Source organism: Oculina patagonica, chromosome 14, assembly GCF_052425735.1.
Source record: "Oculina patagonica isolate OP01 chromosome 14, crgOcupat, whole genome shotgun sequence".
Taxonomy (NCBI): Eukaryota; Metazoa; Cnidaria; class Anthozoa; order Scleractinia; family Oculinidae; genus Oculina; species Oculina patagonica.
In genome coordinates, this window is record NC_135771.1 from 4365799 (window position 1) to 4508116 (window position 142318).

The 142318-nt window shown below is 38.9% G+C and overlaps 14 protein-coding genes, 1 non-coding gene and 3 pseudogenes across 24 annotated transcripts in view; 8 read left to right on the top strand and 10 right to left on the bottom strand.

The window, feature by feature from the left end:
• LOC144638125 (exosome RNA helicase MTR4-like) overlaps nt 1–2578 on the bottom strand; it is a 32951-nt gene extending 30373 nt beyond the window's left edge. The window contains exons 1-5 of the mRNA XM_078497311.1: nt 2327–2578; nt 1277–1343; nt 1132–1194; nt 639–751; nt 197–257 (exon numbers count right to left, since the gene is read on the bottom strand). Of these exons, the coding sequence (XP_078353437.1) occupies nt 197–257; nt 639–751; nt 1132–1194; nt 1277–1343; nt 2327–2550 (528 nt within the window). The 5' untranslated portion in view covers nt 2551–2578. The remainder of the gene's footprint in view (nt 1–196; nt 258–638; nt 752–1131; nt 1195–1276; nt 1344–2326) is intronic.
• Nucleotides 2579–4485: 1907 nt separating this feature from the next.
• Nucleotides 4486–10422, top strand: LOC144638198 (carbohydrate sulfotransferase 3-like). Its single transcript, XM_078497404.1, has 2 exons — nt 4486–4609; nt 8791–10422. The coding sequence occupies exon 2, from the start codon at nt 8804–8806 to the stop codon at nt 10136–10138; it is 1335 nt and encodes a 444-aa protein (XP_078353530.1). The 5' UTR covers nt 4486–4609; nt 8791–8803; the 3' UTR covers nt 10139–10422.
• Nucleotides 10423–13004: 2582 nt separating this feature from the next.
• LOC144638925 (carbohydrate sulfotransferase 3-like) lies at nt 13005–17887 on the bottom strand. Its single transcript, XM_078498207.1, has 4 exons — nt 17807–17887; nt 16358–16439; nt 15892–15965; nt 13005–13998 (listed from the first exon to the last, which is right to left on the bottom strand). The coding sequence occupies exons 1-4, from the start codon at nt 17885–17887 to the stop codon at nt 13144–13146; spliced, it is 1092 nt and encodes a 363-aa protein (XP_078354333.1). The 3' UTR covers nt 13005–13143.
• A 4675-nt stretch (nt 17888–22562) lies between these two features.
• LOC144637392 (carbohydrate sulfotransferase 3-like) lies at nt 22563–23646 on the top strand. The gene has a single exon (XM_078496457.1). It carries the CDS (start codon nt 22663–22665, stop codon nt 23587–23589), a length of 927 nt encoding a protein of 308 aa, XP_078352583.1. The 5' UTR covers nt 22563–22662; the 3' UTR covers nt 23590–23646.
• A 3460-nt stretch (nt 23647–27106) lies between these two features.
• LOC144638926 (carbohydrate sulfotransferase 3-like) lies at nt 27107–30587 on the top strand. Its single transcript, XM_078498208.1, has 2 exons — nt 27107–27432; nt 29733–30587. Exons 1-2 carry the CDS (start codon nt 27187–27189, stop codon nt 30585–30587), a joined length of 1101 nt encoding a protein of 366 aa, XP_078354334.1. The 5' UTR covers nt 27107–27186.
• On the bottom strand, nt 28263–81320 carry LOC144638194 (leucine-rich repeat-containing protein 42-like). Of its 7 annotated transcripts, XM_078497397.1 has the most exons (6): nt 81049–81320; nt 78756–79131; nt 77244–77508; nt 75544–76044; nt 56236–56276; nt 51642–52862 (listed from the first exon to the last, which is right to left on the bottom strand). In XM_078497397.1, exons 1-4 carry the CDS (start codon nt 81200–81202, stop codon nt 75544–75546), a joined length of 1296 nt encoding a protein of 431 aa, XP_078353523.1. In that variant the 5' UTR covers nt 81203–81320; the 3' UTR covers nt 51642–52862; nt 56236–56276. The 7 variants fall into 7 exon arrangements, with proteins under 7 accessions (XP_078353525.1, XP_078353522.1, XP_078353523.1 ...); XM_078497399.1 differs by lacking the exons at nt 51642–52862; nt 56236–56276 and adding an exon at nt 28263–28286; XM_078497396.1 differs by lacking the exons at nt 51642–52862; nt 56236–56276 and adding an exon at nt 44644–45066.
• On the top strand, nt 40693–73235 carry LOC144638140 (uncharacterized). 4 transcript variants are annotated; one of them, XM_078497330.1, is made up of 7 exons: nt 40693–40802; nt 55283–55370; nt 58286–58492; nt 63873–65396; nt 69272–69433; nt 70656–70775; nt 71210–73235. In XM_078497330.1, exons 3-7 carry the CDS (start codon nt 58439–58441, stop codon nt 71597–71599), a joined length of 2250 nt encoding a protein of 749 aa, XP_078353456.1. In that variant the 5' UTR covers nt 40693–40802; nt 55283–55370; nt 58286–58438; the 3' UTR covers nt 71600–73235. The 4 variants fall into 4 exon arrangements, with proteins under 4 accessions (XP_078353456.1, XP_078353458.1, XP_078353460.1 ...); XM_078497332.1 differs by lacking the exons at nt 40693–40802; nt 55283–55370; nt 58286–58492 and adding an exon at nt 58541–59065; XM_078497334.1 differs by lacking the exons at nt 40693–40802; nt 55283–55370; nt 58286–58492 and adding an exon at nt 61681–61994.
• Nucleotides 81321–82592: 1272 nt separating the features above from the next.
• Nucleotides 82593–83054, bottom strand: LOC144638352 (histone H2B pseudogene; annotated as a pseudogene).
• Nucleotides 83055–83334: 280 nt separating this feature from the next.
• On the top strand, nt 83335–83766 carry LOC144638339 (histone H2A-like). Its single transcript, XM_078497569.1, has one exon. It carries the CDS (start codon nt 83335–83337, stop codon nt 83713–83715), a length of 381 nt encoding a protein of 126 aa, XP_078353695.1. The 3' UTR covers nt 83716–83766.
• Nucleotides 83767–84505: 739 nt separating this feature from the next.
• Nucleotides 84506–84914, bottom strand: LOC144638364 (histone H4). Its single transcript, XM_078497587.1, has one exon. The coding sequence runs from the start codon at nt 84906–84908 to the stop codon at nt 84597–84599; it is 312 nt and encodes a 103-aa protein (XP_078353713.1). The 5' UTR covers nt 84909–84914; the 3' UTR covers nt 84506–84596.
• Nucleotides 84915–85453: 539 nt separating this feature from the next.
• LOC144638452 (histone H3) lies at nt 85454–85921 on the top strand. Its single transcript, XM_078497650.1, has one exon. The coding sequence runs from the start codon at nt 85454–85456 to the stop codon at nt 85862–85864; it is 411 nt and encodes a 136-aa protein (XP_078353776.1). The 3' UTR covers nt 85865–85921.
• A 2972-nt stretch (nt 85922–88893) lies between these two features.
• Nucleotides 88894–90813, bottom strand: LOC144638418 (adenosine receptor A1-like). Its single transcript, XM_078497616.1, has one exon. It carries the CDS (start codon nt 90742–90744, stop codon nt 89779–89781), a length of 966 nt encoding a protein of 321 aa, XP_078353742.1. The 5' UTR covers nt 90745–90813; the 3' UTR covers nt 88894–89778.
• Nucleotides 90814–92025: 1212 nt separating this feature from the next.
• Trnam-cau (transfer RNA methionine (anticodon CAU)) lies at nt 92026–92111 on the bottom strand. Its single transcript is given in 2 exon segments — nt 92026–92061; nt 92075–92111. It is a non-coding gene; the product is annotated as a tRNA-Met (tRNA).
• A 5180-nt stretch (nt 92112–97291) lies between these two features.
• On the bottom strand, nt 97292–99602 carry LOC144638499 (uncharacterized; annotated as a pseudogene).
• A 1904-nt stretch (nt 99603–101506) lies between these two features.
• On the bottom strand, nt 101507–105090 carry LOC144638927 (nuclear receptor subfamily 2 group F member 5-like; annotated as a pseudogene).
• Nucleotides 105091–123070: 17980 nt separating this feature from the next.
• On the top strand, nt 123071–124820 carry LOC144638472 (uncharacterized). The gene has a single exon (XM_078497673.1). It carries the CDS (start codon nt 123462–123464, stop codon nt 124488–124490), a length of 1029 nt encoding a protein of 342 aa, XP_078353799.1. The 5' UTR covers nt 123071–123461; the 3' UTR covers nt 124491–124820.
• Nucleotides 124821–129348: 4528 nt separating this feature from the next.
• LOC144638928 (acetylserotonin O-methyltransferase-like) lies at nt 129349–131488 on the top strand. Its single transcript, XM_078498210.1, has 3 exons — nt 129349–129934; nt 130223–130498; nt 131254–131488. The coding sequence occupies exons 1-3, from the start codon at nt 129349–129351 to the stop codon at nt 131466–131468; spliced, it is 1077 nt and encodes a 358-aa protein (XP_078354336.1). The 3' UTR covers nt 131469–131488.
• Nucleotides 131489–132445: 957 nt separating this feature from the next.
• Nucleotides 132446–142318, bottom strand: part of LOC144638385 (uncharacterized) — a 177126-nt gene continuing 167253 nt past the window's right edge. The window contains 12 exon segments of the mRNA XM_078497600.1: nt 132446–132744; nt 133747–134102; nt 134776–134991; nt 135539–135640; nt 136025–136166; nt 136895–137038; nt 137765–137943; nt 138336–138477; nt 139347–139675; nt 140212–140353; nt 141030–141352; nt 141818–141959. Of these exon segments, the coding sequence (XP_078353726.1) occupies nt 132655–132744; nt 133747–134102; nt 134776–134991; nt 135539–135640; nt 136025–136166; nt 136895–137038; nt 137765–137943; nt 138336–138477; nt 139347–139675; nt 140212–140353; nt 141030–141352; nt 141818–141959 (2307 nt within the window). The 3' untranslated portion in view covers nt 132446–132654.

Consider the following 142318-nt stretch of genomic DNA (forward strand, 5'->3'; position numbering starts at 1 on the left):
TACAAAATGGATTGAAATCTACCAATCACAACCAACAGACATGACCTTTTGAACCAGTTAAAGTGAACTTCTGTTCCCTGGGAGGTCCGCCTAGATGACTGACGGCAGCAAAAAAATGTAACTGTTGACTTGAGCAGAGTTTGTGTGGTATTTAGAGGTGCAGTAAAATACAGCAAGAAACCCAGCTTTTGTTTACCTTAATAGGTGTGGTATAGATTACTCTCTGCTTGTTTTGCAGTGACATAGCAATGGCATACCTAAATAGCAACAAGAAGATCTTAAACTTATTTTTATTAAAACACAATTTAAAAAGTGCAGTGTACAATATAATGGCTACATGCTGGTCAAAGTGGCACATTAGTGGAGCTTTTCAAGCTTTCTGTAACATGAATCAACTTCACACCACTGAAGGATTTTCTACTCCACCTGGAAGGGCCAGTCCATTGCAGGTTACTCCCACCATTGTGTCTGATAGCACTTATAGTTTGCTCAGATACCCATTTATAATCCTTGGATGGACAGAGACACTCTGAGGGTACCGTTCTCTTATAAGTTTAAAACTTGAAAATTACTCAGCGACAGATATTAAACTGTCTAGAAGCTTTTATAATTTATTGTAAACAAGATAATATTCTTACTCTGCCACGACTGTTTTTCCAGCTGATGTATGTGCAGACACCAAGACGGATTGATTGTTCTCCAAACATTTCAGTGACTCTTTCTGGAAAGGATCCAGGATGAATGGATATTCCTGACAAGATAGGGAACAATAGAACAATATTTAGTAGCTTACTACACAGCTCAGAGAAACATAAGGCCAGCGATCTAAGCCACAGTGACTTCAACTGTTTACCCCCCTCCCTCCCATGTTATTCCCATACATGAACAGTGGAACCTCAATTTAACAAGCTTTTGTATAACGAACAATATTCTTCGCCCCAGTTATAGAAAAATATATGGAAACGAACCCAGAAACCGCATCATAGCGAACATACCATGTATTTTTGCTGGTCCCTTGGCCCTTTGTTATTTGTATATGAGGGGAAAATCAGTTCCATCCAAAATTATTCGATTTCATGTCAGTTATTTCAACTCACAATGAACACATACATAAACTAATTACTAACTAACCTTGGCTGGTTTTGTTGCCTTTTTGACCAAAGGAACGTATTCACATACTTCAGGTACAGCAACCTTTATAAAAAAAGAAATTAAAGAAAACTGTATCTCTGACTGCTGATTGCTGAAGACAGTGCAAAAACTCCCACACACTCACCTCGTGATTGCATGCCTCAATAGTTTCAACACTGATTACATTTACACGAGGAATTGATTCCATGAGGCTATGTGGGAATAAACAAACAGAGCCAGATTAAATCCTACAGGTCGGTCAATAGGAGAATCCAAATTTTTTTGAAAGAGCTGTGAGATTTGAGGGCTATTTGGATCTGTGCCCCTTCCCTTTATTCTTGGGTACATCAAAATTAAAACAATTGGTCGAAACTAAGCACATACTTTAGGGGGGGGGGGGGTGAATAGGGGTACGCAAATCCGCCGATCGGTGCTATTTTTTGGCCAAATCAGTAAGGCTGCCGCTATTTTCATTCAAATCTGAATTAAAATATGCATTGTACTTGAAAACTTTGTGTAGTACAGTTTCACTGAAACGGACAGAAGATGTTATTTTTTTATGCCAGTTTTTAAGACGATTCGTTTCACTGCTTGTTTTTGCGACAATTCCACCAACATAATAAAGACCAAAATGTTCAAACTTCATTTAGTATCCACGATCCAAACTTCCTGACATGAAGGGTCCAAAATCCAGGCCAAAATTCTCAGGTAACCATGATCCACTGTCTTTTCAAAAGTCACGAATCTGCTCAATGTACCGGGTATCTCAAAAATCCACAATCCGTGTTCTTTTTAAGGCCAAATCCATTGATCTGCAGACCTATTCACCCCCCTCGTTTAGACTTCATTTCGTGGATTTTCTTCAAACATCATCACAATTACATGTACAAAATAAAGGACTAGTTCCCTTTAGTGTAAATGTACAGATTTAACATTGGTTTTGATGGCTTATCTATTAAAGCATTATTTTATAAATCTTGGGGGTTTCCAGTGGCTTTTGTGAGTGCGATTAAGTTCGAAAACCGAACTCAATCGAAGTCATCAATCAAACCATGGAAATATGAGCCTCATAATGACGGCCTTCATGATTTTTCAGCCTGGATGACATAATATATGTTCTACAACATTGTGTTACTTCTTACTAAACATATAACCTCACAGTTAAAAAAAAGACATGCCACAAAAAAAGATTTACCTCTCCAAGTCGTCCAGTTTCGCTTTTTTCGCTCCAGAGTCTTCCAAAGCGAGGTCGATAACATCAGGTGTAAAATCTCTTTTCTCCCCAATATGTGACACATCTGTAGACGTTGATGGACCAGAAGTTTCCCTCTTGTCTTTTTTACTCTTTTTGTTACTGTTTGTGGCTGAATCATCCTCAAAAACAGCAAATATATCGTCTTCACCAAACGCGTCCGCCATGTTTCACGTGTTTGATGGGGTAAGACCGCTGACAGAAAAAATTTTCCAAGCGCGTAAAGGTTTCTGGGTTTTCCGAAAAGTAGGCCTGTCCCGATTGCGCTCGTAAAATGCTAGAAAGTTGCTCACTGAAATGCCAAAAAGTTGCTAAAAAAGTGCTCCAAATGCTCCAAAGCTGCTCCAAAAAATCCAAAAACGTTGCTTACAAATTAAAAAAATTCCACAAATATTATGCTAATTTCCCGTTAAAGGTAAGATTTCTGAAAGTGACAATAGAAAGCAAGGGACCGCGGACGAAAATGCTGCTAGTGTACGTAGGAGCTGGCGACAGCTCTAATAAGCCAAAAATAAAAATAAAGAGACGAGAAGCAAGGCTGACACTACGTAGAAATGAAAAAACCTTAACGGGACAACGACATGATAGAGTCCAAACTGAAAGTCAAAAATGCAAACACTGGACAGCTGTTTCGACCTGATTGGGTCTCTTCAGCAGAGTGTATGCCGCACAGAATAGAACAACCAGCGCAAAGACAGTTGTCTATAAAGTGCTCGTGGTAATGAAAATCCGGATGGGCTCAAATTCAAACACCCGCCCATTGATCATAGCCGCGTGACTATTGAGTAACACTCGGAAAATCTTCGGAAATATTCGGTCTAAAAATTGTAAAAAAATTTTCTTGAAAGGAAAAAAGTTGTTTAAAAGATGAAAAATTACTTAAAAGTTGCCGAGGACAATAGGGACAGACCTATTTGTGTGGTATATGTTTCAGTGATAAAAAAAAACCTTGGCACGGTTCATAAATTTACGAAAAAACTGAGAATGAAAACAATATTTCAATTAATTAACATATATTCATCGAAATGGAGGTGGCTAGTGGTGGATATTTACCGAGCCGCGCAGCGGTGGGGTATAGTTGTTTTAGTATATACTAAAACAGTGAGATAATATAGCCCGAAAGAATGATTTTTGCTAGTTTATTCTCTTCAAAGATTATAAATTTCTCGCGCACGTTGCTTGGAGATGAATAGTTAACAATTATCCTGCGAAATCGCGCGGAATATCGCCTGTTATTTGCCGCGGGGCCGCGGGCCGGGTTGGTTATATAATGAGATTTTTAAAATTTGAGGATAATTTTTTTTTTATTATACAAAAAATTATAAAAAAAATTTTTTATAAAAAAAAAATTTTTTTTTTTTTAAATTTTGGGGGGCGGCGACAAAGGATATTTGGAGTTTGAGTAGCCAATCAGCGCGCGCCAAAAACGCTATCCACTGTTTTAGTACATACTAATCTATTCTATTCCTGATGTTAATTTACGTGTCAAAAACAATAGGAAAATATTCTCGCCAATCGCGCAAAATACGTATTGTTATTGTAGTTTTCCATTGGGTAATTTCCAGAACATTTATAACAAAACTCCGCTTGAAAATGAGTTCTGAAAACTGTATTTCAATTTGTTATATATTTGTACAGCCGCCTTTAGCTCAGTCCGGGATACCCAATTTATCTACTAGCTATACTTTATTTTTAGATGTTTTAATTTTCAGTTTAAATAAATTAAAATTTAGTAAAAATGAACTTGTCCTTTCAGCCAATAAAAGTTGTTAAATTTAGCGTACGTTTTAGTTTTAAAATGATCACAAAAATGAAATTTTTAAAAAGGCGAGCATCAAGAAAAACAAAAAAGCACCATTTTGATTTTGTTGCTGAGGTACGAGAAATCGTTTGATTCCATTCCTAAAAAGTAAATAAAATTTATCACAATTAAAAACTTTTTAATTATTCTTTTTCTGTTTTTCCGCCATTTATTAACCAGTTAATAACTTAGCAACTTCTGCTCACAAAGAAAAATGTTTGTTGAGCAACCCCAACTGCGACAACTTATTGTAATTTTAAATGAACCATACACTTTTTCTTTGCTTGAGTTACATCTTTGATTTATTGCTGTACGTCGCTGTTAAAACTTAGTAACTCCAATCCGGTGTTTTGGTGGGCGAGATCTTTCAACCTGACTGGATGCGAGGCTGTCATGCTTAAAGAAAACTAATGCATTTGTAGTTGGTGAGTATTTCTCTCCGTGTTACAGTTGAATCTCGATAACTCGAAGCCTCAAAAACTCGCATCGCTAGAAATCCTCCCACAAACTCGAGCCTTTTTTGATTCCCCTCAGAATTTTCTTACTGATACAGTTAAATATTTATAACTCGAACCTTTGGGAAATCGAAAAAGATTCGAATTATCGAGGATTCGAGATATCGAGAATAATGTTAGTAAGAAAATTACCTAAGAGGAATAAAAAGGTTCGAGTAAGCGGGAGGTTCGAGTTTTTGAGGGTTCCTTTCCTTTCGGTTTTATTATTCATTTGTTTTCTTATTTGTGAGCTTCCTGTAAAGTAGCTTTTAGCAAAATGGAGTGCCACGTTAAATAAAGTTCTTATTTTATCTTATCGAGTTATTGGGAATACCGTCGATAATTCGAATCTTTTTCGATTTCCCTTGAAGGTTCAAGTTATCGGGATTCAACTGTATAAATTAGTTCATTGCATCAAAAACGAACGTACAGCACAAACAATTTGGGTTTACCTTGGGAAGAGAGCAAGGTAGTTTCTGAGCCCATTCTTGCACCTACATGAATCTTGGTATATACATTAAGAACATCAACCGATTTCACATTATAGTACTAGTCCTAAAGAAGATTAGCTCTGCTAGTTGAAATATCGGCCAATAAATTTTGCCCTTCTGCCGAAGTAATCTGTCTTGCAGTCAATTTGGTTTTATTTACACTTAAAGTGACGTCTGGTACGAGCATTTCTTGAGCAAGAAATCCGGCAACAGACAAGCCGAGTAGTTTTATTCTTCGTTGCGTTATCGCCTGCATACAAGCGTTTTTTACATCAACCGATGTTACAAGTAATAAGTTAATTAACGAATCGTGGACTAAACGTTTTAAAAAAAACGTCTTGTCTCAGCTCTAAGGCCGAACAAATTTGTAAACTACCTTCAGTTTTTAGTAAATGAGCAAGGCGACGAAGAACAATCAGCAAAAGCTACTTTAAAAAAACAATTGGAATCGCAGGCGTTTTACAAATGAGCATCGCTTGGATGTCATAATTTAAACTCCTCTCATTATTTTTGTAGCAAATCTCATTCGGACGGGGACTGAAAAATTTTAATTTAAAACTAAATTAGTTCGCGGTATTTTGCTGATAAGAAATGAATGAAAAATAATAAAAAAGATATATTATGAAGAAGAATTTTTCAACAATGACACGACCATGGGACAAAGAAAAATTTTGAGTCCCCGACGGGAATCGAACCCATGGCCTCCCAGATACCGGTTGGGCGCTCTAACCAACGGAGCTACGAGAGACTCGTGGTGAGCTGGGCCATTTACTAGGTTGGAGGCCATGAGTTCGATTCCCGTCGGGGACTCAGAATTTTTCTTTGTCCCATGCTCGTGTCATTGTTGAAAAAATTCATCTTCATTATTTATCACCGAGCTTAAAATTTACCATCTTTATCATTTACAAGATATATTATTTTTTGCGTATAACGGTCGATGGGGAATTGATGGTAATCAGTTTTGGTGTTGTGTGTTGTTGTTTCGCCTAGATCAAAAATTGCAATGTTCCAAAAGTAGAATCGCTCTCCACTTCTGCAGGTTAACATAAAACAACCACAATACGTTATGCTGTATATAGAACGATTTTCCTTCGATATTAAAATGATTGCGCACAAACAGAACGCGAACAACAAAAGTCAAACGAAAATCGATCAATCTCCAACACAGTTTGCGCACGCGCCGGGCGCGAAGTGTCGTGTCACTTGTCAAGAGAGAGAGAGAGAGAGAGAGAGCCTGGAATTGAGTTTGGAAACGTTGCAGGGTGTGGCCACTACCACGTGCAGTGTTGCAGCATGTGTTCGGGTCTTAAAGGAACTGTGTCACAGATTTCAGCCAAATTTCAGCATGTGAATTGACCATCAAATATAAAAAATAACCTGTAAATAATAAAGATGGTAAATTTTAAGCTCGGTGATAAATAATGAAGATGAATTTTTCAACAATGACACAAGCATGGGACAAAGAAAAATTCTGAGTCCCCGACGGGAATCGAACTCATGGCCTCCCAGATACCGGTTAGGCCCTCTAACCAACTGAGCTAAGAGAGACTCGTGGTGAGTTGGGCCATTTACTGTGACACGCGTCCTGCATACTGCTAGGATCAGCAATGTCGAAATCATCAAGTGTGTTGTAAACAATAAAGATGGTAAATTTTAAGCTCGGTGATAAATAATGAAGATGAATTTTTCAACAATGACACGAGCATGGGACAAAGAAAAATTCTGAGTCCCCGACGGGAATCGAACCCATGGCCTCCCAGATACCGGTTAGGCGCTCTAACCAACTGAGCTACGAGAGACTCGTGGTGAGCTTGGCCATTTACTGTGACACGCGTCCTGCATACTGCTAGGATCAGCAATGTCGAAATCATCAAGTGTGTTGTAAATAATAAAGATGGTTAATGTTGAGCTCGGTGATAAATAATGAAGATGATTTTTTCAACAATGACACAAGCATGGGACAAAGAAAACTTCTGAGTCCCCGACGGGAATCGAACCCATGGCCTCCCAGATACCGGTTAGGCGCTCTAACCAACTGAGCTACGAGAGACTCGTGGTGAGTTGGGCCATTTACTAGGTTGATATGTGACACGCGTCCTGCATACTGCTAGGATCAGCAATGTCGAAATCATCAAGTGTGTTGTAAACAATAAAGATGGTAAATTTTAAGCTCGGTGATAAATAATGAAGATGAATTTTTCAACAATGACACGAGCATGGGACAAAGAAAAATTCTGAGTCCCCGACGGGAATCGAACCCATGGCCTCCCAGATACCGGTTAGGCGCTCTAACCAACTGAGCTACGAGAGACTCGTGGTGAGCTTGGCCATTTACTGTGACACGCGTCCTGCATACTGCTAGGATCAGCAATGTCGAAATCATCAAGTGTGTTGTAAATAATAAAGATGGTTAATGTTGAGCTCGGTGATAAATAATGAAGATGATTTTTTCAACAATGACACAAGCATGGGACAAAGAAAACTTCTGAGTCCCCGACGGGAATCGAACCCATGGCCTCCCAGATACCGGTTAGGCGCTCTAACCAACTGAGCTACGAGAGACTCGTGGTGAGTTGGGCCATTTACTAGGTTGATATGTGACACGCGTCCTGCATACTGCTAGGATCAGCAATGTCGAAATCATCAATTGTGTTGTAAATAATAAAGATGGTAAATTTTAAGCTCGGTGATAAATAATGAAGATGAATTTTTCAACAATGACACGAACATGGGACAAAGAAAACTTCTGAGTCCCCGACGGGAATCGAACCCATGGCCTCCCAGATACCGGTTGGGCGCTCTAACCAACTGAGCTACGAGAGACTCGTGGAGTCGTGGTGAGCTGGGCCATTTTACTAGGTTGATATGTGACACGCGTCCTGCATACTGCTAGGATCAGCAATGTCGAAATCATCAAAATCATAAAATTTACCATCTTTTTCATTTACAACACACTTGATGATTTCGACATTGCTGATCTTAGCAGTATGCAGGACGTGTGTCACATATCAACCTAGTAAATGGCCCAGCTCACCACGAGTCTCTCGTAGCTCAGTTGGTTAGAGCGCCCAACCGGTATCTGGGAGGCCATGGGTTCGATTCCTGTCGGGGACTCAGAATTTTTCTTTGTCCCATGCTCGAGTCATTGTTGAAAATTCATCTTCATTAAAAATAACCTCTTAAAACAGTGAAGGAACATTTCTCAATAACACAGCAAATACAAAAGAAGGTACGGATGACCAAAAGCGACTAAGATTGAAACGGATTGCGATATGGGTGTTTGAAATACTGTTGGGCTGAACACTTTTCAAAGTTAATCTCGTTGGCTTGAGTTGTAACTTTAAAATATAACGCCCGGGAGACACATTTGATTGCAATGAAGCTATGGTTCTGTCATTTAGATCAATAGAAAAAATTCTTTGTAAACATTAAGTTTCATAGCGAGTATTTGGCAAAACTTAATAAAAATAAACTCAAATTAACTCAGCCGTGACACAGTCCCTCTAACTACTTCAAGTCTTGAAATTCAAATTTACTGTATGATAGTTGTATTTTAATTTAATACATTGGTGCTTTAGACTACAGTTAATTAACGTTTTATTTCTTTGCTTTATTTTATAGAGCTGGCAAGACGATGAGAAGGAAAGGCCTCTTGAAACGTTTATTGTGGCTTATGGGCGCATGTGTGATTGTTCTAGGTTATGTTTTCTACACATTTCACAGCAAATCATCAAGTTTAAAGCATTTTAAAAATCCACTTACTATAGTGGACAACATAATCTCGGAATATTCACCAATTATAATCTCCCCAAACACCATAAAAGAAAATCCAACTGCTCCCCCTCATTCTCGCTTACAACAGTTAGAAAAATCAACTTCTTTCGTGAACAACATAATCGCGGAAAATTCGCCAACGACATTTTCAACATACACCACAAAAAATACGCCCACTGGTTCTCCGATACCAAATCGACAGCCACCTCGGCGAAGCTTGTTGATTTTCGGCCATGATCGGTCTGGTACGACGTTCATAAGCGCCATGTTCTCCAAAGATCCACAAATGTTCATGGTTTACGAGCCACTCTGGATAACACTTAAATGGTTATATTATGAACGTGATTACACGTGCTCACATTGCGAACTTCAGGTTGTAAATTCAATTTTAGCTTGCAACTTTACTCGCTCATCTGTATCGACAAAATTTTTGTCATACATTTCTACACCGTGGACTGGCGCGCTACCCGTTAATATTTTCACAACACCAAAGTTTTGCAATGAGAGCATGGATTCAAACAACGGAACGGATTGCCCCGAACTTGGAAAAAATCCGGAATTCGTGGACGACGTTTGCCATACCAAGTTCAAACACAGCGTTGTCAAGGTTTCTCCCGTGCGGCTTCCTGGCGAAAAAATGGCTAATCTTGTTCCACAGGTTTTACTGGAAAATCCGGATGTCGAAATACGCGTTTTGCACCTGGTTCGAGATCCCAGAGGGAACATAAATTCTCGAATTAATATAGACTGGCTGAAACACTATCCGAACCCTAAGCTGGCTTACACCGCGAGAAAACTCTGTGACTCCATTGTAGCTAATTTAGACCATGCAGATAGAACATTAACGGAGTTGAAACTCAAGCACAAGTATAAAATGGTTAGGTACAAGCAGATCGCGGATGACCCTTTAGGAACTGCAAAGGATATATACAACTTTGCTGGATTTGATATGCCACTGGAAACAGAAAAGTGGATAGTGGAAAGCACAAAACCTAGCAAAAAGGAACTGAAAGAGGCCCTGAAACAACCATATTCTACAGTAAGGAATGCAACGGGCAATGCCGACAAATGGCGGCAGGATGCTTTCTTCGAGAGGAATCGAGTCATTGAAAGAGAATGCAAACCACTGATGGACAAATTGGGTTTGGAGAACGTTTCAGAGCCCGAAGGAAGCTCGGGTGGTAAAAATATATGAAGACCAACCATGAACTCTTAAACAAGGGAACATTCTAAAATACAGCTGAATATAGGCGGGTAGAATTTTTACAATTCAAGTTTATTATACACGAATATTATTATCAGTATTATTCCACTATTTCTTAGTACAAACATACACAATAAGAGCTACAACTACCTCTAGTTTAGCTGAATGTCCTGCTGTAATAGTGTGCGCCACTTTAGCTTACTAGCTTTGAATTTTTTTTTTCACGTGATAATAAGCACATTATTGCTGAGAGATCCAGGAGACGTACTGGGGAGTACGGGGTGCTTACCAATTACACAAACCATCCGGTTGAAAATTTTATGCGTAAAAATTAAATGATTTAACCTAACCTTATAAGAGAAGGAAAAGTTACGATGTTGAGCCAAAACTGCTCAAAAGGCTAAAAAGAGTGAAAAGTGCGTATTACCCCGTCCAGTAGTCCATAATTTCTAAAGCTTTCCGAACAGAATGGCGCGTACCATTTGAATTTCCTTCCGGAGTTTCCGGAATTTCGGTGTAAATGGTAAGTACCCTGCAGGTCTCACCCTTTGCGCCCAAACGGGAGGCACAAAAAGCCATGAAACGTTTTCCTGTTAGGTACGTGTTTTAACACGTACCTAAAAAAAAATCCGGGTCTACCTTTTCATCCCGGGCCCTCAAGGTATGCAAGTATGCCTTCTTCGCTGGAAGCAGCGCTGGTGATGTGCATTAGTCAGGCAACGACCGCTTGGAAGACTGAAAGGGCCACAATGGAAAGGAGTTGCACCCTTATCTCTGTTTGATGTGCGATTCCATACATCGTTCTTATTTTTTGCGATTTTCTTGGAAAATTGTGGTGTTGATGGAGAGGATTGTCGAGTTTTAAAGAAATACAGTCGAAGCTCTCTTAACGGACACTCTCGTAAGCGGACAGGTCTACTTACGGTCGCCTTGTCTGAAACCCCGTTTTAACTCCTATACAAACTCTGTATTTTTACATTCTCGTAAGCGGACATTCCCGTAAGCGGCCGCGGACACTTTCAGAGATTACGATTTAGACTTTTTCTTTGTTTTTATTCTCCCGTAAGCGGACAGCCCAAAGAAAATCCTATTGACAACCTCTGAATCTTGTTTTTATAAATCAACTTCACATCGCCATTCGTCACAATGATTTTAAAGTAATTACAGAACCATATTTCAGTGTTTGTTTTGTCGTCATCCACGTCCGTCCGGTTATTGTTAGCTGGGCAAGCTCCCGTAAGCGGCCATCTTTCCCCTTCACTTTTAGTGGCCGCTTACGAGAAGCGGCCAGCTCCAGTTACGGACACTTTTTTCGCGTCCCGAGGGTGTCCGCTTACGAGAGCTTCGACTGTAGTAGGGAAAAGTAGAGACCAGTTTTTGTAGAGACTTAAAGGAGATTCGAAATAAGAATCAGTCGGTACACGGTTGACAAGTCAGGTTTTCGTTCTGAGTAGAAGTCGTGAAAAGAGTATCTTGACATCACACATTGGATTTAAACCGCGAGAACAATGCAAAATGTTCTTCTTTATTCTAGTTCTCACGATTGCTGCACAAAGGATGCGTTTTTTTAAACATACATCAAGGTTAGTTTTATTAGTGGCTACTAATTTAAGCGATTTTAGCAAGTTGGGAGAAAATCGCTAAATTTAGTACTCGCCGAAAATTGTCTTGGTCAAATTAAATACTCGTTAAATTTAAGTACCCCTCCCCCACCCCAAAGGAAAACAAAATTAAACACAGTCGACTTAAAAAATGGATGCCGGTAACTCTGTTCCTTCTAGCAATGCAAATGTTCGTTCAGTTTCAAGTGAGTTTGTTCTTTTACTGAACATTTATTTCCATCTAATCTATATGTTCATTAAAAACTGGTTCACCCGACATCACTAATTTTTTTAGAAATTTTCGAAAAATCGCTAAATTTAATAGTCGCCAAGTCTTGCTCAGAAAAAATCGCTAAAATTAGTAGCCGCTAACAATAGTAACCATAAGGTATTTAGCTATGAGAACGATTTTCAATTGAGAGTCATAGAGCAGTTTTCAATTGAGTGTCGTAAAACCAACTCTGGCCAATCACAAAGGACCCAGACAACCCAGTGAACCAATCAAAACTCGAAGCAAATACATGTAGCTGGCACGAAGCGCGGGAAAACGTGCGCGAGCGAGTCACGATTGGTTTTGGTTTTAGTTCTGATTGGCTGAGAAAGTGGCGCGAGATTTTTAAGCCAATCACTAAGCGTAGCAATGCAAAACCAAAGCAAACGCAATTAACTTTCGACACTCAAGTGAAAACCGCTCTAAAACCAAAACCAAAGTAATTACTCTGGCCAATCACAAAAGACACAGCCATCCAGTGATCCAATCAAAAATCAAAGTAATTAATTTTACAGTGGAATCTCTATTTTTCGAAGCTCCAAAGGAAAAGAAAATTGGTTCGAAAAACCGGGTAGTTTGAGAAATCGAAAGTAAAATAAGTGTTCGACTGAGTGAAGCCAATCCGAGGGAAACTGCTTTTGGTTTGAGTTATCGGGAGGTTCGAGAAATCGTGATTCCACTGTAAGTAGCTGGCGCAAAGCGCGAGAAAACGTGTGCGAGTGAGCCACAATTAGGTTTCGGTTTTTCTTCTGATTGGCTGAGTAATTAGAGCGAGTTGTTTAGGGCAATCATTAAGCGTAGTAGAGCGGTTTTCAACTGAGTATCGTAAAATCAAAACCAATGTAATCACTCTGGCCAACCACAAAGGACACAGACAATCCAGTGAACCAATCAAAACACGAAGCAAGTACATGTAACTGGCGCGAAGCGCGGGAAAAAGTGCGCGAGCGAGTCATCACTAAGCGCAGTAATGCAAAACCAAAGCAAGTGCGAATTACATTCGATAATCAATTGAAAACCGCTCTAATGCAAAACCAAAGGGACACGAATTACTTTCCACACTCGAGATAAAAACGCTCTAATCCGGACTGTTCTCAACATCACAAGGTTTCGCTTTAAAACAACTAAATCAACAAATACTCTCGTTCAAAACTTATTTTCTCTATGAGTTCAAGCAGTGGTTGACAGATTCTCTCTATAATACGAGTTCGCTCGACAGGAGACTCAAATCGCCATTTGTTAATATTCGCCTTAGAATCTCTCACTAAAGAATAAGGTTTTCTTGACTGTTCAGTGACTTCGAATAAATCAGGATTTGTCCTGTTTGCGATCCACTTTATAGTATTATCAGAAATATTAAACCCTGCAAACTTGAAGACTTCTTTAGCCGTATCAACTGGTCTGGCTGCAATATCTTGGTATAAGATTAGTTTATATCTGTATCTGAGGGATTCGTCGAGCTGCTGACCAAATTCAATGTTTTCAACGATTTTTTCACAATGGTTTTGAACTTTTTGCTCAAAGGTTGCACTTTTATAATCAGGCATCCAGCCGAGTTTTATTCTTGAGTTGATGCTTGCTCTTGGATCACGAACCACGTGCAATACCCGAATATCTGCATTGTCCGTGTGGTGGATAATTTCTGGTATTACACTTGATAACCTGCCGTATGGTAGGCGGTCGCTAAGCACCTTTACCACCGTATTATCAAAATTATGTTTGCATTTATCAAGAAATGATTGAAACAGTTTATCTGCAGGAAAACAGCGCGTCCGTCCACTGCGGTACTTTACACAGGCAAGGTTTTCACTTGGCTTAACGTAGTATTTCGTCTCTTTTAAGTACCAAAATGGCGGAAAATAGTCTTTCTCCCATAAAATACTTGGTGTGAATTTGCAGGAGAGGAATGCTCGTAGAACTTGTAGCTTTTCGACGTCTGTAAGGTTGTGAAATCGCAGCGGTTCATAAACCTCAAAAATCTGTGGAGATAATTCAAGAGTGTAAGCCTTATTAGCAATGAATACGCCAGTGAACTGCATGGATTAATCTCAAGTTTTGTTTTTTGGTGTTATTTTTAGAAGGAAAAAGTGAAAAGGTGGGATCCGATTTTAATTTTAATTTCCGGTAAATATTATTTCTGAAATATCCTCATAGATAGCTATAGGTAATCGCGTTTTCCATTTGCCCCGACTGAATTCATTCGCGAGCTTTTACTCCGTCTTGGACGGACAAGTACACAGTGTGCAGTGACAGATTTAGGGGGAAAGCCCAGCCCCCACACCCCCCCCCCCAATTCCCGCCAATTTTCTGAGCAAACAGGCCACTACTTTTAAACCCGTTTATCTGGACAAGCCACGAACAAAGGAACTGAGGTCATGAAATTAAAATTAAAATGAGAACATAATGAAAGAGCGGATAACAGCATGTAAAAAAATGTGGATCACACTTGATAGAAATCAAATTTAATAAAAAATCTGCACGGACCACAGAGATAAACTATCTTGGACAAACCGATTATTGGTGCCGGATCTTTTCTAAACCGGGATCAGTAAATAGACCTTATCACGGTTTTCGATGCCATCTTGACGAGCTTTGACGGGTAGGCAACGCGGTTAAAATTACAGTGTTTGTATGGGAATCTTACGGCAAGTATCTTTTTCAAAAATTGATTTCTGGACAACTTATGAACTGTAAAGTTAAGATACTAGGCTTTCTAGGCGAACGTTTTTACTCACCAAGATTAATGGATGTAGCCGGGCTAGAAAGCGTTCAGTTACGTTTTTAATTTCCCATACATTTGTCTATAATTTTTTCCCGCGAACCGCGTCAATTTGCAAAAAAAACATAGCGTGACAAATGTATGGAAAATTAAAAACGTAAGTTTCTATCCCAGCTACATCCTTCAAACTTGGTTAATAAAAACTTTTGCCAAGTGTCTTAACCTTACAATTCATAAGTTGTCCAGAAATCAATTTTTGAAAAAGATATTTACCGTCGGATTCCCCTAGAAACACTGTAATTTCTAACCGCCTTGCCTACCGGTCAAGATGAGAAACAGTGATACGGTCTATTGGTTAAAACGCAAAATATAGATGGCAGACTGATCCTGACGGCGTTAGCAATAAAATAACAAAATAGAAACCAAAGTTTCTAAAAAAAACTTGCCCGATATTTCGGTTTGCAACACAAATCTTCTTTAGCCCCCGAGGAAGGTTTAGTTTGTTGCAAGCCGAAATATCTGGAAAGTTTGTTCTAAATATTTTAGTTGTTACGACGTTTGGATCAGTTTGCCGTCTATATTTGAATGATAGAAATCCTGAATTAAGCCCAGTTTGTAAAGTATTTGCTTTTTTTATCGGATGCGCGCTCTAAGGGTAACATGTCGCGCACAAAATAACGAATTTTTCACGCGAAAATTTCGCGGCTTGTGGTTGACGGTTAGTTGGTTAGCGGTTAGTTTTTAATGAAGGGCGTTTCTGTGATAAATAAAATCTGAAAAAAATAAATGAGAGGTGTTCCTGGCTGTTCCGGTGTTTCTGTTTTATTGCAGGTTGATAAATTGGCTTTAATCGCGCAATCAAATTTACAATTTGTGCGAGCCATTCATTAAAAGCCCCTAAAAGAGGCAGACAAGGAAAATTAACATTGTCTATATAAATGTATTTTCTACTTATACGAGATTTCATCTATACATAGACAGTTCATTTGAACTTTTAAGCTGGAGCTCGGAAGAGAGTTGAGGTGACGCCCTAATTAAGCTAATTTTTGTCATTCTCAAGATTGTTTTTTTGACAGTACAAAATGCCAGACAAATACTTTATAGGATAAACCTGTATAGGTTTTAAAGTGTCGAAATACATTTCCATTCCTACCCTGTAGTAAATAAACAACGCTTTTCGAGCTTTGCCCCCTTCGCCATTTCCTGCACTTGAAGCGCTAAAATGAGCTGAAATTGTGAACAATTAAAAGAAGAGTTCGCGTTATTATGTTGTTTACTTACTCGATCTCCGCTTCCAAACATTTTTGACACGAAACTTGTTCCTGAACGGCCCTTTCCTATGATCAGCAAACTCTTTCGTTGCACTGGTCTAAACTCCCCAGTCTGATGAGAAGCAGTTTCGGAAAGCAAGTACTTTGAAAGTAAAAGCCTTGAACTTGGAAGATGAACATTGAAACAGAAAAAGACTACAAGTAAAACGGTTACAAAACCAACCATGGTGAAGAAGCGGAAATCGAAAGCCTTTCCCATGATCAAACGCACTCGGCGACAAATACACTCACTCGTTATAAGTGCGACCTTTGCTCTAAGCTTATGAAATTCTGATTTATGTCAATTACCTGAAATGCGCCTGTCCTCGCCAATCAAATTGTTGACAACAAATAAATTAAAAACCTTTGAAGTGCTTTTAAATATATCTAACTAACTCCAAAAGTGGCGCAAATAAAATGTTTGACGCAATTCTGCGCGCGCGCTTAAAATTTTTTTAAACCACAACTGTATATTTTTTTGGCAAATTAAAAGCAAATTCTGCTGACAAAATAAGTTATATCATAAAACTAAGAGAAAAGGTTTTTCTGTTTTTTTTAGCTCACGCCAGTATACTGAAAGAAATGACGCCAGCTGGCTTGAAAAAAATTCAAAGATTTTCATTTGTTTATGGTACAGGGAAATTAATGTACTTTGCTTTGTGGAACTTGTGTTACATTTAAGATTCTTTAACTTGGTTTGCAAGGCATTTCATGAAAAGGCGCCGGGCTGTACTGTTTAAAGGGGCAGTGTCACCGAGATTTAGTGCTACTTAAAAATCCAGTGAAGGTGTCCGTATGAATTGGAAATCCACTAATAGTGGCCTGGGCCCGGTTGCATAAAAATACTTAAGATTACGGGCGATTTTCTGCAACAGCTCTCTGCGTTCCAGTGAATGTTTTCAAAGCGTTTTGGTTTTTCTAGTGGCTCTTTGGTACATTTTCTTCCCGATTTATACATGCCTTCTAAATATATAAAACGACTTCATCGAAGGAACAATAACGTAAATGCACGGGAGAAAATCCCTCAGAGCACAGGGAATGGCTGCACAAGAGAATCTCACGTAATCTTAAGTATTTTTATGCAACCGGAGTATAGGGGGCCCTGGCCTTGCTAAAAAGTACTGTACTCAGTCGTGAAAATTGCTAAAAAAAAGTGGTGTGACTATGGACGGGTAGGAAGAAAGTGGCTCGAAACTTGAAAACGTCGGGGCGACGTTTTGAAGTTCGCAGTGTGACTTGGAAGAAAATCACATAAAAAAACCAATTGATTAGGGTTTATTCACATCTTGGAGAATGACTTCAAGCCTTTCTTTTATTTTTTAAAGGTTATTTTGTTAATCAGTGAGTGTACCCTCATAGTTTTAGCGTACATGTAGTTTACACAAACCTTAGTCCCTTTAATCAGTCATTCAACTGGACGCTTTTGACTTAAATTAAGAATTTTTAGTCTTGTAAATATTTCTTTTAATACAAAGCAAACCTTCAACCTAAGATTGGACGATAAATTGGCGGAATAAATTCACCCCCTGCTTGAAAGTGTAATTAATGTTGCCCCTTTTTATTTACATACATCTTGATGAAGACACCTGAACAAATTTAGCCATGATTTAACATTTTTATTGTTCTAAAGCTTCGAAATTCTAATCGACTTCCTGATAGCTTCTGCTGCCATGGTATCCAGGTTTAACAGGAAAAAAATATTTGCTATCGAATACTTGTAAATGTACTGGCAGTTGGGTGAGAAAGAAAAAGAATTACTGTGTTAACCCAGACTCGTTCCCAGTCGCTCCCGAGGCGGCTTTGACTAGAACGCATTGCATCAAGGGAAGGCATCGCCATTAGGAACAAACAAGTAGGGACTGGGAACGAGTCTGGTGTTAACAACAGTCTCGTACCGAAGACTCTGCATTTCATTGAAAGTGTTTGTCACGAGACTCTATGCTTGGGCAGTCACATTGTCATGCCATTAACAAATTGTCACAAATATCCCTTAAGGTCGCGGGGGACACCTTAGGCTCATCATTATGCATTTATTTAAAGCGTATGCACGAAGTACAACGACTGACATCGACAACTTTACGAGATATTTATGACTGGATAAAAATATGGGCGCGTGCGCGTGATTTGTAAAAAATTCCTGTTTCTTTGATATTTTAACCAATTTAAACAACACTTAGCGATATACGTTCATATAGATTGTAGGAAGTCTTTGAGCTTATTTTCATTTAAATTTGAATATTTCTGCAACTCAGAGTAATCACAAAAATATTCGGCATAAACAATCGTGTCCTATTAAAAAACGTATTGTTCTCGCCCTAAAAGCGTGGAATATAATTACCATAATTACATCTCTCCTTGGCAAAATGATCGTATTTAGGTCGGGACACCTTCGGAAATCTCAAAGTTTTGACTTTTCCGACAATTTTGTGGCAGAGAATACAGCACGGATACAGAACTTCATGACTTGCCACTGCAGATAGGTAAACTATGAATACTGTAGTGTGCCATAACAGAAGCGGAATTTTAAAAGAGCGCTTTTAGAAAGAGGTAGAAGACATTAAATTCAAATTTGCGCACTTAAACCGCCGTAATTTTCTGGCAAACTTTAAATTTAAAAATCCGCTTCTGTTATGACACTCTAGAGGTATTGACTGATTAGTTTTTGACAAGATCCCAGTGTGCTGTCTTCTACTCGTTCCGCAAACTCTGCCACAAAATCATGTTTTTCCCAATTTGGCACTCACGAGGCTATAACATCGACGTTAAATGCAATCTACCAGATAAAAGACAACATTCACAATCTTTTATCAATTCTTTATGTCTCTGTAAAATTTGAGCTAAATCGCACCCATAACAGCTGAGAAATAAGCGTTTTAAAAGATGCAGGTCAAGCAACATTCCCCTTCATGAATTTATTCATGCTGTAGGTATCCCCCGCGACCTTAAGGCGGAGATAAATGTGAATTTGAGTGAAATTTTAGGAGCTTTAAAGAAAAGTAAGGAGAAAGAAAATTGTTTTCGGACCCCACGCAAGAGAACTCCAGGTTGTCAGGATTCTGTTTTTAACTTCGTTAATTTCCGAATTCTTTTCTTTTTTGGTGTGAAATGAATTTCTTTTTTTATACCATTCAACTGGTTTGACTTTGTTTTACTCAAAAATAAAACTATAATATATAAAATAAGTAATTGCAAGCCTTACCAGGAACTTGTCCAGGCATGTTACAATCAAGAGACGACGAAAAGAGGACAATTGTGGCACACTAATACAGTTCGCGCAAACTTGTGTTACTCAGGTAACTGCATTTCTGAATGTTTTTGATGCGCCGTACCTTACCTCAGGTCCCCTATACCTCTTGAAAAATGGAATCACGTAAAATATTTGACTTTTCACGGGTCACAAATAATTCTAAAAATGTTTTCACGTTCACGCAAAAATCATGGCGATCGCTGTTTAGACTGTTACGCTCGGAAGGTGTAGGACCGGATATGTGTCTGCCAAGATCACCCACGCGGCAAAATAGCAGACAAAAGCGAAACGAACCAAAGAGCTTAAATAAAGATAAACATTTACTACTATTAACTCAGTAAAATTCAGCTCAGAAATTAAGTCACGAAAAGGATGATGATTCACGATGTCATTGCACGCGTGTCTCATGGCAAGCGTGAAAAATCAGTAAAAAATCAGAAATTAAGCAACGAAAAGGATGATGATTCACGATGTCATTGCACGCGTGTCATGGCACGCGTGCCATGACACGCGTGCCAAAACACGTGTTATGACATGCGTGCGATAACACGCGTGTTATGACACGCGTGCCATTACACGCGTGTCATGGCACGCGTGTCATCGCACGTTTGTCATGGCACGCGTGTCATTGCACGCGTGTAATGGCACGCGTGTCATAACACGCGTGTCATCGCACGCGTGTCATTGCACGTTAAGGGTACGTTTACACGGGACCGGTCCGGAACCGTTTCGAACCGAACCGGACCTGTTTACATGGAACCACTTGGAACTAATCCAGTTGTTTACACGGGACCGTTCTGGAACCGGTCCGGAATGGATCCATAACCGGACCTGCAAAATTTTGAAGGTTGTTTCTGGGCTATGAAGCGTTTAGATACGTTTTTAATTTTTCCATACATTTGTCTATAATTTTTCCCGCGAACGGCGTCAATCATGCGGAAAAAATATAGACAAATGTATGGAAAATGTATGTAACTGATCGCTTTCTAGCCCCGCTACATCCTTCTACATCCTACATCCTTCCAAGCGGAGAGCGGGTAGGTTGACTAAAGAAACGAAGCCAGGTCTTCTCTGAATTTTCACTGTGCAGTTTTTACTGTTCTGTGTGTTAAGTACCGAACCCTGTTCTTAATATGTTGTTATTTACTATGTAAGGCTGCCCTGTCCCAGTTCTAGACAGCCCGTTATGGTCATTTCGGACAGCTAGTACTCTATCTTAAGCTGGTGGCAAACGAGGACACATTGTTGTTGCGGACGCAAATGTTTCCCTGTTTGCCCGCACGCAACATTTTTTGCGGACACAAATTTTGTTTCCGAGACACAAAAAATGTTTCTGATTTCTTTCAGAAATATTTTGTGCCCGCAATAAATGTTTCCCCGTTTGCTCGCCCAAGAAAACATCATAAGCAACAATTAAGTCTGGTTTTCACTAGCGACGCAAGCACAAGCGCAAAGATAACAGCTCTTATTTTCCCGTGAAAACGACTTCGACTCAAGCAAAAGCACAATGCATTTTGATGCTTGTCCTTGTGCTTGCGGCAAGCACAAGAACAAACATCAAAACTTGTCCTTTTTGCGTGATCGCGCTTGTGCTTGCGTCGCTAGTGAAAACCAGACTTTAATGCATCCGCCACAGAGCTGCCACAGTGGGTCCATGTATACATAAATCGTTAACATTGTTGCCGCGTGTAATGAATTTCAGGTAGATACAAGAAGTCGCAAGGCCCTGATCACAAGGACGGTAGAGTAACTGTAGTGCTAGCGTTACTCTAGCAATAGGGTTACCCTAGCATTCTTACAAAACGACAGAAAAAGTTGGCTCTGGTAAAAATAATTCATTAAACCTTTAGACGTTTCGGTCGAGTAGGCTGCGACCTGCATCATGCGGCTGAAATTAAATGGAATCAAAATATGTCTAAGAATAAATTTTAAATATATAGACAATAATAGTCGTTATGACAACGTTTTAACACCCTGCTATAAGAATATATAGGTAACAATTAAATTTTTTTAAGATTTTAATACTAATATTCTCAGCTGTTCTAAGGGCCTGTTTATATGGAGGAGAGTTGTCCCTGGTAGGAGGGCTACCCTCTCCCCCAAGCTATCTTTTGTCGAGCGTTTATATGAAAAAGTTGTCCCTGTTGACCGAGCCAAAACTTGGCCCTCTCGGTTCAAAAGACTGGCGAGAGTTGTTTTGAAACATCTATTATGTCTGCCTTTTTTAAATGAGGAACGCTGAAACATCGACCACGAGGCAAAAATTACTAAACTGTTTATATGAAAAAAGTTGTCCCTGTTGACCGAGCCAAAACTTGGCCCTCTCGGTTCAAAAGACTGGCGAGAGTTGTTTTGAAACATCTATTATGTCTGCCTTTTTTAAATAAGGAACGCTGAAACATCGACCACGAGGCAAAAATTACTAAACTGTTTATATGAAAAAAGTTGGCTCGCTCTCCAGCGTCACCCTACCTTCAAAGCGAGTGACCCTCCACCCAGGGTCACCCTGCCCCCCGAGCCAACTTTGCAATTTCTCATATAAACAGTTCGCAGCTATTTATAAAGAAACGTATGAAAAGCTCTCTCGCCCGGGGTGGCTCGGTATGGAGGGTAACCCTCCTACCAGGGACAACTCTCCTCCACATAAACAGGCCCTAAAAATGCATGTAGCTTGATTTCATGGCGTACGTACTCATCACAAGACTAAAGAAATGCTTGAAGGCACCCATAAATTACGCGCCATCATAACACAAACAACAAAAAAAATAAAATGTGTTGATAACTGTCACGTTTCTAACATTCTACCAGTAAAGATGTAGAAAATTGAGCGAACTATGAAAATACCAAATGTTTATCTAGCTAACAGCAAAATTATGAGTATGGCAATCGTTATTATTGTAAAATTGGACCGGGAGCAAATTAACAACCTCGCATGACAGAATGATCTAAAATGAATACAAATTGTTAAAACCCACTTACATGAAAAGGAAAATTAAAAGTTCTCTAACGCACTGCAGTTCTCTATACAACAAAAACTGTTCGCTGTAGGTTATGAAAAACTAACTAGAGATAATGAAAATAAATTTTTCAACAATGACACGAGCATTGGACAAAGAAATAGCCTGAGTCCCTGATAGGAATTTTTTTTTTGAACCCATGGGCTCCCAGATACCGGTTGGGCGCTCTAACCAACTGAGTTACGAGAGACTAAAACTATGGACTCTACTGCATTGGGTCTGCGTTACCTTTTTGCTGCTTTGTATTTATTATATAATTCCTGCTTCGCCCCAGCAGGGGTGGGGATATTGGTCACAAAATTTTTGCTCCATCCCAGGGGTGGACCCTCGGGGTAGCCGCGGCCACTCGCATGAGCAGGGCAAAGCGTATCAAAGAGGGTTGGCATTTTCGTGGAAACTCACATGACTCCTTAATGTCTCCACAGATTTTTCACGTTTTTGAACCTCTGCGATATCACAACCTGTCAAACGTCGAAAAGTTACAAGTCCTACGAGGATTCCTTTCCTGCAGATTTGAATCAAGTACTTTATGGGAAAAAGACTATTTCCCACCATTTTGGAACTTAACACAGAAATACTACGCTAAACCAAGTAAAAACCTTGCCTGTGTTAAAAAACTGGGTGTAATATCGCGCTGTTTTCGCGCAGATGAACTGTTTCAAGGATTCGTTGATAAATGCAGACATGATTTTGATAATACAGTGGTTAAGGTGCTTATTAGTCGCCTACCACATGGTAGATTATCAAGTGTAATACCAGAAATTATCCACCACACGGACAATGCAGATATTCGGGTATTGCACGTGGTTCGTGATCCAAGGGCGACCATCAACTCAAGAATAAAACTCGGTTGGATGCCTGATTATAAAAGTGCAACTTTTGAGCAAAAGGTTCAAAACCATTGTGATACAATTGTCGAAAACATCGAGTTTGGTCAGCAGCTCGACGAATCTCTCAGATACAGATATAAACTTATCTTATACCAAGATATTGCAGCTCGACCGGTTGATAAGGCTAAAGAAGTCTTCAAGTTTGCAGGGTTTAATATTTCTGATAATACTATAAAGTGGATCGCAAACAGGACAAATCCTGATTTAATCAAAACCACTGAACTGTTGAGACTGTCAAGAAAACCTTACTCTTTAGTGAGAGATTCTAAAGCGAATATTAACAAATGGCGAAGTGAGTCTCCTGTCGAGCGGACTCGTATTATAGAGAGAATCTGTCAACCACTGCTTGAACTTTTAGAAAAGATACGTATCAAGCGAACTGATTGATTGATTGATTAAGCTTTTTCGAACGGATAATTAACAGTTTGTTTAACAGAATCACCCCTTGGCAGAAAACATGGTAAAAATTTCAAAACACTATTATGCTCGTTGGATGTCTAGTTTCCATGAAGCTACCGTCAAGTTTCGAATGTCAGTCGGTAATAACCGGGATAAGGGGGGAAGCACTGGCGGATCCAGACCCATTCTCGTCCCCATAGCCCTTTTTGTTTCTCTTAGCCGGCAGGGCCTAGGCACGAGGAAGCGTGCCTAGGCCCTGCCGGCTAAGAGAAACAAAAAGGGCTATGGGGACGAGAATGATCCAGACCTTAAACTAAGGGAGGGGCCCTTTTTTGTGTGTACAGTCGAAGCTCTCGTAAGCGGACACCCTCGGAACGCGAAAAAAGTGTCCGTAACTGGAGCTGACTGCTTACGAGAATGGTTCTCGCAAGCGGCCACTAGAGGAGTAGGGGATAAATAGCCGCTTAAGGAAGCTTGCCCAGCTAACAATAACTGGACGGACGTGGATGACGACATTGGATTCATTGTGACGAATGACGATGTGAAGTTGATTTATAAAAACAAGATACAGAGTTTGTTAATAGAATTTTCTTTGGGCTGTCCGCTTACGGGAGCTTAAAAACAAAGAAAGTCTAAGTCGTTATCTCTCCGTAAGTAGAGCTGTTCGCTTACGAGAGTGTCCGTTAAGAGAGCTTTGACTGTACAACCAAAAAAAAATTAATGGGGAGTCTTTTTTTTAAAAAAAATATCTTTTACCAAAAATAAGGAGGGGCACGGGTCCTCCGGGCCCCACTCCTAGATCCACCCCTGGGATAAGGGGCACTCCCGTCAATTTAGGATAGGTGGATGAGGCAAAGGTTCTTAAATCCTGGGCCCCAATGGGGGGGGGGGGGGGGGGGGGTTGTTCAAAGCACGATTAAGCTAATCCACGATTAGCACGAATTTTGATTTCTGCTTTTCAACTTTTCAGTGAGATTTTTTGTTTATATTATCCACCATCTAGTTTTAATTATCCCAAAATCCATAAAACGTAAGCATCATAACACTTTTATATAAGACAAAAGGAACCCTCGATTAACTTTTAATCCTGGGTTAGTGTTAATCGGGTTTCGAACAACCCGGCCCTGGTCCTCGCCTCACATCCGGATTACGATGCCATAAGGGGCAAAAAGGATACCTTATTTAAGGACTGAGAACCTCAAGAACCATACTTTATCCCACGCAGCGCTGTATTCATGCCCAGAACTTATACACGGCATCCTTGAAAAGCAGCTTTTTATTAACTTCATTCTTTCATAGTTGTGGTTTGTAGTCACTTAGTTAGCTAGCTAGTTAGTTAGTGCTTAATGTAACTTGTAAATCGGCTGAAGGAATGTTTTACTGTATTTATAATATTGGGTCATGGATCGATGATGTATGTGGACCTATAACATCTATGGACTATGAATCGATTGTTCGAGTGTCTATGGACCTATGGATGTCTGTGTGTCTGTCTGTCTAGCCCACAAATGATAGTAGCCCCCATTGCCCTCCCAGGAAACGACCCTCGGTTCTTTCGAAATTCGAGGCGGCGAAAACGCCAAAAGACGAGCACGAGCGAAAAATGGATAACAACGAAGGTGGACTTGGAGCCTGGTAAGAGGTATAAGTCCGCGTCCAAGCCTAGTGAACAATCAACTGGAAGTTGATAAAGATAAAGAAGGCGTTTTACTTGCCCGCTGCACGGCCAAGTTATTTCCCTGTACTGCATTGCGCATCCTTAACGCCCGGCCAAACGCACGCAACATCTCAACGCAACATATCGCAACATTGTTGTGCACAACATGTTGCACGCGTTTGGCCACCGTGTTGCGATATGTTGCAGAAATCGAACTGGTGCGCATGCTCCAGCGCAACAATGTTGCACGAACGTGGCCAAACGAGTAACACATCATGCAACATCCAATTATGTTGCAAGATGTTGGGAGAAAAATTTGACTATTTTCAAACTTGGTCCAACATCATCCAACATGTTGCAACACGGTGGCCAAACGATTAAAACATACTGTGCGCAACAATGTTGGGATATGTTGCGTTGAAATGTTGCGTGCGTTTGGCTGGGCCTTTACTACGCAGAATTTCATGCGTAATTATCAAATTGGCGGTTTTTAGTATGCGGCTTAGTCCGCGAGAAAAATGAATCGTTTCTTTCCCGTAAACGAGTATAGTGACCTATCAATTTTTTTCTTTTTTCTCAGATTTTGGGTGTAGCGATCAAGTTCTTTCTGTGAAACAAAAACAGATCAATTCTTATGTTTGAAAGATAAATTATCACTGGAAATGTGTACTTTGCCAGAACGCGCAAGGGAGTTATTAAGGAATTATGTGGTATATAATATTTGAATATTATAATTTGCTTAATTTTGACCCTTCTCCCTTAACTGATGCTAAGATTAAACACTATGTAAGTCTTGTGTAACAAAAGTATATTTCACACTGGCAACACACTATTCAAAACTATAAGAAATTAGAATTCTATAACACTTTTAAGGATGAATATACGCCTTCCTGCTATTTGGATCTTACAAGAAAACTAAATAACAGGAAAGAATTAGTAAAACTTAGAATAGGTAATCATAAATTATTGATCGAAACTGGCAGATATGATCAAATCCCAAGGGATAATAGACTCTGCTCTACGTGTGAATCAAACCAAATTGAAGACGAATTTCTCACCAATGTAACACCATGAACACTCAGCACAAGGAATTTTATAGACAACGTTTGTCTGCGATTCCAAAGAAGGTCGAAATTTTGGAGCCGGGAACTGTTGTTGGAGGGTGGTCAGTGGTTTGTTTACTACTGTGATATCGTGCTTTTTGAGAACACGGGTCAGAGGTTCTGGTACGCCTTTAAATGTATGGTAGAGAGAGAGAGGCGAATGACTTGTGTGATTTGGGCACCTCGACCATCTTGAAAAATGTTCCAACAAGTTCCTCCGGGGACAACACTGTCAAGGGTCGGGTTTTGTTAGACTGGATGTTTTTAACGAACTTCGATGGGTAACCATTAGATTCAAGTGCTGAATGAACTCGGTTAAGTTCTCGTTGTTTTCCTTCGGAAGAGTTGGGTAAATTTAGGGCTCTGTGTAAAAGCGTTGCCGCCGTGCTGGCCTTGTGTTTATTATCATGGTGAGAATTATAATCTAGATATCTGTCTGTGTGCGTGGGCTTTCTATAAACATCGACAGCGATGGCACAATTTCTTCGGGTGACTAAGGTGTCGAGAAAAGAGATCTTTCCAAATCACGTTTCACGGAAAATAAATAGTCTCAATCACGCTTCACGAAAAAAGTATAGGGGACCCTGTTACCTTTCAAGCCGAAAAAGTGGTTTTACATTTAATTACCGCCTTGTTTTGACTACATGCAGCAGTTTTCTAAGCCTAGCAGGGGTGGGCATCATTCTATTGTCATTTATGATTTTTTATGTATTCAAAAATACTTAAAATGTTTTTCGGCGCGGCGAAGCGTGTATTGACATAAATCTGAACACATCTAGTATAAGTACAGGGATTCGGCTGAGGAAGAATTGTAGAACTGGGATCATGTGGGGAAAAAAGCGCTTGTTCGTTAACGTCAGCCTCGCAGCGGCCTCAAGTTTACTGATTTTATTTTTCTTAGTTCAACGTCTACGTTCAAGGCCTTTGCATTCAATGAACTTGGTTTCTGACAATGTTTCGAACCGAACTTTCTACAATGTAGAGAAGCAACGAAGGAGTTTGCTTATTTTAGGAATTGGCCGATCGGGAACTTCATTTGTGTCGAAAATGTTTCAGGCAAGCGGAGAGCGGGTAGGTTGACTAAAGAAACGAAGCCAGGTCTTCTCTAAATTTTCACTGTGCAGTGTTTAGTGTTCTGTGTGTTAAGTACCGAACTCTGTTCTCAATATGTTGTTATTTACTATGTAAGGCTGCCCTGTCCCAGTTCTAGACAGCCCGTTATGGTCATTTCGGACAGCTAGTACTATATCTTAAGCTGGTGGCAAACGAGGACACATTGTTGTTGCGGACGCAAATGTTTCCCTGTTTGCCCGCACGCACCATTTGTTGCGGACACAAATTTTGTTTCCGAGACACAAAAAATGTTTCTGATTTCTTTCAGAAATATTTTGTGCCCGCAATAAATGTTTCCCCGTTTGCTCGCCCAAGAAAACATCATAAGCAACAATTAAGTCTGGTTTTCACTAGCGACGCAAGCACAAGCGCAAAGATAACAGCTCTTATTTTCCCGTGAAAACGACTTCGACTCAAGCAAAAGCACAATGCATTTTGATGCTTGTCCTTGTGCTTGCGGCAAGCACAAGAACAACATCAAAACTTGTCCTTTTTGCGTGATCGCGCTTGTGCTTGCGTCGCTAGTGAAAACCAGACTTTAATGCATCCGCCACAGAGCTGCCACAGTGGGTCCATGTATACATAAATCGTTAACATTGTTGCCGCGTGTAATGAATTTCAGGTAGATACAAGAAGTCGCAAGGCCCTGATCACAAGCTGGGGCGGTAGAGTAACTGTAGTGCTAGCGTTACTCTAGCAATAGGGTTACCCTAGCATTCTTACAAAACGACAGAAAAAGTTGGCTCTGGTAAAAATAATTCATTAAACCTTTAGACGTTTCGGTCGAGTAGGCTGCGACCTGCATCATGCGGCTGAAATTAAATGGAATCAAAATATGTCTAAGAATAAATTTTAAATATATAGACAATAATAGTCGTTATGACAACGTTTTAACACCCTGCTATAAGAATATATAGGTAACAATTAAATTTTTTTAAGATTTTAATACTAATATTCTCAGCTGTTATAAAAATGCATGTAGATTGATTTAATGGCGTGCGTACTCATCACAAGACTAAAGAAATGCTTGAAGGCACCCATAAATTACGCGCCATCATAACACGAACAAAAAAAAAATGTGTTGGTAACTGTCACGTTTCTAACATTCTACCAGTAAAGATGTAGAAAATTGAGCGAACTATGAAAATACCAAATGTTTATCTAGCTAACAGCAAAATTATGAGTATGGCAGTCGTTATTATTGTAATATTGGACCGGGAGCAAATTAACAACCTCGCGTGACAGAATGATCTAAAATTAATACAAATTGTTAAAACCCACTTACATGAAAAGGAAAATTGAAAGTTAAAATGCGATTTTTCATAATGTTTATCACCGCTGTTTGTGTTATATTTTTAATCAAGTTACGATGGCCTAAAACCAAGAGTCTATAGGAACTATGAAAATACCAAATGTTTATCTAGCTAACAGCAAAATTATGAGTATGGCAGTCGTTATTATTGTAATATTGGACCGGGAGCAAATTAACAACCTCGCGTGACAGAATGATCTAAAATTAATAGAAATTGTTAAAACCCACTTACATGAAAAGGAAAATTGAAAGTTAAAATGCGATTTTTCATAATGTTTATCACCGCTGTTTGTGTTATATTTTTAATCAAGTTACGATGGCCTAAAACCAAGAGTCTATAGGAACTATGAAAATACCAAATGTTTATCTAGCTAACAACAAAATTATGAGTATGGCAGTCGTTATTATTGTAAAATTGGACCGGGAGCAAATTAACAACCTCGCATGACAGAATGATCTAAAATTAATACAAATTGTTAAAACCCACTTACATGAAAAGGAAAATTAAAAGTTCTCTAACGCACTGCAGTTCTCTATACAACAAAAACTGTTCGCTGTAGGTTATGAAAAACTAACTAGAGATAATGAAAATAAATTTTTCAACAATGACACGAGCATTGGACAAAGAAACAGTCTGAATCCTTGATGGGAATTGAACCCATGGCCTCCCAGATACCGGTTGGGCGCTCTAACCAACTGAGTTACGAGAGACAAAGACTATGGACTCTACTGCGTTGGGTCTGCGTTACCTTTTTGCTGCTTTGTATTTATTATATAATTCCTGCTTCGCCCTAGCAGGGGTGGGGATATTGGTCACAAAAGTTTTGCTCCATCCCAGGGGTGGACCCTCGGGGTAGCCGCGGCCACTCGCATGAGCAGGGCAAAGCGTATCAAAGAGGGTTGGCATTTTCGTGGAAACTCACATGACTCCTTAATGTCTCCACAGATTTTTCACGTTTTTGAACCTCTGCGATATCACAACCTGTCAAACGTCGAAAAGTTAAAAGTCCTACGAGGATTCCTTTCCTGCAGATTTGAATCAAGTACTTTATGGGAAAAAGACTATTTCCCACCATTTTGGTACTTAAAAGAGACGAAATACTACGCTAAACCAAGTAAAAACCTTGCCTGTGTTAAAAAACTGGGTGTAATATCGCGCTGTTTTCGCGCAGATGAACTGTTTCAAGGATTCGTTGATAAATGCAGACATGATTTTGATAATACAGTGGTTAAGGTGCTTATTAGTCGCCTACCACATGGTAGATTATCAAGTGTAATACCAGAAATTATCCACCACACGGACAATGCAGATATTCGGGTATTGCACGTGGTTCGTGATCCAAGGGCGACCATCAACTCAAGAATAAAACTCGGCTGGATGCCTGATTATAAAAGTGCAACTTTTGAGCAAAAGGTTCAAAACCATTGTGATACAATTGTCGAAAACATCGAGTTTGGTCAGCAGCTCGACGAATCTCTCAGATACAGATATAAACTTATCTTATACCAAGATATTGCAGCTCGACCGGTTGATAAGGCTAAAGAAGTCTTCAAGTTTGCAGGGTTTAATATTTCTGATAATACTATAAAGTGGATCGCAAACAGGACAAATCCTGATTTAATCAAAACCACTGAACTGTTGAGACTGTCAAGAAAACCTTACTCTTTAGTGAGAGATTCTAAAGCGAATATTAACAAATGGCGAAGTGAGTCTTCTGTCGAGCGGACTCGTATTATAGAGAGAATCTGTCAACCACTGCTTGAACTTTTAGAAAAGATACGTATCAAGCGAACTGATTGATTGATTGATTAAGCTTTTTCGAACGGATAATTAACAGTTTGTTTAACAGAATCACCCCTTGGCAGAAAACATGGTAAAAATTTCAAAACACTATTATGCTCGTTGGATGTCTAGTTTCCATGAAGCTACCGTCAAGTTTCGAATGTCAGTCGGTAATAACCGGGATAAGGGGGAAGCACTGGCGGATCCAGACCCATTCTCGTCCCCATAGCCCTTTTTGTTTCTCTTAGCCGGCAGGGCCTAGGCACGCTTCCTCGTGCCTAGGCCCTGCCGGCTAAGAGAAACAAAAAGGGCTATGGGGACGAGAATGATCCAGACCTTAAACTAAGGGAGGGGCCCTTTTTTGTGTGTACAGTCGAAGCTCTCGTAAGCGGACACCCTCGGAACGCGAAAAAAGTGTCCGTAACTGGAGCTGGCTGCTTACGAGAATGGTTCTCGCAAGTGGCCACTAGAGGAATAGGGGATAAATGGCCGCTTAAGGAAGCTTGCCCAGCTAACAATAACTGGACGGACGTGGATGACGACAAAGCAAACACTGAAATATGGTACTGTAATTACTGTGGATTCATTGTGACGAATGACGATGTGAAGTTGATTTATAAAAACAAGATACAGAGTTTGTTAATAGAATTTTCTTTGGGATGTCCGCTTACGGGAGCTTAATAACAAAGAAAGTCTAAGTCGTTATCTCTCCGTAAGTAGAGCTGTTCGCTTACGAGAGTGTCCGTTAAGAGAGCTTTGACTGTACAACCAAAAAAATTTTAATGGGGAGTCTTTTTTTTTAAAAAAAAATATCTTTTACCAAAAATAAGGAGGGGCACGGGTCCTCCGGGCCCCACTCCTAGATCCACCGCTGGGATAAAGGGCACTCCCGTCAATTTAGGATAGGTGGATGAGGCAAAGGTTCTTAAATCCTGGGCCGGGTTGTTCAAAGCACGATTAAGCTAATCCACGATTAGCACGAATTTTGATTTCTGCTTTTCAACTTTTCAGTGAGATTTTTTGTTTATATTATCCACCATCTAGTTTTGCCGTCTAATTATCCCAAAATCCATAAAACGTAAGCATCATAACACTTTTATATAAGACAAAAGGAACCCTCGATTAACTTTTAATCCTGGGTTAGTGTTAATCGGGTTTCGAACAACCCGGTTCTGATCCTCGCCTCACATCCGGATTACGATGCCATAAGGGGCAAAAAGGAATACCTTATTTAAGGACTGAGAACCTCAAGAACCATACTTTATCCCACGCAGCACAGTATTCATGCCCAGAACTTATACACGGCATCCTTGAAAAGCAGCTTTTTATTTTACATTCTTTCATAGTTGTGGTTTGTAGTCACTTAGTTAGCTAGCTAGTTAGTTAGTGCTTAATGTAACTTGTAAATCGGCTGAAAGAATGTTTTACTGTATTTATAAAATTGGGTCATGGATCGATGATGTATGTGGACCTATAACATCTATGGACTATGAATCGATTGTTCGAGTGTCTAAGGACCTATGAATGTCTGTCTGTCTGTCTGTCTGTCTGTCTGTCTGTCTATCTGTGTGTGTGTCTGTGTGTCTGTCTGTCTAGCCCACAAATGATAGTAGCCCCCATTGCCCTCCCAGGAAACGACCCTCGGTTCTTTCGAAATTCGAGGCGGCGAAAACGCCAAAAGACGAGCACGAGCGAAAAATGGAAAACAACGAAGGTGGACTTGGAGCCTGGTAAGAGGTATAAGTCCGCGTCCAAGCCTAGTGAACAATCAACTGGAAGTTGATAAAGATAAAGAAGGCGTTTTTACTTCGGCCCGCTGCACAGCCAAGTTATTTCCCTGTACTGCATTGCGCATCCTTAACGCCCGGCCAAACGCACACAATATCGCAACGCAACATATCGCAACATTGTTGTGTACAACATGTTGCACGCGTTTGGCCACCGTGTTGCGATATGTTGCAGTATGTTAGATGGGAAATCGAACTAGTGCGCATGCTCCAACGCAACAATGTTGCACGAACGTGGCCAAACGAGTAACACATCATGCAACATCCAAACATGTTTCAAGATGTTGGGAGAAAAAATTGACTATTTTCAAACTTGGTCCAACATCATCCAACATGTTGCAACACGGTGGCCAAACGATTGAAACATACTATGCGCAACAATGTTGAAGATATGTTGCGTTGAAATGTTGCGTGCGTTTGGCTGGGCCTTTACTGCGCAGAATTTCATGCGTAATTAGCGCGCGCACATAAAAAAAAATTGGCGGTTTTTTTTATGCGGCTTAGTCCGCGAGAAAAATGAATCGTTTCTTTCCCGTAAACGAGTATAGTGACCTATCAATTTTTTCTTTTTTCTCAGAATTTGGGTGTAGCGATCAAGTTCTTTCTGTGATACAAAAACAGATCAATTCTTAAGTTTGAAAGATAAATTATCACTGGAAATGTGTACTTTGCCAGAACGCGCAAGGGAGTTATTAAGGAATTATGTGGTATATAATATTTGAATATTATAATTTGCCTGATTTTGACCCTTCTCTCTTAACTGATGCTAAGATTAAACACTATGTAAGTCTTGTGTAACAAAAGTATATTTCACACTGGCAACACACCATTCAAAACTATAAGAAATTAGAATTCTATAACACTTTTAAGGATGAATATACGCCTTCCTGCTATTTGGATCTTACAAGAAAACTAAATAACAGGAAAGAATTAGTAAAACTTAGAATAGGTAATCATAAATTATTGATCGAAACTGGCAGATATGATCAAATCCCAAGGGATAATAGACTCTGCTCTACGTGTGAATCAAACCAAATTGAAGACGAATTTCATTTACTTTTCCATTGTACTAAATACTGCAGTTTTAGAGATGAATTTTACCAAAAAATAGAGAATCAAATACCAAACATAACACAATTTCCTCCTATGCAAGCCACCAAAAAATTAATGAATTCTGATAATTAAAGATGAATTACAGTCCGTACTGCGCAATCTCGGCTGCAATGTTTATGTGAGCCTCACAAACAAAGCAAAACTAAAAATACGTGACAACTTACCTTTTCTTCATTATTAACGCCAGATATCCTGCAGAAAAATAATAACAAGTAGAAGAACTTGACGCTATTTCAAACCGACGTTTCAGCTCACTCGGAAATTTTGAACGAAGCGAACTGTATGGCGGACTAAAAAACCTCATGTATGCTGTCAACGAAGTGTAACGTTTCAACGAATTCAAAACAAAAACGAAAACAAACCCCGAGTCTGCGCAGTACGGACTGGAAATCAGCTTTAAGTTCATTGTGAGATGCTTATCTTTACGAAATAATCTTCTATCGAAGGAAAGTAATGTTACACATACATAATTTCTTTTTTCATTCCTATTACATGATTATTATTGTTATAAGTTTTGCTTTAGTTTAGTTGTACGCTTTTGCAATACTATATTTACTTATAGTCATGCAAATAAAGCTTGTTATTGTTATTATATACAAGGTCTTCCTGCTCCTTAACGAATATGGAGGGTCTCAATGGGGTGTTAAAATTTTGTTTTTTTTACGGCTAACGGTTAATTTATTTCCATAACGGTTAACAGAAGTTAAAAGTTCATATTCATTGTTTTAAAAAGTTAAAAATTAATTTCCATTATTGAAAAACATATTTTAGGTCTCAGGGCCATTCTGGAACGACGGCTAACGGTTAAAATTTTCCAATTCAGTTTACGCCTAAATTTTTGGCCGTTTTACGGATAACGGGTAACCCCATTGAGACCCTTAGTATGGGGACTCCACCTTTTTATTTCAAATTTAAGACCCCTTAGGTTAATCGACAAGTAGGCAAAGTTTGATTTAAAATCTATGTTCAGTTCTATCTCGGGGCAATGACCCTTAACCATTAGGCCGGCACGTACATCTCCAATTCCCGCAGCAAGAAGCGACTAGGAGTATTTCTACTCCTCCCTGGATGGGATGCTAGTCCATCACAGGGTTACCCACAACCTTAATTTGCCGGTACCCATTTTTACACCTGAAGAGAGGCACCATGAGAGTTAAAGCTGATTTCCAGTCCGTACTGCGCAGACTCGCGGTTTGTTTTCGTTTTTGTTTTGAATTCGTTGAAACGTTACCCTTCGGTGACAGCATACATGAAGTTTTTTAGTCCGCCATTACAGTCCGTTTCTTTCAAGAATTCCCGATGAGCTGAAACGTCGGTTTGAAATAGCGTCAAGGTTCTTCTACTCGTTATTATTTGTTCTGCAAGGATATCTGGCGTAAATAATGAAGAAAAAGGTAAGTTTGTCACGGAATTTTAAGTTTTGCTTGTAAACATTACTTCGTGTGAGGCTCACAAACATTGCAGGCGGAGATTGCGCAGTACGGACTGATATGTCTTGCCCAAGAACACAACGCAGATGACCCGTTACGCCACCACGCCTCCTCAAGAGAGCCCTGGAACAGTCTAGAAATCTAAAGGAAGACAACTCACAGGGGGCCCTCACATTAGACAAGAGGATAAATAAAAATTACACTTTACCTGCTTTCTCTTTGTTTTTTTATACGCGGTCTGCAAGTTGGTGGTCTGGAGCCGAATTAATTATAGGCGGTCAGCCGGAACGAGGAGACTGGAACCGAGAAATCTTCGGTAACCCTCGTAACTCTTAGTTTATGACAAGGTCACTTGGTTATACACTCGTATAGTGATCGGATGTCGTCCCGAGAATCAATATTTCCGACCGTCCCAGACCCCACACCTTTCTCGATTCCAGACCTCCAACCTGCTAGACCGAGTATTAAAAATTCAAAATGGCCGCTATAAAACAAAAAACGCGACAATAGAAAGCAAGATTTTTATTTATTTATTCTCATAGCTGACGCGAGGGCCCCCTGTGACAACTGTGTTATTCTAACAGGGGCACCCAACGAGAACATTCTACTATAGGTGTCGGAACATCATTTTCGCGTTACAAATGTCCTTTTTGTGCGATTTTATGCTAAAAAGAGAATCTTTTCGGATACGCAACGGTAACTGGGCTTTCAAACTTCAGAAAATTTTGGAGAGAGAAATACAATTACCCGAATATACCAGCCGCTGTCGCCTTCTTGTACTCAAACCGACACTTTTCTCTCTCCGAAACGGCAACAGGCATCACTTTCCTCATGCCATGAAAGTTTTACTAAAGAAATCTCCAGGTTTTCATTTTGGTTTATTTCGAAAATGGTAGGCGATTATAGGTCTTTCGAACAGACATTCACCGAAACGGTCTGTTGGGTGTCCCTGTTCTAACACAATCATATTTTGGCTCTTGGCTTCTAGCTATAAACTACAGGACTGGAACCTGACCGATTGTTATTACCGATCTTTTGCGGGGGATGATGAAACAAGACCGAACTAAAAAACTCACAAATAACATCCGGACTAACGGCAATTCGTAAAGTAAATTTTGAACGAGAAAGTTTTTTAGTTCGAGTGGAAAAGGAAGGAAACCTTACAAAAAATAAAGAGCGCTGTTTCCGTTTTTACTTGATGGCCCAGTCGGTCGGGCGATAACTACTACGTATGTTCCGACCGGAAGGTCTTTTAAACCCGCTTCTAAAAACACCATGATTGGAAACGGCTGAATGAAAGTTTAAAACAAAAGCAATTATTTGTTTTCGGATGAATTAATGTGATAATTAAACCCGTATCAAAATTGTGTTCTTTTGCTGAAAGGAAACGTCGCCCTTCCGTGTCGGTATAGACAACGAAATCAGTTGTTTTGATGCAGCTCTCACGATATCCATTTCTGAAGTGTAAAATTTATTTTAAATTGAGCAAAAATCCTAAACATAATAATTTTCTGAGATAGAAAACTCCAAAGTTATAATCAATCGAAAATGAATAAGGATGATTACTACTGCAACATACTAAAGAAGATTATGAAGGTTTGCGAACGACAAGCTTATAAAAACGGCCATCTTTTTAATTCAAGTTTGCCGTCCCGCGAAAGGCGTGCTTCCTTCAGTTTAAAAGAGAATTGTTCGGACCAAACGGAAATGTCTACATGTGCTTTTTCCCTCATTTGTTTCCTAGTAGTTGAAGAATAATTAAACGCGCCTGTAATTCAGTGACACATTACAAAACAAACCAACGAGTCAAAAAACATAAAGTTAAAAAAACAATCGAAAAACAGTATGCAAAGAATTGAAAAAGGCATGACTACTAGAATTTAGACCAAGAAAAACAAACATGCACGATTGATAAGAGAAGATTACAAGAGCCCACAGCGGGGTTTTGACTGAACATAAAACAAACAGAACAATTGAATAGGTACAAAAGAATCAAAGAGGCAACACGGTTGAGATGCCTCTGGGCAAAGTTACACGTGTGCAGATCAGATCGTAACTTCAATTAATTTAAGTACTCGCTAAATTTAAATTTCGCTTAAAATCCTTATTACTCATGAGGGTGCAAACCAATCCCGCCGTTTTTCTTTCCATTAAACCCATTAAATTAACATTTTTTTTTTTATTTTCTTTTTTTTTTTTTTTTTTTTTTTTTTTTTTTTTTTTTTTTTTTTTTTTTTTTAAAAAAATTCTTTTGTCCCCCCCCCCCCCCCCCACACTCCCCCTATTTTCTACACAAAAAAAAAAACCCCAAAAAAAAAATCTACAAGTCTTCAAGAGAACTAAGAAACTAAGTAAAATAACACAAACAAAACTGTTTTACTAACAAGCTGCTTAAAACCGAGGAAAGATTTTGAATGTAAGCGTGTAACTTCAGCTAGGCTTAGAGGCATTCCGGTAGTTTTATCTTTCGCCGTCTCCGATCCTGCGAGTTGGCCTATCGTTTTGTTTGTTTTCCAGTGGGACTCATGCAACGTAAATGTAGTTTAGAACACCAAATCTCGAAAAAAAAAGGACATTGAACGTACCTTCTTAGTTTTGAGGACGATTTCTCGAACCTCTAAGGGAAAACGAAAATTGGGAATTCTAGAAATCGGGGAAAAATTTTAGTTTTCGACCGAGTGAACAAGTCAAGGGAAATGACTCGAGTTGTTAGTAGCGGGTTCGAGAAATGGATGGTTCGAGAAGAAATCGAGATTCCATGCTTTTTTGAATTCAGATTTCTTGCTCACTTTGTTTGCCCGGAGGACACACTTAATTGAGTGGGAAGAGAATAGAATAGAAGGGAATCACCTTCCCGCAGAGATGTTTTTTTCGTCACTCCCAAATTTAGAGACAAGAGTACTATACTAGTTCTACGGTCAAGGTCAGTCTACCACTCAACAGGTATCACAAAACATTCTCCAGCTGGGTTCAGAGGCTCTATTTTGAAGTCTGGTAAGTTCTGCCAATTTACGGCTACCAGATGGCAGTCAGGCGGCGATTGCTGAGGAATAAAAGAACGGTTCTCGTTCGGATCTCTTGAAACGAAGGCATGCAGCATTTGGTTTGAATTTTATAATCACACGAACGACTTTAATTTGCTTTCTTGTGGTTTAAGTCTGTCAGCAGAGCCAATGGAAAAGGAAACCAACTGAATGCGGGCAAGAATAAATGTAGTATATTCTTTTGAAAATCTCACCAAGGTCAAAGAATTTTTCGTTGCCAAGTGTATCCCTGATTTCCTTTGTTGGGCTAACGCTCAGATGGAAATTCCATGGTTACTTTCCAGCACTATAAATTGTCTTAGAGTTTTATATTCTCTACTTTCTAGTTTTTAAAATACACACCGACTTTTTTAATCGCTTCAGTGTTTTCTATTCCTGAGACTTTATAAAGAACGCATTGCATTAAAAATCTTTTTTTGTCCCAGAATTTCTTTCTTTAGTAATCTTTTTTTTTTTTTTTAAATTTTTTTTTTTTTTTTTTTTTTTTTTTTTTTTTTTTTTTTTTTTTTTTTAAAAAAAAAAAAAAAAAAAAAAAAAAAGCTTAGTGGCAATACATAATATTCATGCATAGTACATAATCACCATTTAATATTTGACCAACGTTACGGTGTTCGTAGAGGAGGAGGAGAAGAATTGTGATAGGCTATGTAAGTTTGATTTTGCTTCAAAAACTTGATTGCTTCCGGACCGCAAAATCAGGTGACCTCAGATCAGCACGTGTTCGCTTCCTGAACAGTTTTTTAGCTATACTTTTAGTGGTTGGTAAATCAAGAAAATTAAACAAACGAAGACGTTTGTAATAATTGTTCACGATGAAGCCATTGTACATTCTCTTCCCGCTGACACAATGTTCTTCCGTGCCAATTGTGTAAAGAAAGTCGCGTTTTAATCCCAGCTCTGCAAAATCACCAACACCTGCGATTCTACAGCTGAAAATACTATCAGGGAGGATTAGAACTTAAACAAATAAATTTTATTACTTTATAATCACCATAACGAAAGGACTAATACCAAAAACAAACATCATAAGCCGCTCAAGGGCTTAGTAAACACACGCTATCTAAAACGTCATTCTACAAAATCCAATTGAATTAAAAGAATCGGCAAATAAATAAATGAAAACATTTTTGAATTGATTGCATGAAGTAGAATTTTGAACCGGACATTCTGGAGCATATCATAAGAGAATTGGAAGGATTAAAGGGTTTATTTCTAAAGCCCCACCACGTGAAAATAACTATACATGGGCGCGAAAGAAATTGCTGATTAGAATTTTTTTACTTGATAACCGAACACCTGCGATTGTACAGCTGAAAATACTATCAGGGAGGATTAGAACTTGAACAAATAAATTTTATTACTTTATAATCACCAGAACAAAAGGACTAATACTAATAACAAACATCATAAGCCGCTAAAGGCGCTTAGTAAACACACACGCTATCTACAACGTCATTCTACGAGATCCAATTGGGTTAAAAGATTCGGCAAATACACGGATGAAAACATTTTTGAATTGATTGCATGTAGTAGAATTTTAAGCCGGACATTCTGGAGCATATCATACGAGAATTGGAAGGATTAAAGGGTTTATTTCTAAAGCCCCACCACGTGAAAATAACTATACATGGGCGCGAAAGAAATTGCTGATTATAATTTTTTTACTTGATAACCGAACACCTGCGATTGTACAGCTGAAAATACTATCAGGGAGGATTAGAACTTGAACAAATAAATTTTATTACTTTATAATCACCAGAACAAAAGGACTAATACTAATAACAAACATCTAAACCCATAAGCCGCTAAAGGCGCTTAGTAAACACACACGCTATCTAACTGATCTAACGTCATTCTACGAGATCCAATTGGGTTAAAAGATTCGGCAAATACACGGATGAAAACATTTTTGAATCGATTGCATGTAGTAGAATTTTAAGCCGGACATTCTGGAGCATATCATACGAGAATTGGAAGGATTAAAGAGTTTAAATTTCTAAAGCCCCACCACGTGAAAATAACTATACATGGGCGCGAAAGAAATTGCTGATTAGAATTTTTTTACTTGATAACCGAACACCTGCGATTGTACAGCTGAAAATACTATCAGGGAGGATTAGAACTTAAACAAATAAATTTTATTACTTTATAATCACCTGAACAAAAGGGCTAATACTAATAACAAACATTGTGAACCCGATAAGCCGGTCAAGGCGCTAAGTAAACACACACGCTATCTAACTGATCTAACTGAATCATTTGCGAGATCCTACGAAAGATGAAATGAAAGAATGGCGGCGGATACACGGATGAACACATTTTTGAATCGATTGCATGTAGTAGAATTTTGAGCCGGACATTCTGAAGCATATCATAAGAGAATTGGAAGGATTAAATGTTTTATTTCTAAAGCCCCACCACGTGAAAATAACTATACATGGGCCTTAATTGAACACGGGTGAAAGAAATTGCAGATTGAAAAATTATACCATGCGAGCCAATTTCCAAAAGCCAAGGTGATGATTTGTTAATTTTTAGTCGTTGTTCTTTAAGACACGTGGTTTTCATGAAGTCTTACCGCCGATGAAATCACGCAAACTTCCTTACAAAAGCGCACCGCTCAGTTGTTTGTACAATTGCGTGCAGAACTAACATTGTTGAACGGGAAATAACAACGGGGGTCTGTGAATACGATTTCGTATTTCCCGGCTACCCTTCCGTTCTGTTAAGTTCCAAAAGAACTTCATCGCACGCCAAGCAAATCAGTTCATTCTTCCGGTGTGAAGGTCTAACACGAGTTAATGTGTCTTATCTATTTCTGACGACTGGAAACTTAAGATTTTCTTGCCACGAAAAACGGTAAGTTTTATATAACTTAGACATGTTTATACATTGTAGTATGATAACTCATGCATGGCACAAACACTGTCTACACGATCATGAACTGAAGTCAATTGCCCAAGAATCGTATAAGAAAAACCGGTCACTTTAGGAAATTATTTGACAGCACTTTGTTCCTCATCTTACAGAATTTGACTGATCGAAGTGGTTACGTAAAACTTTCGTCAAGATCAAAATATCACTTCTCTATATTGATTACATGTGATTTACGTACATTTCTTTAAATGTAAGTTCGAAGAATCAAGTGTTTCATCAAGACAGTTTCCAGTCAATAAGATAATTTGATTCTTCATCCCCATGGAGGCCGCTCTCAGAAATTTAAAACAAAGCTATTGTACTGTAGCACAAATAACTAAGTGATAAAGAGTTGGAAATAACCATAAAACATTTTACAAGGATTTTAAACGAGATATAACAAAAAAATGACGTCATAGAAACGTGGAAGCATTGCTCTCTACCCATTTTCCTTTAAAGGGACTGTGTCACGGTTGAGTTAAGTTTATTTTATCAAATTTTGCCAAATACTCGCTATGAAACTTAATGTTTGCAAAGAAATTACTTCTATGGACATAAATGACAAAACCATAGCTTCATTACAAACAAATGTGTCTCCCGGGCATTATAATTTAAAGTTACAAGCACATGAGATTTACTTTGAAAACTGTTCAGCCCAACAGTATTTCAAAAACCCATATCGCAATCCGTTTCAATCTTCGTCACTTTTGGCCATCCGTACCTTCTTTTGTATTTGCTGTGTTATTGAAATATTCCTTCACTGTTTAAAGTGGTTATTTTTACATATCACCGAATTTTATGGCCATTTTCCAAGCCAAAATCTGGCTAAGAATCCGTGACACAGCCTCCTTTAAGGAGCAATGTCACGGTATATAAAGTCATTTTTCTGATTACTTCAGTTGCATTGAAGGAAACCTCAAAATAATAGCTTTCTTACATAGAAAAACACCAACGGAGTAATAAAAACCAAAAATTTACCAAAAAAGGTTTGGACTAACGAAGATTAAAGGGACTGTGTCACGGATTTTAGCTAAATGTGGGCATGGGCATGGAAAATGACCATCTTATTCGTTGAAATTTGAAAATTACGTGTTAAAACAGTAAAGCAACATTTCAATAACACACCAAATACAGAAGGAGGTACGGATGGCTAAAAGTGACGAAGATTGAAACGGATTGTGATATGGGTTTTTGAAATATTTTTGGGCTGAACAGTACGTTTTCAAAGTTAATCTTGTCTGCTTGTAACTTTAAATTATGGCCCGGGAGACACGTTTGGTTGCAATGAAGCTATGGCTTTGTCATTTAGAATCATAAAAGTAACTTCTTTGCAAGTATTAAGTTTCATAGCGAGTACTTGGCAAAACGTGATAAAATACACTTAACTCAGCCGTGACACAGTCCCTTTAAGGGCGGAGTATGAATAACGAACTTGAAAAAAATTGCCAATATTTTCTAGACGCATTGTCCGTGACGAGCTAAAATCTCTGATGTCATGCTACTAGAGTGCGAATGAATAAGTTATTTTCGTGCTAATGTAACAGGGTCCTTTCAGCAGAGAATCAGCGATAATTATTCTTACGAGGGCATCTAATATAGAGTAAAAAGTCAACATCAACATCATTAAAAGTGTTATTGAAAACAACTTCATCAAAATTAATTGTAACATGCGTACAAGTAAGTTTTTAGAATTCAATATGATATTTACGCGTCTTGCTCTATATCAAATATTTGAGCTATTTTAATAAGATAAACCAATTTTTAGCGGTACAATAATCAATAAATACAGACAAACACGTCTTTTTTCATTTAGATATATTGACAATGAACAATAAATAGCGAAGTAATTCTTTCAATGAAGAATTATGTATTTCAAAAACAACATTGTCTGGACGGGTAAACAACAGAATGAACTAAAAATGCAAGATCACATGAGACATAAAAATAAAAGCTCAAATAAACAACATAGCATTTGCAAAACAAACACCACAAACTCCCGGTTTCCCCGGCTTCCCTAAACCTCTAAACTATAATATGGCTGAAAATTAAGTTTTTCTATATTTTTTTTTAACATAGTGGGGTTTTGGTCCTTCCGCCATCCGTCTTAAAAAAGGCGGAAGATTTTCAGCGTGTGTGTGGCCATAAATCTGGAATTCGGACAAATAGCGAAGTACAGATTTCTGCAGCTTTACGCATGAAAATGATTATTTCTACTTGAGGGTCTTCATGACAGGGTTGAGAAATGTCAACTGAAATTTTGCCAATTTTGTCACACTGTCATCGATAAAAGCATCTGGCTACTTATATTCAAAATGTGTTTGTTAGCTGGCTCAGTTTGCATGTCAAGGTAAAACCACAATTTAAACCATCTTCAATTTAAGGTCATTTGCCTGTTGTGAGTTCAATGGTGAAGTAGACACATCTTTTGTGAGTTAGAATAGTGGTTAATTTGTCTGTTGGAGTTAAAAAATTGACCCATTTGTCACCTTACCCTATCATTTAACTTCATATAGACCCTCTTACTGCGAACAATTCATTCATTGTAATTTCGGTACTGGCTCATCTAATTACGTCCTTCTATTTTAAGATTTTAAGTTGAGGCAAAGGACATGCAATGCTCTTCAAAGGATGAAAACATTTAAAAAGTGATGGTACTATTTGATTTATATATGCCTTTAACCCAACACTGGATAAAATTTGTTTTCTAAATTAAATAAGCAGTTGAATTTCAGGGAAAAAAGAAAAGTTTGATTTGGCTGAAATGAATGTCTACTAGCTCTTTCACTTCCTAATTTAATTTAAATCTAAAATCTTGGAATCAAATGACGGTTCTTACTTTTAAGTGTGAGAAACTCTATATTCTATCCATTCAAACTAAAGCTTTTTGAGCAGTTATTTACAAGGGGCAGTACTATACAAGGTGGAACCCTTCATGTGCAGCCGACTGTTTCTTTCAATATTTTATGAATGTCTATCTACTAGCTCTTTCACTCCCTAATTTAATTTAAATCTAAAATCTTGGAATCAAATGACGGTTCTTACTTTTAAGTGTGTGGATGAAACTCTATATTCTATCCATTCAAACTAAAGCTTTTTTTGAGCAGTTATTTACAAGGGGCAGTACTATACAAGGTGGTTTTAACCCTTGTTTGTGAGTACAGTACTTTCATGTGCAGCCGACTGTTTCTTTCAATATTTATATGACAAATAAAATTTGGCATTTTTTTATTATTTTCTCGTTTTCAAGAGAGTGCAAGAGTGCACTACGTCGTTCTCACTTAGAAAAAGTGTGTAACGACAGATTTTCATATTAAGCGAGGAAGATTTATTGGCCCGTTTCAAACAATAATTGCTATCTGCTTTCGTACTGAAACCTTCAATATCAAACAGTTTCAATGCAAGATTAGAATTGTTCAAATTCTACACATTTTTATCAATTAAACCGAGCTGTATCGAAAATATAACACATTACGATATAGTATCATGATGGAAGAACTGAAGTGTTTTTTTTTTCCACTCCATCTACGGTCCTTGCAAATTGCCGATGTAGTATTGAAACTTTCCTAACAGTCTGCACGCGTTGCAGCCCTACGTTTTTGCGTAATATCGAGCTTGACAACTACGGTAGCATGCATTACAAACATAGCAAACTTGCATTACAAACTTTCAAACATAATTTTAATTCAACGAATTGACTTGACAATTAATGTGGTTATATTTAGAATGCTGATTGATGACGCTTTTTCCTTGCTCCCGAGTAGAGTGATTAAGATAAGAGTAAAATTTTAACTTAAGTAGTGTTTGCTATAAATTAGGTATAGCCTAGTGTCAACACCAGCCTAGTGTTGCATGAAAAAAACAAAAAACAAAAAAATACAGAAAATAAAATGATTACGCAAATGGCGCCTAGCGTGAGTTTGACATTCGAAACATTTACAGGGGTCAAAAACGCCACTTTTTATGATGTGAGAATTGATCTTTACCAAAAGTTATTTAGTAAAGGCTAAGAAATACACTAAAAAATATATCACAGCATACCACTGAAAAGCACTGTATAACTGCATTTTTTTCAATTAGTCGCCATTACACTAATGAGCTAATGTTTGCTTCAGCAGTGTCCTAAAACCGTTGATGCTATTAGCTTGTTGGTTCTCGCCTTGCTGCGAGGGTTTTTCTCCGGGTTCTCTCGATCTGGTTTTCCTCCTTCCTGAAAAACCAACATTTCTAAATTTCAGTTCGACCAGGATAGAGGACCCGCATGAAAACCAGCTACGGCTGACGTGGCTTCCTCTCTAAATATTGTAGTTTATTATTGTAGCTTACCAAAAGCAATTGCAAACTCTAAAATTGCTCACTGTCTCAAAAGAAACCACTTAAAACACTTGTTTAGTCTGTGTAAATTATCAAATCTCAAGACGATATTCACTTGCCGACGTAAATTACTTCTGAAAAGCATCTCATAAAGCTAATTTTACTTCTCAACGAGAAAATCACTTACAAATGGTTTAAAAACAGTGTTTTTTAGTTTATTAATATTTTAAGTGCGTTTGTTTCGATTCTAAATATAAAATAAGAGGTAGTGTTATGACCTCTTACCGGTAACCTTTTGATGTCCCGCCACACAAAAGTTTATCAGTCCCATGATGAAAATTTAAATTCTCTTTGCAGATTTTCAAACATTTATTTTAGTGTTAGTTCAGAGAATTTAGATAACATCAAGAAAACCTCTCGATTATGAGCTTCTTACAAGTTTGTTTGGCAGTGTATCGATTCTGTAAGCAGAAATTAAATTTTTATAACTCGTTAGAATGAGAAATGAGCCTCTTGTGAGCTGTCGTACTTTGTTAGCAGGGAGTAAAGTGGGTCTTGAGGGTGTCAATGAGGGTCAAAGTGTATCTTGCACGATTGTCTTACCTCACACGAAAGCCATTTAAGGTGGCTTAAATTTCCATTACAGAACAGTTACATTTTATATATTATGTTGATTATATAACCTGTATAACGCTCATTCTGATTGGACACCTGCGACTTTCAGCACAGTAATGACTTCACGCCAAATAACATAGCTTCATTCTAAAAACAAAATGGCTACTACTCTTTCACACACCACTAAGCCTGACGAGAGCACGCGAGGTTGAATGTTTGCAATTGGGAGAACATAGAAAGAAATTATGTGGCGCCTCTTTTTTTTAGAAAAACAAACCGTTACCAGCTGAATCAAACAAACTCTCATGTTTTCACGTACGCGCTTTTTTTTAACTTAGTGCGACTGGTATAAATAAAACTAAATGATTTATTTTTATACTTAGTACCTCTAGAGAGCTCTTTGAGTGATCATTACGACATTGCAAGACTATATAGATGTCACTCTGGGTTAAATATGTAATAACCTTCCATGAGTGTTTACGAGTGACGCACTTACACAAAAAAAATTGTCAATAAAGCACTCAAGTTTTAAATAATTTGAAGAATTGAGTTTCTAGTCAAGAATAACTTTTAAGAAAGCAGAGGTTTTGCTTCATTTTCATTCAGTCCAGCTATAAAAGAAACATCCGAGATTCGAAAAAGAAAAATTCATCGCGTACCGGAGAAACAACCAATCAGAGCACTGTATAGCTTACGTCATCAGAATGGAATTCTTCGATTCGTATTTCAGTCGTCCCTCTCCGACGCAGTGATGGATATGAGCACATGGTGAGAGGTCAGTCTTGTTTAACGCAGGCTTATCTAGCAACTTAGAACACATTTTTTGTATGTCCCATTGCTATGTCATGGGGATTTCGCAGATTGTTGGTCTAACTGTTCTGAAATTAGTGGTAGGCAACTAAACCCATAAAAGATATTATCTTTGAAATAATAATAATAATAATAATAATAATAATAATAATAATAATAATAATAATAATAATAATAATAACAATCGAATGTTTATCCAGGATAGCCCTTCAGTATATGCGTATTGTTATCAACGGGGGCCTTGTTATTAAAAAAAAAAAAAAAATTTTTTATTTAAAAAATCCCCCACTCTTTTCTAAAAAAAAATTTTATATTTATTTTTTTTTAATTTAAAAAATAAAAAAATAAAAAGCATCTAAAGGAAGATATAACCTTAATTTGCGGATAAAAATCAACTTACAGCTACAAACATCGCTTTTCTTGATGCGGAAACAACTTTAAAACGTTAGCCTAACTTTTTCAAGTTGCAATCCGTTTCCATCCAAGCCATCCGCAGCCAAAGACGCTTGTCAACAGTTTCAGTGTTCTAATATAGCATATTTTAATAAAAATGGACCATTATTTTTAGGTTTTTTTTTTAAACAAATATAAAATTGGCTGTTAAAAAATCTGGGAAAATTCGTGCGAATGAAGAGAAAATCTGTAGAAAAACGAGCCGTATAAGCGAGTATTTCCACAGCTCTTTCGAGTTCTGCCAAGCTTCCACGAGTGTTTTTATAACTCAGTAGAAACAAGGAAAGAAAGATGAGTCATCAACGGATACGCTTGAAATAGTTTTATGTTTCCATAGAGTCAAAGTATATGATTTCTAATGAAAATTTGGTATGGTAAATTTGAGAAAAGCAAATTACACTCTTTTTTAAATAAGAACGTCTTATTTTTGGCCGAGGCTGACTGTTCTTACTTTTTTTAAGATTCGAGCCCAAAATGTTCTTAAAATGCTCTTAGATTTTCAACTTTAAAAACAAAGTGGTATTGCAGTTAATTCATTCCTAGCCTGAAATGTACATGTTCACGTCAACAATGAGTGATGACAATGTTGGTTTCATGCAGGTCAGGATTTGAATAAAGATGTATTCATTTCGTCACTTACAACAAATAGGAAAAATAAAATTCGTTCTTAACCAAATTTCAGCCCGTGGGCACGTTCTTAGGATGTTCTAAGCTTTTGGCCTTTATTCAGCCTTGATGTTCTTGTAAAAATAGGCTCTTATATTAAATTAAAAAATAGTGAAAGTGAAAAAAGTAAATTAATAAAAGAAAAGTTGATCAACATATGACCAAGAATAATCAATAAGTTTATCAATAACACAGGGATTTAAGGCCAGGCGGCTAGTTTTGACAAAATTAGGTCCAGTAGAAAAAGGCACACATACAAGAACGAGAGGTTAAAGCTGTTTTTATTATTTTATGCGTTTTCCAGTATTTTATTTAAGCTAAACAATTCTATGTTGTATGATTATTGTTCAAGGATCCTTTTAACTGATAGGCTTGTCTCAATATCTTATCTCTACCCTCGATTACTCTTTGCTATTTGTGGGTAAAGCTGCCTTGCAATCTCGGCGCGTGATTATTTGCACGATTAATAAAAAAAAATGTTTGAATGAATTGTAGTATTAATGCAAAATAAAGAAAAGGCTTCAAGGGGGCCAGTCATTAAAATCTGGGCGCCCCTTTTAATGCATTCTGACCCCTGACCTATGATGACGTTTTTGCCATTTTTCAATGTATCTGTAGTTGCGCAACAAACTAAAAGTAACAAAAAAGTAAGAAATGACATTAATTTGCATGTCTGTGGACTTATTAGAAGAGTCAAAGTCCGATAATATGATTTACAGGCATATTTATGGAAAAGAATAAACGTGAGTGCATGCACACTCCTCAGTTAAGTCTCCTTTTTGCAAATTTGCTCATGAAAATCATTTGGCAATGAGTTTAAAGGGACAGTATCGCGAGAAATCTTCTAAGTTTTTGTGTGAACTGTGCTAGAATTATAAGATGCACTTGCCATTTTCCAGAATAGCATTTAAACAACAAAAGAAAGACATAAATTTATTTTCCAAGATGTAAATGAGCCGCAATCAATGGTTTTTTTATGTGATTTTGTTCGATTAACAATTCAAACTTGAAAACGTCGACGGCGCGACGTTTTCAAGTTTTAGGCCACTACGTTTCCTATCAGTCCGTGACCACAACACTATTTGACAATTTTAATAAATAGTAAAGTTTATTTTAGCAAGGCTAGGCCACTTTTAGTGGATTTCCAATTTATACCAACACCTTCATTGGATTTTCAGGTTGCCCTTATGGTTGGTGATACAGTGGAGCCCCGATTTCGATCCTCGATAACGATATTCCCGAATAACGATGAATTTCTATATCCCGGCAAGTTGCAGATTGTATGGGACGGACCCCGATCGACCGTTCCCGATACGAAGTTGCGGACCGGACGTCCTCCCGATCGATTCGCCCACGACTCAGACTCTGAGTATTGTGTCTTTCTCTTCCTCTCCTGCAGCAGTACGGACCCGCCGTCGATCCCGCTCGTCGCGTCGCCGATTCGATACTGCTTCCTTGGCATCGATATCGGGGTTCCACTGTACTACCCCTTTAAAGAATGAAAAGAAATCGATTTACCAATAAACATACGAAAAAATTAAAACGTGATTCCAAGAACGTTTTCCAGTACAAAGTTAAGCCACACCTCTCAAAAGTGATGAGTAATTTATTACAATAAAAGGCGGCGAAATCATTAATCAAATAATTAAAAAAAAAAATAATTGACTGGCTTTGTTTCAAGCCACGTTTGTATTATTTTAAATCATGAAATTTTCCGCGAACTGACCTATTGTAGTTTTGGTGTAGTCATGATTACAAGCAAACCGGTCTTAATAACCTGTTTGCAGACTTCAAACAATCGTGATCGATCTCAGGCCGCATGCAGTAAAAAAATGCTGTCTTAGACACAAATGTTTGGTGTACCAAAGTACGAAATTTAATAATCTTTAAACACAAGTTTGAAGAATTGAATTTGAAAAAAAGTTTGAGATCATAGGAAATCTAGCCAAATTAGTTTCATTTTTGTCAGGTAACTTGTCCAAGCGAGGATGACTAACGAAGACAATAGGCAGTATATTTCAATTTGAACAAACTTGAAAACTCCAGCCCGAGGCTATCACTTTGCAACATATTTTGTTATAACGAGGAATGTTGCTGTTTTTACTTGTAATGTTATTATTCCTTAAATTCAAGAAAAAATTTTTGCATGTTTAATGTGTTTTTTTGCATATCTGCCTCCTTCCTGTATTCCAAACCAACAAACATTAAAAATAATTAAAGTAAAGAGCCCACAATCTTACTGATAACTGACAAAAACTATCTTATCAGTAAATATTCACAGTGGCAATATGAAAAAATACACACGGACAGTCGATGTTTGGCCGTCGAGTTATTGAAAAGCAGGCCCAATATTCCCTTAATTAAGTTGTAGCATTTTATTTTCATGGTTTCCGATACTTTAGAGGACCCAGTTTCAAAGTTCAGACTGATCCACGTGATAATATTGTAGCAAAAGGCAAGACGCGCAAAGCTCTTGCCAAGCTCACTTAAGCATTTTATCTGCTCCATTAGCTTGTAAACTGTCCTCCTAAGCTGCACGAGAGATTTGAGCAGACTTTTAGAATTAACAGCTTCTCTTGGATAGCCTCATGCGAGACTTTTTGGAATTTTCCAGACGACTTTTAGCCCTGTTTTTGCAGTTATGTCTGCAGAACACATTTCGTGTCAATGTGATCGCTTCGTTTCCAAAATAGAAGTTGCAATATCATCCAAAAAGAAAAGGGTAGAAATTAATGAGACACATTAACTGCCAATCATTAGTTTCTATGACAACGGACATAATACTGAGTCACTTGTGGAACACTTGGCTTTTGATAGCTAAAGCTAATTTTAGATTCAGGAGCGAGACTTGAATTGAAAACGACCAATATAATTTGAAAGAAATTATTGAGTTGAGATTAATATTGACGGTGTTTTAAAGTTGTTAAGGGCCTCTTTAAAATCGTCAAGTGTAAAATTTTAATTACAGAGAAAGCTATAGCTCATTAGCACACTCACGAGTGCTTACGAGTGATTCATGTCAAACGATCAGTATTAGAGATTTTTTGAAAAAGAAATCTGGGCGTGCATCGGAATCGATAAGTTACTCGTTAATTTACACCAGAAAAAAAGGTTTTTAGTAGTGCAATTGCCGCTTATCAGTACGTGAATCGAACTTTACTGTTGATGTACACACGCATATTAGCTTGTACGCGATCAAGGCTCTATACAGGCGTAGATAATGACCCTGCGAAACCGCAAGTGCTTTATAGACGATAACTTTGTAAAATCTAGTGAAAACAAGCTCACAAGCAGCTCAATAAGGACCAAATAAGGTTATGATGCATCGCTGCTCACTTATGCAACACTTGAGTGATATAGAACTTGTTTGACGAAACCTCATCGACATTGCCGGTTTATGCACCGTCATAATGGACTATAAATTCAATAGTCAGGTCAAGTGACAGCCAAGTCATTTTCTTCAAAAGTGAAGATGCTGTGCTCTCGGCTTAATTTAAATAACAAAACAGTTTTAACGAATCAGAGAAGCATCACGGGCAAAGTTCAACTTCAGTCTAACTCTTATACTGCAAAACTGTACCTTTTTTTGCGTTAAATCATGCAAACAAAGCCTCTGAAAAAATGTATAGTACATAAGTAGGAAGTGTATGAATGCGAGAAGTTGTTTGCACGTTGCCTTTTTGAAATTTAACCAGTTTATCAAAATCTTATAACTGACGAGGTTTTCTGAAATACTTGCCTATAAACTTTGATTTATACCTAAAACATCCAAATGCTTAATGTTGTGTCTAAGAATTTGGTTACACAACAATCTTTATTCTTTTTAAGTACTGTTATTAACCACTATCTTAGCTAGCTGAGAAGGATTAAGACATTTTTTCTCATCTCGGTTTTTTAAAAAGCCTGGCCAAACGCTATGTTAATATTATTTCTAACAATTTGGTTGCACAACAATCTTTCTTGTAAAGTGCTGCTTTTGACCACTCTCTAAGCTAGCTGAGAAGGATTAGAACATTTTTTCTCATCTCGGTTATTTTTAATGCCTGGCTAAACGCTATGTTAATATTATTTCTAACAATTTGGTTACACATCAATCTTTATTATTGTCAAGTGTAGCTATTGATCACTCCCTAAGCAAGAAGAGAAGGATTAAGACATTTTCTTATCTCGGCTACTTTTAAGGCCTAGCTGAACGGATTCGCAAGCAGACCCAACCTCGGTGAAAACTTTCGGGTCAAATTTGCAAAAGTCGAGGCAAGTTTTCCATCCGTTTGGCCACCCAACGGATCAATCGCTACATTTTGACCGCGCGGGACTAAGCCCGTATACTTCAAATAGTTTTTTTTGTAACTTCCGTGCACTTGCGAGTAAACTCGCGAGTCCGTTTGCCCACCCAACCAAAGTGTGTACGCAAGTTCAACTTAACACTTGGGCCTTCCTTTAACCAGAGCCTTTTAGGTCTAACTGAGCCCTTTACAAAGTGCTCCAGTAACCGTGGACTAAGGTCAATTGTAAAAACAAAATATTTCAGTCTTTGCTCGAAAAGGGACAAACTTTTGTTAATATTAGTATAATATAAAAGACCCTCACAAACGTAATATACAAGAAAAATAAGAGCTACTGGAGTCCACTGCATTGGTATGCATATAATAACGGACTACTGGGCAAAAAGCCAGTTACAACAAGGACTTGAATTAGTATCAAGCTTGCCACTAACGCGTTCGGTATAGGCTGCAGACGTTCTCGCTTTACAAGAGGTCATTCGAGCCGCAAACACGAGTGAATTGAGCTCCCTCACAGGTAAAAAAAAGTTCTAATTTAGAGGCCATTAGGCGTTGGCCTGACCGCAAAGTACTAGTTAGTGCATTGGAATACGGATCGACAGGTCCGGATTCGAAGTCTGGCCAGGGTCTTTGAGTTGTGTTCTTGGGTAAGACGGTTACTCTCACAGTGCCTCTCTCCACCCGGGAGCATATATAGGTACTGGCGAATTGTTGGGGGCAACCTGACAGAATGCTGGGGCCGGAGTAACCTGTGTTGGACCAGCATCCCATCCAGGGGGAGTAGCAAAACTCCTAGTCGTTTCGTACCACAGAAAGGCTTTTGGGCCATCTGGCTTCGCTTCCGACCCCATTAGGATTTTGGATCCTATATTAGGAATGAAGTTGAACAAGAGGTATTAGATGAGCTGTGCTTTTTTGCTGGAAGTTGTGCAAGAGAGATAGAGAAAGAGAAAGGGGAGGGGGGGGGGAAGGGGACGGTAGTTTCTCCCCAAAACATCCATAGATCTATAGCGTGAAACTGTCCAAGGTCAAAAAATGCGCTGGCCATGGGCTTTTGCTTGACTGTCACTAGAGACAGGCTAATACAAGGCCATTCAGGGGATCTTTCTAGAAACATACACAAACTAAGCCCAAACCACAAGGTCCGCTACAAAGAAAGGCATTTTTTCAAGGAAGTCGCGTTAATACAAAGTAGTTCTTAGTAAACGGAACTCGAACTCAAGAGCAGCTTACGAGCTTTCCAGAAACTATTTACAAATTAAAGCCCATATAAACGTTAATATCTAGTTTAGAGGTATCGGAACAAACTTTGTCTGAGTACCGATAAGATGCTTACTCGATGTCGAACGCTGGAAGGTTCTAGAATGTTTATTTCGGTAGGGTTTGATTGACCAGTGAGTGGGGTAAGGAAAACTTCAATGGGTTTCCATACTGGACCGCGTTGTGTTGTTCACAGTTTAGATCGCTGACAAAATTGATTAAAACAAAGCAATATAAAGGAATTACAGAAAACAACGGAATTAAAAAGTTTTGGGTTTTTCGTTCACTTCCTTGGTGTATCATTCACACTACTTTGTTTAAAACAGGAAAATTGATACCAAAACTGAGATACACAACGGCATCACATTGAAATTCGGCGACTACATCTGTGAATTTTTTACCGGGTTGATGCTCTTTAATAGTTGAGTTTCTCACGCAAGCCAATGAGAAAACATTCCGAAGTATTTGCTGCCCAGAAAGTCAAAAAGAACTAAACGAATCGTATAATAAAGGATTACGGACTCAATCCTTAAGTAAATTTCGACTAGAAAACGCACGATAAAATGAGAAATGTCATAAGGTGTGAAGAATACTTGAGCAGATTTATAGAGCATATTGCACTTGGTCCTTCACTCGAAGAGTATTTTAAAATAATTTTTGCGGTTACATGTCTGAAAGTGTCATGAATTAGGCGATGTCAACCTCTTAATCAAAAAATACACCGGAAAGGGAGCTAACCAAACTGAATAAGTGTTTTAAAAGCCTCGGGTCTATTTATATATAATATTTAGGTAATAGCGTTGAACTTTTGATAAGATCTCTGCCGTCCACTTAAGTTTAAGTCACGTTCCTCTGAGAAGTACGTGACACTCAGGTCGAATCTCTGAAACCATTGTTTACAAAGATATTGCTTTAGAGCAGATTTTTAACCATTTTCGTGAGAACTGAACAAGTTTAAACGCCATTAGTTTCTAATCCTTCAGTTTGCGTCGGGTTTTAGCAATCCACGTACTTGGATGTTGAGTTTGAAAGAAGATTGATTTTTAATTGTTGCGATAATCCTTTCATTACACTTGCGTGCTTATTCCGTGTGGAATATCACGGAAAACAGTTAAAGATCGAGAAAAATCACCTCACAGGAAGTTTTGTGCTTTGACCTGTATGCTCCAACAAACTACCAACAACATCAAACATCCAAATACCAAGGTCTTGAAAACTTCCCAGTTGATAAAACGAAACAAAATTTCGAGCGAAAACGGAAATGGGAGGCAACCACTCAAGTGCTTAAGAATGAGCTTACAATTATTCGTCATTAACTGGGCGGAGTTCCGAGGCATTTTACACGTTCCTTCATGTAAAACGTTTACAATTTTTCGCCTTGACTCCACACGAAGATTTTGTACAACAGTTGTATAGCTAAACGTCTTTAGAACTGGTATTTGCGCTTGTAAAAGTGTGCAGCTCTCTTTGCGTGCGATATGGCCTGATATTTGCCCGTTGTTATTAACAATGGGAGAGAAAGGAATATAAAGAAAAAAATATCTGCCCGAAATCAATTTAATAACCATCAATTGAAAACCACAAACAATAGCAGTTACACCTTTTGTTGCAAGGCCCTACGAGTCAAAGTTTACTGGATATTGCGGGTTAAAGTTCTATGAGTCGTTCGTCTAGATTTTCCCACTCCCCGTTTCTTGCTCCAAAGCCGGAGTCGATTTTACAATTTTTCCAGGTACGTAGACCGGAAAAGACAAAAGAAATATCATCAAAATATGTCCTTGCTGTCATTCAAGTTTTGGCAATAGTGTTTTCAAAGCAAATATAATCGCAGTTTTTTTTGGGGCTTATCCACTTGGAAAATTTCTAAGCTGCAACCTTATTGACTTTCGTACAAAGAGCTTTTTTGCACAAGCCGGACATTTGATACGTAAAACTAACGTACTAAGTCGAGTCCTTCAGCTCACAGGAAATACTTGGAAGTGTATTTAACGTTGTTTAGTAAATATTCATTTGTTTCTACAACAGGAGACGACGAAAGACAACTGAGAAAAGAGTGAACAGCAACAGTTTGACAAACTGCACTGAACAACTGGGAATTAGAAGCTTTTGGAAGGTGAGAAAATGAAACTATTTTAGACCGGTAATGCACCTAAACGGGCTAAATTATAACGGACCCATAAAAACTTAATCAGTTTTGATCATACCTAAACAAAATTTATCTAACAAATCGTCATCTCAAGATGAAACGTGAAAATTTAACGTGTTAAGAGTTTAATATAGGATGTCTTATGGTTCAGTATTCTTTAGATGATATCAGAGCGTTTTGACTTTCCAATATTAATAATTGAGCATAAAAAAGACTAAAAGCGTATATAGTGGTTCGTACAGCCAACACTTAAAGTAACTTCACTTTCTGTAGCATAAAGCGACTTCGAGTATTGCTGTGTATACTCTCTCTGGGAGGGGGTGAATGGGAGCTCCGCCGATAAGTCACAATTTAATGACCGATCCGTCGATCCGTTGTATTTATGACCAAATTCGATTGAGGATCCGAATCTGTAATATGCTCTGAATCCGAAATCTGGGCCAAAATAGAGTCAAAATCCGTCGATTCTTTTTCCTATTCACCCCCCTCCTCTGGATCGGATGCTAGTCCATCACAGTTTACCTAAAGCATTTTGTCAGTCATTGGCCCAACAATTTGCCAGTACTCATTTTATTGCTGAATATACAGAAAGGTACTACTGAAAAGAGTAAAAACAGTGCCTGCTTAAGAACACCAGACGCAAAAACTTGGACCACCCTCGAGATGAGATGAATTTTTAGAAGGGTCTTTGACAAATCAGACCGCCGAAGAGTGATTGAATCTGCTTTTTATATTCGAGAGTGGTCCAACACATGCAGACAAGGCAAACTATGGTGCTGAAAATTTCTCATCTACATGTATAAGAAAAAATAAACACTTTTGTATGACATACCCAGTGGTAAAGGCACTGTATGGAGTGTTTCCCTCCGACAACTTAAAAGCAAAAACAGAGAACAGAGAATTGGTGATCATTTTCTCAGATAGTTTAGTTGCTCGTAATCGAAAAAAGCTTTCTTTATTTCTTAAAAAAAAAAACACTTAAGGAGTACAAAACAAGTTTAAGAAAGTTAACTATAAACGCTCGCAGCTCCTCTGAACCTTACGGTACCACTTCTGCAGTGTCAGCCGGGGGGAGGGGGGGGGGGGGGGGGGAGGAAGGGAAGGTAGTTGTTTACCAGTGTGCCCATAATACACCACCCAATATGTCTCAAAAAATTCTCCACAAAAATTAAAAAAAAAATAGAAAAGCATCGTTTACTAAAACACCGATAATTCAGTGTAAATATACGGTATACCAAGTTTAAAATCCCCCTGTATACCGTTATACTGGCCGAGCCTGAACAAGACCAAGTTTGCCTCCCACAGTCAAGTAACTGTACTTATATAAGTAAAACCTCTTATAAACAAACTGTCTGACTATCTGGGTGGTCGCATAAGGGAGGTTCCACTGCACACAAAGATTTCAGTTCAACAACGGGCGCTGCTTGGAGTCACGTGACATAGAAAATGCCATGTTACACGACGTGACAAACGGAGAAATTCACACAGTGGCTATAACCACAAGATGAGGTTATATTCGTTAATTCCCACACAACAGTCACGTCTAAGGCCAAGGCAGACTCAAATGCGCATGCACTCTAGTGACAATGGAGCATTGATCGCTGAGTTCCAATCCCTAACCACAATCCTAAGAGCAGGAAACGCTTACTAAAGGTGGAACAAGGTGGAACTTCGAAGATACATTCTCCCACGTATTTTAAAAAAACCTTGAGTTAGAATTCATGTGGAAAATCGCAATAGTACCGATCGTAAAATAAAAAAACAAAATCAGAAGGTAGTGTAGCAGCTCTTGTAAGCTTGTAATTCAACTGGTCCTCTAGTGTAGTACTTGCTATTGTTTTTGTGGGCTAGGGGCATTTTTCCTGTTGTTTGTTCTATGGCTGTTCTCTCGAAGGGTAGCGAGTCATTCGTGCGAGACCTTGCCAGAACTGCAACACAGCCCAAAAAGCTAATTTTTTTTGACGTTTTTACACACTACAGTCTTGCACAGTTGCGCAACTTGTTGGACGTCTGTTAGTTAATTTGTATATTACTCAACTAATTGGCCAGTCATTCAGTCGTGCCTAAGGCCAATGACAACCGAGGAAATCGTTAAAAACTAAGGAACACGTTTTAGTCGTTTCTAGCTGAGTCATGCCAAAGTACGTTTGCAAAAGGCGGCCATGCCTCAGGGCACGGGGAAATCACGTGTCATGCACCGTAATGAGGTATTAATGAGCTATAATTAAGTATTTATCCGTCACTCGGACTTGAAGGGTTTCAAGATGCCTTAATCGTCAAGAATCGACGCGAAATGGAAATACCATGCCTATTATTGGAGAGCTTAAGAAATTTAGAAGTGTAAAGCGGCCTTCACACGTTAAACTATTGGCAAACTCAAGTTGGTGTGTGTGACGACGCAACAACGGCAAACAAGTGGCCAACTGTTGGCGACAAAATAGAACTTGTCTCTCTATTCTCACCAACAGTTTGCCAACTGTAGTTTGTCGTGAGAAGGCTTTATTTTTAAGTACAGAGTGGATATACAGGCAATTCAAGTGGAGGACTATTTTTGAACATGAAACAGGAATTAGCCGTCAAGATTGTATTGTTGTTATACGAGAATTAAGAAATAAAGGAAAAAACCAGTGACACAATAGAGTGGTACACCTAAGTTTATTAAGAAATTTGTTGGTACTCAGTTAACACTCAGTGTAAGGAAAATGAAACTTCTTTTTTAAGAACTACCGCATAGCGCGCTTGGATATTGAACAGTTAATAAACTTGTTTGTTAAACCTTACAAGATTTTCCCCAGTAGCGAAATATAATTACCTCAAAAAACTTAACCCAAAAAATGTCTAAAATGCTCATCAAGTACATTGCATGTGCTAATATCTTGCAGATATCGAGCAAGTTTCTACAGAACGCAGTTCCTGAGAAAAAACATCGTTCAAGTGCCTTCGCTGCTTGGTAGAAGAAAAAAAAAACTCGCTTAACTGTTAATTCAAAGAACGCCGCCGACACATCGCTGGAGTAACAAAAAGAAGAGAAAGCCATGAAAGTTGAAAAAACTGAAATGGATGCTGTATTGGAATCTATTCTCCAAACGGTAAGAACCCAACAAAAGGCACTTTACTTGCAACTTCTTGTGTTGTTTTTGAAGGGTTTTCCTGCAATTGATCGCGATTTCTTTGAAATGGCTTTTTTTGTCTATGGAATCTTTGATCAGTGACTATGCAAAAGGTGAAATTGCCTTTCGTGCATGAAAAGTAATTACACGAACGCCCTCGAAAGCGTCTGCACGCGATTCTTGCCTCAGGTGCACGCGGTCAGCTTGAGAACAAGGAAAAAATGACGCAAAACGACCGAACAATTTAACAATTTAACAGCACTAGAATTAACCAATAAACTAGAGACTTATGTAGTTATACGCTCTATCGATCGCACTCTCAGTAATTAGTAATATTTTTAGATATTTAATTACTGTGGATAAAAAGGAATATAGGGCTGTAACCATTACACGAGAGAGATTGGGGCACGCGAGCGAATGATTCAAATGCAAATGTAACCGGCTTTTTTAATTACTACATAAATGAGTGACAGTTGCGACTAGCACTTAGTGTAGAGAGCGACCTAGTCTAGTAACATGCAGCTCCTTGCCAGTGTTGAGTCGTCCGATAAGGTAGGGAAAGAACTGTTTTGAACACTTCATTCCATAACAGTAGTACAAAACCGACACTAAACCTCGAACAATTTCTGTACATTAAGGCAAGCCTCTGATTTTAACAAACCTATTTCGCTGCATTTTATATCTGGCATTTTGTAGATAAAACCGAACAAAGCTAGTTTTGTTACATTTGCGAGTAATTTAAGCGTAATGCCAATAATTGTAAGAGAGAATCGATCGCGAGACTTGATTTTATAGTTTTAAGTTCAAACGAGTGTATACTACCTATGTTAATTTTGGTTCTAAATCTTTTAACAGAGTTGGCAAAGTTAAGTTAAGTTTATAGGACCTTCAAGACACTTGTTTGCAGTGGATTTATAGAGTCACAATAATACAAGTGTGCATGGAATTAGAGAGCGCCCAAGTTGAACACGCTAGTAGTTCGTGTCAGTTTTTGCTAGAAGATTTATTAACACAAAAAGGAAAGCTCAAATTGTAGAATCTTCAGATAAACCGCTTTGCAGCGGGAGTTTCAATAGGATTAATTCCTTGAAGCACCAATATCTGGGTTACTCGCTAATTAGACCAGGGAACTTTAAATTTCTACTGAGAAGTCGATACTTGCCTGTCCTCGCAACAAAATATCAGCTCGCTTAACTTGATAAGTGAAAATATAAAATCTGAGTTCGTTCTACTGATGCCTAAAATAATTGTTCCCTCGGGAAAGTTTTCTTGCGCAAAGTACGTAAAGGAAACTGAATCAAGTGGGGTCATGCAATGGAAAACTTTGATTTTTCGATAAATATTGCGAGTCTAGTGAAATGTGTTAAAATAATAAAAAGATGTATCAAGTCACTTTGATTTACTAATAGATGATACGATAGACTTTCAAGAACACACAAGTTAATTTTAGTCACGAATGACTAAGGGCTAAAGAGGCTTGCCTGACTTTTAACAAGGTGACCAATATAGCAATTTTAAGGGTTGAGCTAAAAGTTCAACTTCACGCATCGAGTTTTTAGAGAGCATCGCACTCAATCACGGACGATATAAAGTCTACCAAAACATGCACGCGGTTCTGTTCCACATTAATTCGTCTAAAAGTGTTGAAAAAACCTTTTCAAATGCAACTGCCAAAAAACCGTGCCCTCCCCTGTGAATTCACCAAGTTTGTCTAACCGTGCACAACTATGCAAATTTGCGCGAATGATTATCCGTTCCAGCTATGACGTCATTACGCACTTGAGTCACATCCGGGAGTAAATGACGGTCTGAGACAGCACCTCACGAAAATGCAGCAAAGTGCAGCGTACTGCAATGCAACAGTGAAATGGCGCTGAGTTTCAATTGGTTAATCAAATCCCCCACGTTGTGTAAAATCGGGAGAACAAACATGATAAGATAGATCGTACAGATAAGATAGCTGAAGGTACGGAAAACGCGCGGTCAAGATACGGTTACACGAACCGACCGTGACTCGGCTATTTTAGATTTAAAGTCGCTTTGTTTAAAGGCAAATTTTTCGCTTGGTAGACTTGACACTGAGACATTCACTAAAGCGGAAAGCGATGAGCCAATAACACAAAACGCAAGCCATGTGCTAAGTCATGGTTTCGATGGTTTTGATTATTCAAAGTCCATTTCAATAAATAAAACAAATTTGTCTGCTAAGCAAAGTCATGTTCAGCAAAGCGAATGCCAAAAAGGTCGATCGCGGAAAACTACGCTTATCAAGAATATTCAAAGAGCGGAAGCTTTTAAGAAGCCGGCTAGATTCGATCGGAACTCTCGCAGCGAATTCATTCCCTAAGTACTCTCAATACTATTGGAAAAAATAAATGAGTATTCACTCTTTAGGCAAGCTTTTATGCTCACGGCGAGCCTTAATTTCACGCTTTAACTGTAGAAGCAGCACCGAGACATGTTAATTTTTTTTTTTGACGAAAAGACTTTTTTGTTCGTAGCTGCATACAGAATGGTGTCACTTACATTTTTTTTTCCATGAGAGAAATTGAACGGGAAAAATGGTTGCAGGCATATTCATGCTCAGAGCAAGTTCCGGCGGATTATTAAAAGAATCCGGAGTAAAACGCAAAGCTCTGCTTGTTTCAATTTCATCTTGTCGAAGCATTGCGCCATGATTTGACCCACTTTTTCTTTTGAGTGGGTTTTCAGAAACCAGCCAATCACGAACGCCGAAAACATAGAAGCCACTTCAGTGTTTATTATTCAAGAAGACGGTGTTTTGAAAAACACCACCGAAAATAGCATGAATTTTAACTCAAAAACACAAAACAACTGAAATTAGAACGACTGGATTCTAATGGGAATTTTATGTCTGAGGCAAACCGAACTCAGCACTTGACCGAACCAGGGTATGTGCATTGTATTACTTTACTTAATGTGTTTTCAGTTGGATGAGCTTCAGGGCTAGGCGCATTGTGCAAAGTTTTTTCACTGTAGAGGAAAAACAGATTTTTGTTTTGCTCCTCTCGAGGCAAGCGCGTGAAAAAAATATCCAAAAGGCGCGACGAACGTAAGCAGTCTAAATAAATTTGCGTATTTCCCAAACTAACGGAGTTTTTGTAGGCTTGAACAGCAAATATCAAGGACTATTGACATACGAAAAATTATCAAAAGAGAGATTATTAAGGCCGTAATGTGCGGCTAGCCAATGCTTTTATCTTTTTTTAAGCGAATCTAGTCACACATATCCGAACCTTACCGCATGCGCCGGAAACGTTTTTTGGCGAAATGATACTTCTTGTTAGTTCAAGGTTTCCGTCGTTGGCATGAGATATAAACCATATGCCGGTCAAATTCGACCTCGTATCGTCTGGCAGGGAAAATAAGCATCGGAGTACTATAACACTGCATGTTTCGTAGGACTTAAAAATCGTCGCGACATGGCGAAAAAGCAAGAGGGAATTTTTTAATACTTTAGGTAAGACTTCTTTCAAATTAGGCTGATTTTATAAAGTGCTAAGTCAATTAGTTCACAAGGTTTATAAGTGATGTTATCAACCGGGGACAGTGTAAGCTGTTACACGGCTTTTATCATAGCAGTTACATATCGACCTCGATGGCTGTACAGTACAGCACACTTTGCAAATACAACGAGTTCAACGCGTTTTTTTAAAAGGCATCAACCCGGCTCACAGATGCTTGAAATATTTTCGGCTTCCTGTCATGACCGAAGTGCCCAGAGTTTATTCTTCTCATTCTATGTAATTTAGCATGTACGTAAAGTGTAATTGTGTCACGAAGCAGAGTAGTAAAGACCCGTAAAGCAATTGTACAGCAACGAATGAAAGCAAACACGGCATTTTAACATTTTTCAAGGACGTCTGAAAGGTACTTTGCTTCTATTTTGATTCCATTCGCCTTAAGTTCCTTTTGATATTCACGAGGTCGGGCCAATAACAAAACCTAATTTTACATCCTTCGGCAATCGTAAAGCCATATCAGTGCCATGTCTAGTTAATTCGAAGCGAAAAGCAAGCCCGGAACTTTAAATACGCGAAACAAAGCTCGATTTTCGATAGGCTTATCATGGCACCCATCTGTTTCCATCTGTTTGTTAAAGAAGAGAAGTTTTAGTGGCGAAGCAAATATGTTTATTTGCGTTCGGCGCGAGCAGAAATCCATGTTTTCCTAGTGCGCGTTTTTAATGATCCGCCCGGCGGATGCAGAAGTTTCATTGGAAATAAAGCGGCCATTAACGAAGCGGATCTTGTATGAGGCGGTTTACTTTAATGGCTCGCTATCTGACTTTGCCAAAAGCAGAGGAGTGGTCATTTCAGAATAGCCACGGGGATATTGAATAATAAACTTATCAACCGGTCAGTCTGATATATTTTGATATGGTGTATGAGAGACCCAGAAAATGAGGGAAAGGCGTTTGGATATAAAAAGTGAAGAGAGGTTATCACGGGTTAAAGAAATTCTCTGCGATAAACTGTCGACAAAACGAAAGGTGGTTTGTTTAGTCTGGCGTAGAACGTGTTCAAGAGGTTTCTTGAAGCCAAGCGGCTTGTGACGTGGAGATGGGTAAAATATTAAACTAATAAACCTCAATTTGGTGCGAAAATTGCGCGTTTATGGCAAACAAATACCGGAAATGATACGTAACTCAGCTTTTGTGAGAATCTGTCAAGTGCATGTCATGTTTAATGAAACCCTTCAAATGCACACCTTAAATGAATGCGACTGAATGAGCCAATAGAATGATTGTTATCGAGCACCTCGGGGCATTTTGACTTGAGGGAAAGTCGTTTTGCCTTGGGGAGGAACTATGACGATCATTCAAAGGCAAACCCAATGGAGTTAAAAGACTGCGAAAAAAACCCTTCTCCGCCTCTTAGGCCGCGCGCCGAAAACTGATTGGTGAGGCGGTGAAATTTAATAAGTCTTAATTAGTCTCCATGGTTACCGATATGAATAGGTGTCAATCAAGTTAGGTTTCCTGCAGAAAAGCGGTCTGATCATTCAAGTCAGGTGGCAGATTTAGTGTTCCAGTTTAGCATTTCTATTGTTTTATCCATTCGTGTGTAAAGATAAGAGAAAGACAGCTTTCCCTTAAGTAATTTACATGCTTTTACAGCGTATTATCATCTCGGCGCGTTTGAACGGAGCGTAGCGCGGGCTTCTCGGCAAAATCATTTGAAGCCAAGGTAACTCTAATGACCAAGATCGCTCAGCCGAGAATTTATTTTCTATTTACAAAGCGCGCGAGACCAGCTTGCAGAGTATAGCGCATTTTTTTCTTTGCTCATTTCAGCAGTTGTTTAATCTTGTTTACTTTGTTATTTGAATGTTATAGGGGAATGTGATGAGAGGAGAGAATACCGATCTTAACTTGAAAGATTATTCAGATACCGTCAAATACCTTGAACAACTGCAAGAAATCAGCCTTAAAACCTTTACTGAGGAACTTGATAGAAGCGAAGGTGAAATTTCTGAGCAGACGGCTAACAGGGCATTGAGGTCCCCTGCGCCTTTCAACGGCATAATGTATGGAAGTGGGTTTTACGCGGCTCATACGCCAGGGCCGAAATTTCCGAGTGAAGCGCACGAAGTACCCTTGGCATCAAGAATGAGAAACTACCGTGGAAATTACGAATCTTTTAATCAAGCAGAAAGAAGTGCCGGATTTGGGGGTGCAAAACTGATTACGTCGGAGAGAAGTACAGCGATGTTTGATTATCATTACACAGATCACAATACACATGGTGGAATGTCCACATCAAGCGGTGTTAACTTGCCTAGCGCCGCGCACAACACGCAAAATGGATTTGCGGCTGAAAATGCTGTCGCGCCGTATTCCCAAGGTGTTGGAAACGGCTGCCTTACAAATTGTCCGCAGTCGGTGAACATTAACCCGCTAGCTGGCTTATCAGAGCTGGCCGAGAAGGCAAACTTCGCGTCTGAACTCGCCCGGAATGGCGTCTCGCAGTCTCGTTTTAGCTCTCAAGGAACTCGCGGCCAAATAAATGGCCTGGCACGCCACTATAGCTTCCCAGAAGCACCGCGCCGCCGAAGCTGGTCTAGTTCGGTTTCTGATGGCGCTGCTAGCTTCTTCAATGGACGACAACAGTCATTTCAAGCTGATAACTTCTCGCCGTCTTTCTCGACAGGGAGCTCCGCGCCATCAGACTCTGATCTTGGTAGTCCATGCCCGTCGACACGAGCGCGTCAATTTTTTCCCTACAGCGAGTCCGATTCGGATCTTTCTCCAACGGAATCAAGTCCCGGGTATGCGTTTGATAGATCAAGAGCATACCAGAACTACAATCCTAGATCGTTCGCCACTTATCGGGATTGGAGTAACCAGGCTGGCTCCATTACACCCAACGTGACAGTCGTTCCCGACCCGAGAAGTAAGCTGTCGCAACTGTTCAAGTCTGGAGGCCGAACGACGACGAAATCCGAGCAAATTCTTAAGGAACATTTGCAAACGTTTGGAAAGTTTTTGTCACCGCCAAGTAGAGACAAAGAGGATGAGAAACCTTCCCAGGCCGAGAACGAGAAAAGCTGGAACAGCGGAGAAGAATCTATTAAAGAAAAGAAGCCTGCTACGATCTCTTCGAACAGTATAAAAGACTCGGTTCCCAGTGAGGAGAACACTGTGTTTCCCTGCCTATGGCTAGGATGTGAAGGAGTTTATTCTGAGCAAGAGGACTTAGTACGGCATATTGAGAAAGTTCACATCGACCAGAGAAAGGCAGACGATCTTTATATTTGTTACTGGAAGGATTGTAGCAGGCAGAGGCGCTGTTTCAATGCCCGGTACAAATTAGTAATACATATGCGCGTTCACTCCGGAGAAAAGCCCAACAAATGTACGGTGAGTACAACCAACTGATTATGTGAACTCGTGTTTGTTTTACATTGTTTTAACATTCTATCAAATAGATCTCGTCAATTATTTTACACTCAATTTGTGAGATCAAGAGAAATGTTTCGTCAAAGCTCGAGTTTTCCACTTCGGTCGAATATCTGGGACGGGCGCGCTATAATGTTTTGTTTTTCGCGAATTTCTAAAAATAAATCCGCAAGTGAATTTCAATTCATTTAGCGCGCGGCTTATGTCCATGTCACGAGCGCTATTCAAATGCCATTTTGGGTATAATTTAATCATGCTTTTATGGACTCAGTCACACGAGTTTCTATTCTTCAGGCCAACAGCTTTTGTCGCTCTGCTAATAAATAAAAAGCTACAAGCGAAACGTACAGGAAATGAATTGCACAATTTTGTCAGTTGCGGTCATAAACCCGCGTCTCCGTTTTCAAAGAGGCCGTTCCGTAGCTATAGGTGATGGTCTACTGAGGCAGGCATCCGCTCCTTCACGCCAGGGTTTCTACAGCGATTTGCATAAGACACAATAATCGCATTGTTTGTCTTTGAGTTCGGCCTCTGGGGCTTAAAATTCAATGGCATATTTGTTATACTTGCGGTTCAGGGCAGCCGAAAAGAAAAACAAAAATCTTGGACCGACATCGAGTAGACGGTGCAGATCACGAAAGGGTTTAATCCATCGCAAACACTGTCTAGAGAGTCTTGAAAGTTCAAGACGGTAATCCAAGATCCGCTAGAGATTATATCTTCGGCTGGTGACTCGTTGGCACTTAGAATTTCGCCCAAAAATTTGGCATGTTCGCGACCACTGAATATGCACCATGTGGTTGGAACGCAGGGGGGTCGAAAAACAATTGATACGTAACCAATCATTTAACTCTAATGTACCCTTCTTGTTCGAAAAGGCTCAAATTCTGCACGAGAAATAAAAAAAATTAAGAGAACAAAAAGAAATCTAGCTTAACACCTTTACGATTTTAGATTTTCACTATTGTTACATTTACTTCTCGTATATAAAAGAACAGAGAGAGTAGTTTTAACCATTTGTTGCTTAAGTCAGGGGGGAGGAGTTCGGCACAGTACAAAGAGAAGCGGCTTTGAAAAGTTGTTAGATAACCTTTACGTTCGCAAGTGTCGTTTCTCCTTTCAAATCAGGGTGTTGTTTTAATTGGATTTAACGTGAATTAAAATAGATATAGCTTGAATTTGGTTGCTGAGCGATGATACGGAGGTTTGGGAACGCCATGCCTTGCCAGCGAGAGCTTCTCAATTGACCTTGGATAAACACATTCCCTGCTGTTTGCGTGATACTTGGGTCACGGAAAACTTTACGCGGATTTTTTTACATATTGCTCTACCACCTGGCCATGAGTATTGAGTGTTATATTGTTCTTTCAACTCTTTTATTTAAGAATTGTCAACACTTCAAAAAAAAAAAAATGCTCTTTTAATTTGTTAAAGTACAGTTTTTGGTACACACGTACGTAAACAAACACAGTCGCTTTAAAAAGGGTTCCTTTAATTAAACCTTTCACTGGTATTAATATTTTCTTAGTGTACAATTTTCAAATACTGTCTGTGTGTTTCTTTAGGCAAAGAAATATGATTGATAACTCTCTTTTGTGTGTTTAATTCATACACCTGCTAAGCAGAAAAAAAATTAAAAAAATAAAAATAAAAATTGGCGGATCGTCAAAGGCAATTTTTGTTTCAAATTGCATATTTAATTCAAACAATTCAATGTTGGTTTAGTCACGGAACTTCTGGAAACCGTAAATTATGCCGTGTTTTTTACAATTCTTTCAAAGGCCGCGGAAGACAATTTAACTTATGTCTTTTTAATTGCTTTTTACTCGATTCTTTGTGGTTTTCTTGCATTTATTTAAGCTTCTTCCCTAAATCAATCAAAGATAAATAAAATTTGGATGTATTCAATTGTCTGACTAAATACAAATTAATTTTTCTGGACATTATAGTTTAAACATTTACTTTGGGCTACCAGCAGTCTTGTTTAATTTCAAATTGAAGCACAGCTAGCTAAACAAACTCTTCACCTATTGTTTTTCAAAGACTATTTCATGAAAACTCAGTGGCAAATTTGATTGCAGCAATTACTAACCAGTAATTCTTTGCCCGAATTTTCTAACAATGTATTTCCCATTGGCAAACTGACAAAAGTCTTCTAGAACACTAACAAATGTCTATTTTATGATGAAAAATTGTCTGGTGACATGTGTAAATAATATACAGTGGTTGCAGGTCTGAAATTAGAAAAAGATATATATTAAAAATTGAGTACAAATACACAAATTTTCTTGATCAAAATCTTACCAAAAAGTAAGAAAAAAATAATTCTATTTTAGTCTCTGATGATTTTTTGTTCAATGCGTGATTTAAAGAATTTGCTTCTCTTGTTTTTTTTAAAACTCCAGCTGGTAGAAAACTGATTGTTTTCTATTTCTAATGTGTGCTAAATATATAACTTGGAAAACAGGTGGAAGATATTGTGATAGTTACTTCTTATCTCAAAAATTTTATACCAAAACTTTTGGATTTTGAAGTTTTAAGTAAATACTCTTAACATTGTTGAAATCGAATTTTGCTAAACATGGGCTAAATGAAGCTCTTGCAGGTTGCTAAAAGTATATTTCTTCTTAAATTGATTCTTTATTTATAAAAATAAGCAAAACACTCTAGAGTAAAGGCTAACAAATTCTGGTGTAGGTAATATTTTGTCAAGCAAATTATTTCATACAAAACTAAACATTTTGGGGAAATGTAATAAAAAGGAGACATTAACACCAAGCAAACATCTTTGAAAACCAAGATTAAAATGTTAAAAATCAGTGCAAAATATTACTAGTGTTGAGTTGAAAAATAGGCTGACATTTTGTGATTTCATTATGGGAACTGTAAAGTCTGCAATGCCTCTACAACAAAACAAATTTTTGACGCTATTTATTACCACATAAGTTTAATCTGTGCCATACAAAATGATCTTAAAATTCTCACTCAAATTATCTAAAGTGATAGAAAAACACAAAAGTGCTTAAAGCCGCACACAGAGAAATACAGATATACCTAGCAATTCAAATGGATAAAATGCTGTTCAAAGACTTCCATTTTGTGCCATCTCACACATACAAATCAATTTCTTATCTCAGGATAAAAATCTTATGCAGTAAATTAAGAAAAAAGTTAGAAGGCCAAAATTGGAAAAGATCAGAAAAGATTGCAAAAATTGAACAGGATTCTTACAGATTTTGAGCAAAAACACTATTTCTGTTAGGCTGATAGAGAAAAAGTTTATATTTATAAAGCATAAAAAAATATATTGGAGGGATTAATTATACAGCAGATGTAACATTACAGAGTGCAAATACGAAACAGTATTAGATTCTATGAAAAAAGCAAAGATTTGGAAAGAGAATGATGTTGATGGTAGAGCAATAATTTTTGAGAGTCCGGAAAATATGTTTTGATGATGCCCATGGCCACTTTAAGCTTTGCTGTAATCCGCATTTTATTATAATTTTTTTTTTTTTTTAAAATAAAGTTTATTTCCTGTTGAAATTTGTTTCTGAAGTGGATCGGATTTGCACAGATTTATTTTTCTAAGCCGGAGACCAAGAGCAGACTCACTATATGGCAATACAGGGGCGAGTGGCAAGCTGCCAAGCTAAACATTTGTCCCGTCCCATTTCTAACTCCTAATATCAGCAGAGAACTGGGTGATCCAGTCATGTCGAATAAGCAGCATTAGAGGTTTCAGACATCTGTGTCTGGGCCATTTTGGGTCTCGCCTCGCTAGCTCACATAAAAGAATATCAAATGACCTAAAGGTTACTTTTTTTATCTTGCAGTTTCCAGGATGTAATAAAGCATTTTCAAGGCTGGAAAATCTGAAAATACACATGCGATCGCATACTGGGGAAAAGCCATACCTATGCCAGCATCTTGGTTGTCCCAAATCATTTTCAAACTCGTCAGACAGAGCAAAACACCAAAGAACACATCAAGACACGGTAAGTTGACCAAAAGCAAATTTCTCCCTCAACATTTCAATACTGAGTCAGGTGTATGATTTATGAGAGTTTGAAAACTTATCACAAAGGCCAATTTGCCCACCAAGGCAGGAAACATAAGGGAAAAAAGGAAGTGAGTTGCAGACTATGCCATGATTTTACTTTTACAATACATGAGATAAAAAACAAACGAAAGAAAACATGTGTTACATTTCTAACCAAAAAAAATACCTCCTTCAAAATATCATAAAAGATGTTAAATATTAAAACTAAACCCCTAAAAATGTCCTTTTAAGTTTGGGCATGTCTTGCTCCTTAAAATGCCATCAAAAATTCTTACCCCCAAGCCTGAAACTCACCATTTCACATGGGTGTGAAATTGGTGATTTTTTCAGGGTGGGGGGTATGGGTGGTGCTATGAATAAATTAATGCCTTTCCTGGGGGTCAGAATTCATTGACACCTCCTTCTCAGTTGTTCCATGTGTACCTCCCTGGGACAGAAAGCTGTTGTTTCTACCTGTGAATGGTCAACAGGATTAGCCAAGTTGACTATTGTTGTCCACCATCCAATGCATCTTTTATACAATTTTTGAAGCATAAAATGTAATGACAAGGGGAAACTGTTCAGCAACATTGACTAGAAATAAAAGTTTTTTTGTCCATCCAAAAAGAGCATCAACTTAAGATATCTGCCAAACTGGGAATTTCTGTTCTCATTCTTGGGGGGCCTTTTATACTCTGGCAGTTTTGCAGTTTAAGCCAATTTTGAGTGTCGGTTCGCGGGTACATTCCTGTTAATAGACCATTTTACAGTTGTCTGCTCAGTGACCTGGCCATTGACTGAAAGTGAGACTGAAGGTGACCTTGTTTTGATACAGACCTCACTGCTTTTGTTGTGTTAATCACGTTGTTTTGATGCTAACTAGGTACATTTACATAATAAAGCAAAGAGGTTTGTAACAATGCAAGGTCACCCTCAGCCTCTCTACCATTCAAAGGCCTGGTCACTTGGTAGACAACTGTAAAATGGACTATTTTATCTGGCAGTTTATGGTCAAGAAATTATGACAGTTTCGGTCTTAAGAAGAAAACAAAAGCTTTTTGCGGCCTAGGGAGAACAAAATGTGGCGGTTTTCGAAATGTATGACCGCCTATAATAGACACTCTTCTTGGTGCACGTAAAAGTGACAACCATCTTAATTTTTTTTCTGTTGTTTGTAGAAACCGTATGCATGTCAAGTCCCTGGCTGTCCCAAGAGATACACAGACCCCAGTTCACTAAGGAAACACTTCAAACAGCATGCAAATGGCAAGATGCCACAACAGAACTCAAGTGGGAAGGTGAGGATCATGAGAGAAACGTGATCGTGATGTAGTCCTGACCATGATATCCTGGATACCTGTACAGTTGAATCCCGATAACTTGAACCTTCAAGGGAAATCGAAAAAGATTCGAGTTATCAGGGGTTTGAGTTATCAAGGGCAAAATTAGTAAGAAAATAACCTGGAGGGGAATCGAAAAAGGTTCAAGTTAGTGGGAGGTTCGAGTTATTGAGGGTTCGAGTTATCTCGGGATTCAACTGTATATATTTTGTAGTGTGGTATTTCCTGTTTATCTCTCGCTTGTATTTATAGCATTTGTCATCACATTTATAGCTTCGGTATAATTTTTGGATGTGTTCTTGCGGATATAAACTGAATAACTGAATAAGGATTGAATTACTTAGAAATGTTTTGTCTTGTGGCAGTTTGTAATGTTTGTTTTCTGTTGATAGTCTAAACAGAAACCAAGAGGAAACCGCTCATCAAAAAGAGACCTACTCTGTGCAGGAGTGACAAGACCTTTATCAGACTTCAGCTTTGTGGATGAGTATCAAGCAAGAAAACGACAGAAAACGCTGGATACATTGCGGCAGACAACAGAGAAAAAACTCGCTTTAGAGAATGGTTTCACCCAAGCTCATCTTGATGCCCAGAGGGCATGGTATGGAGCGGAGAGTCTGTACGGTCAATACAACCCACCACCACTGCAACCCGTTGCAAGGGCAAGCACTCCAACACCGGAAGAAGAACCAGCAGCCTTATGCTATACTCAAATGTTGAGCAGCATGGAGATCCCCACATTTGAAGACACACTAAAACCTTTATCAAGTGCATATTCATAGCTAACATGGCTTTTAGAGAGACAATGAACTTTGTACAAGGCTTTATTCGAGGAACGTTTCCTTGCTCTCAACATACAGCCTAGAATAATGACTTTACAAGGGTCTGGTTTAGATGACAAACCTATGTTTCAAATATAAGCTCAAGTAAAGCCTTACCAAGGAAATTGGAAAATGCATTGCAAAACCTTTCCAAATGACTTGGAAGATGTGTTGCATATTTCTGTTAATGTTGCAAAACTAAACATAATTGCTACTTAGCTATAGTTTTGCCAAATTTTTGTAAGGTTTGAAAAGTAAATCATGTGCAAGTTGGGCAAAGAATGACAAAATTTATTTGCCAGCTTGAAGGGGGCAAAAGAGGATTTTAAAATAATGAGGTTATTGAAGAAATGCACCATTTCATACATGTAGATTTTCAAATTGTTTATACAATTTAACTTGAAAAAGCTTTAAAAGTTGGGTGGAGTCAGTTTAAATTCTAGCTCAACTGCATTCAAGTTAACAAGGCTAAATTCAATTTATTTTTCGCTATGTCGCTGCCACTGCTGCTGCTAACAAGCATCATGTAAAGTTAAATAAATTGATTAAAGATATGTGGTGAAGAGTTCTATTTTGATAAATAAGATATCATGAGTGGCACAAGAGAGAGATTTCTTAGGCACTCACTGCAAAGATAAACAAGGGTCTAGGGAGGGATATATATAATTAATTTTAACTCTATTGGGTAAATGTCAAATTAGATTATTGTATAAACATTTAGGAATCTTGTACAATTACTAGTAGTGTTGTGGCATTGTGAAAAAGAATTAGTAATTTATTGTAATATACATTTGAACTAGTTTCAATATCAAAGAATTTTTCAAGATTGAGTTACTTCCATACTCATCAGCGACATCATACATGAACATAACAAATTCAATCCGTACAAATTGTAGTTAATTGTCTTAGGTAGTCCAGTTGGTAGCCCTGCATAATCAATACTTTTACAAGCAAAGGACAGACTGGGCATTTCTAGTTCCTCATTGTCTGAAATTAACAGCTAAAATAGTTTCTTATAACAGCCATACTCACTTATGTTAAGTAATAATTAACTTCACTTCAATCATTATATAATGAACCTATCAGAAGCAGTTTTTGAGTTTGTATGTAGTGATTTATACCTTGTGTATTTTAACCATAATCATAATAGTTTCATGGTTAAATAATATTTAGACATAACATTTTGACCAGCTCTCCTTAGAGCAAGGATGCCACATGACATGTAAGACAGTAATATGTCTAAACGTTAATATTACGCATTTATTTTTTGTTCCTTTTGGATAAGGAATTGTAGAATTAATAATTATGCTGTTCAAGAATGTACATATCACGTAATATATACAAGTGTTATAACAATCTCATTCTGCTATTTTGCACTTTTCATTTCATATAGAATTAAGTAATAGTGCATATTTTGCCATAATTTTGTAACATTTCAATTAACGCTGAGTATATTTCTTTCATAGTCATAAAAGATATGTGCATTTTGCTATATAGTTTTGTTATGCTTACGGGATTCATGTAAAAGAACATGCGTATTGTTGATAGCATGGTTTATCTTTTTTAATTAATAAAACAATATTACTGGACATAACAAGAGATGTCATTATTTTATATTAACTTTACAGTAAAATTATATTCACTTCTCATCACTTATTAAAGTTAACTGCCTACTCAACTACCCATACGGTTCTTGTCTCTCGGATTTTCACATTACTTAGGATTTTAGAGGTGAATGTAGTGGAGGAGGAAAGGGGGAGGGGGAAGGGGCTGTGCCCTGAATATTAGACAAATAAGACTGTTGAATTTGGGGAGGAAGCCCATATCAACCGTTGTTGTTTTTCACATCGGTCCACTTTCTTTTCAATGCTGTTCCCTGGGGTGTGAAGAAGAGAGACAATGGGGAACCAGAGTGCTATACATATCAAATAGAAATTTGGAAATGTTGGTTTTTAAGGAGGGGGTAAAACTGGAGCAACATGGGAATACCCTTAGTCCTGGTTGGGGGTGGGGGATATTCCTTGCAGTGGACTATACAGGGAGGCTGCACCCCAAAAGGGCACCTTTTTCAGGCTGGAGGTACATCAAAGGACAAAGAATAAATTATTGTGAAAGCTGAAAGGGAGGATCATAAATTAATAAAAATATACACTACAAAAACATTATTCTGATGTCAATAAATTTCATAAATTTTACCTTGGGCAGTGCATTTTATTGTTCCTCATGGGTGTCCCAATGGGGTTTGTGTATCCACTTATACAGACCATGATTTTCTTGGGACTAATAGAAAGAGACCATAATAGTGAAGGTAGTGGTAAGGCAAGGCTCCCTGGGGGGGGGGGGGGGAGGGGGTGGGTGAGTGTAGCATGCTTTTTACCCTATTTCAGAGCTGACCCAAAAATTGAACCCTATTTCACACCAGACCCCACCAAGGAACTGAAGGTTTGCCTAAATATTTTCAGATGGGGTACAAATTACTGTTGGTCTTAAGTCACTCTTCTAAAGGGGTGAACATTTAAGCAATCATAAAAATAGTCTCTTCCAAAAATTATACCTAACTGCTGACCAGAGTGCACAAATTTCAGACGAAAATGGTCTGAAAACCATACCCTTTGGCACTGCACATACCTATATAGCCTATGTAAGGGAGTACCCCCGCCCCCCTCCCAGGTAAGGCAATTAACATCTAACAGCTGCTGGATGCCCTGGGTAAGGGGTTCATGCATGGCTAAGTAGGGGTGTGCGTGTAGTGTGAGGTAGAGGGGAAGGGAAAGGGGAGGATGGATGATAAGACGGTTTTCATTTTGCTTTATTTTTTCGTCTTAAAACACATCTTTTTAAATTAGCTTTTAACCTTTAGATCTTGTCAATAATACATGTACATGTAGATATTGAGTTTATCTTAAAATATTAAAGTAAAAAAAAATGTTAAGGTTATAAAAATTTTTTTTATTGCAATGCGCTTTTTGATTATTTTTTATGTTAAAAAGCACACTATAAATTAATAAATTATTATTATTATTATTATTATTATTATTATTGTTGTTGTTGTTGTTGTTGTTATACTATAAGGCAAGTTGAAGTTCTAGGGAGTGTACAGCGTGCTTCCTGAAACCCTTACCCTTTTTCAGACCAAACTATTTCAGATCTGACCCCAAAATCGATACCCTATCTCAGACCAGATTCTACGCAGGAACTCCTTTCAATAACTAAATTGGTTTCCATAAATATTTAAGATTGGATACAAATTAAAGACGCTTTTAAATCACACATCTAAAGGAAAGTATAATACCAATAATAAATTGTCTTTTCCAAAACTATACCTAACTGCTAACCACAATGTGCAAACCATACCCTCTTAATTTTCAGAATGGCCAAAATCTATACCCTATTTCAAAGCAATTATATCCTATACCCATTTCAAAGTGGCTTAAGTCTACTCCCTGTTTCAGGCCAAAACAGCATGAAAACGATACCCAGGGTTCGAACTCTTTTGAGCTTTTGAAATTCCATGACTTTCCATGACCCTTTTCATAAAATTTCAAAGTTTTTCATGTCCTAACTTTGGCCATTTTCCTTTGAAATTTTCAAAAAAATATTCTGATTTTGGGTAGGTTTGTACCCTTTCCTTCACAAAATTAAACTGCCTTTAGTTATTTATTTTGTACAATCAATACCATTTTCCATGACTTTTCATGACCCACACCTTAATTCCATGTCTTTTCAGGCCTGGAAAATGAAATTCTAAAATTTCATGACTTTCCAGGTTTTCCATGACCTGTACGGACCCTGATACCCTTTAGTGCCCAGCAGGTGTAAGGGAGTACACCCCCTCCCCCCAAGTGAGGTTCTACTTGCATATACAGGTTGTAGTAGCAACACTACAGGTATAACTGTAGACTTACCTATCTAACCTGATCTAAGGACTCTAACAGAGAACACTTTCTTTGTACAGGCTTCCACTGTTTGTCGCAATTTAAATATGCTTTAATGAAGTCATCCTCTAAAGTTTCTTGGTCACTGCTACTAGTTGTTACTACTAGAGCATCTTCACTTGTTTTTAACTTCTTTTTGGGTGGATCATTTCTTGCAGAATTCTCCTTGTTGTCTTTCATACATTTTCTCATAGATTGCTGCATTTCTGTAGGGTTTACACAAGCCAGTTTATCTTTCTTTGAACACAGCATAATTGTTGGGAGTTCGCTGATGGTTGTACCCTTGGCTGCAGATTTTTGTATCAAGACTGGTCGTGATGACTTGTAAAATTTAGCACTTTTTTTCTCAACTTGTGGTTTTGCTTTGTTACTTGCAGTGCTAGCCTTAGACTTTTCCATCCAGCTTTTAATCACATCAACAGCCCATCCTTCCGTAACTGTAAAAGCTTTACCTGACTTGAAATCATCAACCTGTTGTTATTATAATGAATAAAATAAAAAGAGCAGATTTTACAGTATATACTAAAACCAGTGAATATATAAAGAAAGCCTTGCAATGGCAATGGGAACAAAAACAAGTCAGAGTAGAAGGGCACTGCATGTACATAAAAATTTCTGATATACTTCTTTGAAGTGTAGCCTCAGCTGTGAAACAAAAACAAATTTCCAAATTCTGTATGTTTCGGAGAACGTGAACTCAACTGCAATATGACTCAACGAATTTCTCATATCTCTATATCGATCATGTTAATTTTGACTGGGTTAGGTTCATTGTTGCTATGTGAACAAGAATAGATTTGTACTGAAATTTATGCAACTCTCACCCCTTTATCAATGTGAAAATTTGTTAACAAACTCAATGTGTTTTTCCAGAAAATATCTATGCCTCCCTCACAGAAGGGTGTTTGGTTTGAACCCCGCCTCCCCACCCCAGAAATTCCAGTTTAATTTTGTACTTTCCTCTAAAAACTTTGGTTTTTGAGACCCCCAACCCCTTCGGAACAGTTTCAATTACCTTCTGTGGGGTAGGTGTGGCTATTTTCTGGAAACACAAAACTCAGCTGCATTCTGTGCTTGCCAAATGGATTGTAAAAACCAATATCAGCCTGATTAAACCACCAAGAAACTCCCAGTTTCTTGGTTAATAATCAGTGTCATAGTAAATGATCGAAACCCAGGAGCATCAGTAGTTTGTATAGTGTGATCGTCCAGGTGAGAGGTAGTGGCTGATGTTTCATCAACCTGGCTGATGTTTTAACAACCTGAGTGGAAGTCATCTTCAAAGTCAAGTGAAGGCTCTGAAGATGACTTCCATTCAAGTTGTTGAAACATCAGTCACCAAAAACAGTTCTTTTCAGAACTACTCTCAATTTCGATGACCACACTATACAAACTACTGATACTCGGGACTGGATTCAAACCATTGACCATTTACTGGTAAAAATCTCCCATAATACACTTTGTTTGCCCGGGCCCAAAATTTTGTTTTAAATTTCTCTTGGGACGACTGTATGTCCCAAGAGAAATTGTAAACAATGCTTATGCAAAATTTTGGCCTTTTTACCTTCTGTAGGGTGGGTCTGCATTCTGTTTGACAAATGGGTTGTAAAAACAATATCAGTCTGGTTAAACCACTATATCTACCAGTTTCTTGGTTACTAATAACTTACATCCAATGCTAGACACAAGCTGGTTTGGTTCATTAGTTGTGGGACACCATAACCAAGTGTTACTTTGGTACCAGACAGATTCAAAGCACTCAAGGAATTTAGCTTTACAATATGCTTGATACTATCATCTGTTATGCCAGGATTCAAGGATAAATCCAAAACTGACAGCTGTCCAAGTCCTCCCTTCAAAAGACGCTGGGGTAGTGTGAGTTTTCTAATGCCAGAATCAGAAAGACAATTCTCTTTAAGGCTGAGCTTTGTCAAGCTGTATTAAAAATAAAGAAAATAAATAATGATTTAGGTTCTACACAGCTAACATGTACACCTTTTTACAGCATGCAAAGTAAGGCCTGTCCGATAGCCCTGGGCTAGTGGATTTTCCTTTTGGGCTATTTGATTTTACCCATCATTTGTTTGATGGGAATGTAGCAGTTTTGGACTCCTTAGTTGGCAGATGAAGTCAGGACACTGAGAAATGCCTTTGAACTACTGGGTAGTATGCAATGGTTCCAACTTGGCCGCGGGGCAAGCTGAAAAATCTATTTACTTTGCTCCCTGGGCTATCAGAGGACAAACAAAAAAACAAAACAGTTATCACATTTAGAATCAATGATATATAAACAAAATTACTGCACATGGTGCTTGAAATAATTAAACGAAATAGCCTCCAAAGTAGATGCTCGTTGAACTTGTCATGCAATCTTTCATGAAGAAAATATTACTGGTACATGACAAAGTGAAAAAGCTAAAGAATAATAACATAAACAAACAATTATAAGGAAAACGGAGGAGTTTTGATTAAATTGATACTCATTTAATAAGTGCATATATTTTTGTAGCCTTGGATATTTCTTCAGTTAACCCGCAACCTTTCCAGAGCCCAAAACTCCATACACGAACTAAGGAAAATATTTGAAATTAAGGGAAGTTTAGAGGGAAGCCGAGAGCCGGTTTCTATTAGCATTAAGCGGCTAGGAATATTTCTACTCCCCCTTGAATGGGATGCTAGTCCATCGCAGGGTACCCCCACCAGCATTATGTCGCCGGTACCCATTTATAGACCTGTATGGAGAGAGGCACTATGAGAGTAAAGTGTCTTGCCCAACAACACAACACAATCACCCCGGCCAGGCCTCGTGCCCGGACCGCTCGATCTGGAGTCCAATGCACTAACCATTAGGCCACCGCGCCTCCCACAAGACTGGATTAGATTGACATAGCATAAATGTACATGTTTGTAACCTCGCTGCATACATTGTACAGTTGAATCTCGAAAACTCAAACCTTCAAGGGATATTGAAAAAGATTCCAGTTATTGGGGGGTAGAATTAGTAAGAAAATGACCTAGAGGGATATCAAAAAAATGTTTGAGTTAGTGGGAGCTTCGAGTTATTGAGGGTTCCAATTATCGAGATACTTCAACTGTACTAAATTTCTAGACTACTGTTTAGCTGTTAGTATTATCCTGAAAACACGTGGCAAAAACAAATGATGCATCTTTATCATACTTACCCATGTAAATGAGCAATGTATGACAACAGTTCATGAGTGTCTCCAAGACGACAGTGACTGACATCAAGCTCAGTCAGACATACAAACAGCTGAAGATATTCCAAGTAATTGCTTGTTAGAATGTGTGCCGCACTTAGGCTCAGTTTTGATAACACCAATATACCATATGCTTCACAGAACAACTTCAAATTCTTGGGATCAGATCCAAATTGGTCATTCTCATGGACTTTTTTGAAAAGCTCTTCTCCAACAATGTCTGGAAATCCTTCAAGAGATTCTACCATAGATATGTTCTTGGCAACATAATCCAGACAAATAAGAAAGAGGGATTGGGGATTGTAGGTGTTATCGTTGGTGTTAACTGAACAATTTGCTCCTGTGTAAAAGAAAAAAAAACATATTCAAAGCTAAGTAAATATTTACATTCTACTTGGGTAATACTGTGTACAGAGTTCAAGTTGATGCTTAGAAATTAAGTCAGAGCTGCAAATAACAGTCGGTCATCGGACATTGGCCGGCCAAAAATTGCTCATGTCCGACGAATTCCCAAGTGTGGTCGGACATGATGTCCTGACAATTTTTTGATCGTTCATCATTTTACAGCAACAATGAATAAAAATCTTTCCGACCACAATTTTGTTTTGTCTGACCAAGATGGGTTCTTAGTAAAACATACTAGAATAAGCGCCGTCCCCGAATAACCGCCGCTGTCGAATGAGCGCCGCATTTGGGACAAAAAAGTTAATAAGCCCGCACTTTGGGGCATGAAAAATTTAATAAGCGCAGCGGCACTTATTCAAGTAAATACTGTATGTCCTTTCAAGTGATAAAAATTATTTGCTGCCCTGTTCAGTGAGCTCCAGTAGCAAGCGACCTTCTCCCCCACACCACACCCTTTTTGTTTTTTGTTTTTGCTGAAAATGCAAGATTCAGAAAAGGGTTGTAACTTTTCCAACCCTTTTCCCCTTATTTGAACAAGAAAAGGACCTACTACACTCTTTTGTTCACTTTGTCTGTCACTCCCACCCCGCCTTGCATTGTCCGACACATCTGAATCCACCATTAATTCCATTTTTGAAGCCTTTCAGTGACCGAAGCAAGTTTCACCCATGTAGGAGGGTTCCCTAGATAAGGTGGGGCAGAGAGGAAGGAACTGCGAAGTAAGGGGGGCAGGAAGTCTGGAACTGGTTGGGGTCCCAAAGTGTTTGGAACTGGGACAAATGGAAAAAACTTGCAACATTGCATTTCAAGTTGAAATAATTATAAAAACAACAAAGAGGTGGGAGCCACTATAAAAGAAAGGGGGTGGGGGGGGGGGGCAAAATGGGAGTTAAAGGTACGGGGAGCGGGAACTTTGTTTAGACCCCCCTTCCCCTGTAACATGTAAGAGGGGCCGTAAGAGGGTTTCTCGTGAAACGTGATTGTACGTTTTTATTTTCCGTGATCCGTGATTATAAAATAATATTCAGGGGCGTAGCCAGCCTATAGGCCCGGGCCTACAAATTGTTTGGGCCCGCTCGTATTTTTTAAATGTATAATAGAGAGCAATTCAGGCTGAAGGTTTTTCAAAATGAAATAGAAAGCAATGTGCATTGTAAATATAGTGATAGGTATCTTTACTGTAAAGACAAGTGCGTTTATATATTTGGCAATGAGTGAAAGTTGGCCCATTCTCTGTAATAATATGTCAAAATGTAGGTGGTGTGAAATTGCACTTTTGATGGTCTTTAATTATCGGTAGGATGTCCCCGAACGCCTCCCCTCTTCCCCATCCCCCACCAGGAAGCGGCCAGGCCTACAACTCGTCAGAAAGCTGGCTACGCCCCTGATATTGTCCGTGAACTGTGAATGACATACTTGTTGTGACACATGAAAGCAAAAAATAAGGTTGTGTAATCATAAGATTTGACTAGAATTCAGCACTTCCTCCGTAAAAACCAACCTGCTGTGCAAGGAAGATTACTTTTGGACACAATTTGCGTGATGGCTAAATATTTAAGAACAGGTAGTCAGTCATTTTTGCAAAATCGTCCTTGCAAGACTAAAAACACTTCCATATGGAGGCTTAAATGCACAAGACTTCCTCGTCTATGTTATTTTCCGTGAAACGACGTGATTTACCATTTTTAATAGTCGTGAACTGTGCGCATGACCCCCCCTTACCGCCCCTCATGTAAAACTGGCCTCGAAACAGGCCCCAATGTAGCAAGAGTATTTTATATAAATCTACGTAAATAATATGCATTTGCACCCTTCATAGAACGTCATATTCTTATCTATACCAAAAACATACCTTTAAAGAGACTGTTTTTGAAAGAACAATCGTTCTTTCGACTTAAATTGTATCCCGGAGGCGAACAAATTCGGCCATATTTGTTCCTCGTGTAAACCAAACCAACCTCGCTCCAGCTTTCACAGGCTTCCCTCGGAAAATCTTCGAACGACATTTAACATAATATGAGTTGTACTAATACGATAGACAAGATTCCTGCGTTGAAAAGCTGGAAAAAAAAGCCCAAAAATGAAAACAGACAGCAAACAGCTGAAGATCGAACTTCTGAGAGACCTAGCTGACGGGAGAGACTCGGTTTGTATTTTCCCGCCATGCTACGCGTTGCGACCGCGTTGCTGGTTCTGTGTCGAGAAGGGATTGGGAATTAGTTTGCAGAAAGGAGCATTTTCGGACAATTTTAGGTTTTTTTTTCCTCTGTGCACCATTCAGTTTTCAAATCATGTGAAATGCAATGTTTTGATATTTTTTGGCGGTAACTTTTCATAGGATCGATCTAGGAAAAGGAGTTTTCACGATTGAGAGGCCCCCTTCAAATAGCACCCCCTCCCCCCCCCCCCCCACCTGTCTATCAGTTTACATGCCCCTTTATGTACCCTGGGTTCCAGAGGGTTTTTTTTTTTTGCGGTGCCAAAGAGCGGCGAAGCCGCGATCGGACGTGGCTTCGCCACTCTCTCGACGATCGCGGCTTCGCCGCTCTTTGTCGCCGAAAAAAAAAAAAAAAAAAAAAACCCTCTGGCACCCAGGGTACCCTTTATGCAACGAAATTTCGAAATTTCTTGCAAAGCTATCTGAAACGACTGAAAGCACTAGAAAAGAAAAATGGTATTATTCGTTCTAATTGGTTTCTTTGGCAAAACCAGTTTATTTCCGGAGCGCAGTATGAACAACCCTAGCCTGTGTATAGCTAGCCAGCGTAGCTTGGCGTTCTAGTGTATAGCCGTCCTGTTCCGCTAAAAAACATTGCGGAGCGGGACGGCTGTACACAGCTAGAACAACCCAAACGCAGGTAAAATTTACTTCTTTCGTTCATGGTGCAAAATTGCAAACGCAGTCGTAACCCTTCCTAAAACCAATTGCAAGAGACTGTGTATGTCTTATAACTTACACCCTTGTTGAATCCCGATGGAAGATGTACGTTGAACAGAATCTTAGATTCGAGCGCGCGTATAGAAAACGCTAAAGGCGCGAAAGGGCCACGCGAGGAAAAATTCGAATTTTTTGTCGCGTAGGCTTCTCGCGATCTAAAACGAAACGCGCTGAAAAAACTACATGCCTGCTATGCAGGCTTACAGAATCGCCATTATCTTTCCCAGAAAATTTGGGATGGACTATCCGTTTTTGACAACGCGCGGCATAAAAGAGACAGAAGAAAGAAATATGGTTATGACAGAAACATAAGTTTAGCGAGCAGCAGATTTTCTAAAATTGCGAGAGCGATACTCTATAAACGACAAGTAGAAATCCAGTTATATGATTTTCGAAGGGAAATGAATCAAAAATGGTTTTTAATGCAAGTTGATCATTGATTTTTACAAGACTTGGTGGCTCCTAAAGGAGCCGTTTGTTTTGGCGGGAAACCCACAAAGTGAGTTTACTTGCTGCTGGTGTACTTGGTCACAGCCTTGGTTCCTTCACTGACGGCGTGTTTGGCCAGTTCACCGGGCAGAAGCAGCCTGATGGCGGTCTGGATCTCGCGGGAGCTGATGGTTGATTTCTTGTTGTAGTGGGCAAGGCGGGAAGCTTCGGTGGCAATGCGCTCGAAGATGTCGTTGACAAACGAGTTCATGATGCCCATGGCTTTGCTGGAGATGCCAGTGTCAGGGTGAACTTGCTTCAACACCTTGTAGATGTAGATAGCATAGCTTTCCTTTCTCTTTCCCCTTCTCTTCTTCTTTCCTTCAGCCGAGGCCTTTGCCTTGCCGGCTTTCTTCTCGCCTTTCTTTCCTGCAACTTTGGGTGCCATGTCTGTAGATCAGAATGGATTTGAATGAAGGCAGGATGATGTGTCTTGGTATTTATAATAAAATTAATAAGGGATCAATTACCATACGGATCGAAATCCTCGATTACTGATTGGCTATCCTAGCATAACTGACCTTCGAGGTCATATTTATATGCATGTAGTTTGTTTATACCACATGGAGTCTTTGTTTTACCTTGTCAAATGGAAAGTTTTGATTGGTGTATTTCGATCCTCTACACTTGAATAACGGCACATAAAATTCGGCGCGCCTTTTAACTGAGGTACATACTCTCAGAAACTTTTCGTGAGTTATACACTCAAACATGTCTGGTCGCGGCAAAGGGAAAGCAAAGGGCACCAAGTCCAAGACCCGCTCATCCCGAGCAGGGCTTCAGTTCCCAGTTGGTCGTATCCATCGTCTTCTCCGCAAAGGCAACTACGGAGAGCGTGTTGGCGCCGGTGCTCCAGTGTACTTGGCTGCTGTGCTCGAGTATTTGAGCGCTGAAATCCTCGAGTTGGCGGGCAACGCTGCTCGTGACAACAAGAAGACAAGAATCATCCCCCGTCACCTTCAGCTGGCTGTGCGCAATGACGAGGAGTTGAACAAACTGCTCGCCGGTGTCACCATCGCACAGGGAGGTGTTCTTCCCAACATCCAGGCTGTACTTCTACCCAAGAAGACCGAGAAGAAAGCTAAAGCTTAAATAAGCTTTCATTCACAAAAAACGGCTCCTTTAGGAGCCACCAAATGTTAAAAAAGTCATAACCAACATTCACCCTTTACACGCAATAATATCAACTACACCGTAGGTTTCGAAAATCTGACTTTTTATCACGCGCGGTATTGGTCGGTTTTAGCTGACTGCCCTTTACATTTTTATGTCTGAAATTTTCTTTCTGATTACTTCTACACTCATGCAAAATTGAGCGTTTTCTCAAAATAAAAGCACCGGTTCCTAAGGTTTGCTCGTTTTAAAAATTGCGCCCCTAATTATCTTTTGAGTCATATATAACGGTCTGTGGTTGTAAGATGCGTAACATAATTGAAATTGTTTAAGATGCAAGACAATTCGGAGGTATACCGACGTTTCAGCAATACTGCCTCAGTTCATGTGAGCAAAAAGCTCGCCAAGTTTTAAGATGTGTCTCCCAAATGCGTATCTAAAATTTTGGTGTAAACGGCGTCGAGATTTCGCACGAGTGCTTTGTTTCCGCGCGCGGCGGAGCCTCAAACGAGCGGCAAGCGCGGCCATGCGTACAGTTCAATTTTGCGCGCCAAAACTTAGTAAACGGGAATGCGTCCGTTTTGCAGGGAGCGAAGAAATTCCAATTTTCAAGGTTCTCAGTGTCTTGCACAAAGCACTTTCCGTTTCCTAGTCTCCATAGCCAACGATAAAGTAACGCAAATTAAATTTGCTCGCTCTGATATGCTGAGCAGAGTCATCTGAATATCCGTTTAAATTCACTTCACTTTACGTATTACGACACTACAAATTTCATCATTTTGATACACATTTATTGATCATGACTTTTGAGAGATTTGGTGGCTCCTAAAAGAGCCGTTTGTTTGTGTTGGCAGTGCAGTCTAACCGCCAAATCCGTACAGAGTACGGCCTTGTCGTTTCAGAGCGTACACCACATCCATGGCTGTCACAGTCTTTCTCTTGGCGTGCTCAGTGTATGTCACAGCATCACGGATCACGTTCTCAAGGAAGACTTTAAGAACACCACGAGTCTCCTCGTAGATCAGGCCAGAGATTCGCTTGACACCGCCACGGCGAGCAAGACGACGGATGGCTGGCTTGGTGATGCCTTGGATGTTATCACGAAGAATCTTTCGGTGACGCTTGGCGCCTCCTTTTCCTAGACCTTTGCCTCCTTTACCGCGACCAGACATGTTGATTGAAAGTTCTCTAACTGAGATTATGCTCAAATTTGTGCAGTTTCTGCTTTATATACCAACAAGCTTGACCTCTCAGGAAACCTTTGAAAATTTTCTATTGGCTAAGCGATGACAAATGTAAAACAAAGCAGAAAAATGATAATTGTATTATATGCGCATATTATATTACCATGCCGCAGCTTGTAAAGACTGCGCGCTGTAGACGCTGTACGAACTTTATCAACTTTATTTATTTTCTTTTATACAAAAAAAGAAAACTGGTCAGATGTCATGTTCAACATATTCAGTGAATGCTAACTTATTTCATAGCTTTATTTGCACTTTTCTTTCGGCAGAACACTCTTATAAACAGTTGAAAATAAGACAGAACTCTTTAGGATCGAAACTTGTGCAATAATATTATTATGCACGTAGTTAACCAATCAAAATTGATATGTTTCGACCAATCACAAAAAAGCCCGCCGGGTATAAATGTTTAGAAGGACAACACAAGCCAATTCTCGATCCGACATCTTTAAAGTCTTATCGATTTGTTGAACATGGCTCGTACAAAGCAAACTGCACGTAAATCAACTGGTGGAAAAGCTCCACGCAAACAGCTCGCCACAAAGGCAGCTCGTAAGAGCGCTCCTGCCACCGGTGGAGTCAAGAAACCTCATCGTTACAGGCCTGGTACAGTCGCTCTTCGTGAGATCCGTCGTTACCAGAAATCCACCGAGCTGCTGATCCGCAAGCTGCCCTTCCAGCGTCTTGTGCGAGAAATCGCTCAAGATTTCAAGACCGATCTGCGTTTCCAGAGCTCCGCTGTGATGGCTCTTCAAGAAGCTAGCGAGGCTTACCTCGTTGGTCTGTTTGAAGACACCAACTTGTGCGCCATCCACGCCAAGCGCGTCACCATCATGCCCAAGGACATTCAGTTGGCCCGCCGAATTCGCGGAGAGCGAGCATAAGTGGATTACATCCCTCATAAAACAAACGGCTCCTTTAGGAGCCAACACATTAATAAAAGCAATGACCAAAGGTTTTAATATTTTTTCACCCATAAGACTCTCAGCCGCAGAAACGCAGATAAACTTCCAAATGGAGCAAAAGCATGAGATATAAAGAAACAAGAGTAGGCAAAAAAGCCGCGAGCTAAAAGTGTGTTTATGTTCCTTCAGCAGGACAGCATTCGCGTTCCGCCGATACCGGCAAACAGCAGTTGGCGCCATTTTCAGTTACAAAGGACTGGTTCGTGTTCAGCTGAAGCGCATAAGCATGCTATTGTGTCGGCTTTTTCTTTGCACTGCCGCGTTAACAAACAAAAATAGCCATACAAACTGACAAAGAAAGCATTTTTTAACCAAACTCTAGAGTACTGTTTTCTCCTTTTTGTGGCTGTGTACGTGGCTCCTACACCCCTTTAGGACCCTGATGTATCAACAACTGCGCCGAAATCAAAAGACGCGGAATTATTGAAAAAAGATTAAGTGTACCTTACGTTTCCTGTCCTACAACAGAAAAATAACAAAAATTTCGGCTGGCACGATATCGGATGTTCCGACGCGAGATACACACAAACCACCTGATAATGGTACTGACTGCATGCTGACTAGTACAGTCTAGTACGTTGACTAGTACAGTCAACTCTCTCTAAAACTAGCCTGCTAGCATGCTCCCGATCGGTGAGCGAAGCGAGCCGAGCGTGAGGGCCACTTTCTCTTCCCGTTTTCTTTTCGCCCAATCCTCGACCGGAGAGCCTGTTCACAGGCTACTCTAAAATGGACACCGTCAGGACCGGCTCCAACTATCCGTTTTAGAGAGTTGTCCGTCTTGAGAGTAAGTTATAGTGAAATGACTGAAAAACGGTAAGGACGGGACCAACACCAGGCGTCCGAGTTGACTGTATAAGAATCCACTGCTGCGCATTTCAGGGTGTGGTTTCGCGTGATTAACACCCTCAACTAATGTCACGACAAGTGTGTCTTTTCTGCAATGTGCAAAATTACTGTTCAAATTGCTGGTAGGAAAACTGGAATTAATGATTCACTGAAAAACACCCCAAAAATGATGAAGAAAAGAGGAACAAAAATCATGATGAAAATATGACAAAATACTGATTTCTCACTTTAAAAACAAATGAAACCTCAAAATAACACTTTGCTAACTAACAAGGAATTAAAATAATTTAAATTTGGGAAGATTAAGTGGGATCACGAACAACAAACTTGAAAAAAAGAGGGAACTTGAAAAAATTACTGGCAAAGTTCATTAACCTGAGGGACAGTAGCCTGTTCCAGGCTCTCGGTTTGTGGGGGAAGAGCGAAAACGCGGGGCGAGCGAGCGAGGAAAGAACGTCTCCGCTCGTCTTTTCCGCGCTCGCCCGCTTTTTCGCTCTTTCCCCACAAACCGAGAGCCTGGAACAGGCTAGAGGGACAGTGACAACAGAAACAACAAATAGGAAAGGTAGTGGCTTTGAACTTTACATAAGTGATGCTTTATATTGAACAATAAATAGGATCTAGCTACTACGTAGCTGTGAACTTTTAAAATACTGATGAGTGACGGTTTTTTCACGTAATTTTACAAAGGCTTAAACATTTATAAGACTAACTAATAAAACAGGAATGAAATTTACTCTAAGGCCCGGTTCAGACGCCGATCTTTTCATGAGCCGAAGAGTGAATTCCTTGAATTAAGTACATGAAAAAATCGGCGTATGAATCAAATTAGAACGGCCATTTCAATTTGGAACGGCTCACCCGTTCTTCCCGCCTGGCTTGGCCGAGAATTTCGTCTGTGGAACGCCTTTGGATCGACTTTGATTCAGACGCCGTACTTTTCATGTGCCAATCCTAATTCAGTCATAAATTATTATATTGTGTTTTGACTGGTTTTATTGGAACTGTATTAGGAACGGCCTCGGAACGGCCAAAAAGTACGGCGTCTGAATCAAGTGGCGTACTTTTGTCAATTTGGGTCGGTCCAAATTCGAATTGAGTTCGGCTCATGAAAATTACGGCGTCTGAACCGGGCCTAACTTCGAAAGTCTCGGAACAAGGACACCATTGGTTGCAAAAACAATAGACAACAGGTCATAGCAATACCTTAACCTCAAAAACGCTCGTGTCTGTATACACTCGTAAAGAAATGAATTAAAACTGCGAGGCTTCTGAGATTGAGTACAAAGGCATATAGGTGGAACAACATGCATCTAATAAATAATTTACTTGTGCTCGATACAATTTTATTAACATACAGTCGAAGCTCTCTTAACGGACACTCTCGTAAGCGGACAGCTCTATTTACGGCCACCTTGTTTGAAACCCCGTTTTAACTCCCATACAAACTCTGTATTTTTACATTCTCGTAAGCGGACATTCCCGTAAGCGGCCGCGGACACTTGCAGAGATTACGACTTAGACTTTTTCTTTGTTTTTAAGCTCCAGTAGGCGGACACCCCAAAGAAAATCCTACTAATAACCTCTGTATCTTGTTTTCATCAATCAACTTCACATCGCCGTTCGTGATAATGATTTTACAGTAATTACAGGACCACATTTTAGTGCTTGTTTTGTCGTCATCCACGTCCGTCCAGTTATTGTTAGCTGAGCAAGCCCCCGTAAGCGGCCATCTTTCCCCTACACCTCCAGTGGCCGCAACGAGAACCATTCTCGTAAGCGGCCAGCTCCAGTTACGGACACTTTTTTCGCGTCCCGAGGGTGTCCGCTTACGAGAGCTTCGACTGTATTTATATTTTCATACATAATTGATTTAGTTTAGTGACATACTGTTGCTACAAAGAACATATGTTAATTATTCACTGTTTTCAAAAAACCCTTTTTTGTGCTTTATAGTATATATAAAGCTGTAAGAACTTTCCAGTGTCTGTGGAATTTTAAATCGAAGTGAAACTATTTCCAGAAGATTGTGGAAGTTTAAATCTCGTTTACTGCCAAACGATAACAAGTCAAGTGAAATAAATAATTATTTTGTGTACATAATATTTCATTCATTCTATGTTCTTTTGGCTCGTCACACAATCTTTCTCACACTTATCCTCCTCGCGTTTAGTGAGGTATAAGCATAGTCAAACTTTGACATAAGGTATACTACTAGTTGGCGGACCATGTCGGTTGTTTGCCACTGCCTGCTTACCTTGGGTCTATTTTACCTATAGGTCGAACGCACTCCCCTAATCTCTGATTACTACTAGTAAATAATTTACTTGTGCTCGATACAATTTTATTAACATATTCACATTTTCATACATAATTGATTTAGTGACATACTGTTGCTACAAAGAACATACCGTAATTATTCACTGTTTTCAAAAAACCCTTTTTTGTGCTATAAAGTATATATGAAGCTGTATATGAACTTTCCAGCATTTAATGATATAAGACAGTCACAGCATGCGCAGAAGTCGTGAAATCTTGATAGTTCAAGTACTTATGACTGTACTCGTGACTTACAAAAAAAGTAATAAAACCGATAGATTTTAAAAAAATTAATCAAAATCACTAAATAAAGTTGTAAACAATTTAACATTTCACAGCGGTAGGCAGGAGCCCATGGCTCCTGCGGTAGGCTAATACAATAATATCAACTGTAAACACAAATCACGACAAAATTACATTTTTCCGAGGGAATTAGGTTACCATTTATTTAAGGCGTATTTGTTAGCGATGTGCTACGTTCAAATAAATAAAAAACCCTCAACTGAATAATATTTAGTTAAGGTATTAAGTATGTGATAATTTAAAACATGCAAAGAGGGACTAGAATGGCTAAATGATTGGGGTGAATTTTTATAAACGGCAAATTTAAGATGAGCCATTCATGACGACCTGTGAATATAATAAATAAACCTTGTTCTTTTTTTTTACAGTTGTTGAGCTTGAGGCCTCGTTTCGTTTGCCTGTTGAGTAGTTTGCGACATTTCAATGTCTATTTGATCAAGGCGCGACCTACAGAAAATTGCCATAAACGAATTCCGAAATTGCTTCACGCGCCATCCATACAAAAACGGGTTAGCAATTGAGCTAACGCACAGAAGGAAATCGGCAAACTTCTTGCTTACGAAAAACCACGAAGTTACAAGACAGCTTTCACAGTTTGACTCAATTATTGTCACAACAAAATAAGGTATCTGCGTTAAAATTAACGCTAGGAGAATCAAAAACGCAGTGAAAGCGAATTCTTTTTCGCGCTTCAGATTTCGTAGGTGCTGTTCGGCTTTCTTGCCAGAAAGTTCTTCGCCTGGAAAAAACTTTCTTCTCCGTCGAATAATCCAGTAAATCATAAAGTACATAAGTCCGGTTGCTGACAGCGCAAACGTTATGTGTAAATGAACATCAATAGTGTCGTAAATTTCCTCGGGAATATTAGCGAGCTGGAGTAGGCTGAACACCAAACAGTAGGCCCAAATGGCGATAACCGCTATGGCGGAATGGGTGATTTTGATAGAGATGCGATAGTAGATGGGAAACGCTACTGCGATGAGCCGGTCAACTGACAAAGCAACAACCAACACTGTAGCTGAGTTATCGATGAAATAATCCATAATGTAGTCAAAATATGTCTGCCCGTCTTCATTTCTGATGCAGTAAAACTCATTCTTGGCAGATGTTGTGTCGCCAATTGCTCCAACGAGAAAATCGGTTGTAGCTAATCCAGTGATTAAAACCGCGAATGGACGCCTAAAGCACTTCAGCGGATCCTTAAATATCACGAAAAGTAGAAGGCCGTTAATTACGAGCGTGAAAATCGACGCGAGTAGATACAGAGCTCCCACTGTAGAACAAACGCCAATTCGCAATTTTTCCGGGATGTCACTTTCGTCTTCCATGAGGATTGGCGCGCGCTGTTCGTGTAATTTTTCGGAGGTGAACAAAAACTGTCGCTACAGGAAGCTTTAGTTCTTATATATGTATACAAATGAAGTAATCAACTCAGGAATTGTGCCAAATATGTTAAGGTCGCCGACCGGTATTTGCAAGTTAAACAGAAGCGCCCCGCAAGAGTTATAAACCCGATTGCGCGGTCTAATAAAACACGTATATTACTTTCGCATTTTACCTTGATAATTGTGTTGATTTTTAATTCATTTTTTAATCGGCTTCCTTTTATAAGTGCTGAAGGGATAAATGAAAAATTTCTTCTCCTGGTTAAACATTTCATTTTAATATTGACACACTGTTTTGCATTAAAATACAAAACTGGTTATCTCCGGGACATCAGTGTTTGGCTTACGACAATCGGGTAATAAATTGGTTATCACATTCTGGCTGTTATTAACCAACTGAGAAAATTATTTTGACATGAAACCCCTACCACAAAACTGTACCAAAAAACAGCGTGGAACCTACCGTAGTTTTGAAGCGTTGGATACGAAGTTTCGTATGTCACTAAGGGAACGAACTAGTTTAAAATAAGAAGGCTTTGTTTGCTTATTGAATGGTTTTTCACTCGACAAATGCTACGCCAGATTGCAAGAGATAATCTTTTTAAACAAATAGAATGTACAAAGTTCTTGTACCGGATTAAAAAGTTTTCTTTTTCTCATAAAGAGTTTTCTTTTTTGCTAATACGTGAATTGGATTGACATGTAATTAATTCTAGCAGTAAATTTGAATATTACTTCTTCACTGTCAGAAAGGATACTTCACAATTTAATATAGTAACGCGTTCAAGTAAGATTTCAAAGAAGTATCAATACAAATAAAAGCTATATTATTAAAAAGATACTATAAATTAAAAACATCGACTCGAACACAAAATACTAATCAAATGCCAAAACTCGCCAGCTGAATTGAAAATTTTCAACCAATATCTAAGTTGTTTTGCGGTTTTAATTAAAATTCTACACTTTATTTGTTCTTGACTTCGCCGGTCACCTGTGTTGAACTCAAGGGAAATATTGCCCTTGAAATAAGCTGAGAGACATTTTGCATAAATTATTGCAATCAGGTCAACATTATAATTTATAAGCCAGGGAAACCTTAATTACCCAGCACAACACTTAACCTAAAAAACATCATTTATTTTGTGTAAAAACGGAAGAGAAAAAAAAAAGGACTAAGAAAAAAAAAACGTATTTTAGAGAAAAAAAAAAAAGGAAAAAATTCCGTGCCCCGTGTGAGGATCGAACTCACGACCTTCAGATTTCTTACATTGATTATGAGACTGACGCGCTGCCTACTGCGCTAACGAGGCCGGATGAACAAGGAAGGTTAAATTTATTTATTTAAACAATAGCGGTCAACACGCACACACCTGGTCACGCATTCGCTGATTTCGAGTTTTTCATCGTTCCCAAATTAACGAGTAATTTGGGCAGTTTCGTGAAAGACTTTGAGAAGCTTCTTCCTCGCTCTCTAACCACATTCATTCACTTTTGTGGCTATTGAACTTGTTAGTTTTCTTATTTTTCGGCCACTTGCGAGATTTGCATTCTATTTTCTATTAATTTCTAACAAGAGGCTTATCGGTTTCACTGGCCTAACATTTTTCATTTTCCGCTACTTTCCCTTTTATTTACATTTTTCTTTCATTACTATCTTCTTTCCTTCTACCGGAAAGAATTCTTCCATTTTCAAATAAGCCTGGCAGTCATCACTTGTTCTAGCCCTCCTACATGGGATCGGAGTAAGAGGGGCTTCCAGCCGCCTGGCCGCAGGCGTTAGATTCTTGAGAAATGAGTTTGAAATACTTCCCCCGGGGTCCGCGAGAATTCAAGGCCGTGTTCACATTTAGTGCCTGGGCAATCTCGTTCCCAGGGTCTTCTCCGTTTGACCCTGGGGACGAGGTTGGTTCCTGGGCAAGGGCGAAAAAAGCGTCGTGTTCAGACACAGAAAACTAAAGTACATTGTACTAGGGCAACGTGCCCGAATTATGGCGTGGGTACTTGAAAAAATAGTTTACCATTCTCACTCATTAATTATGCCGCTCATTGTCCCAAATAGATTTGGAACGTTCATCCACCATGGGTGAACCACCACGCAGTGTACCCACCATGGGATGAACGTAACCACCACACAATGCACCGGAACCACCACACAGTGCACCAAAAGGACTGGGCACTACAAAGGATACAGTTCGCGTGACAATGAGGAAAAACATGACATGAGAGACATAGACATGAAGATCGTTCTACCATAGTAGTTGTGTTGTTTCTTGTACGTTGTTTCTTGTCTAGTACTTCGTAATTAGCATTTGTTATGTTCTGGTATCGTAATGTTTCCCATTATAAATATAGCTGAAAATCAGCGTTAGTTTGTTCACGTTGTTGTCTGCCGAGAGATTTTTCGTCTGTGCGCGTCCGGGAGTCGTCCGGGTCTGTTTGATTCTTTTATCATCCATCCGCTTCAGTCAACGGACTTATATAAAACGTGAAATAATGTTCTGAGATGGCGGTAGGATCGAACCATGGTCTTGCCTGAACTATAGTGGCATATACAACAGTGAACACGTAAAAAAGCCCACAGACTTGCGCTTTGCGTATGGTAGACAATGGTGCAAGAATGTCACAACGAACAAGCCGGAGTAAAAACTTAAACATTGCCCTGAAAAGTCTATATAACGAAACGCTCAATCAAACTGAAGCAATCAACATAAACTTAACGACGCCTAACGTCTCTCTAAAACAAGGTCATAGCTTTCTCGAAATAAAGCTACGCAAGACGTACGCAATCTCTTTTTTTCAAAAACCTAACATAAGGTCAACGCGCAAGAGTTCACTTAATCATGCAAACTATCTTGCAAATATATTTTAATTTTTTTGGTTAGATTTCCCATCATTTTCTCAACAAAGATTGCGTTAAATAGTAGCGTGACTTTCGATAAACGACATACGATACGCGGGAGTTATTAAAAGCAGCGAGAAAGGTCAAACGGTGTCTTGTTCACAGCGGCCCTGTATATTATAAGAATTAGAAATTTCTGTCTACTAAATCTTATAGATCCCATCATATAAAGTTAGTCTGTTTCGTTTATACACTGAAGTCTTCCATTCTAACTGCACAGAAGTATTTTGCTCTTGTGTTCTACGCAGCGATTTCTTGTAAAGTTTAACTTGAATTCTGTTAGTTTGCGCTAAACAGAATAAAATATCCTGCCGATCGTGCGGTGGCATAAAGCGCCCGGGATAAAGCTATAGTCTTCAATGAAAATCGTTCATGTTAAAAGTCACATCATCGATTGGTCATCGATTTCCAATATCAATCGATTAATTGACATCGATTAATATCGCTTATCATCGATTGGTAAGGCCGGGTTGTCAGGAGGTTCACTGTGTGGTGGTTCAGCCGCGTGATGGGTACACTGTGTGGTGGATGCCATGTGTCATTGGTGCACTGTGTGGTGGTTCATTGTGTGGTGGGTGCACTGTATGGTAGGTGCACTGTGTTGTGGTTCACCAGTGGTGGGTGCACTGTGTGGTGGTTACGCTCTGGTGGGTAACGTTCCAAACCCTGCTCCATTGTCCGGCGTGGAAAAGATATGGGAAAAGATTGTGGCCGAGGCAATGAGCGACTGGGTGAGAAAGCACTCTAGCTGTGTATTACGTCGCCGAAGGGGAGGTGGGAGGGTCGAAAATTTGTCCGGACTTCCCGGCTTGCTTATCTCTTTCGAAATGTCCCGAAACTAAGCAAAGAGATCTTTAAATACCGCGATTGTGCACATGCTGATTAGGCATTACATAATACAACTATCTATAAACAAACAGGGTTATGTAATCCACGCACTTGTGAATTCCGCGTCATAATTATGAATGAGAATAGTTTACCATTCTCACTCATTAATTATGCCGCTCATTGTCCGGCGTGGATAAGATATGGGAAAAGATTGTGGCCTACGGCTGCTCACGCACCTTGCTGCTTCAGTATAAACGCCAAAAGATCTCCACATTTACAGGAAATAATCCACAAAATACACCTTCTCCCCAAAACTCAGAAAACCCCTCAAACCCCAACCGGTATATCCAACCACGAGAGAGGCCCAACGCAGCTAGTGGGGTTACTTCCCTACACCATATAATAGCATGTATTTAGATCGTGGCTTATAATGAGAGTGAAGAAAAGAGTAAAGAAAACGCCAAGACCTAGGGCGGGCAGAATAACACCAGTGATGTCTGCGGAGAAAGGAAAACGTAAGACAAAAACGAAAAAAGAACAAAAGGGAAAAAACCCCACTAGCCAAGCCGGACCAGGAATCCGTCGTAAACGGATTATAGGGTGTAAATTAGAATACCCTTCTGATCGCGACAAGGCCAGTGGAGGGGGTGGACTGACTATTTTTTATTATTTTTAAAATGACATAATATTTAAAATTGTTAAAATTCTAGCTAGGGGAGAAGTTAAGGATAAACATAATTCCCGTATAACCCAGGTTGTAGCGTCTAAACGTGGATAAAATGCTAAACTCCATGGATAAAAACGGCCGACCGGCGAGCTTTTAATAATTACAAACTAAACCTACAGAGATATACAATTGTCTATTTAAAGTTCCGCACTGGGATGTGTTAGGTAACAAACCTTACGTTAACCCAACTTGTTAACACTTTAACCTAAGCTCATTAACAATCAAACAGTAGTAAGCTCTTAAACAAAAGTCCACACATGGCAACTTCTGTATTTTTCTTGACATGAAAGCTTATAAATTCCAGACCGATAAACCATAACTAAGCACCTAACACACCAACACTTAAAAGGGCCGACACATGACTGTTGCCAAATACCCTCGATACCCAATTCAAACTTTAAACAAAGACGACGCATGGCTCTTGCCAACTTAGCTCGACACATGAGCACGCTTGAGACCAAAACCGTAGCACGTCGTGAAACAAATTGTGCTCAACAAAGGAGCGAACATAGCTATAGCCGACACACGGCATGTTCCAATTTCTACTCGACACACGAGCGAACGTTTTAGCTACAACCGACACACGGCATCTGCCAATTTCTGCTCGACATAGGAGCGAACGTTTTAGCTATAACAGCCGACACACGGCGTCTGCCAATCTCTGCTCGACACACGAGCGACGGAACGTTTTAGCTATTACAGCCGACACACGGCGTCTGCCAATCTCTGCTCGACACACGAGCGACGGAACGTTTTAGCTATTACAGCCGACACACGGCATCTGCCAATTTCTGCTCGACACACGAGCGAACGTAAGCTACTACAGCCAACACTCGGCGTCTGCCAATCTCTGCTCGACACACGAGCGAACGTAGTTAAGCTACTACAGCCATAATAAACGGCGTCTGCTAATAAATTGCCATAAACAGAACTAGATATAAAGCACTCTACGCGATAAACAAACGAGATAGCAAACGAAAAAGAAAGCACATAAATGTTTTAAAATACCGAGTAATTGTTGTATACGTTGTCCCGCTTCTCCGGAAAGCTGTGGAACTGGAAAAGCGGCAGAGACTGGATATAAGCTGAAATACAGTGTAGGTCCTGTAGTTTAACAGCAGCGGCAGGGTAGGTACAGCCATTAACTTGCTTGGGCTTCGGCGACGTACGGCGAGAGTATAAGAAAATTCGTCCGGACTTCCCGGCTTGCGTATCTCTTTCGAAATGTCCCGAAACTAAGCAAAGAGATCTTTAAATACCGCGATTGTGCACATGCTGATTAGGCATTACATAATACAACTATCTATAAACAAACAGGGTTATGTAATCCACGCACTTGTGAATTCCGCGTCATAATTATGAATGAGAATAGCATGTCATATGTGCCCAGCCTGCATGAATTGCACTCGGGCACCGCGCCCAGGCACCAACTGTGAACACAGCATCAGTTACTTTATTCCTCTGCTTTAAAGTCAGTTCTACTTTTAATAAGTCTTATATCGATTGATAAAAGTTTAAAATTTCATTTTATTATCATTTTCACTTTTTTCGTAAGTAATAACAACGACTGTTTTCTGTTCAGTTTTATACGAAGTTTTCCCTTAGTAATATTAGTCGTACTATGACCTACTATAGCTTTTATTTATACTCTTTATCGTGTTATAGATTGTTTTACCACAGAAAATATAGACAGCAAACTGATACTGACGGCGTAGTGCCGTCTATATTTTCCGGTTTAACTAATTTACTAATTCAGGTCTTCAAGAGATCCGGCACCATTGGTTTGTCGCTGTGATATTGCAGATTTCTCTTCTATTTAAATTTCTTTAGGGTGGTCTGCCTGTTGTTTTATAGGCAAAGTAGCCTGTTCCAGGCTCTCGGTAGTTGGGGTAGAGCGAAAAACACGGGCGAGCGAGGAAAATTCGTCCCCCTCTTTTTTTTTCTCACTCGCCCGCATTTTTCGCTCTCCCCCCAGCTACCGAGAGCCTGGAACAGGCTGTAGGCAAAGAGCCACCCTGGTAGAGTTTTTAATATTGTTTCAAAACAGGGAAAAAAAGATAAATCGGAAGTGGCTTACCGATTTTTCGGCAGAACATAACAAACTAGCTTTTTTATAATATTTTATTCCATTTATAGAGTATCGTATGGGGTAGTATTGAATCGAGTTAAATCTTTTGAAGATCTGTACCAACTGAAACGGCTCAGTAACACACCCACTGCTTTTAGGCGCCCACGATCAGAACACTTCACTGTGAATACATTCAGAGCAGGTTTGTTTAGATAGCGAAAAAAATGATGTCACCAACTGTCTCAGGCATTATTAACAACGGAAAACAGAATAAATTTTACTTCTCAAGGAAAAACGTGCACGTGAACGCTTGAGCGTTGAAAAACTATCAACGGATGAGCCGATAGCCAATCACCGATTTCACCACAGCAAACTTATAAATCATTATTAAATTGTTTTGAAATGAGGAGCAATGTCACAATACTTAAGGTCATTTTTCTGATTAGTTTCAAATTGAATGAAACCTCAAAATAACAGTTTTCTAACATAGGAAAACAACAAAGGAGGAATAAAAAAAACGCAAAAATAAACAAGGATGGTTTTGATCGACAAACATAAAAACATTTTGCCAATTTTTTCATGATGCGTTGTCCATGACGCAGCTCCTTTAATTAGCGCGATGTGTCTTATGTTTTGTGGAGATTGAGATTATTCGTCTTTAAAGCAACTGAAAAAAGAAAACATAAACAAAAACTGCTCAATCCTGATCATGAGTAGCTAACTAGTCACGGCTAGACCCTGTGCAACAAAAAAATGAATTCGCGCTTTTAATTTTCTGTCTCTGTCGGGTATTCTGACTCTCGTTATTAAATGTTCTTTCGTGCGATGATGAAAGTCCTACACGACAGTTTACTTTAAAAATATAAAACACTAAACTGACAAAATATATAAACCATTGAAAGAAATTAATGGCCACACAACAAATTTCCGTCGTTTGGCTAGAACCAGCTGTACTACAGATATAACTAGAGATATGTCCCCCGTTAACTAATTACCTGGTCTTTAGAATGTGCTTTATCGATCGCGAATACTCAGGAATTCGTGAAATAAGTACTAGAGGGTTCAAAGCGGAGCTCAGAAACAGCAACATTAAAGCTACATTACTAAGAACTACGAACCCTCTTTCCTTCATAGCAGTCGTCGTCACACGTTATTTCGATGATTTTTACAGCGTAGAACAAAATTAAAGAGAACAGCACCGGTAGCAAAATGCTGAATAAAGTGACCAATAGTTTGTAAACCAATTGGGAATTTCTCTTCTTGGTTTCGCGGGCAAACATTTGGGCGAGTGGGAGGCCACTGTTTATGGCAGACACACGGGCTTGCTTCTTAAAATTTCGTAATCTTGCCGCGCAAGACGCGAGTATACCACAAGCTGGAAGCAAAATAAATACGTGAAGATAAACCATGTAAAAGAAAGTCTTTGAGACGGGGAGAAAAAGAAGAGCGCAAAACACGAAGCACGTAACGGCTGCTGTAACGCTCACGACTTTCGCACGCTTAAGCGTCAACCATTTTGTGTTAAAATGCGGACAGAGAACGGCGGTAGATCGCTCAGTTGAAATGGTAAACAAGAAAAGCGTCGCAGTTCCAATAACGAAATTGAGCAAGAAAGCTTCCAGGTCAAGCACTACCGTTGGAAGCGACTTATCGGGCCGTTGTCCCCGTAGCACATTCAAAACGCCATTAAAGGGCAGTACGATTATTCCCGCGAAGAGGTGCGCTGCTGTTAACGCGATGTTGAAAACGTTTGTCGGTCTGTTGAAGCATTTTAAAGGGTCTCTCTTGACAACGTAAAGGATAAAAGTATTTCCTGCCGAGGCGACGAGACCAATCACAAGAAAAATAACTCCAAAAGCGGTGCGAATATCTCCGTTAGTGTTTTCAGCGTTTGGAGTGGAATTCTCCAAAACAGTAGTGTCATCAGCCATTTCATTCGTAGATAAATTTTCTTGGTTTCAACTGACGGTTGACTAAGAAATAGATGAAAAAGATATGGCAAGTCAATACGATACTCAGTGCTGTTTTAACAGCTTACTTTTCTTTGCCTGTTACAAAGACTACAGACTATTCTATCGCTGTCAGCTTTATGCAAATACTGCGGGGTAAGTACGTCAAATAGTGCAAAATGAGAATTTTCTTTTTCGAAGTTGAAGATTGAAAATCGATTGAAAATCTGTAAAAACAAAGGCAAACAATAGTTCCCAGCATGTGTTTGAAACTAAACGATATGCTCAGTCGAGAAAATTGCTACAGAACAATAATTAATTTTTCGCCTGTGCGAGGAAATTGTTTTCACGGACAATAAATGATCCGGAGTCAGTTTGTACCATCTGCCGCGGTCTGTCGAGGTTTATTAATACACGGTGACAGCTGACAAAAAATTGAAGGGAAACTCACCATTGCTGGCTATCCAGAGAGAAAATTAGTCCTTCTAAATTAGCAGTGAATTATTTTGATCATTTATCCGGCGTATCCGACAATTTAGAACAGCGTTCATTAAAAAATGGGAGTGTTTCTTGTCTAAGAAAATGATACATTTAATAAGTGCGACTTTTGAGATTTTACGATTCTAAAATATGACATTTGCCGTCTTCTTACTTTTTGAATTAGTTATAAGGCTTGAACTGCTTAATATTTTACTCTTCATGTTGTCTTTCTGTGTGTTTTGATAGCTTGTATGGAGTTAAAGCTATAATAACTAGGAGGGGTGGGATAGGAGGGAATCCAAGAGACAATGGTACAGAGGCGGGAAGATCAGACCACCTGCCTCCCCTCCCCCACTAACTAGCTTATAGCCGTGTTTTATAATCTGAGTGTGTGTTTTTACTGCACGTTTTCCTGGCGTGAAGACAAACTGATTCCGGTAAAGCAAGACACGAGTTATCAGAGTCTTAAAGTGATTGAAAAAAAAAACCCGAACTTATATTTAAAGTGACATCATTTGTGTAATACCAGCCGCCTCTCATTCGCTCCCGTTCGCACGTTTAGTTGTCGCGGGAGCGAATGAGAGGCGGCTGTATTCGCAGGCTACCATTTTTGTGGCGTTGCCTTCTTCAATTGACTGAAAGAAAGTGTTAAATATTGGTTACACGCAAGATCTTCGCTAAAGATCATCTTTTTTATTTGATATTTTTTTTTTAAAAAAATTGCTTTTTGAAGAAACAGCCCAGTTCTAATTGACCGACATGAATGTGACGCATATTTTAGGTTTTACTGAGGTATACTCAAGAACATGATTGATTTCAACAAATAAATTCTCCCCATTGTTCTCCATACATTTCTTATAACAATAGTCGGGAGAAAATGAATCGGATTTTTTTCTCATTATTTACGGGAGTTACTTTGCATCGATATATTGGCTACAGATCATTTATAAAGTCACTGGGCCAGAAGAGATTAAATCAGGTTTTTTTAGTCAGTTCTTTTTATTATCGATTATACATTTTACATCAAAGATCTACCTCTAAAAATCATTTTTTTCTCGAATGCTATAAAGAGAGGAAATGTGTTTATAATATTAATTTACAAAATGCTTTATACAATATATGGAGATCTTTGTGAAATATTGAAGGGATGTTATCATTACTTAGCTATTTACAATATATTATTGTTTTTCCATTGTGTTTGTAACAAAGGACACAAGATTTCTGTAAGTTTCTTTTCAGTTTTTTTCTCTACTATTCTCCATACTATACCGCAATATTTTAAAAGTTCACGACCCTATAAGGGTGCTTAATGTTCAATATTTTATGTTTAATTCAAGTCTTTTGATAGCCCGCAATGAAATTTGTATGTTATTTTACTAGGCTTAATTTATACGTCGCATTTGAAGTTACTTCTTTTCTAAAGTGCTGGCGAAACTTAGTTAAATTACTTTCAAACTGCATGCTATCTTGAAAAAAACAAAGAGTTTTCTTAGATAAAAAAACACGAAAGAAAAGTTAATAAAGACGGTAACTACTGAGAAAGATTGATAGCAATTACAAACGGACAAACTTGAAAAAATTGGCCAACGTTTTTAAGATTCGCCGTCCGCTACTTAAAATTTCTACAACAAAGTTGTTTCCATTTTAGTACGATTGTAATTACATTCAACATGACTTAAATGCCACGTATAAATAACACCTTATTGAAATTTGTCGTTTTCCTGTCTAGTCTATTTGCTCAGCGTTTTGTTTGCCTACTGGTGGCTTTTAAAGCGCGCCTCCTTATAAGATGTCACGGGTGAGGGCATATCGCTCACAAGTTGGTTTCTAATCACACCAGCAATAGACGAGTGATGCAGAATCTTGGAAAAGAACAAAAACTCTAGATCGTTTGCGTTCACTGCTCGAAGTCCCATCAATTTGAGGAGTATTTTGCCAAATCGAAACGTTTCGTCGGGAAAACGGTTCTTACAGTAGCGTTCCATGGCAGATAACACAACCTCTTGGCTTGTTTCTGCGTCTGGCAGACAACGAGCTTCGGCGCTGTCTAGAATGAAGGAAAAACAGTGTGAGGTTACTTTGATGACCTTGCAAGTTGAATTTTAAGTGGTCAGTTTTATCGAAGAAAACTTAAATCAGCTCACTTTCAAGACTAGGGTAGAAGAAGTGAGCAAACTCCCAACTACAGTTAGCCATTTGTACTCATTCTGGGCGTAAATTTTATTATGTATACTAGGTTGCGTTGAATAACAAATTATCAAATTCTCCCAGGTAGTCTCTTAAAATACCAGCTTTAGAATTTTTGTTAGGTTTTTCAAACATCTTGCCGATATCCATTAACATTAGAGCCCCCCTCGCCTTCTCTTATTCCCCAAAAACTTTCCCTTGTGTTTTCTTTTTCCCTAAAAGTATTTTGTCGTTTTTTGTGATCCGTGTTCCCTAATATATCAGAAACACAGCTTTTGTTCCCATGTTCCCAGCTTTATTTATTTTGTTCCCTTGTTCCCAATACTTTATGGCTACGTTCCCTGAAATCCCTGGGAGGGGTTCACGTCATTGGGGGTAAAGAGACGCTGCGAGTGTTTAGAGTCTTACCCAAAAACAAAAAAGAAAAATAGTCAAAAGCCCCTGGCAGGGCCTTAACCTTATAATGATATTCGGATCTGGGGACCAACACATGCATTTGCTATAGGCCATCGCGCTTCCCATAACCAATGGGCAAAACAAATTTGATTTGAGAGTCTTTACCGTCTGTTTTTAAAATTAAGTTTACTTTAGGAACTTGATAGCAATTAATATATTTTTTCTCACCTGAAGAAAATAACACCATCACTTTCAGACATGCGTATTCAGCCTCCTCCAAACCACGCAGGCGCAGCAAACACTCGTGAAAATTGGCCAGTGTCTGTTTCAATCGAAGTTTTCGCTCATTACACATTCCTACACATGTCTCAATCTCGTACGCCAGGGCAACGGAATCGATTTGTAGATCATACTGGGCAGCGAAAAGAATGAACAAATCACTCCAGCAACATCGCAACATGGCGTACTGTTCACAGATATCAAGGTTGGAAAACATAGGCACGTGTTTTGCCCATTTCAAGGCTGCAGAAAATAAGGTCCAGACCTTATGGCATGGACTGGACTCCATGGTCGGGGAGCTTGGAGCAGCAGTTATGGACGCTCTGGCACTTCTTTCCAACTGGGTCAGAAGTGTTATGAGGTCGTACTGAGAAGTGAACGACTTCGAAGACCTTGATAGGTATGAGTACTTTGTGGGCCGTCCTCTTCTGATGGCTGAAATAAATTCGAATATTCATGAGATGCATGCTAAACGAAATCACACAACTTTGTTATAATATAACTTCTAAACACATTTGTGCGCAAAAATTCACTCTTTTTTAGATAAACGTAACTCTTTGCTTGTCGTTATATTTTAACTTGGTAACAACTTTGTTATAATATTGTTTCTAAACATACTTGCGCGCAACAATTCAATCTTTTTATGGTATAAATTAAGTAAACTCTTTATTTGTTGTCATGATAATTTTACTTGACAGGATGTCGTAGAAAAGTCGTTAATTTTATGTGAATCTTAAGGTAATTTAATTAGGAACTTTCACAAAATATATCTTGAAAACAGTCCAACACATCAACATTCTGTTGCCAAGGATAAATAAATATTCGTGAAAAGCCTTTTCAAAAACTAATTTTGAGCCCGACTCTTAATTGCATTAAAAATTTACAAGTGCGGTTCGCGCCAAGGTTTGGTAATTAAATTTTTCAGCTTTAATGGACGAATTGCCATTGACAGCAACTCAATTTCTTTAGAGCTTTTATTGTTAAAACTGCTACTTTCTCTTCAAAGCTTTGTATTGTACTTATCAAGACCAACAAAAATGATCAAATTTTTTTGGTTATATCGACTTCAGCTGTTGTATAACGTATTCTGAACGTTTTTCGTCAATGTTCTAAATTGTATGTCGAGGTATATATCTGCTGGCAGAAATGGTCAGTTCAAGCCCGCTTAGAAAACTTAAATTTTAAGAAGTCATTAAACTTAGTAAATACTTCCAGTGACACAGACTAAAGAGGAAAAATGAATTTCTGCTGAAGGAAAATCGTGTGATGAATGCATAACTTTATTCTCGAGAATACCCAAACGCAAACTATTTGGAAAGAAAAAAAATTCCCACTTAAAACTTACAAAGAAGATATTACTTGGAAAACGAGCAACATCAACTTCATATGAAAACGTCTTCTGAAGCAAACTGAGTAAATATGTGGATAAAAAGTCATCATTTATTTTTTCATTAAAATAGACTGAGAAAAAGCCAACTCGAAAGTGAGCTTCACAATTCAATTAAACTCTTGTTAAGAACCTCGCTTAAAAGTTAGGTCGCTTTGTATCTAGGTTTAACTGGTTGAAGAGAGAAAGATACCTTAATGATATCAAACGGTCGTGCTTATTATACTAATATGTCATGATGATATCAGCGTGATAGATAAGTCCATTGACAATTTCCAAAGAGGACATAATTTTCTATACAGCAGAAAAAATGTCCAATTCAATTTAACTTTTGTCAACTGGTAAAAATAGTCTTTAACTTAGGTGGCTTTTACAACTGTGGTGAAACATAGGACTTTTTCGAGAAAAATACCGCATTGATCTTAATATCTAAATGGTTGCGCGTATGTCGCACAAGTAAAAGATGAATGCACAATCGTTTTGAAAAGAGGATATAAATTCCTATACTGCACGAAAACATTCCAAATCCATTTACTTTTTTCATAAACAACATAAACGTCTTAGTCTTTATAACTGGGTTATAGGATGTCAGGTTATCTAGAGGGAAATATCACACTGATATCTAACGGTCACACTTACGTCATGCCGACAAGAAATTAGAGGAAATTCAAGGGTCGTTTTCGAAAGAGGACTCAAAGCAAATTCATACACTGCAAGCCTTACCGTCTCTTCGCATGCCAACTTTGACGCATTTCTCGAATCTGCAGTGTTGGCATTGTGTTCGGTTCTGACGATCGATGCGGCAGCTTCCCAGAGGACTCACAAGTGTAAGACAACTTGTAACGAACCGTTCGGTTAAAGAAGCATTTGCACCCCTCGCAAGTGAACACACCATAGTGTCGGCCAGAGGAAGGCGCGTTACACACAGCACAATCAATCGTCTTTTCTGGGTTATCGTACCAATAAACCTCGTGAAGTTGCGACCAAGACATGTTTTTTTTTTTCTAGGTTTGAGAACTATTTCTCTCAGTGCACGACCGCTTAGAATAACACACCCTGATTTTGGAGCCCAGTTATGTGTGACATAAACCTTAATAAATTTTTAATGCGTTGCTCTAGAGCTTTTTATTGGATGCTTGAGTGTGGAATTAACCGGTATAGGACAAAGGTTGCCAACTTGTCAAATGTGAAATAGAGCATTGTTCTAACAAAATCTCGATTGTTCTTTGCATTCCGTTAAACATTTTTTTAAGACTTGTGTTTGGTACTTTGGTATGCAGCTGAATGGGCCACCCTGGCTGAATAAAGATTAGTTACTCGTGCCACTTGTTTACCCTTCGCGCATTCAAGTTGCTTATTTCCCAATCGTTTAATACACGGTAATTTTAGTCACCTGTCAGACATTCATAAGGTCGGCAACCTTTTCAAAACAACTTTATGTCGGGGCTCCTCTTGGTTAGAAAAGAAAGAGGTAAAATATGAATAAATATCACCCTGGTGGCCGGTTTTTATTGAAGTTTACTAAACACGTAGCTTAAATATAAGTAAATACTGCCCTGGACATTTATATTAAGTATATTAACATAGAGGTAAAATATGTCTTGAATAAATATCGCCCTGGCGGTTTATACTGAGTTTTGCTAACATACAAAGCGACATAACTTTCAATTGCAGAGTTTGTAGTTCTAAGACTTTAAAGAAGTAATCTCTTGGTTTTCGACAAAGGCACGTATTTCTCATTTTGAAGCAGCTTTTCATTGTCGCCCAAGCCACGTGCCTGGGTAATGATAGCTGCTATTAGCATTAACTTCGTTTCTTTAACATAAAAGGTTGTTAAACGGCCGTGTGGAAGATAAAAGCCTGCTTAACACTTAGTGACTGGTGACGGTCTTTAAATCTTTTTACCATACAAGATATTTTCACAAGTGTATTCACCACCAGGTTTTTTTATTGTTCTAAAATGAAGAATCCTTAAACAATAAACATAACACTCGTAGTTCTACCATGCACGTGCTTGCTCGCAATTTCGACTTCAAAACTAACTTTCACGAAATTTTTAAGCACAAAAACGCAAGCAAGAGTTAAAAATTTCGTGAAAGTTAGTTTTGAAGTCGAAACTGCGAGCAAGCGCATCGTTAAGCTAGAAAAAATCAGCCCCTCTTCTTTCATTAGTTAATTAAGGTACGAAATAGTGCTCGCCAAGGGCACCTCTACAAGATATGGTAAATATTTAATGTTGTTGAGAGAGTTATTGGTTGTTTTCCAGACAGTAATCTATCATCTACTCTTAAGCTAACTAGCTATAAATATATATTTTAAAACCCCTTGCTGTTAATTTGAAAAAATGCGCGTGAGCAATTTCGAAAGAAATAAATAAAGAAAGACTTGACTCTCTTCGTATGAAATTAAAGCACACTGGTTTGCAAAGATTCGTGCGAAAACGTTTTTTATTTTTCACTCAGATTTGTTAGGTAAACAAGCCACTTAGCAGTTTTATTTTAAGTATTGTTTATTTTTATCATTTGCAATATTTGTTTTATAACAGGCAAATATCAAAACTAAAACATCGATCTGAGGTATTAACTAAAACGCAGATGTATTTTCAAATCCTATTGACAAACAGCTCCACGCAAATAAGATAACAAATATTACATGTAACAATGGTTAAACAATGGGGAGATTAGGGCAGTTTAATGATAACAATAAGCTCCATTTTCGCTGCACTTTATCAGATGTGCACCAAAACATCTGCCTGCCTTTGCTGGAGTAAAGCAAGATTCCAGATCAGAGACTTTACTGGTCGGCGCTTCATTCTGCTTGTCCAAGACAGGTTACCACTCGCACCTTTTTCAGTTATCCTCGAAGAAACACCGGTACACAAAGGTGAACACGAGTAGAGAAAGCAGCAACACGTGAGAGCCTTGCCCAGCAACATTACACAAGAACATTGGCAAAGTTTAAACCAGCCTCCGGAACTAAAGTAATGATAATGATAAGGCATTTATATATATAGCGCATTTTTCATATGCGTATGTTCAAATGCGCTGTACACATAATGTAATTTACTAGACAATTGCAAAGGCCAGACCACAACACCGGGAACTTCGTACCCTACTTTTTGCGAATAGTGTGTGGGTTCTTTAATGTCCCCTGTTATAGCTACAGGAGACGGGATCAACGGGTTATCGTCCTTTTCCGAGAAGTAGGACGATCTAACTGTTTAGCCAGGCTTAATGATCAAACACTTTTGTCTAACATCATGTTGGATGGGCGGCTAAACTATCCGACATTGTTCTTCAGGAAAACGTTGAAAAAAGGGCGACGTTCGAAACGATCAGATATGTTCACTTAATACGATGTTAGATGAATTTATATGGTCGTTTAGCCCGGCGTGACTTTACACCACAGCTCATTCAAAAACTTAGAAGTGACAAAGATGTATCTGGCTTGTCAATGAAGCTCGGAAGAAGCACCGACACTCGAAAAGTGTCTTGGCTCACTTTAACAACAGATTAAGTGTCTTCAATCTTATTTCGTTTACTATGGAAAGTTTTACATAAAGATTAGTATTAAAGTTCTCTTAAAGTTTTCATACATCTTCTATAAAGACACCGTGTAAAAATATAACTTTTCTTCAAGGCGTTTTCTTTAAGATGACCAGGCCGTTTGCCGAATTAAAAGCGTTTGCAGATTGTAAAGAGAACTAATGCCCTAAAACTCTTCGTGAAAACGTTCTCCATAGATTAAACAATGAGTAAAATAAATTGGCATCAAGAAAAGAAAGAGTTATCTCGAGTTTGCGTGTTCGGTATGCAAAAAGAAAAAATCATTAGCTCTAGGGACTTGACACTTATCAATGGATTTCGTCCAAGTTCCACTAGTTGAACACAAGGTCTTGAATATCTTTAAATAACTTGAAAAAAGCATTCGATTTTGAGTAGATAAATGTTTTTAAATTCAACATACCGTCTTTCTGTTAGACTATCAGTGGCGAAGGTTTTTAGTTCCACCTGTTACGATGATCTTACTTAATAATTTATAATGGAAATTTTTCATTTCGCCTGAACGTGAAATGAATACGTTTAAACGCGAAAATAACTTAAACAAATTAAATTTAAAATATCCAAATAACGAAGACGCCCGAGTAAGGTGACACGAAAGCAGGAAAATACAAAACGTAGGAGCAGAAAATCTGAACGTTTACATGCAAGAACACAGGGATCCTTTGGGCACAGTTAATTATTTAAACCTCTTTGCTCCTCGCCAAGCTTCGAATTACACCATTTCAACGGGTAAACAATTGAGCGATCAAAAACACAGAAACACACAGGAAAATGAATGATTGAATGAATGCTTTTAGCAAAATATTGTTGACAATATTTCAAATAAAATCAACATGTTTAGCAGCATGAAGATAAGAAGAAACGATAAGTACAGTTGAGTCAACGAGAGGGCTGGGATGAACAGGTTATTTAGAATTAGTTTCTCCGAATCAACAAATTTAATGGCAATAGCTGTTAAAAAGCCTTTCACCAAAGTTTCGTTGGTTTACGATGCAGCAAAATACAGGCAAATGGTTGTGAATCCCGAAAAAATATATTATTGCATGTCTTTGTTCGCTTTTCTGGCATTGACCGCGCACAGAACACAGCAGAATTTGACATTTGTCCGAGTAACTAACCAATTACGGCTTCATCTGTAATTTAACCAGTGTGTGAGCGCAAAATAAAAGATTTTGCGCGGTCGTGGACCTTCCAACATAAATCTTAGCATATTCTTAACTTCTGTGAAGCTAGCGCGACTACATAACCGTTTCCAATTCTGCTTTGGAAGATTAATAAAGCAGTGTCGTTTAGCGGATAGCACATCGAAGGTTCTGAGCCATATAAGTAGACCGATGAGAAAAAAATAAACAGCATTTTTCATGGTTTTCCTAAAATACCAAATTGAAACAAAAAACCTGTTTCAATTTCCACGTGCCAAAAACAATGGGGAAAGCTTTTGCTAAAGTTATTAGCGCAACTAAACAACATATCTTCGAGATTGCTCCTTTTTCCAAATCGTTTTTATTAAGCCCAAATTCCTACAGGTACCAAACTTTCCCTGTGGGACGAAATATTAACGCCTTTACACGCGTCTGTTCGTTAAGGCGCAAACATAGACCTGTGATGGGTGAAAGTTGGTAAATTTCCCTATAATTATCCTAATGACTATATGAAGAAAGGCAATCGCAGTTAAAATGAAAACAAAACAGGGTGTAATTTTTTCGCTAAACGTCTGTCGTGGGTGATAAAGGCTGGTTCTCATATGATCGCCCCGATCGTTTTTATAGCATCAATCGACGGTTTGCAAACACTGAGACGATCGAAGCAATTGGAAGCGATTGGAGGTTCTCATATGGTATTGTGTTAACCTGGTATGAGCGAAGACCTGCGAAAAAAACAATCATTTTAGCCCTAGATCCAACACAATGGCAGCTTTCAATGAAACAGCAAAACTCGTGGCCTCCGATGTTCTCGTAATTGCTGTTTTACGGCGAAGAAAGGAAAGAGAAGCCAGAAAGTCAGAACACGGGTAATCCAAGCGATCGAAATCGCCCCAATCGCCGCAGACGTTAGCGATCGCCTGTGTAATGTTTTTATATTATCGTCCCAATCGCAAGAAAACTTGTTGAAGTGACAGAGGCGATATAAACGATCGGAGCGATTCAGTATGAGAACCAGCCTTAACGAACCATACTTTCTCTTTTTTGTTGTATCAAGATTCATTTAGCGGTTACTATTCGGTAAAGGATTAGAAGAAGAACAGAAGTATATCAAGTTGCCTAGTTTAGTTCCGAAGTAACTACGTTTAAACAATACGGAACTTGCTTGTTTCCTTTTTTGCTAATGAACTTGTCAGAACAAAGCAGATCTTTCTCGAATAACTTCAAGCTCATATCGTAAAAGTTAATGATGGCACGTACAGAATATTCCAGAACAGTTCTATGTACATGGAAAATATACGTAGATCGACTTTGCACGAGGGTACGATAGGTCTTTTAAGTTTTCTGTCCTTTAAAGACCTTATTCCTTTATTATATACCTTAAATTCGTTGCTTTTCTGAGACGTTTATGATCAATTTGTAGCATAGCCGATAGCACGTATTACTTAAGTTTGTTAAATACTTTCTCCTGGAAAATTTAACCTTTTGTTGCTATAGCAGGTAGTTGCTGTTAAGACTGTGCTGTCCATAAGACGATAATAAACTTTTCCATGGATAAGATACACATACGTAATACCAAATGAAATATAGGGAACTCGGCAAAAAGGTTGCAAATTGATGCAATTGTGACTAAGTCAACACAAGTTATCACTTCATGGCTAATAATATTATGCAGGAAAGAATCGAACCACTTAGTGAAAAATGTGCAGGTACTTGGTTTCACTAACACTTCGCGGTGTGTTGATTCAAGTCTCTCGTGGTCACACTTCTCATTCTCTCTCTTATTAATTTCCTTTCTTATTGTTTGAATTAACATGGCACGTGGAAATGGCTTCAAGACAAACTACATTTTTATGACAAAGGGTAATCCGTTTCACAGTCTTTTAGATAATCAGTCAATCTGAGCAAAAGAGAAATCTGTGATTACAGAAACCCATGAGTTTCTGTGATTATCCAGTACCTGGAATTTTGGCCAGAGGTCGTCTTCGATGGCCGATACTTCAAAGGAGGCGGTGAGCCTAAGTAACTGAGTGTAAACAACTTAGAAAATGCCAGATAATGGTAAGAAACCGTTGAAAATTACGGAAGCGAGAAGCAGCAAGAAGAGCCTGGGGGACGGGTAAAAGTTACCGCACCTGGGCTTCCAGATAGAGATAAGTACTAACACTTCAAGTCAAAGAAAAGTAAACAAGCCTGAAACGCCAAACTGATCCTTAAAGCAAAAAAAAACAGACAAAAAAAAGACATAGTCACTCGATAACATGGTTTTTAACTGAGTTCTTAACAGCAACAGATTAGAAACTGAGAGGCACTCGAAAGCAAAAAACCTAGAATACAGTAATCGTATCTTGCTTCAGTCAGAAATATCAGATCATACACACAGCTACTCTGCTAGTTGTAGGAGTCAAGAATGGTCCCTCAAAATGTCCAGTGCTCGCAATGCTCGCAAAATTTTAGTGGGGCCGGCTCGTTTGATACCCCGATTGTAGCACGAGTGGCAAAACAGTTGATAGTTGGTAGCGGTACAAGAGTAGTTAAACTAAGCATGTGAACGTAATTTGTGACGTTGGAGATGTTGACTAAACAATTAAATAAAGAAGTGTGGAAAATCGATGAGATCTACGATTGTATTGTTAGCACAAAAAGGCAGTTTTATTTTTTAGTTTTGTTTGTATATTTTCTCTCAATCACGCTAAAGAGTTATTGTCTTACTGTAGGGTATTTTTCTTTCTTTGGAAACAAATCGGTAAAACTGAAGATCGCCCAGACTTCCTCTATATAATGGATAAGACTTGCATTCGCTTTCCGTGAGGGAGGAACACCTTACGACTAGTTTTTCTTTTACGACTCATGATCAGTCGCACACGAGGAAAGATTATCTAGCTAGGCGGAAAATATTGCAATCTATTGAATCGAACTTTTTTGCGAAAGGCAAGATTTTAAATCAACATAAACTTACTTCTAAGGCGAGTGCTTCTGCGTTAATTCACGTCAATAGTGCTTGTGTTGGTTTCAGGTCAAGAGAGATGTAAGTAATCTTAACAATCTTTTAAAGCTAGTCTGGCAGTACTAAGGATAATCCAGTTATTTATATATTTCCTCTTCTAAATACGAACTTTTTTGAAAACGTTTGAAAGATATGTTACAATATCAACGTATGAAACTGATAAGAAAGTCAACTGGAATTGATGTCTTTAACTGTGTCTTACATTGATTAAGGTGTGGAGACGCGGTGGTTATTGGTTGGTGTGTCGGCCCCGGGTGGGGGGGGTTTGGGAATTTTTTCTCTTCCTGGGGGGGCGGGGGGTTCAATAACTGGTTCTCATATATACAGTCTGATATAACGAACCAACCTGGGTAAAGACCTCGTGCTATTTCAAGACATAAGTAAGGCAATTAAACTTTTTCTATTTTAAATTACAAACATTAGATAAAAGTTTAAAGAGCACAATGTTGGGAACGACAATCGAGTTGGTTGAACGGTGGGGTTGAATGTAGACTACTGAAAGAGTATTTAATGAACAAACTCTGTAAACTACTTCTAAGAAAATTCTTCATAAATAGTTATCTATAAAGGAAAAGTTTCAACGTTTACACAAGGCTAAAACAACGAAGTCTACTAAACCTAATTCCTGGAAATATTTTTCCCTTTACTCGAAATTTTCTACAGTTTACAGCACGGTCCACTCTTCTAGATAAATCTTATGTCATTTGCCACGCAGCTTCGTAAGAGTAAAATAGTATTTTTGTTGTTTTTATGAGCTTAACACCGGCTAAAAGAGCTAGCATTCTTTATTATTGTTTCCTTCTATACAAGACATCATCACATCTTGAATTTACCACCAGAGGCATTGTTTTAACTGAAGACATTTTGTATACAACACAATCAACAAACTGCAAACTTGTGGCACACCCCGATTGCAGGTGTTGTACACCCAGTGCTTGCATTTTTTTTACGTTTTCTCTCCGTTGAATCTACCAGCTCATTTGTCAGTACAGTCAAAGGATCCTAGTCCGGCCTCCGCCATTTTCTTTGCCATCTAAATTCAGACATTTCGCGTGTTGAAAAGTAATCCTCGTCTATCCTTGTGTGTTTACTGTACTGAGGTCTTAATAAACTGCCTCAAATGCTTTTTAAAATAATCCGTGCTTAAGATTGTCTAGTTATTCTATCATTATTTTAAGTGAACAACAAATTTTCTCATACTCTGGTGATAAGTTATAAGCCCTTCAGTCAATCTATGACAATTATCTAATCTAATTAAGGGAATGTTGTTGATTACCAAATATGACTTAATGTTATCAAACTGCCGAGTAGTTCACTAAAATTACTGAATCGAATTCAGACGTGATTTCTATAACTTTTCTTTTTCAAACAATCAAGAGATTATTGCTGGTTAAATGCGCTACCAGAAGATTTCTTTGTGCTTATAGAAGCTGAAATAGAATTCAAAAAGTCCTTTACGTGGCGTGGCTGCCTTTGCACGGGTCTTTAATTTTCCGAATAAAGCATAATGTGATAAAAAGTGAAAAACGAATTCAATACTTTGTGTCTGTTGTAGATTACTTCACCAACCGCACTAAAATTTTTTTACATTTGTCGACATAACAAAAAACTTGTTTTTTATGATTAGATTATTTTGTCAACATTACAATTTTTTTTTTTAACATTCGCTGTTTACCAAAGCGTATAATGTGTAATTGTCTTTAGTCAAAACAACAACTTAAAGCCTAGAAGACGGTGTCTATGAGAGTTTGAATATCCGCATGAAATTGTTGGACGTAGAGAAAAAATGGAACGTTAAAAAGTACCAAACCTAATTTTGGTAATGTTTACAAAGGCAAGTCCAGGAATCCTGGACCTTACTGACCAAGACTCCTTGTGATTTGGTACCCAAACTGAATTGAATATTTTAAAACCTGTGAGATGATTTAACGTGTCGGGTACCTGTTGCAATAAAAGCGCTAGCCCTATTAAGCCCCCTCCCCTTTCTTTTAAGCCCCCATCGGGGAGCTCAAATTGTAATTACACCGGCTCCACCCCGCCCGTTCTCATTAAACCCCCTCCCCTTCTCTAAATGGGAGAAGGAGACAAGGGAAACATACGCTTTTAGTAGAGGCTCAGCCGTGTTCTATTGAAAATCCGCGAGTCTGATTGTCTCTACCATTGTTTTCTATTTAAACAATAGGATGGTACTTTCTCGTAGTCGCATTGTTAATTAAAGTTCTTCATCCACCACTGATCTTCTTATTACTGCTGCTATTTTGTGAAAATGTGTTGCTACAAAGCACTAAAACATTAAAAAGTACGCTTCATTTCTTTTATACGATTTAAAATAAGTACCCCTCTCTATAAAGCCGCCATCTCCTCAAAACGTCTTGAAAAGAAAAAAGCCCCTGGGGACTGGAGCTTTTACCGTAATCTAACGTCAATGTGAAAGTGGCGTGGGTTGGCAGAATACTTTCCACGAGACGAAATCCACAAATATCAGGCGCTCTCAAATTTTACGATTACAGCTACTGACAGTATATCTGGGAATACGTTGAAGCAGAATCGAAAACATAGCCAGATTATGGAAATCCAACAAAATAGCTTATATTGTGGGAAGATGCTCGATAAATGTCAGGAGCACATGCATGGACATGCAAGGAAGCCTATTAACGTTGGCGAAACGTAGATGGATTTTCTTATTAAAAACGGTGCCACGGTGAAAACACGAGGCTCTCGTTTTCAAGATGTACTTCAATTCATTCATTCACTTGGAGTCCGTAATGGTTTAAAAACAGTGAAAAGATTTTTTTCAATATATTGAGGGTGACTAAGGAAACATCGCGATAACCGGCATCGTAACGTACAGAGGGTAAATAAATGATAAATAGACGAAAAAACACCACAAACAAAAAACTGTCCAGGGCTTAGTCCACTCATTGTCCTGCCTCCATGTGCAATGACGTTCTTTGTCAACTGAGTGAGTCGAACTGAATAACAAAAGCTATTCGCATTGAAAACTTACAGTTCCGAGATCGAAGTAATCGCTGTTCGATTACTTGCTCGGGGAGCAGGGATAGTGAGAATGGTGAGAACGCTCGCCTCCCACCAATTTGGCCCGGGTTCGATTTCGGCCCCGTGCCATATGTGGGTCGAGTTTGTTGTTGGTTCTCGTCTTTGCTCCGAGGGTTCTTCTCCGAGTTCTCTGGTTTTCCTCCCTTCACAAACATCTTGGATGCACGTACACGCCACGGCCTTAACGAGCTCCTGAGCTATTCTGTGTAACGTGGGTAAATAAATACCTTATTTGCCGCAAATAAAATTTTATGCGCGATTTAGCCATTATTTTCAGAGAGAGGCTGGAAGCGAGGGTACTGATTTAAATTTTGAATTCAAGATGGCGTCGTCGACTAAATGTCGCATTTAGAGTTGTCGTATAATGGATGTCGTGTTTTTGATTTCGTTGACACACAAACTTTTTCACCAACCCTCCTCCTCCTCCCCATTCCTGCCTCTTTCTTGTAATTATGGTTGTTATATTGCTATGTATTGGTTTATTGCCCTCACCTTCGACGGCAATACATGTTTGTAACGAAAGTTTGAGTTCACAACATATTGGATATTCAGAGTTTAATAAACCGGCTATGTGTCAATTTTCACATAGCCATTTTTTCTCCATCTCGTTGTTTGCATTGCCTTTACGAACGGAGCACAGCACACATTTCATTCTGTTTAACAATTTGAGAGTTTGTGGGTAAATTGAAGCATAAATTACATTTACAATTACATTACAATTACAAGAAATGGTTCCATTTCATACGGAGCAGTAGAGACTTGAAGCCCTCTAATTAAAACTTCATGTAGTACCACGCGTGCAAAAATAACGGCATTTACCATTGTACTATATTTGTTGAAAACAAGATGTTGCCTTTTCTTTTGCCAGGAGTAACGTGGTTCACAACTTTTAAAAGTGACTTGTACTGTAACTCATTCAGTGCTTTACCATTACAATAGTTAAGCCGATCCACAAGAAAAACGCATTGTTATTGTCCAACAAGGATTAAATATCCCCCAACAACGGTTAATGGCCGTCTAGACAATCAAAGAGTGACTCGAGGCAATTAAAATAATACTGATATTTTTCAGTGGCACGTGTCTGCACTTCGCTAAATAAACAAACGTCTTATGCGCTTTTCCTCGTAGAGGATGGTAAAACAAGAAAAAGTGTTAAAAGTAACGTGAAAGAACCGCGGAATGTACATAGTTTAGAGGTAGCTGGAAAAGAGCGAAAAACGCGGGCGAGCGAGGAAAAAAGTAGCCGACAAAGACGAGCGAACGCTTGCTCGCGTTTTTCGCTCTCGCACAACTACCGAGAGCCTGGAACAGGTTAAATGGAGATGTGTCACGAATTTTAGCCAAATTTAGGCATGAGAAATGGCCATCAATTTCGGTGAAAATATAAAAATAACTGCTTAAAAAGTGAAGGAGCATTTCAATAACACAGCAAATACAAAAGTAGGTACGGAAGAAAAAAAAAAGTAGGTAAAGAAGATTGAAACGGATTGAAATGTGGGTTTTTGAAATACTATTGGGCTGAACAGTTTTCACAGTAAATCTCATCAGTTTTCTTGTAACTCAGTTAAATTATAACGCGGCCCGGGAGGCACATTTGGTTCTAACGAAACTATGGTTTTGTCATTTAGAGCTATAGAACTAATTTCTTTGCAAACATTAAGTTTCCTAGCGAGTATTTGGCAAAACTCAATAAAACATTAAGAATGCCGGTCTCTAAGAATCAGACAATTTCTCGATTTCGCGGCAAGAGGATGGAACGTCGATTTCTTTCATACTTTTATGTTAGATAGGCTAGGGTATAACTTAAATCACTGTATAGTTCTTTCGATTGAATATCCTTTTATTTTAAAGAAAAATGCAAATAACAAAAATCCGTTAAAATCGTCATTTGAGGCGCTAAATTATTCATGATTTTTGCACGAGTTTGAGAGCCTCGCGTGCAAAAACAAATCACTCTACCGTCTTTTAAACACTCAAACCATAGTTAGCAATCTTTAAACATCTACTGAAATAATTTTGGGAAATATTGCGTTGTTCTTTGTAGACAAAATAATTTTATTTCGAAGGCATACAATTCACTGCCGTAAAAGTACTTGGTAAATAATATTAATTTTCACCATGTGCGAAACCTTCAAATCGTTTAAGCTTCTGGTGGTTGAATGTTAGAAGAATGGTGTATAAATCCCTGTAAAAATTTCTCCGGGCAAATGATTAAAAGCGACGTGAGATCTTTTCGAATTCGGTTAAATATGCAAATATTTGACCGTCCGCGGTCAACTTTGAAGTTACGGGTCAGAAATAATTTTTGTTCCGTGTTCCAAGTCCTAACCCATTTAAGACCAAATTAAGCATATGAAAAAAATACGTAATTTTCTAACCTTTATCTGCTGTAAAAGGTAGATTCGAAGGCCATTTTAGCATGATTACGGCTCTTATCATTCGTCGCATCTGAGCTTCGTTTTCCTTCCGCGGTCAACTTTGAAGTTACGGGTCAGACATGAATGACATGAATATTTCAATCCGTGCAAAAGTCTTAACCCATTTTGGGTCAAAATAATCACACACAAAAACATTATGAAATATTCTAACCTTAATCTGCTGTAAAAAGCAGGTCCGAAGGCCTTTTAAACACGATTCCGGCTCTAAGCATCCGTAGTAATTTGAGCTTCGTTTGTGTAAGTATGTCATATTTAGTGGTCGAAATCCAATCTGTGATCAACTTTCGGCGCTTCTCGTCACCACTGCATCTTCTTCGACGGCATACGCCGATTGTTAGTATTGCCTCGTTAATAGTACACAAAAAAATAACATCTGATCGCTAAACGGCATGATGTCGGCGCTTACAGTAGCTTACAGTCCCATCTTGCAATGGGCCGTCTGTTCGTCACGCAATACTGTGTCATGGACATTTTTTTAGGGGGTGGTAGGTGGGTGTGGGAAAGGTTGAATATGCGGAAATGCTTGATTTAATACTTTCTGACAAGTTCGTACTCGAGCCAGCAACAACAACAACAAGTACAGTGATATCATTAGGCAGACAAGATAAAGCACACGTACTGTCAGTTGATAAGCGTTTGGTACAGTGTAATGCAACTGTTCGCGAATTCGGTTGCTCGCGCGGGGTTGGTTGTAATACCGGGGGTGGAAGGAGGATATAAATCTTTACTAAACAAGTAGAGTTTTTAAGTAGTTATTCCCTTTTTTACTGTAGAACCGAAAAAGAAGAGAAAAACTCGCGTCTATGTTTTTTGGGGGGTGAGGGGGTGGGGGCCGGGGGGTTCTTGGTTGGTTGGTTAGCAAAGTTTTTTTTTTCACAAAGATACCTAACCAAATATCGCATGTCCTGTATAAATGGTTAATGATAGAAGTAACGATAAGTTTTGATTTTTTTTTTCGTGATCGAGTGGCAACTTCATAAAAACATTGCATCGCAATTTTTTTCGCCCTACGGTAAATCTGGGTGACCTGTGGCTTCGGGTGGTCATTCGTCAACCTGTAACAAAGTACTTTCTTGGGGTGCCGTTTTGAACATACTGTCGAATTCATGATGTCTAAATTCAACAATAACTAATTTGAAGTTTAAACGAAATTAAAACATGTTAAAAAAACTTAGTGCTAAAACTCTATGCTAAAAAGGATAAGCAAATTGCTATGGCAATTCGGCGTGTGAAAAAATCGCCAAATTTAATTTAGTGGCTTCCTAAGTAAACAAAACCTTGGTCGTGCTAGCTGCCTTGAAAACACCAAACAAATAGCTAGCTTCTGAATTTTGGTTTTTCACGGGAAAGAGTCATGTTAGAGTTAACTAAATTAATACTGGGACTTGTGACTGCTGATGTCCTTCTCACACGACAGTAGAGGTGCGATTTCAGTGTGACGCTTTCGATCTTTAGAATCAAAACCGCAAACTCCACGAACAAGGGCCTTAAAAGAACAACAACCTTCCATTTCCAGTGAAATAAACTGAACTTTGAAAAAATTGTTCACGCGCTGCCTTTAAGCAAACAGACGGTGCCAATAACTAGCACCACCAAGGTTTTGTTTACTTAGGAAGCTACTAAATTAAATTTGGCGATTTTTTCACACGCCACAGGTCACCCAGATTTAGCGTAGGGCGAAAAAAATTGCGATGCAATGTTTTTATTAAGTTGCCACTCGATCACGAAAAAAAAAATCAAAACTTATCGTTACTTCTATCATTAACCACTTATACAGGACATGCGATATTTGGTTAGGTATCTTTGTGAAAAAAAATAAAACTTTGCTAACCAACCAACCAAGAACCCCCCGGCCCCCACCCCCTCACCCCCCAAAAAACATAGACGCGAGTTTTTCTCTTCGTTGTCGGTTCTACAGTAAAAAAGGGAATAACTTCTTAAAAACCCTACTTGTTTAGTAAAGATTTATTTCCTCCTTCCATCCCCGGTATTACAACCAACCCCGCGCGAGCAACCGAATTCGCGAACAGTTGCATTACACTGTACCAAACGCTTATCAACTGACAGTACGTGTGCTTTATCTTGTCTGCCTAAAGATATCACTGTACTTGTTGTTGTTGTTGTTGTTGTTGCTGGCTCGAGTACGTACTTGTCATAAAGTATTAAATCAAGCATTTCCGCATATTCAACCTTTCCCACACCCACCTACCACCCCCTAAAAAAATGTCCATGACACAGTATTGCGTGACGAACAGACGGCCCATTGCAAGATGGGACTATAAGCTACTGTAAGCGCCGACATCATGCCGTTTAGCGATCAGATGTTATTTTTTTGTGTACTATTAACGAGGCAATACTAACAATCGGCGTATGCCGTCGAAGAAGATGCAGTGGTGACGAGAAGCGCCGAAAGTTGATCACAGATTGGATTTCGACCACTAAATATGACATACTTACACAAACGAAGCTCAAAATTACTACGGATGCTTAGAGCCGGAATCGTGCTTAAAAGGCCTTCGGACCTGCTTTTTACGGAAGATTAAGGTTAGAATATTTCATAATGTTTTTGTGTGTGATTATTTTGACCCAAAATGGGTTAAGACTTTTGCACGGATTGAAATATTCATGTCATTCATGTCTGACCCGTAACTTCAAAGTTGACCGCGGAAGGAAAACGAAGCTCAGATGCGACGAATGATAAGAGCCGTAATCATGCTAAAATGGCCTTCGAATCTACCTTTTACAGCAGATAAAGGTTAGAAAATTACGTATTTTTTTCATATGCTTAATTTGGTCTTAAATGGGTTAGGACTTGGAACACGGAACAAAAATTATTTCTGACCCGTAACTTCAAAGTTGACCGCGGAAGGTCAAATATTTGCATATTTAACCGAATTCGAAAAGATCTCACGTCGCTTTTAATCATTTGCCCGGAGAAATTTTTACAGGGATTTATACACCATTCTTCTAACATTCAACCACCAGAAGCTTAAACGATTTGAAGGTTTCGCACATGGTGAAAATTAATTTTATTTACCAAGTACTTTTACGGCAGTGAATTGTATGCCTTCGAAATAAAATTATTTTGTCTACAAAGAACAACGCAATATTTCCCAAAATTATTTCAGTAGATGTCTAAAGATTGCTAACTATGGTTTGAGTGTTTAAAAGACGGTAGAGTGATTTGTTTTTGCACGCGAGGCTCTCAAACTCGTGCAAAAATCATGAATAATTTAGCGCCTCAAATGACGATTTTAACGGATTTTTGTTATTTGCATTTTTCTTTAAAATAAAAGGATATTCAATCGAAAGAACTATACAGTGATTTAAGTTTTACCCTAGCCTACCTAACATAAAAGTATGAAAGAAATCGAAGTTCCATCCTCTTGCCACCAAATGTTGGATTCTAAGCGACCGGCATTCTTAAAACGTAACTCAGCCGTGATACAGCCCCTTTAAATCAGCAGATCACAACACACTGCTAAAATAAGCATCTGGCTAATAATAAGCTCAATAAAGAAGTAACCAACTAAGTAGGAAAGCATAAAGCTTAGCAGAAAAACGAGGCATGATATATTAATGTCATCGTGTAGCTTCTACATAAAAGCGCGATTTTCTTCCTACAGTAGGTAACTTACAAAAATGGGCGCTGCCTGCCGCGGACAGCGCACATGAAACTTGAAGTGAAATTTTTAATAAACGTTTTGAATAATCCGTCCATTCGTGGCTAAAGGGTTTTCTGGGTTTTCAATTTTTTCATGTACACATGTTTCGAATAGTCCTTTAAGTTTTAAGGACAGCAAAATGACATGCTTAACCACAAAAGTAGAAAATTGATTTTATTAATTACATCGCGCAGTTCGTTTGGCTAATCTTCCTTCAGTTTTTAGAGCCGTATCAGTTACAGTACGTGAGGTAATTCAATACAGAGACCTGCAGGGTTGATTGCCATTTCCTTTGTGTTAAGCTGGCTAATGCTTTTACCTGCAAGCTTTACAATAGAAACACGATACATCTTTTTCCACATTGCTGTCTAGTAAAATGTGCCGGTATCTTTTCAGCCACCAAACAATGACGAAGCGTGGTCATTGAATAAGCTCTGCAACCGTGCCAAGCAAAATGAATGTAACTGGCGCGACCCTCCTTTCTATTCATGATCTGGCGACATAAGTCATTATACCTTAAATCTAGAGTGCCATTAGGCAACAATAACGTGTATAAAGGAGACGTTACTTGCATAACTGATATCGAAAGTTATCATATACTGAATCTACCACCATTCTTATTCACGATAAATCACTTAGGGAAATATTTGATTTGACAGCCACGTGACTTCAAACAATGCCCAACGTTACATTTTTTTTTGTACATCAGTGCATGTTTTTGCTAAAAAAAGTAGACCTGATATTCTGGAGATGAAAAAGACTGCAGGTTTAGGTAAAGATTTTTTGGACGCTATTATGACATGGTTACAGAAAGACACGTTCTCGTATTTTGGGCAGCGTGCCTACTGCCACCATCAACGCGATATCATAGATTGTACGTTTAATATGAAACATAAAAAGGGAAACCATATTATTATATAGAATGCAGTGCTTTAGCGAGTGGTAGCAAATCGAGAAAAATGGTATCCACACATGTGTGGATATCAATGGTATCCACACATGTGTCGATATCATTTTTGACCAATCATCTCGCAGTTTGCCACGCTTCATAGCTCAATAAGCCAAAGTTTATCGATATTAAGTCGAAACATCTTCGGATCTTCCTCGGCAATCTTCGGAAATTTTCGGAAAATGTTCGGAAACATTCGTACGACCTTCAGACAACATTTTGAAAATCTTCGGAAATCTTCGGAAAATCGCCAAAAACATCGTAATTGGTTGGTCTATATAATAAACAGAATATTACATGGTTGCTTGGAGATATAAAATTTATCTTCTCGTGTTCAAAACCGATATCTCACTCGTTCGCTGCGCTCACTCGTGAGATATAGATTTAAACACTCGAAGATAAATTTCATATCTCCGCGCAACCATGTAATATCCTCTATGTACAAGCCAGGGAGTAATCGCGTAACTTAAAAAAAATCGATTTGAAATTATGACCACGGTATAGATCGCACCCTTAAAAGTACGACACGAGATCAAATTTATCGTAGCAATAACAAAATTTTAACGGGGGGGGGGGTAGGAATTAAAGAAGAGTTGGGGGGGGACTTACACCAAAAATAAGGGTAAAAGTGGAGCTTTCAAAATAGTAACAACAAGTAAATTGGGTGAATCAATGACTTTAAAAGTTGTAAGCTACCTACCTTGGGGTACCGGTGGGGGTTTATAAAAAAAAAGTGGGGGAGGTGGGGGTCATTAGAGAGGCGGTCTAAGAGCTCTTATGATATTTGATCAACCGTAGGAAATGAGAAACAAAGAACCCATTTAAGTGCATATTACTGTCGCACAAATGGCTAAGACAATCATACGTGGACACCCACTCGACTGCCCTCTAATGACGTAACAAGACGGCGTGCGAAAAACCAATCAGAAACGAACATTTTGTAATGGGCACTATTAATGCGAAATGACGGAAATAGTTTGATGTTATACTCGAAAGTGTTTCGGAAGTGAAAATGGCTAATGAATGCTAGCATGAAAATGAATTACAATGTAAAATGGAGAAACTTGAAAATGCCAGACTCCCGTTTTCAAGTTTTGATCGGATTAATTCCTTCGAGATTAAGTAAAACCCTACATGGCATAATGGAGTATTGGCATAAAGGTGCTTTCTATTAATAAGTTCGAATTGTTTAAATCGATCAACCTTTTCCTGAATCGATTAAAGGTTTGAGCAAATACGAGGTGGCAGTGCTAATGACAAATTTACATTTTACATTATGCATGCTAGATAGTATGCATAGAACAGTTCACTGATACGACAGATAACTTCGAAGACATGAATTTACGCAAAGTCTACTGTTTAACCCCCAATTTACCAGAAAAACAGATTGCTTTTAAAAAGCTTTTTTCTAAAACAAATGTTATCATGTTTCTTGAACTATAGCTAATGGATAAAATCGATTAACTTCCTTTCAAAATTAAAATTAATGAGATAGCGAATTATCGGGCGTAATTCCAGCAAATTTTGACAAACAAGTTGGAGTTCGGAAATGAAATTTTGTCAAGAAATAGATTAGTTTCGCTCTTTTGACCAATAGAAACTCTGCTGGTCAGAAGCTCATTAAAATCATTATTTCCTAATGTCACAATTTTCAAATGTAGAATCTTACACAATCATAAGTACTGAACTAAAAGACTGTTTTCCTTTAAGCATTGAAAGTTCCCCGTTCTGTTTACAAGTCATATTTTTCAGTACATTCACTGCGATGGCAAAAGGCAATTGCTTCAACAAAGAGTATTACATCCATGTAATATTCGAAATCGTATATTTACTTACAGCTCTAATCGCCTCAGTTGGAAATGGCTTTATGCTTTACGTCGTAAAGCGCGACCCACTGAAACTCTTTAACAAACCAACCAACGTTGTGAACATTTCCATCGCAATAAATCATCTCCTCGCGGGCCTTATTGTTCTACCACTCATTGGAGTTAACAGTATTTTAAGGAGTCAAGGGTTGACCAACGAAGTCACAAAGCTGTTCCAAGATGTTTTGATTAACTACGTTGTGAGTAATGGATCAGCGTTGCTTCTCATTCTCTTCCTCGAACGCTATACAGCATTCGTGTTTCCGCTGTTGAATCGCCACTACGTCACCATCAAACGAGTGAAACGAGTTTCCACATCAGTGACAATAACCTGTTTATTATTCTCCTGCATCCTTTTCACAGGCGTCCCCCAAAATGTGTTTTACTTCGTGTTTATTCCACTGTTTATATTGATACCATGCTTGGTAATGATGTTCGTCCTTGTTGCCGGATTTTGTGGTTTAAAACGCCGGGCTGAAGTCGCGCCAGGCAATAAAACCGAGCATTCAATACGCCACAACAAGAAAAGACGAAATTTGCAACTTTACAAGTATTTAGTCGCAGCAACAAGAGGAACAGTTTTAACGGTTCTCCCCTTGGTGTTTTACTGTGTCGTTAAGTTTTTAGGATTAAATGAAGTGGAATTTATAAGCATCCCATGCTATGACCTCCTCGAACATTTATCATTTGTAATTTTGTTCGTTCCCGCGGCGGCGAACGCTTTTATGATTTTTTGGAAAATTCCCGTATATTCGCGATCAGCGAGACATATTTGGCAGCGAAGGAAAAAAGTCGCTGTTTAGAAGGTTAGCAGTCAGTTTCATTTTGCAAGCCTCAATTTGTGTTCATGTTCGCCATAGTTTTCAAGGCAGCTAGGAGCTTTGGTTCTCCCAGCTGGATGCTATTGATCTCGCCTGCGAATACAGCAACGCTTCCCTAGGTCCCTACTTATACAAATGGGTGAAGAGCACTGTAAAAGAAAATTAAATTATGGTTAACTGGGATATTCACAGCACGAAGCGATCCTGGAGTATTGCTAATTTGCTAATAGGATGTTAGTACATCGCATTTTGTCAAGTTGCCCTAAAATTACAAAATGTCGTTTCCATTAACACACTAGGGTTGAGCAGCGAGAAAAAGTAAGAAACATTAGATGGTAATGTGGCAAATGAACTTAGAAGGTTGTACTATTTAAAGAATTATGATTGAAAATAATTATAAAGAATCGACTGCGTCGTAGCTAATATTGTGTTACAAGTGTGTGTCTTTGTTACCCCGCAATATCGAGGATTAAGGCTGAGGCCTTTTTTTAAAACAAGGCCAAAACGCAGTGTTTGTATGTGAACCCGATGTCAAAAATTTTCATACATTAGCAGAGATGTAACATAGTAAAAGTAGGTAAAAAAAAGAGATTTTACTTATTAAATGTGAAGTACGTTAATGTTCTAAGGAAGGTGAAGTTTGGCGCTTTTTGTTTTCTACACATTTGATGCGTATTTTATCGCACCGTACAAACAAAAGTCTCATTATAATATTTCATTCAATTTACAGTTTGTCTTTCATGTGTGCTTTTCCGCAAGGTGTACAAATATCTGCCTATTTCTAAATTAAAAATAATGAAGTACGATAAAAGTAAAAAAAATCGTGAACTTTACGGCAGGTTATCTTATTATCTATCTTTACAGTAAAGCAATTATTTTAAAATGCAGATAGATTAAGATTAAAGTGTGTGTTCATAGATGTTATGGTTTCACGAGTTCATGTTCGAAAGAATGAATATTCAGTTTCGGTTTTTTGTATAATACACTGTTTAGGCCATCCCAATAAAATGTTTCGTTTCCCATCGCCCCGTCTCTTGTGATGGTGGGTCTGTCGGTCGGGCAAAAAAAAAAAAAAGAAAAAACTCTTGAAGGGTTCTGGGTTTCAGAAAAGGCCGGACTGCTAAGTAAGAAAGCCTGATTACAAAGTCAACTCGAAAACGTGATCTTTTCGTTCGTTATTCCTTTAAATAACGTAGTATCGATGTTTATTAAAGACAAAGACATCACATCATACCAATTGTTGTTAATAAAACAAGATCGTGTGCTTGTAAATTGAAGTACTTGCTTCTTTGACTAGTCAATCTGGAATTATTTTTTTTTTACTTTTCGAAAAAAATGGGTCGGTCGGGCGATGGGAAACAAAACATTTTATTGGGATGGCCTTACAAAAAGATAAAATACATAAAATGCAAGAACACTATTCAATATAGATAAATGGAGAAAATGTAAAGTTAAGAAAAAATGCAAAATAGGTTGCTTAAATAAATACATAATTACAAGTCAGTTGTTGAAAAATTATTTTTAGCAAAATAACTGAACTGAGAATAAAGCTTTACGAGTTCTCTCAAAATTTTACAAGAATTTAAAGTTTACTATTTCTTCATTGAAACCAACTCTCTTAATCATTTTCTGTTCCCATAGAATCATAGTACTCTTTTCCAATTACCCAAAGAGCGTTTGCATATTAAGGAACGCAGTGTCCAAAAATCAGATAGAATTACACTTTTACAACGTAATTACATGTAATGTTCACTGCTGTGTGTTGCTTTGTTATGTTAGCGAAATCAATGTTTTAATATAAATAACAGCCCCCAGATTAAATATAAAATCCCATCGTGACACTGGTATGATCAGATTCCCCCACCGTCCCTCCCCTCATTATTAATATATACACATGCATCTTTGGGCTGAATCATTCCCATCACATTGGGAGGGATTTAGCTAATTGGGGACAATAAAAACAAGTACAAATAAAAAAATGATAAAACAGTGATATACAGATTTAAAACAAAAGTATGAAGAAATTCAAAATATAACTAAGTACTATAACTGGTCGGAGGCAGCGTGGCCGAGTGTTTAGAGCGCCGGACTTGAAATCTGGAGGTCCCGGGTTCAAGTCCCGTTCTGACCACTACCTGGATTTGTTCTCGGTTGCCCCGAGCTCAAATTCTCGGTCATGCTTGTAAATATCCAACTGGTCTGCCTCCTGCCAGTTGGGATTTTTAACCATGTTATGTTTATTTAATATATTATATTTGTTTCATATACACGGCCCCACAAGCTTCTAGCTTTAAACACAAACCGTGTATAAATAAAGTTGCTTTACCTTTTACCTTTACTATTAAAAATCAAATAAACTAATTAATTTAATGTGTAATTGTAAAAAATGCTATTAAAATTACGTGGTACCCAAAGCGGAGGACGGACCAAGATCAGTACAGATTTTAAAAGACCTTATGAGGTCTGAAATAGCGCACAAATCCCAGAGCTCAGGTCTGAAATAAGGGAATAAAATAGGAGAACTCCCCGCCCAGGCACACAGTCCATTGTGACTGCGGGGGGGGGGGGAAAGGCTTGGGCCGACACTTTCAAGGGCAGGTATCCCCCAGCATTTGGAAAGTCAACAAACTAATATAATTAGAGCAAGGGAGGCAGGGGGCATGGGGTGGTTAGTTTCCAAAAGAAAACTGTTGTGGTGTGGTGATTGAAGAGCAAAAAAAACATAATGAATCATTAACTTAGAAAATTAAATAAGTGATATTTCAAGAGTTACCCTCTCGTTAGAGTATATCAAGGGATAAACTGTGGGTCGAGTGAATGTGTTTGCATTTACATAAACTATAAATTTAATGTACTTTGTTTTGATGGGTCTTAAAAACTGCCAACAAGAAATTTGTTTTCCAATCACGCGCGCATCGCACTGTTACAGTGTTTTGATTTGCTTTGGATTATACTGACCTTCAAGACTTTGTTCCCTTTTCCATAGCTAGCCTTTTTTACGGGGCGGGGTCGTTAGCCCCACACCCAACCCTCCTCCTTTATCCGGGCTTGGGACCGGCAGGATACCCTCACAGAGGATAACCAGGCGGAGTTAATAGCAGTGCAAAGCCGGAAGCAGAGAGCTTCAATTCGGCTTTCCTTCTCGATAACACTGAGCTAATCTATAAAATCTATAGGCTGTTCCAGAGTAACAGCTTAGAGATGTTACAAAGTGATTCGTATGAGATGTTGCTAACAAAGGCGCGATCTGACCTGTAAACTAACACGCAAACAAAAAATAAAAGAGAAAGGGCTAGGGAGAGCGCAGTTCGACGTTTTAACTTGTTCACATTTGCGACCCAACAACACTCTCAGTGTCCTGGGCGATCCAAATAAGGAGGCTTATTGCCTACTAGGCTATGGGTTATATACAGATTGTATGCTCAGTTATACATCTGTATATCACTAAGTGCGCGGCTTAAAGCTGGAAAGTCGAGAATCAACTCTAAAGTAATTTTAAGTGTTGTAAAACAACCCGGGAATTTCCTTCTTAAAGTTAGCCCTAGAATGGAAATCGGGGACCACACGAGGCAAAGCCTGCGTAGCTGGCAACAACATAAGCACTCCGCCGAAGAAAAAGCACTCGGTCGCGAAAATCTCGCCTGCTACGAGGGCTACACGAGGCCAGAGAGGTGAGATAAGATCACCAGAGGTCGTGGGTTCGAATCCCACTAAGGTAAAAGAATTTTTGTTTGCCTCGTATAGTCCCCGATTTCCTTTCTAGGGAAGGAGATTCCTGGGTTATAACAGAGCTTAATGTTAGTTCTCTATTTTCCCGGGGGGGGGGGGTACTCCCTATAATGGCCTATACGGGGAGGCTCCGCCCAAAAGGGGTACCTTTTTCAGGCTTCAGGTATATAAAAGGAAAGGGATTTCACACGTTTAGGTATACGAAAGGGTATGAAAATCTGTCCTTTAGGTTTTTGAATTAAAATATTTCGAACAGATGTAATTTATGGCTGTATTATTTCAATTTATGAAGCGCTACTTAAAAATGACAAGAAAACACCATGTTTTAAGTCTAAACCGTGACTTTCAGGTATACGAAAGGGGTACAATTTCTGACAAAAAGGTATGTAAAAGGTTAAGGGGTTAGAGCTCGGGGCGGAACCTCCCCGTATAAAACTTCTTTGGGTACCCCCCCCCCCCCCGGGTCTATTTTCCACCTTTTTACTTCAGTGCTGCGTGGAGCAAACTGCATTCGCAATGTTAATACTTGAAAGTACTCAAAATATATTTATTGCCACTTTTTCTGCTAAAGAAAAAACTTGTTCCGAGCCAAACTGAATCCAGCTAACAACTAACACGTCCTATATCACAACAAGACGTCCATAAAACCATACAACATGAACAAATTACTTAACTGCGCAAGCATTTTCAGTTCAATGAACTGCGACAAACCACAACCACAATTGGCTGCTAAATAGCGAAGCGCGCGAGGTCTAAAAATGAAATAACCGCCACGAGGCTCAAAATCATCAGCGTGTTCTGAGAGAAATAGAAGGAATCTAGGCGAAGTTCTCGTTTTATGTAAGTGTCTAAGGAATATACCGGCTGCTTTAGATTTTTTTTTAAGAAAATCGTCCGCCATTTTGGTTTGTTTGTCTGAGTCTTGTGAGAGTTGTTGTTGTTGTAGTTGAGTCGTGACGTCACTCGCGCGCTTTCCTATTTATTGTTCTTCGCTCTGTTAAGCTTCACTCCCTGAGGGAAAGAACTCACCGGAATATTCAGATTTGCAATTCTCTGTATCCGTTGTTTTTAAATCGCTTGTAATTTGCTTTAAGTGAGCTTAGAAAACGCGATGGACGACAGAAATGGACGACAGAAATGGCTAGTACCTTCCGCTGTCTCTGACAAGATTGTATATTTAACTCACGCTTTCCGTGCATCACAAGCGCTATTTACTGCTTGTGAGCTTGGCATCTTTGACATGCTACACACATCAGCAACGCCTTTATCGGCAGAATTAATGTCGCAAAACATGTCCTCGAATCCAGATGCTACGACACGGCTTCTGGACAGCCTGGTGTCCCTGGAACTGTTGGAAAAGACTAAACAAGGTGACCTGTGGTTGTACAAGAACATGACGATTGCAAGCAGGTTTTTAACCAAATCCAGTCATGAATCGCTAGTGGATTTTATAACACTAAATAGCAAAATAGATTACCCTATGTTTGCTAACTTACCAAGCGCAATTCGAGAAGGAACACCTCAGTGGATCAAGACATTTGGACGATCTTCAGAGGAGGTCTGGAAAGAACAGTACAGCACCGAAGAGGCTTGCTTACGTTTCACCGGCGCAATGCACGGCTCTTCACTGCATGGATGTTCAGCGGTAGCGAACGCCTTTGATTTAACGGCGTATACAAGTTGCTGTGATTTAGGAGGTTGGACTTAAAAAGTTTTCCTTTGTAGTGATGTGTTTTTGAAACCTCAGTGGTATGAGTTATTTTTTTCAAACTGCTTCTATCGTGCCTTTTTTTTGTTTAACCGACCCATGATAACCACCCGTTTTGGGTCAGTACACCGCTTGACCATTGCAGAGGTTGCGTGACTTCCTTTGCTTGACTCAAACTTTGAGTCACGCAATCGAACTTGGGAGACACTGGAGGGGATTCTGATAATTTTTCCGTTTCTTTTAGCCTTCTAAACATTCTTTTATCAAATGTGTCTAGGGGCTGTAGGAACCTTGGCGTACGCCTTGTGCCAAACCAATCCTCATATGAAGATCACAGTTTGTGAACTGCCATCAGTAGTGAAGTCTGCTCACCACTTCAGGCCATCACTCGAGCAGTGCCCTAACCAAGCAAACGTGTCTTTTCTGGCGGGCGATTTCTTCCAATCTGATTTGCCAAAGGCTGATTTGTACGTGATATGTCGTACTCTCCACAATTGGTCTGATGAAAAAGTCGACTTAATTCTATCAAAAGTTTTCAAGTGTTTACCCTTAGGTATGTCAACCTTACGTATATTATTTCCAAGGTGGATGGGCGCGAGGAACTACCTTATGTACGCTATACAGGTATGTTCTGTTCCACTGGATGGGATCCATTTTGAACTTCCAGGTTTGCGATAGGGTCTCAATTTTGACAATTTAGTCTGAGATGGCTCGCTGAATTGGGGGGGGGGGGGGGGGAATTATGTCAAATTTATATATTTCTTCATCTAAATCGGGTCGTTTTGAAATATAAAAAAATAAATTGCGGATTTTGTTGTATTGTGGAGAAAATTTATGACTAAAAACATTCTCTTTACTTTCGGTCTGAGACGGGGTAGCGGTTTCTATACGCCAGCGGAGCACCCGCGCCCAAACTTCCCCCCTCACCCCACAAGATTAAAGCAGTTTTCTATTGACTGTCGAGGGTACAACGATGTTTGCGTTGGTTTATCTTGACCTGATTTCTAAAAGAATTCCAAATACTGTTTTTCAAATTGTAGTTAATCTAGTACTGCAATAATTTGTAGGATTAGTCTAGATACATTTTTAAAATGCTAAATACCCCCAGACACTTGAATGAAGGTTTTGTTGTTGTTGTTATAACACGGGAATTGTATAAATAAATTCGTTCATATTATATGAACACGGGTGACGTTACACGCCATTTTGCAGTCTGTGTAAAAGAAACATATAACAGCCGCCTGCGGCGAGGGTTTAGATTCTCACGTGTTGAAAATCTGAACGTGCGCCGTTTTTTCTTCCATTCAGGTGGTGCTCTTCTCATCTGTGAGCAGGTTTTAAATGACGATAAAAGCGGCCCCGAAGAAGCTGCTCTGCAATCACTGAACATGTTGCTGTTGTGTGATGGAAGGGAAAGATCAGGAAAAGAATACAGAGAGCTCTTGGAGAAGCATGGGTTTGTTGACATTCAAGTAAAACTAGTTCACCATGCGATAGATGCTATTTTATGTAAAAAGATTTGAACTGCACCGATAAGACAACAGTCGAACCTCTTTAATACGGACATCAATGGGACAGAGAAAAGAGTCCGTTAGTAGGGAGGTGTCAGTATTACAGAGGTAGAATTAATATGAACTTAGGTCTCTGTCGCACCAGGCAAACTGTCCGCAATAGGGTGGTGTCCGTATTATAGAGGTGTCCACAAGGACAGGTTTGACTGTAACTGTATAACCGACTGTTTCCTAGCTTAAACCTTGTGCCTTGTTCACACCTAGCCCTTTGGCTGTTAATTTTCCCCGTTCATTTTTTTTATTTTAACGTACAGCCAAGTTTCATAGGTTCCAATTTAATAGTTTCAGGTTTCATAGGTTTAAACAAGAAGTTTTAGTTTTTTAGGGTTTTATAGGTTTCAATAGGTTGTCAGTACAGTATTGAACTGGTCTCTAGTTTCGGGGTTCCTGGGCTGATGCGTTTCAAAAGTTTCAATAGATTTCAGGTTTAATAAGTTTCAAAGAGTTTCAGGTTTCTTGAGTTTGATAAGTCTTAATTCTAAGGTTTCCAGATTTCATAGGTTGCAAAACGTTTCAGGTTTTTGGTTCATAGATTTCGCAAGTGCTTTGCATTAGCAGTTTGGCATAATGGTATTCCCAACAATTTGCCAGTATCAATTTATATTTCCTGCATTTGTTGAAAGGAACCGAGGAAGTGCGACCTTAGCAGCAAGAGATACACTGGGAACGAGGGTGGAGGGAGTATAGTACTTTCTCAGGTACACATCAGAAAGACCCCGGCCAGGGTTAGAACTCAGGTCCCGGTTGTTCAAAGGATGGAGGACGCTATCCACCGAATAAATCACTATCCAGCGGACAAGTGTCAACAAAACAAACTGTATGAATTATCCGGTGGATAGCGTTATACACCTTTCGAACTACCAGCCCTAGATCTCTCGATCCGGAGTCCTAAGCAAACGAGCTTACAACAAGTCATGTATTGCTGTAGTTTAATTAGTTAAGAATTTATTACCGTTTAAAAGATCAGAGATTTAGTTTTAGTTATAATGACATTTGTCTTTATTTTCATTCAGTAAACAGAACTACAACGTGTTTATCTGTTAATACATTTTAGCTTTGGTTATATTTAGAGTTAAACATATCTCAGTAAATCTAAGAATATAAGGCTTATCAGTTTAAGATTAAATGAACTGTGATATTATAGCTGTGCTTTCTTCGTTTCATTTTCTTCTTTCTGTGCCAAAGGCTTTAGAAGTTCAGCTCGTTTATGGATGTCCACTTCTTTGGACTGTTGAGTAAAGGGAAAGAAAGGTTTTACATTGGACAGTTTTACAATTTTATTGATGTATTCGTTAGCTTATTCTTAAGCAATACTTTCAGTTTGTTATTCTTATGTTACTCATATTATGTTATGTTAAAGTCTGTCGTCTTGGAGAAAAACACACCTTGGGCGAAGTCTTGTTGTTAAGTACAAATAAGTGGGAAGACCTTTTAATTTAAATTCACTTAAATTTCGCCCTTAGTCATCGTTTTTGTTTATGTGTTATAGCGTTATGTTGTAATTTCTTTATATGTTTTCTAAATACCTTAAACTTACAATTTAGGTACTTGACATTGTTACTTATTATTTTGGTTTTTATGTTTAGCTTTCACGAAGATTATGAACTCAGTGCAGTTTTACGTCGAAGTGGAAATGTATTGAAAATTATAAATTGTGTGTTGAAAGATGACACATTGGAACATTCACTTATAAAATGCGAAACCCGTACTCTCCAAGTTTGTACGTAATTATAAAGACGTCATGAGCAGTACCATTCAGTGGATGGTTATACACAGATGCAATTTGTTAAAAAGTTTAAAGGGGCTATGTCGTCATAAAGTAAGTCATTTTTGGACGGTAATTTACAAAGGTAAAGGTAAAGCCTGATGTCGAGCCAAGTGGCTCATCAGGTCGGAGCTTATCCTGGTTTCTGTAGCATTAAGCGGCTAGAAGTATCTTTACTCCCTCCTGGATAGAATGCTAGTCCATCGCAGGGTTGCCCCCCACCCCCTAGCAGTAAATTCGCCGGTACCCCTCTAAAGCTTCTTGTCTGAGAACACAACGTATTGCCTCGGTCAGGGCTCAAACCCGGACTGCTCGATCCGCAGTCCGGTGCGCTAACCTTTACATAAAAGACACCAAAGAGGTAGAAGGAACACGAATGGCTATGAATGATACGAATGAGGAAGTCTGAGATGGGCATTCTCAAGCTAGTTTTTCAGCTTGCTATGTGTTTCATGTTCATCTTACCTGCTCACTGCAGATGGCACCCGCAATCTGGTTGGCCCTGGCCAGTAGCGATCCAAATGTCTTCATGTAGTACACATGTTTTTTCTTGTACGCGATACTTCTCAGTTCGCCCCGGAACGCGCGGCCAACGCCGATCGCGTAGACCTGGACGCCCTTTCGTATGAATCTTGAAGCCATGCGTTTGATGGCGTACGCGCGACGGCGGTTCGGTGGGCCGGCAGTGGTTACGACCAAAACACGCTGGACATACGTTGGTTCGTTGCGGTAAAACGTGTCATAAGCGGCTTGTAGGGCGAGATCCAAACGTTTGCCTCCGCGGTTGATATGCGGCGCTTGGTCCACAGCACGGCGAACAGCTGTGAAGAAGAGAAAACTCTTAGTGATAATACCTCTATGAAATTACAACAAGGTTCAGTTTATTTTGCAGTAAAAAGTATTGAAGTGATATATCAAAAACGAGAGAGAGTGTTTCATTACATTCCCAAACACCGAGAAGAGAGTTGAAGATACGACGCGCATCCAGTACATATCCAAACCTCCTTCACGGTTCTGATTTTCTTTGTTCTAACTTGATGAATTATTGAGTTTGAGAATAACAGTTACAACAACAGTTAGAAGTCACGCTTAATTTGCTTGCATAAACAACATCATTGAAAATACAGAGCCTGAGATTACAGACTAGTTGGAAAGAAACAGCTTGACCAAATTTTACAATGCAAAAAGCAATATTCTGGGAAGAAATAAAGCAGATCCTGCCATCAATTGTTTTTGTTGTTTTTTCTGATGTATTTGGAAAGAGTTTTTTTATATCTGAAAGCTGATACATAACCAGATTTTTTCATGAGACAATATATTAGAGAATCGTTACAAATTTAATCCGTTTTAAAATGCTCCTGACTGAATCAACGCGTAAATTCACATAGATTAGAACGAACGTTATAAACGCTAGACCTAGAATGAACATTTCTTTTGGCAACTACGAAGACCACTTCATTTACACGTATTCAATGTATCAACAAATAGACATACCAAATAAGGAGTTGTACTGTCTGAACCTCATCCTCAGTGATGGCAGGTTGGCGTACGTGATAAGACCGATGTGGGACTGGTGCTTAGTGATGGTAAACTTGCTGGCAACAGTCTTAACGAAGGCTTTCTCGAGCTGGAAGTTTCGGCGGGAAACTTGATTTGACGAGTCCAACACAAACGCCAGATCCAAGGTGACCGGGCAGCTCTTGATAGCAACTGGGTACGATAAAATTTAAGTAAGTAATGTAAATGACGTTATTGGATCTCTCAGATGGTACGCACGTTGTTATTAGCCATTTTCAAAAGCCGTATTCTTTAGTACGGACATCTTCCTGTTCATAATTTAAAATGTTTCTTTTAATTCTCCAGAGCGAGAGATGTAATCGCACATAGATCGCAATGTAAGATACAGACTGAGAACTTAATTAATAAGAGGTATTCAAACACGACTGCGCAATACAATTGTCTCTTGAAACCATCATATATGACAAAAATCGCACTACACAAGTTCGTACAAACACTATAATCGAAGAACCGATTTTAGAAAACAATTTAAACGTAGAGAAGGTAAAAGGATTTATTTTGAGACACCGTGAATTACAGTATTACGGTTAGAAGTAGATCGTTCTATGGGATATTTCATAATTTCTAGCAACAGCACAATACACGCAGCTAACATTTAACCCCTTGTTGGTCAGTGAAAATAAAAATAAAAAGAGAAAAACGACGAATGACAACTTAAAGGAGGTACATAAAAACCAACCTGGTGGTTTGACGGGTGGTCTGATAGGCGGTCTGATAGGTGGTCTGACGGGCGGTCTGACACGCGGTGGTCTGACCGGTTTGACCGGTCTTACCCTCTCGGCTGCAACGAGAAATTAAACAACACAAGTCAAGTTAAAGTTCATGATCCTAGACACTTGTATATTAAGCAACCCAATCGGGTTGGGAGGGGGGGGGGAGGGAGGGGGGAGGTATAATGATTCTAAATCACAGATAAGGGGCTTATTAGAATTTCGGTTTTACCAGGAAGGACTCGTATTTCTGTGTTCATATGAAAAATGCACTGATATAACTACTGTATAAAAACACAAAATTTTTGTGGACAAAAAAAGGGGAAATCGGGGGAGTAGGCGGCTTGCTTTTTCACAAGTTTATCCTTGAAAGGGTAGGAGCCATTGGTCTGTAGAGGCTAGGGGCTTATTAAGAAATGACCTTACATGGTTATTTAATCGACGGCTAAACTCACCTCCTCTTTGTCCGTAGACCTCAAATCTCATAGAGATGTGTCTGAACCACGTGCGAGGTTTGATTTTCACGTAGCGTGCGTAGATGTGCGGCGTCAGAACGTGTGCGACCACGCTGTTACGGTCGTTGTTGGCCGGGAAGATCTGGGGGAGAGAAACAAAGGTATACCTCAAGTTACCACGCCGTTTATGAAATTACTTGGACTTCACAGCAGCAGTTACCTAGCCAAGCTTGTATAGACTATTTTTCTGTTGCCATCTTCGTTTCGTTTGCCAATTTTTTTTTCTCGGTTATCGTTTTACTACAGTCACCCCGCGACACCAGATTTTTTTGCACAGATAACTCTCTCTTAAACAAACATCGTCGGGACCGGTTCTTTCCAACTGTCCGTCTTAGAGAGGAATCCGTCTTATAGGGAGTTTAGTTACAGTAAAATGACAGAAAACGGCAGGGACGGGACCAACATCAGGTGTCCGTCTTAGAGGATGTTTTAAGGGAGAGCTGACTGTACATAAATTAAATAAGTTTTTTCATTGAATAATCACTTAGCGTGTATAGCGTATTTTTCGGTTCCCAGCTTCGTTTCGTTTGCCGAGTTATTTTTCTTAGACATCGTTTTATTACACCACGCGACACCAGATATTTTGTATACAGATTACTTTTTTCGTCACTGAAAAATCGGGTTTAACTCGGTCTAAAAATCGGTGATTTTTTTTGGTTCTGGAGCTATTGTTTTCCTGCTTTATATTGTTTCGCGGTTTTTTGTTGTCTTGGTCGATCGTTCTTTTTCGTGTGAATTTCACAGGTTCCTACACCGAGGATAAGCCGAAAATTGGCGGCTCTCTATGTCTAGGATTTCTGGCGGTCATACCTTGACTCTTCCTCGTTTTGTGTATGTTCGGAAGGTGTTCCCGTTGTTACTGTAAGACACTGTGTAACTAGTCACCCACTGATTAGCGTCTTGACGACCCTGAGTTAGGATACGTTTTACAATAGTACGCCGCTTGAGATCCACCTAAGAACAGAACAACAAAAACATGATTTAGACAACTGCCACATTATATTAACTCGAAGAATAAGAGACTTTTATTGACTCAAAACTCTGGTACAAAATAAAAGGACGCTTTCATTAGACACTTGATGGCAACCAAAGTCTGCAAATGTCACTAGGAACCGTTTTTAGCCTAATTTTACAAAAAATGTAAGAAAAGCCTGTTGTTGAGCTTAGTGGCCCATCAGGAACTGAGCTTATCCCGGTTTCTGTAGCATGAAGTGACTGCTAGTCCATCGCAGGGTTACTCCCAGCGGTAAATCCGCCGGTACCCATTAATACACCTGGGCGAAGAGAGGCACGATGAGAGTTAAGTGTCTCGTTCAAGAACACAAGGCAGTGACTTGGCAAGGCCTCGAACCCAGACCGCTCAATCCGGAATCAGCAATTGATCACTACAGTTGAATCCCGATAACTCGAACCCTCAGTAACTTGAACCTCCCGATAACTCGAACCTTTTCCAATTTCGAACTCCCGCCAACTCGAACCTTTTTCGATTCCCCTTCAGGTCATTTTCTTACCTATTTTACCCTCGATAACTCGAACTCTCGATATCTCGAACCTTTTTCGATTTCCCTTGAAGGTTCGAGTTATCGGGATTCAACTGTAGTCATTGAGTGGCTGTTGATTAAAGTCGCCATATTAAGTCTACGGAGAAAGGGTGAATGAAACATCACAAGTGACACCAACCATAATCCATTGCCGTCTATTGTTCCTCTTCGCCGACCACGCCCCCTTGTTCCTGCCACGTGCCACCGCGTTCAATCTTCCAAAGCGTGCGCCGTGATACTTGTTCCACTCAGTGGAGGCAGTCAGATAGCGGTCTCGAATCTTACGGTCCTCAATACCCAAAGGTAGATCTCTCCTCGCTGTAGAAACATACCAAGTTTGTGTCGTAAGTGAACATTTTTATGTAATGTTTATGGCATAAGCCAAGTTTAAAAAGCTCCGATTGAATTTTGCAAAATATTGAACAAGATACCATTTATATGGCAACACACACCAAGGATTCATTCTCAGACTTAAAAGTTAGAACCACCTTGTGCAGCAAAATAAACAGCACCACATGAAAGTACTACTCAATAGCTTTTTGTGGGTTTCATCCACAAACTTACACGTGAGACCACAAAAAGCGACTTGATGTTTAACTCTGGGCGTGAAGGCTAAAAACATTATTTTCAGACTTTTCCATTTAAAGACAATTGTTAGTAAGTGATTTTTTTTTATGATAATTCTATGTAGACTGTGAAATAATACTTACATGCTCGGCCTCCGTAGAACTCGAGTCTCATTGAAATGTGGTTCACCCATGTGCGTGCATACACACGTACAAACCTCGCTCGGAATGGCGGGTCAAAACTGTTTTCTTTGATGGAGTAATGATCACGGTTTCCACGGAACACCTTTAAAGAACCAAACAAGGTAAACAGGAGTTACTCGTTTGTTTTGCTAACAAACAAACATCCAAGAAGTACATTTTATGTTCATGGTTTTAAAAATCACGAGAATGTTCGTCACTTGTTTTGACAAAAGAGCGTTTCGGTTTAGGTACTTTCAGTCCTAAGTACTTTTACAAGCCAAAACTTGCTTTTGGACTTCGATACAGGAAAAAAGTTAATCATAATTTTTGTACACTAGTTCCCAATCATGTTAGGATGGGGTTTGTACTATTTTATCGTTAAAAGCTTAACATTTTAGTTTCCGCTCAGGAAATATGGAGGGCCTGCTCGAGGCCTTATTCGTTCATCATTAACACTTTAAGTTGATAAAGGAAAGTAAACCGCCATAGCGAATTGTGAAAAGCTGACGTTTTGAGCGTTAGCCCTTCGTCGGAGCAAAAAAAAAAAAAAAAAAAAAAAAACGACGAAGGGCCAACACTCTAAAGTCAGCTTTTCAAATTCGCTACAGCGGTTTATTTATCTTAATCAACTTTCGGTTGTTAATCAACTAAGTGTTGCACTTTTCTGCCGTTGCAGCACAACAGTTTCTTTAGAAAATAATGGCTGTTCTCACAATAGAAGACGGACAAATCGTCTGACGATTTGTTTATCTAGTGCGAATTTAAGACGGCTTTTAGACGACTTGCCCGTCTGGACGACCAAATCGTAGTCAAAAAATCGTCTTTTTAGACGGCCAAATCCGACGGACAAATTCAGACGACTTGCACGTCCAAAATCGTGTCCGTCCCGTTTTCACCCTAAAATGATTTTTCCGTCAAAACGATTTGTCCATCTCTAGTGTGAAAACGGCAAATTACTTTGTTGATCTTTACCTTAAGCCTTGAGTTCACTTTAAACGGTGTCCACCGATATCCGTCAGGACTGTAAGCCACAGCAAAGCTGGTGACATATTGGTTTGCGTCACTTCTGCCTTGTGAAGCGACCTTGGAGATGACAACAGGTCTTCTGAAGTCAAACTGGATCCATTGTTTGCGGTTGTTTTTCTTGGCTGACCATCCTCCCTTGTATCGACCTTTAGGCTTCAGGTTCAGTCGAGCAAGGTACGCGGCGTGGTATTTATCCCATTCACTAGATGCCTTGATGTATTGTTTCCTGAGCAGTCCCTTGGAGACACCGAGAGACTTCACAACGGGTCTACGAACTGTAAAATAAAAACAGTGATCAGTAGCTACTCTAACCTTATTTTATTCAAGCATTGGCAAGCGGATAGGTTGTGAAAATAGAAAAAATTTTAGCTTAAGTTTTTCGTGATACGCCATCGTATTTCAGAACGAACAAGGAGGAAACGAATGTATGATAATCAGAAAGAAGTATTTAAGACGGTTTTTTTTATTGATTCTCAATACGAGCAATAAACGCAAAAATAAAGTTACCAAAAAGACCTCATAGAAAAAGAAACTATCGAAATTTTAGCTTTCAAGCTGACCCCGCGAGAGAAAAAAGATTTTGAAGTTCTCCATATTTTAGTTAAAATAGATGAATCACGTTAGTTCAAAACAAAACAACATCCGTTTTAACTTAATTTTTGCACTAATTGCTCGAAATTTGAACGGAATCCGTCTTAAATTTCATTCCTAAGACTATATAGGGTTTATGATAAAAACATTTACTTATTAGCGCCTGTAACACTGATTTAGTTTTGATTCCCAAGCAGTAAACGCAGAGACTATTCCTTACCAAGGCGCCGACCGTAGATTTCAACTCTCATGGAGATGTGCCTATGCCATGTGTAAGGCACCACACGTACATAGCGGGCTCTGAGAGGCCGAGCAAATCTGTGACGTACAATGGTGTTCCTGTCACGGTTGCCAGTCAATAACTGAAAAAAAAAAAAAATCACTTCTGTGTTAGAATTATCCCAAACGTGTGTTGATAAGCTAGGTAAATAGATAGCTCATAGAAAATAATCCCCTCCAAAAATATGTCCTCTTTCCACATCATAAGACCACGGGCTCGTCATAAAAAAATCATGAATTATCCTCAGAACAATAAACAACAAAGCCACACAATTTTAACACCAAAATTGATTGTCACGGATTGTTGGTAAAAGTTTGCTAAAAAGCGACCAGGCATTTGTTGAAGAATCAGTCAAAACGTTGGCCGGAAAAAGCTTATCTGAACGCAAAATGACGGCGGCACAATTTACGTATATTTATAAATGAGATAAAAAAAACCTAATTTGGGGGGTCTTTAGTGGGGAAAAGATTTGTACACATCAATGGTACAACCATATCAAGCCCTCCAGCAAGTAACAAGGATAAAAGGAATGAACTTTTTTGATCCAATAATTCAACAATATAAAGGGACTGTTCTGAACTGAAAGTTTATATTTAGATTGACGTGCGAACACTGGGTCCGAAACTAAGTTTCAGGGGGTTGGACCTCCTTTATCTTTTCACCATGTGCTCTACAGTAAGATAGATTGCTCCAATAAATTTTGCCCTGTCTTCGCGTTTAGTTTTTACAATAAAACGATTGGAGATAGGGACACTTACCAAAGTTCTACGACGCACTTGGTACCACCGCCAGCGGACTCCATTAGGGCTGTACATGACTTTGTAGGTCTTCACCCACTGTCCTGCATCCTGCCTTCCCTGAGTGGCTATACCATACACTAGCGCCTTACTTCCGATATCTATCTGCAGCCACTGGCGACGGTTGTTAGCACGTGATGACCACGCTCCTCTGGACCGTCCTCGTCTCTGAGAATTGAGTCTACAGCGGTGTGGTCCGTGGTATCCGTCCCATCGTGATGAGGAGCTCAGAGCGCTGTCTGGGATGCGGCGATCCTCAACTCCTAGTGGCAGCCTCGTAACAACTAAAAGTGAAAAACGGTTCCAAACGTAATCTACTTAATTCAGTTCAGGGTGTAGCGCTTACAGTAACTAGGTGGTATTTGGCTGGCAAATTTCTTTTCACAATGATCTGATAATTCGCTTTTGCTTGATTACATGTACAGAAATATTGAAACTAACAAACCGACTTTCACTAACATTATATATTACAGCATTGATATTTTATTCTTGTAATAGAAAAAGCTGATGACTGATACCATTCCAAGATTTTCTGATGTCCTTGATATGCCTCTCCAAACTCTAACATTTTTTTAGCAGCTTTACGCCAAGGATGTAGTTCATTATTCTTAATCCGTTTTCTAAATCTTAATTATTCTTTTTCCTTTTCGATTCACTATTATTAACGGTTTTCTTAGATTATAAAAGCAATTTTGTACATCGCCACAAAACGACTTGTTGCTTCAAAGCTTCTTGAACATCGTTCATACCTGCATTGCGACCATACAGCTCCAGTCTCATAGAGATATGTCCTCGCCAGCTCACGGGCCTGACACGAATTGAAGACGCTCGTATGGCGGGTTGAAGGTAATGGCGGACAATTGCGTTTCTGTTGGTATTGGCACGGAATGTCTGCAAATTTACAAAACAAAAAGCTGTTAGTTGATACGTAACTTAAAGACCTAAAAAAAAACGTAAAGTAAAGTCCGTACCAGCCCTTGGGATAGGGGCCAGATGGCTTGTAGTTGTCAGCGCTGAACTCAGTTTCTGTAGCATTAAGCAACCAGGAATATTGCTACTCCCCCCTGGATGGGATGCTAGGTTACCGTCACAGTTGCAAGTGCATCGATAAAAAAAAAATAATAATACCCATTAAAAATAACCCGTTAAACTTCGGATGAAATTCGCGCAGAAATGCAAGAAACAGACCCTGAAACGAGGTTTGAAACTTGAAAAGGTAACATCGAACAAGCCACCGCTTATCTCTTGTT

Coding starts and splice junctions, on each gene's coding strand:
- LOC144638198 (XM_078497404.1), top strand. CDS start 8,804: ATGAGAAGGAAAGGCCTCTTGAAACGTTTATTGTGGCTTATGGGCGCA.
- LOC144638925 (XM_078498207.1), bottom strand. CDS start 17,887: ATGGCGATGCCTTCCCTTGATGCAATGCGTTCTAGTCAAAGCCGCCTC. Junction 16,440..17,806: donor AACGAGTCTGGGTTAACACA/GTAATTCTTTTT, acceptor TTTTGGAGTTAG/TTAGATATATTTAAAAGCAC. Junction 13,999..15,891: donor CGTTGTTTATTTACTACAGG/GTAGGAATGGAA, acceptor TTATCTCCACAG/ATTTTTGAGGTTTATGAACC.
- LOC144637392 (XM_078496457.1), top strand. CDS start 22,663: ATGAGCAGGGCAAAGCGTATCAAAGAGGGTTGGCATTTTCGTGGAAAC.
- LOC144638926 (XM_078498208.1), top strand. CDS start 27,187: ATGTGGGGAAAAAAGCGCTTGTTCGTTAACGTCAGCCTCGCAGCGGCC. Junction 27,433..29,732: donor TTCAGGCAAGCGGAGAGCGG/GTAGGTTGACTA, acceptor ATGTCTCCACAG/ATTTTTCACGTTTTTGAACC.
- LOC144638140 (XM_078497330.1), top strand. CDS start 58,439: ATGAAAGTTGAAAAAACTGAAATGGATGCTGTATTGGAATCTATTCTC. Junction 58,493..63,872: donor TGGAATCTATTCTCCAAACG/GTAAGAACCCAA, acceptor TGAATGTTATAG/GGGAATGTGATGAGAGGAGA. Junction 65,397..69,271: donor AAAAGCCCAACAAATGTACG/GTGAGTACAACC, acceptor TTTATCTTGCAG/TTTCCAGGATGTAATAAAGC.
- LOC144638194 (XM_078497394.1), bottom strand. CDS start 81,202: ATGTCGTTCGAAGATTTTCCGAGGGAAGCCTGTGAAAGCTGGAGCGAG. Junction 76,045..77,243: donor GCTTGTGTCTAGCATTGGAT/GTAAGTTATTAG, acceptor TAATAACAACAG/GTTGATGATTTCAAGTCAGG. Junction 67,304..75,552: donor TGTTAGAGTCCTTAGATCAG/GTTAGATAGGTA, acceptor TGATTGATTTAG/GGAAGAAGCTTAAATAAATG.
- LOC144638339 (XM_078497569.1), top strand. CDS start 83,335: ATGTCTGGTCGCGGCAAAGGGAAAGCAAAGGGCACCAAGTCCAAGACC.
- LOC144638364 (XM_078497587.1), bottom strand. CDS start 84,908: ATGTCTGGTCGCGGTAAAGGAGGCAAAGGTCTAGGAAAAGGAGGCGCC.
- LOC144638452 (XM_078497650.1), top strand. CDS start 85,454: ATGGCTCGTACAAAGCAAACTGCACGTAAATCAACTGGTGGAAAAGCT.
- LOC144638418 (XM_078497616.1), bottom strand. CDS start 90,744: ATGGAAGACGAAAGTGACATCCCGGAAAAATTGCGAATTGGCGTTTGT.
- LOC144638472 (XM_078497673.1), top strand. CDS start 123,462: ATGTCACAATTTTCAAATGTAGAATCTTACACAATCATAAGTACTGAA.
- LOC144638928 (XM_078498210.1), top strand. CDS start 129,349: ATGGACGACAGAAATGGACGACAGAAATGGCTAGTACCTTCCGCTGTC. Junction 129,935..130,222: donor AAGTTGCTGTGATTTAGGAG/GTTGGACTTAAA, acceptor AAATGTGTCTAG/GGGCTGTAGGAACCTTGGCG. Junction 130,499..131,253: donor TTTCAAGTGTTTACCCTTAG/GTATGTCAACCT, acceptor TCTTCCATTCAG/GTGGTGCTCTTCTCATCTGT.